Source organism: Protomyctophum bolini, assembly GCF_963924005.1.
Source record: "Protomyctophum bolini genome assembly, chromosome: 13".
Taxonomy (NCBI): domain Eukaryota; kingdom Metazoa; phylum Chordata; class Actinopteri; order Myctophiformes; family Myctophidae; genus Protomyctophum; species Protomyctophum bolini.
This window is the reverse complement of record NC_137874.1, coordinates 25,658,911-25,803,089: the sequence shown is the minus strand read 5'-3', so window position 1 is coordinate 25,803,089 and position 144,179 is coordinate 25,658,911. Positions and strand designations below refer to the sequence as shown.

The 144,179-nt window shown below is 41.9% G+C and overlaps 5 protein-coding genes across 6 annotated transcripts in view; all 5 read right to left on the bottom strand.

Moving 5' to 3' along the window:
• Positions 1-29,572: 29,572 nt before the first annotated feature.
• cxadr (CXADR Ig-like cell adhesion molecule) lies at positions 29,573-73,207 on the bottom strand. The gene is made up of 7 exons (XM_080779693.1): positions 73,035-73,207; positions 47,466-47,635; positions 41,897-42,101; positions 36,778-36,933; positions 35,858-35,980; positions 35,346-35,484; positions 29,573-32,546 (listed from the first exon to the last, which is right to left on the bottom strand). The coding sequence occupies exons 1-7, from the start codon at positions 73,084-73,086 to the stop codon at positions 32,261-32,263; spliced, it is 1,131 nt and encodes a 376-aa protein (XP_080635819.1). The 5' UTR covers positions 73,087-73,207; the 3' UTR covers positions 29,573-32,260.
• A 902-nt stretch (positions 73,208-74,109) lies between these two features.
• On the bottom strand, positions 74,110-77,630 carry btg3 (B-cell translocation gene 3). Its single transcript, XM_080779485.1, has 5 exons — positions 77,537-77,630; positions 76,424-76,625; positions 75,829-75,966; positions 75,534-75,723; positions 74,110-75,049 (listed from the first exon to the last, which is right to left on the bottom strand). The coding sequence occupies exons 2-5, from the start codon at positions 76,594-76,596 to the stop codon at positions 74,864-74,866; spliced, it is 687 nt and encodes a 228-aa protein (XP_080635611.1). The 5' UTR covers positions 76,597-76,625; positions 77,537-77,630; the 3' UTR covers positions 74,110-74,863.
• Positions 77,631-79,897: 2,267 nt separating this feature from the next.
• Positions 79,898-102,767, bottom strand: cUnh21orf91 (chromosome Un C21orf91 homolog). Of its 2 annotated transcripts, XR_013965208.1 has the most exons (6): positions 102,678-102,767; positions 100,469-100,617; positions 84,191-84,700; positions 83,535-83,597; positions 81,447-82,311; positions 79,898-81,393 (listed from the first exon to the last, which is right to left on the bottom strand). XR_013965208.1 is itself a non-coding variant. In XM_080781263.1 (5 exons), exons 2-5 carry the CDS (start codon positions 100,593-100,595, stop codon positions 82,142-82,144), a joined length of 870 nt encoding a protein of 289 aa, XP_080637389.1. In that variant the 5' UTR covers positions 100,596-100,617; positions 102,678-102,767; the 3' UTR covers positions 79,898-82,141. The 2 variants fall into 2 exon arrangements, 1 of the variants encoding a protein (XP_080637389.1); XM_080781263.1 differs by having other exon boundaries at positions 79,898-82,311.
• Positions 102,768-109,860: 7,093 nt separating this feature from the next.
• ripk4 (receptor-interacting serine-threonine kinase 4) lies at positions 109,861-125,480 on the bottom strand. The gene is made up of 8 exons (XM_080779462.1): positions 125,180-125,480; positions 121,863-122,154; positions 119,220-119,368; positions 118,743-118,792; positions 116,684-116,842; positions 115,285-115,391; positions 113,377-113,617; positions 109,861-111,987 (listed from the first exon to the last, which is right to left on the bottom strand). The coding sequence occupies exons 1-8, from the start codon at positions 125,452-125,454 to the stop codon at positions 110,696-110,698; spliced, it is 2,565 nt and encodes an 854-aa protein (XP_080635588.1). The 5' UTR covers positions 125,455-125,480; the 3' UTR covers positions 109,861-110,695.
• Positions 125,481-134,177: 8,697 nt separating this feature from the next.
• The window catches only part of prdm15 (PR domain containing 15), a gene marked incomplete at its 5' end in the record, with an annotated part of 14,556 nt that continues 4,554 nt past the window's right edge, over positions 134,178-144,179 (bottom strand). Inside the window, 16 exons of the mRNA XM_080781254.1 lie at positions 134,178-135,145; positions 135,645-135,866; positions 136,168-136,242; positions 136,758-136,933; positions 137,460-137,543; positions 137,935-138,066; positions 138,161-138,280; positions 139,481-139,560; positions 140,495-140,658; positions 141,203-141,343; positions 141,624-141,755; positions 141,882-141,976; positions 142,332-142,499; positions 142,603-142,690; positions 143,207-143,301; positions 144,082-144,179. The exon at positions 144,082-144,179 is cut by the window's right edge and continues 103 nt beyond it. Coding sequence (XP_080637380.1) covers positions 134,612-135,145; positions 135,645-135,866; positions 136,168-136,242; positions 136,758-136,933; positions 137,460-137,543; positions 137,935-138,066; positions 138,161-138,280; positions 139,481-139,560; positions 140,495-140,658; positions 141,203-141,343; positions 141,624-141,755; positions 141,882-141,976; positions 142,332-142,499; positions 142,603-142,690; positions 143,207-143,301; positions 144,082-144,179 — 2,404 coding nt within the window. The 3' untranslated portion in view covers positions 134,178-134,611. The remainder of the gene's footprint in view (positions 135,146-135,644; positions 135,867-136,167; positions 136,243-136,757; positions 136,934-137,459; positions 137,544-137,934; positions 138,067-138,160; positions 138,281-139,480; positions 139,561-140,494; positions 140,659-141,202; positions 141,344-141,623; positions 141,756-141,881; positions 141,977-142,331; positions 142,500-142,602; positions 142,691-143,206; positions 143,302-144,081) is intronic.

The following is a 144,179-nucleotide window of genomic DNA, read 5'->3' as shown; positions in this document are numbered from 1 at the left end:
ATCATTTTGGACCGTGGGCTATAGCCAATATCGTACGGCATACTATAGCGCGCAGTTTTTCATCATTTTTGAGGATTTGAAAAAAATGACGAAATTACAAAAACGATGGGTTATAGCCCATGTTTTTTGAAATTTTGGAAAAAAAAGTTAGCCTCGTTTCTCATCATTTTGGACCGTGGGCTATAGCCCATATCGTACGGCATACTATAGCGCGCAGTTTTTCATCATTTTTGAGGATTTGAAAAAAATGACGAAATGACAAAAACGATGGGTTATAGCCCATGTTTTTTGAAATTTTGAAAAAAAAAGTTAGCCTCGTTTCTCATCATTTTGGACCGTGGGCTATAGCCCATATCGTACGGCATACTATAGCGCGCAGTTTTTCATCATTTTTGAGGATTTGAAAAAAATGACGAAATGACAGCCCACGGTCCAAAATGATGAGAAACGAGGCTAACTTTTTTTTCCAAAATTTCAATTTTGGAAAAAAAAGTTAGCCTCGTTTCTCATCATTTTGGACCGTGGGCTATAGCACATATCGTACGGCATACTATAGCGCGCAGTTTTTCATCATTTTTGAGGATTTGAAAAAAATGACGAAATGACAAAAACGATGGGTTATAGCCCATGTTTTTTGAAATTTTGGAAAAAAAAGTTAGCCTCGTTTCTCATCATTTTGGACCGTGGGCTATAGCCCATATCGTACGGCATACTATAGCGCGCAGTTTTTCATCATTTTTGAGGATTTGAAAAAAATGACGAAATGACAAAAACGATGGGTTATAGCCCATGTTTTTTGAAATTTTGAAAAAAAAAGTTAGCCTCGTTTCTCATCATTTTGGACCGTGGGCTATAGCCCATATCGTACGGCATACTATAGCGCGCAGTTTTTCATCATTTTTGAGGATTTGAAAAAAATGACGAAATGACAGCCCACGGTCCAAAATGATGAGAAACGAGGCTAACTTTTTTTTCCAAAATTTCAATTTTGGAAAAAAAAGTTAGCCTCGTTTCTCATCATTTTGGACCGTGGGCTATAGCACATATCGTACGGCATACTATAGCGCGCAGTTTTTCATCATTTTTGAGGATTTGAAAAAAATGACGAAATGACAAAAACGATGGGTTATAGCCCATGTTTTTTGAAATTTTGGAAAAAAAAGTTAGCCTCGTTTCTCATCATTTTGGACCGTGGGCTATAGCCCATATCGTACGGCATACTATAGCGCGCAGTTTTTCATCATTTTTGAGGATTTGAAAAAAATGACGAAATGACAAAAACGATGGGTTATAGCCCATGTTTTTTGAAATTTTGGAAAAAAAAGTTAGCCTCGTTTCTCATCATTTTGGACCGTGGGCTATAGCCCATATCGTACGGCATACTATAGCGCGCAGTTTTTCATCATTTTTGAGGATTTGAAAAAAATGACGAAATGACAAAAACGATGGGTTATAGCCCATGTTTTTTGAAATTTAGGAAAAAAAAGTTAGCCTCGTTTCTCATCATTTTGGACCGTGGGCTATAGCCAATATCGTACGGCATACTATAGCGCGCAGTTTTTCATCATTTTTGAGGATTTGAAAAAAATGACGAAATTACAAAAACGATGGGTTATAGCCCATGTTTTTTGAAATTTTGGAAAAAAAAGTTAGCCTCGTTTCTCATCATTTTGGACCGTGGGCTATAGCCCATATCGTACGGCATACTATAGCGCGCAGTTTTTCATCATTTTTGAGGATTTGAAAAAAATGACGAAATGACAAAAACGATGGGTTATAGCCCATGTTTTTTGAAATTTTGAAAAAAAAAGTTAGCCTCGTTTCTCATCATTTTGGACCGTGGGCTATAGCCCATATCGTACGGCATACTATAGCGCGCAGTTTTTCATCATTTTTGAGGATTTGAAAAAAATGACGAAATGACAGCCCACGGTCCAAAATGATGAGAAACGAGGCTAACTTTTTTTTCCAAAATTTCAATTTTGGAAAAAAAAGTTAGCCTCGTTTCTCATCATTTTGGACCGTGGGCTATAGCACATATCGTACGGCATACTATAGCGCGCAGTTTTTCATCATTTTTGAGGATTTGAAAAAAATGACGAAATGACAAAAACGATGGGTTATAGCCCATGTTTTTTGAAATTTTGGAAAAAAAAGTTAGCCTCGTTTCTCATCATTTTGGACCGTGGGCTATAGCCCATATCGTACGGCATACTATAGCACGCAGTTTTTCATCATTTTTGAGGATTTGAAAAAAATGACGAAATGACAAAAACGATGGGTTATAGCCCATGTTTTTTGAAATTTTGGAAAAAAAAGTTAGCCTCGTTTCTCATCATTTTGGACCGTGGGCTATAGCCCATATCGTACGGCATACTATAGCGCGCAGTTTTTCATCATTTTTGAGGATTTGAAAAAAATGACGAAATGACAAAAACGATGGGTTATAGCCCATGTTTTTTGAAATTTAGGAAAAAAAAGTTAGCCTCGTTTCTCATCATTTTGGACCGTGGGCTATAGCCCATATCGTACGGCATACTATAGCGCGCAGTTTTTCATCATTTTTGAGGATTTGAAAAAAATGACGAAATGACAAAAACGATGGGTTATAGCCCATGTTTTTTGAAATTTTGGAAAAAAAAGTTAGCCTCGTTTCTCATCATTTTGGACCGTGGGCTATAGCCCATATCGTACGGCATACTATAGCGCGCAGTTTTTCATCATTTTTGAGGATTTGAAAAAAATGACGAAATGACAAAAACGATGGGTTATAGCCCATGTTTTTTGAAATTTTGGAAAAAAAAGTTAGCCTCGTTTCTCATCATTTTGGACCGTGGGCTATAGCCCATATCGTACGGCATACTATAGCGCGCAGTTTTTCATCATTTTTGAGGATTTGAAAAAAATGACGAAATGACAAAAACGATGGGTTATAGCCCATGTTTTTTGAAATTTAGGAAAAAGAAGTTAGCCTCGTTTCTCATCATTTTGGACCGTGGGCTATAGCCCATATCGTACGGCATACTATAGCGCGCAGTTTTTCATCATTTTTGAGGATTTGAAAAAAATGACGAAATGACAAAAACGATGGGTTATAGCCCATGTTTTTTGAAATTTTGGAAAAAAAAGTTAGCCTCGTTTCTCATCATTTTGGACCGTGGGCTATAGCCCATATCGTACGGCATACTATAGCGCGCAGTTTTTCATCATTTTTGAGGATTTGAAAAAAATGACGAAATGACAAAAACGATGGGTTATAGCCCATGTTTTTTGAAATTTAGGAAAAAAAAGTTAGCCTCGTTTCTCATCATTTTGGACCGTGGGCTATAGCCCATATCGTACGGCATACTATAGCGCGCAGTTTTTCATCATTTTTGAGGATTTGAAAAAAATGACGAAATGACAAAAACGATGGGTTATAGCCCATGTTTTTTGAAATTTTGGAAAAAAAAGTTAGCCTCGTTTCTCATCATTTTGGACCGTGGGCTATAGCCCATATCGTACGGCATACTATAGCGCGCAGTTTTTCATCATTTTTGAGGATTTGAAAAAAATGACGAAATGACAAAAACGATGGGTTATATCCCATGTTTTTTGAAATTTTGAAAAAAAAGTTAGCCTCGTTTCTCATCATTTTGGACCGTGGGCTATAGCCCATATCGTACGGCATACTATAGCGCGCAGTTTTTCATCATTTTTGAGGATTTGAAAAAAATGACGAAATGACAAAAACGATCGGTTATAGCCCATGTTTTTTGAAATTTTGGAAAAAAAAGTTAGCCTCGTTTCTCATCATTTTGGACCGTGGGCTATAGCCCATATCGTACGGCATACTATAGCGCGCAGTTTTTCATCATTTTTGAGGATTTGAAAAAAATGACGAAATGACAAAAACGATGGGTTATAGCCCATGTTTTTTGAAATTTAGGAAAAAAAAGTTAGCCTCGTTTCTCATCATTTTGGACCGTGGGCTATAGCCCATATCGTACGGCATACTATAGCGCGCAGTTTTTCATCATTTTTGAGGATTTGAAAAAAATGACGAAATGACAAAAACGATGGGTTATAGCCCATGTTTTTTGAAATTTTGGAAAAAAAAGTTAGCCTCGTTTCTCATCATTTTGGACCGTGGGCTATAGCCCATATCGTACGGCATACTATAGCGCGCAGTTTTTCATCATTTTTGAGGATTTGAAAAAAATGACGAAATGACAAAAACGATGGGTTATAGCCCATGTTTTTTGAAATTTTGGAAAAAAAAGTTAGCCTCGTTTCTCATCATTTTGGACCGTGGGCTATAGCCCATATCGTACGGCATACTATAGCGCGCAGTTTTTCATCATTTTTGAGGATTTGAAAAAAATGACGAAATGACAAAAACGATGGGTTATAGCCCATGTTTTTTTAGGAAAAAGAAGTTAGCCTCGTTTCTCATCATTTTGGACCGTGGGCTATAGCCCATATCGTACGGCATACTATAGCGCGCAGTTTTTCATCATTTTTGAGGATTTGAAAAAAATGACGAAATGACAAAAACGATGGGTTATAGCCCATGTTTTTTGAAATTTAGGAAAAAAAAGTTAGCCTCGTTTCTCATCATTTTGGACCGTGGGCTATAGCCCATATCGTACGGCATACTATAGCGCGCAGTTTTTCATCATTTTTGAGGATTTGAAAAAAATGACGAAATGACAAAAACGATGGGTTATAGCCCATGTTTTTTGAAATTTAGGAAAAAAAAGTTAGCCTCGTTTCTCATCATTTTGGACCGTGGGCTATAGCCCATATCGTACGGCATACTATAGCGCGCAGTTTTTCATCATTTTTGAGGATTTGAAAAAAATGACGAAATGACAAAAACGATGGGTTATAGCCCATGTTTTTTGAAATTTTGGAAAAAAAAGTTAGCCTCGTTTCTCATCATTTTGGACCGTGGGCTATAGCCCATATCGTACGGCATACTATAGCGCGCAGTTTTTCATCATTTTTGAGGATTTGAAAAAAATGACGAAATGACAAAAACGATGGGTTATAGCCCATGTTTTTTGAAATTTTGAAAAAAAAGTTATCCTCGTTTCTCATCATTTTGGACCATGGGCTATAGCCCATATCGTATGGCATACTATAGCGCGCCGTTTTTCATCATTTTTGAGGATTTGAAAAAAATGACGAAATGACAAAAACGATGGGTTATAGCCCATGTTTTTTGAAATTTTGAAAAACAAAGTTAGCCTCGTTTCTCATCATTTTGGACCGTGGGCTATAGCCCATATCGTACGGCATACTATAGCGTGCAGTTTTTCATCATTTTTGAGGATTTGAAAAAAATGACGAAATGACAAAAACGATGGGTTATAGCCCATGTTTTTTGAAATTTTGAAAAAAAAAGTTAGCCTCGTTTCTCATCATTTTGGACCGTGGGCTATAGCCCATATCGTACGGCATACTATAGCGCGCAGTTTTTCATCATTTTTGAGGATTTGAAAAAAATGACGAAATGACAAAAACGATGGGTTATAGCCCATGTTTTTTGAAATTTTGAAAAAAAAAGTTAGCCTCGTTTCTCATCATTTTGGACCGTGGGCTATAGCCCATATCGTACGGCATACTATAGCGCGCAGTTTTTCATCATTTTTGAGGATTTGAAAAAAATGACGAAATGACAAAAACGATGGGTTATAGCCCATGTTTTTTGAAATTTTGGAGAAAAAAAGTTAGCCTCGTTTCTCATCATTTTGGACCGTGGGCTATAGCCCATATCGTACGGCATACTATAGCGCGCAGTTTTTCATCATTTTTGAGGATTTGAAAAAAATGACGAAATGACAAAAACGATGGGTTATAGCCCATGTTTTTTGAAATTTTGAAAAAAAAAGTTAGCCTCGTTTCTCATCATTTTGGACCGTGGGCTATAGCCCATATCGTACGGCATACTATAGCGCGCAGTTTTTCATCATTTTTGAGGATTTGAAAAAAATGACGAAATGACAGCCCATGTTTTTTGAAATTTTGGAAAAAAAAGTTAGCCTCGTTTCTCATCATTTTGGACCGTGGGCTATAGCCCATATCGTACGGCATACTATAGCGCGCAGTTTTTCATCATTTTTGAGGATTTGAAAAAAATGACGAAATTACAAAAACGATGGGTTATAGCCCATGTTTTTTGAAATTTTGAAAAAAAAGTTATCCTCGTTTCTCATCATTTTGGACCATGGGCTATAGCCCATATCGTACGGCATACTATAGCGCGCCGTTTTTCATCATTTTTGAGGATTTGAAAAAAATGACGAAATGACAAAAACGATGGGTTATAGCCCATGTTTTTTGAAAATTTGAAAAACAAAGTTAGCCTCGTTTCTCATCATTTTGGACCGTGGGCTATAGCCCATATCGTACGGCATACTATAGCGTGCAGTTTTTCATCATTTTTGAGGATTTGAAAAAAATGACGAAATGACAAAACGATGGGTTATAGCCCATGTTTTTTGAAATTTTGAAAAAAAAAGTTAGCCTCGTTTCTCATCATTTTGGACCGTGGGCTATAGCCCATATCGTACGGCATACTATAGCGCGCAGTTTTTCATCATTTTTGAGGATTTGAAAAAAATGACGAAATGACAAAAACGATGGGTTATAGCCCATGTTTTTTGAAATTTTGGAGAAAAAAAGTTAGCCTCGTTTCTCATCATTTTGGACCGTGGGCTATAGCCCATATCGTACGGCATACTATAGCGCGCAGTTTTTCATCATTTTTGAGGATTTGAAAAAAATGACGAAATGACAAAAACGATGGGTTATAGCCCATGTTTTTTGAAATTTTGAAAAAAGAAGTTAGCCTCGTTTCTCATCATTTTGGACCGTGGGCTATAGCCCATATCGTACGGCATACTATAGCGCGCAGTTTTTCATCATTTTTGAGGATTTGAAAAAAATGACGAAATGACAGTCCATGTTTTCTGAAATTTTGGAAAAAAAAGTTAGCCTCGTTTCTCATCATTTTGGACCGTGGGCTATAGCCCATATCGTACGGCATACTATAGCGCGCAGTTTTTCATCATTTTTGAGGATTTGAAAAAAATGACGAAATGACAGTCCATGTTTTTTGAAATTTTGGAAAAAAAAGTTAGCCTCGTTTCTCATCATTTTGGACCGTGGGCTATAGCCCATATCGTACGGCATACTATAGCGCGCAGTTTTTCATCATTTTTGAGGATTTGAAAAAAATGACGAAATGACAAAAACGATGGGTTATAGCCCATGTTTTTTGAAATTTTGAAAAAAGAAGTTAGCCTCGTTTCTCATCATTTTGGACCGTGGGCTATAGCCCATATCGTACGGCATACTATAGCGCGCAGTTTTTCATCATTTTTGAGGATTTGAAAAAAATGACGAAATGACAGTCCATGTTTTTTGAAATTTTGGAAAAAAAAGTTAGCCTCGTTTCTCATCATTTTGGACCGTGGGCTATAGCCCATATCGTACGGCATACTATAGCGCGCAGTTTTTCATCATTTTTGAGGATTTGAAAAAAATGACGAAATGACAAAAACGATGGGTTATAGCCCATGTTTTTTGAAATTTTGAAAAAAAAGGTTAGCCTCGTTTCTCATCATTTTGGGCCGTGGGCTATAGCCCATATCGTACGGCATACTATAGCGCGCAGTTTTTCATCATTTTTGAGGATTTGAAAAAAATGACGAAATGACAAAAACGATGGGTTATAGCCCATGTTTTTTGAAATTTTGGAAAAAAAAGTTAGCCTCGTTTCTCATCATTTTGGACCGTGGGCTATAGCCCATATCAAACGGCATACTATAGCGCGCAGTTTTTCATCATTTTTGAGGATTTGAAAAAAATGACGAAATGACAAAAACGATGGGTTATAGCCCATGTTTTTTGAAATTTAGAAAAAAAAAGTTAGCCTCGTTTCTCATCATTTTGGACCGTGGGCTATAGCCCATATCGTACGGCATACTATAGCGCGCAGTTTTTCATCATTTTTGAGGATTTGAAAAAAATGACGAAATGACAGTCCATGTTTTTTGAAATTTTGGAAAAAAAAGTTAGCCTCGTTTCTCATCATTTTGGACCGTGGGCTATAGCCCATATCGTACGGCATACTATAGCGCGCAGTTTTTCATCATTTTTGAGGATTTGAAAAAAATGACGAAATGACAAAAACGATGGGTTATAGCCCATGTTTTTTGAAATTTTGAAAAAAAAGGTTAGCCTCGTTTCTCATCATTTTGGGCCGTGGGCTATAGCCCATATCGTACGGCATACTATAGCGCGCAGTTTTTCATCATTTTTGAGGATTTGAAAAAAATGACGAAATGACAAAAACGATGGGTTATAGCCCATGTTTTTTGAAATTTTGGAAAAAAAAGTTAGCCTCGTTTCTCATCATTTTGGACCGTGGGCTATAGCCCATATCAAACGGCATACTATAGCGCGCAGTTTTTCATCATTTTTGAGGATTTGAAAAAAATGACGAAATGACAAAAACGATGGGTTATAGCCCATGTTTTTTGAAATTTAGAAAAAAGAAGTTAGCCTCGTTTCTCATCATTTTGGACCGTGGGCTATAGCCCATATCGTACGGCATACTATAGCGCGCAGTTTTTCATCATTTTTGAGGATTTGAAAAAAATGACGAAATGACAAAAACGATGGGTTATAGCCCATGTTTTTTGAAATTTTGGGAAAAAAAGTTAGCCTCGTTTCTCATCATTTTGGACCGTGGGCTATAGCCCATATCGTACGGCATACTATAGCGCGCAGTTTTTCATCATTTTTGAGGATTTGAAAAAAATGACGAAATTACAAAAACGATGGGTTATAGCCCATGTTTTTTGAAATTTTGAAAAAAAAGTTATCCTCGTTTCTCATCATTTTGGACCATGGGCTATAGCCCATATCGTACGGCATACTATAGCGCGCCGTTTTTCATCATTTTTGAGGATTTGAAAAAAATGACGAAATGACAAAAACGATGGGTTATAGCCCATGTTTTTTGAAAATTTGAAAAACAAAGTTAGCCTCGTTTCTCATCATTTTGGACCGTGGGCTATAGCCCATATCGTACGGCATACTATAGCGTGCAGTTTTTCATCATTTTTGAGGATTTGAAAAAAATGACGAAATGACAAAACGATGGGTTATAGCCCATGTTTTTTGAAATTTTGAAAAAAAAAGTTAGCCTCGTTTCTCATCATTTTGGACCGTGGGCTATAGCCCATATCGTACGGCATACTATAGCGCGCAGTTTTTCATCATTTTTGAGGATTTGAAAAAAATGACGAAATGACAAAAACGATGGGTTATAGCCCATGTTTTTTGAAATTTTGGAGAAAAAAAGTTAGCCTCGTTTCTCATCATTTTGGACCGTGGGCTATAGCCCATATCGTACGGCATACTATAGCGCGCAGTTTTTCATCATTTTTGAGGATTTGAAAAAAATGACGAAATGACAAAAACGATGGGTTATAGCCCATGTTTTTTGAAATTTTGAAAAAAGAAGTTAGCCTCGTTTCTCATCATTTTGGACCGTGGGCTATAGCCCATATCGTACGGCATACTATAGCGCGCAGTTTTTCATCATTTTTGAGGATTTGAAAAAAATGACGAAATGACAGTCCATGTTTTTTGAAATTTTGGAAAAAAAAGTTAGCCTCGTTTCTCATCATTTTGGACCGTGGGCTATAGCCCATATCGTACGGCATACTATAGCGCGCAGTTTTTCATCATTTTTGAGGATTTGAAAAAAATGACGAAATGACAAAAACGATGGGTTATAGCCCATGTTTTTTGAAATTTTGAAAAAAAAGGTTAGCCTCGTTTCTCATCATTTTGGGCCGTGGGCTATAGCCCATATCGTACGGCATACTATAGCGCGCAGTTTTTCATCATTTTTGAGGATTTGAAAAAAATGACGAAATGACAAAAACGATGGGTTATAGCCCATGTTTTTTGAAATTTTGGAAAAAAAAGTTAGCCTCGTTTCTCATCATTTTGGACCGTGGGCTATAGCCCATATCAAACGGCATACTATAGCGCGCAGTTTTTCATCATTTTTGAGGATTTGAAAAAAATGACGAAATGACAAAAACGATGGGTTATAGCCCATGTTTTTTGAAATTTAGAAAAAAAAAGTTAGCCTCGTTTCTCATCATTTTGGACCGTGGGCTATAGCCCATATCGTACGGCATACTATAGCGCGCAGTTTTTCATCATTTTTGAGGATTTGAAAAAAATGACGAAATGACAAAAACGATGGGTTATAGCCCATGTTTTTTGAAATTTTGGGAAAAAAAGTTAGCCTCGTTTCTCATCATTTTGGACCGTGGGCTATAGCCCATATCGTACGGCATACTATAGCGCGCAGTTTTTCATCATTTTTGAGGATTTGAAAAAAATGACGAAATGACAAAAACGATGGGTTATAGCCCATGTTTTTTGAAATTTTGGAAAAAAAAGTTAGCCTCGTTTCTCATCATTTTGGACCGTGGGCTATAGCCCATATCGTACGGCATACTATAGCGCGCCGTTTTTCATCATTTTTGAGGATTTGAAAAAAATGACGAAATGACAAAAACGATGGGTTATAGCCCATGTTTTTTGAAATTTTGGAAAAAAAAATTAGCCTCGTTTCTCATCATTTTGGACCGTGGGCTATAGCCCATATCGTACGGCATACTATAGCGCGCAGTTTTTTCATCATTTTTGAGGATTTGAAAAAAATGACGAAATGACAAAAACGATGGGTTATAGCCCATGTTTTTTGAAATTTTGGAAAAAAAAGGTTAGCCTCGTTTCTCATCATTTTGGACCGTGGGCTATAGCCCATATCGTACGGCATACTATAGCGCGCAGTTTTTTCATCATTTTTGAGGATTTGAAAAAAATGACGAAATGACAAAAACGATGGGTTATAGCCCATGTTTTTTGAAATTTTGAAAAAAAAAGTTAGCCTCGTTTCTCATCATTTTGGACCGTGGGCTATAGCCCATATCGTACGGCATACTATAGCGCGCCGTTTTTCATCATTTTTGAGCCTAAGAAAACAACTGACAGACTACAACTTGTCCAAAATGCAGCAGCCAGAGTTTTAACTAGAACTAAGATGAGAGAACATATTACTCCAGTTTTGGCATCACTGCACTGGCTTCCGGTTGTTTTTAGGATTGATTTTAAAATTATTTTACTTGTCTATAAAGCTCTCAATGGTCTCGCACCTTCCTACCTACATGACTGCCTGCCTAAATATGTCCCAAACCGCCCCCTAAGGTCTTCCACTGCCGGCCTGCTCGCTTTGCCAAAGAAAATGGCAACTAAAAAATACGGGGAAGCAGCTTTTTGCTTCTACGGGCCGTCGGCATGGAACAAGCTCCCACTGTACCTTCGTCAGGCAGCCTCTGTAGACATTTTTAAAGCTCAGCTCAAGACCCACTTCTACAACATTGCTTTTAATTGATCTTTTATTTTTTTATTTTTGTTATTCATGTCCTCACTGTATTGCATTACTGCTTGTTTTTAATGTTGTTGCCTTGCTTTTCTTTTATCCTCCATTTCTCTGTAAAGCACTTTGAGCTGCATTTCATGTCATGAAAGGTGCTATACAAATAAAGTTTTATTATTATTATTATTATTATTAAGTAGCTAATATTTGAAGAAATGCAAATCTAACAATAATAAAATGATATGCAATAGGCTAGGCCTATATGGTCGAATATGACCACAGACACAGGACCATATGCATTGGGGGACAAAGTTCTTAAGAATATGTTGTTGCGACTGTAGGCCACTGTTTACTATGAAAACCTGCATTTCCCAGTAAGTAAGTGTGTCATGTCACGCCTCGTGTCATGTCTATGGTCACGCCTCATGGCCTCGTGACACGTCACGCTACCATATATGGCCGTTTCCATATATGATATAAGATCACGACACTGACCTCATCAAACCCTGGATAGCCATACATGGAAAAGACTGGATCATCACTAGATCTCCATATATGGAGCTGAGCCGGCCAGCAACTATACATCTGACCTCAAACCCTTAGATCTCCATATATGGAGCTGACCTGTTCTGACATTCCATATGTTGATCCTCCCCACCCGTCCTTCCTCTTCAATGTTTCCCTTTTGACTGATACCATTCAAACTCTAGACGGGCCCGCCCCAAAGTTATTAGTAGAGTTCTAAGGCCCAAAAATGAAGGCCCGGCCCTACCTGGGCCCTCATCAAACCCTGTACACTCAAGACACTGCCCCCGCTGCCACCCTTAGATCTCCATATATGGAGCTGACCTGTTCTGACATTCCATTATGTTGATCTGACCTCATCAAACCCTGTACACTCAAGACACGCTCCATATATGGCCAGTACAGAATTAATTCCATATGTTGATCTGACCCCCCCCCCATGCCAAAGCACCAGCGCTCGCCCAGCAGTCTGCCGTCACCCAGGCAGATGTGTGCACGTGACCTCACTTCTTACTGCATGAAGCAGACACACCTGTGATTAAACCTTCAGCATTACACTGCAACCACACTGTGGCTACCTTTCTATTCACAATGCAAAGTTATTGTACTCCTAATATTATATCATGGTGTAGTCTAGCTCTGGTCCATAGCTCTAATGGGCATTAGAACTATATTATTGAGACTCAGAGAGCATGTTGACATGAATAGCAATAGTTATAATAGCATATCTGTGTTATAATTAATGGGTTTGATTGATTGATTAAATTAATATTTTATTAAAAATGTAGAACAGTACAAGTACCGTCAAAACAAAATAATTCACATGATGCAAGTAAAGGCATGGCGTTGCAGAGGCAAAGGAAGCACTGGTAGGTATACTTACTGCATGTTGTACCATATTATACTTTTGAGTAACGTTTGCACTTACATTGCACATCTTGACCTTTTAATACATTTGAGTAATGTATGCACTTATAGTACCATTTTGTACTTTTGAGTGATGTTTGCACGTTTGTAGTTTTTGCATGTTTTGCATAATGTTTGAATAATGTTTGCTGTATTAACACGTACAGATGCGCACACATATAGTAAAGTAAATTGATCAAATCTGTGACTACTAAACTATTAAAGTAGCTTCTCAGTCCACCTTAAGACAAATTATGATGTTTAAAAACAAATAGCCTATTGTAGGGATTTGGAAACTTTTAAATGAGCGTTTTATTTCTGATTGTGATTTTTTCTTCTTCTGTGTAACAGTGAATGAGAAACACCGTAAGGAAACTGTATGCCTTTTTTCTTTCCATTGAAAGTGTACACTGTTATATTAGCAATGATTCATTATTTTTTTTACTTCAAAGCCTATAGTCTGTATTATTTTAATATTTTATAACTTTGATGCTATATGGAGAGGGCCACTATATTTCCACAATCACTCCACAGAGGGGCCACATTGCATATAGCCTACTGTCGTGGCAAAAATAGCCGATCTACAAGCTCAACCTGTTTTGACCCCTGAGTCGCATTGCGATGCATTGCAGGCTTGTAGATCAGCTATTTAAAAAAAGATCTGTATATTATACATGTCAAAACTTTAAATGAGACATACAGCATTTATGTACTTTTATGCACATTTTGAATTCCGGATTTTTACTTGTAACAAAGTAATAAGTATACATCTATATTGCAGTATTGATACTTTTTCCACCACTGGCCATGATACTGACTTCAGCAGTACCTACTAAGCCTAGGCATGTGGTCTGCTGCCCTCTAGTGTTGGTCCACAGAACTCACACTAAACTTGTGTTGGTGTAAACGTGTCTTGTGTTCCCCATAGCATTATAATGTTAACATTATATTTTCATTAATGTTTTATCTCTCTCTCTCTCTCTCTCTCAGCTACCCAGCAAGACACAGCCAGCGGACAGCAATCAACAGCATCAGCCTCCACCGCTCATGATGTAGGTTTACTTTTTGTTCTTTTATGTTTAAACTTCATTAACACTATTTTGTTTGATGTAGGAGTAGGACTGTGTTGGACCTGACAATATTGAGGGCTTCCAAGCAGTCCAGAACTTTGCAGCGTTCTTTATACTCCAATTAAAAGACAACGATGCCCCTGTCCAGAGAGGAGGTGGACAGAGTCTGTAGCCTATATGGGAGTGTTTGTCAGAATATGACAAAAAAGGTGCAAAGTTCCCAGAAACTCAAAGGGAGTTTCAGGCCTTCTGTGGAGTATACAAAACGGTGCGTACAGTTACAGTAGGCTACTATGTTATGTTGAACAAGAATGACAATGTTGCATCGTGCTATTATATCATTTCTTGTACTAGCACTAATGTTGCTCAATATACCTTCGCAGGTCCTTTGCAGGGCCTATAGTGAGGCAACAAATGACTTTCCTTGCTATTTTGTGTAGTAATATAAATCGCAGTGTGGGGAGAAGGACATGATAAAAAGCCTGTGAAAAGGGATACCTCAAGGAAGCTATTTAAAGATTTTAGGAGGTGGCGACGCGACTTACATATTACACAAAAAAAATGATACTATCAATATTTTCAGGTACAAGTAACGACAAGATAGACTGGACAGGAGTGTGCTGGAACAAGGGCAACAAGCCCAGTTGTGAGACCAGAGAGCCTGCCTCCTGCAGTTACAATTTACAATTTACAATTTAGGCATTTAGCAGACACTCTTAATCCAGAGCGACTTACATTAAGCAAGAACAAAAGCATGGGAATACATCACATAAAAGCATTTATCATGAAACATGCGTAGGCTAAGAAAGTAACAGTGGAATATCTATATAATGAAACTATACATATAAACTATACATATATACTACTATGCTATACATATGTACTATGGCGTGCTATGACTAGATACAATGCAATTCTAGTGCTGTCTACATAACATGCTATAAGTCTGTTTCAAATGCTATCTAAGACAGACCCTGCATGCCGACCAGTGCTGTGGAAAATCCATGTGCGTTTGCTCTCCCCCTGACACTACAGGGACCCCCCTGACACTACAGGGACAGCCCTGGGGAAAAGGAGAAAGGGGTCTGTGGCACCATGTGCCTGCAGTGTTAGGCCACCTTTCCTTGCAGCCCTTGAGGACACTATCCCGACACCCACACCAGCTGTCCAACCTCAACCACGTGTGCAGCGACCTCTCTTGCCAGCTCAACCTCTCCTCTATCCCACCCAGTTTCTGGTTCAGGTATAGCTGGTCCAAATAAGAGCTGCAGCTTCCACAACATATGTGCCTCATACAATCATAGTTGCTCCACAATCTCTACTCTCTGCCTCCCAACCTCCCGTTCCTGTGGCTATCTCCCAAACTCTCCTTCCGGTGGCTTTCTCCCAAACTCTACTTCCGGTGGCTATCTGGGTACCCAGGCTAGCGGGACCCTAGCCTGGGTACCCAGGCTAGCAGGACCCTAGCCTGGGTACCCTGGCTAGCGGGACCCTAGCCTGGGTACCCTGGCTAGCGGGACCCTGCAACCGACAATAACTATTGGTAGGCCTATACTGCCAGGCCACAGCCACCACAACTCTGGCTGAATGGAAGGCTGAACTTCAAGCTGCAAAAAAGGACAATGATGTGATGACACCGCCGGCCACAACGTCAAAATACAGGGTTACTTTCAGCACAATGTCTCTTCTCAGGACATGTTCATGAATCAATTCCACAAAATATCTGTTACAGACAAAAGAGTACTAGACCAAGTAACTCCTCCAGGTGCTCCTCTGAGTACTAGACCAAGTAACTCCTCCAGGTGCTCCTCTGAGTACTAGACAAAAAAAGTTGTGTGCAGCCCTGACTATATTATATTTCCACACTCACTCCAGAGGGCCACTATATTTCCACACTCACTCCAGAGGGCCACTATATTTCCACACTCACACCAGAGGGCCACTATATTATATTTCCACACTCACTCCAGAGGGCCACTATATTTCCACACTCACTCCAGAGGGCCACTATATTTCCACACTCACTCCAGAGGGCCACTATATTTCCATACTCACTCCAGAGGGCCACTATATTTCCACACTCACTCCAGAGGACCATATTGCATGTATTACTGTCATGGCAAAAGAAAAGAGCCGATCTTGTAGATCAGCTATTTTGGCTATATTTGAATTGAAATCCTAAATAAAATTGGCAATGTTTTTTTTATTGGAATCCTGAAAAATATTTTCTATGAAAAGGCAACACAATGAGCAGAAAATGAACCATGTAACAACAAATTGAGCAGGGCACCGCAGGGAGTTGAACCCCCTTCTGGTAAACCAGAAGTACCACAACCAGTGCCTTAGTTTTAGTTTTATAATTTACAGGTCCAAATCACAGTGTGTCTTGCCTACAATTTCCAGATTGAAAATACTTAAGACAAAATATTCTATTGTCCATGAACCCATTTTGGGCGGGAACCCTTTTGGTGATTTAAGCATTATGTTATGAAAAATAGCAGATCTACAAGCTCATAGCGCGGCACTGAGTGCCGTGCTACGAGCTTGTGGGTCTGCTATTTTTGAAAAATCGTGAAAATGTGTCGCAAATCTTTATATAATATTCCAGGATGAACATTTTTAACTCAAATCTTCCCTGAAACAACATTTTTAGATGGGGGTCGGCGGGCAATTACATATATTTTTGGGGACCCTTGACATGAAAATGTTTGAGAATGACTGACATAGAAACATGGGGTTTTTCAGAAAACTGTCAGGATTTAGAAGACATTTATAGAATCGTCCTCAGGTCTAAATGGGTTAAAAAACTATTTTATGTTTAATACTCCCAGTGGTGAAGAGAGAAGCTTTTCTATAAATGCTTGTCTTCAGTTATGTTCCTCTATGTTTGGCCAGCATTCTCTTTTCAACGGACCCCAACTAGGCTAATTAGACCCGACCAATTCTAAAAAAACAAAAAAAGTCTTCTAAATAGTCAGTTTTCTGAAAAAACTCTGTTTCTATGTCAGTGGTTCTCAAACTATTTTATGTCAAAGACGCCCAGAATTATATGTATTTGGCCGCCGACCCCCATCTGAAAATATGTTGTTCCAGGGACACCCCACCAGAAGCAAAGATTTGAGTTAAAAATGTTCTGAAAGAATATATACCCGTATATTACCAAATAGTAACCCGGGCTGTTTTTTTTTGCACCATTTATTCATTCAGTAAATGAGTTAATGGGTAAAAATGGCCTGTCTTGGTTTAAAGCCCACTCACCACGACAAGGTGCAGGCCGAGAGTGGGGACCCCTCCCCTCCCTCCAAACAGGGGGAGGGGAGGGGTTGGGGGGGATTGGGGGGGTAGCAGAACACAGCACAGAACAGCACTGATCGACAGTAACAGTAAAAGGAGACAGGTGGTGATCATGTGTTCAACAGTAAAAGGAGACAGGTGGTGATCATGTGATACAGTAAAAGGAGACAGGTGGTGATTATGTGATCGACAGTAACATTAAAAGGAGACAGGTGGTGATTATGTGATCGACAGTAAAAGGAGACAGGTGGTGATTATGTGATCGACAGTAACAGTAAAAGGAGACAGGTGGTGATTATGTGATCGACAGTAAAAGGAGACAGGTGGTGATAATGTGATCGACAGTAAAAGGAGACAGGTGGTCATAATGTGATCGACAGTAACAGTAAAAGGAGACAGGTGGTGATTATGTGATCGACAGTAAAAGGAGACCGGTGGTGATTATGTGATCGACAGTAAAAGGAGACAGGTGGTGATTATGTGATCGACAGTAAAAGGAGACAGGTGGTGATTATGTGATGGACAGTAAAAGGAGACAGGTGGTGATTATGTGATCGACAGTAACAGTAAATGGAGACAGGTGGTGTTTATGTGGTGGCGGTGTGTTACATGGTGAGGACGTTGTGGTTGCGGTGTGTTACATGGTGAGGACTTTGTGGTGGCGGTGTGTTACATGGTGAGGACTTTGTGGTGGCGGTGTGTTACATGGTGAGGACTTTGTGGTGGCGGTGTGTTACATGGTGAGGACTTTGTGGTGGCGGTGTGTTACATGGTGAGGACTTTGTGGTGGCGGTGTGTTACATGGTGAGGACTTTGTGGTGGCGGTGTGTTACATGGTAATTTTATGTCAATGGCAGGCACTGCATGGACAGTGCCTGTCCGTGCAGTCAGTGTTTGTCAGCAGCAGCAACAACTCCACCACCTGAGAGCCCTCTGTCCTGGAGCTTCAGGCCTTTGTTATGCGTCATTGAAGTGAGTTCAGTTTGTTCATGTTCATTTGTATATTGCATTTTATCTTTATCCGTTTTCCTGAAACTCTAGAGAGTGTGTGCACTGCGCATTACACACACTCTAGAGTTTCAGGAAAACAGATAAAGATAAAATGCAATATATATATATATATATATGCATTTAATCTTTATCCGTTTTCCTGAAACTCTAGAGAGTGTGTGCACTGCGCATTACACACACTCTAGAGTTTCAGGAAAACAGATAAAGATAAAATGCAATATATATATATATATATACACTGTGTGTGTGTATATATATATATATATGCATTTCATCTTTATCCGTTGTCCTGAAACTCTAGAGAGTGTGTGCACTGCGCATTACACACACTCTCTAGAGTTTCAGAAAAACAGATAAAGATAAAATGCAATATATATATATATATATGTATATGCATTTCATCTTTATCTGGGCTTTATGTGGGTGTATATGGCCCTGCCTCGCAGGGGGTGTGGGGGATAATGCTTAACATTAATATTTAATTGATGGATGAAACAAACCCATGCCTAAAATATACATTACCGTATTTACAACCTTCAACATGTTATTTTATCAGAGTTTTCATGTATTCTACTTTTCAAACACTAGGTGGTAACACAACACAACCTAGCAATGTGAGACAAAACTTATAGGCCTATAGCTCAATGGACAAAACAAAATGGGTCACATGGCTGCTGTAAGCAGGTACAAATGGATAACAAATCAAAGGAAATAACGGAATAAATTATTTGAGAAACATAAAAGATTTAAAAGTACATGCAGTCCATACAGGTGTATACTGCATGATACAATTAGCAATGACATCATATCATGCTCTACGCTATGGCATGTATAAAGCAAGTCCTGCTGATCAGGCCCAGTTGACCTCGATTTCAGATCAAGGTGGAATTGATTTGTTTGTTTTTTAATTATTATTTTTGAGTGACGCTAGCCCCTCCTATATTCAGCTATAGTGTAGATTCTTGTCCTAACACAAACATAAAATGCCATTGACAATGAATGAAGAAGTTACGTCATGTGTCTGAGCAAATCGGCTATTTTTGTGTTAACACTAACATTAAATGCCATTGACAATGGAGGATTTATGACATATGTGGACGAGCAAATCGGCTATTTAGTCCCAACACAAACATTAAATGCCATTGACAATGAATGGAGCACCATAAGAGCGCCTCTCACTTCACACAGGTGTGATTTTTTAATGTGACATGGATAGCAGGACCTTCAGTCACAAATAGCCTACTTTTAAAAACTTTTTTGTAATGAACTGCACATCATCATACACACTGGAGGAGCTCTATGCTATATGTTTTTAGCTTTTTTGTTTATTAAATAGGCTCTATGTTTTATGTTGCACTGCAAGTGACTGAGGGGAAACGATATCTCATGTTCTTTGTGTATGTAAGTACATAGCCTAGGGGAAATGACAAATAAAGTGATTCTGATTACTCAACTGGCTAGTGTTTCAGGAACAAGAACAGTGACAAAAGTGATATCTGCATTTTGATCTATGACAAAGTCATTAATAGGTTAGTATCTTGAAAATCCAGTTTCAAGTAGTCTCCACATAGGCACGTCAGTCTCCACATAGGCACGTCACATCTGTGACGTAACCCAAGACAAAACAATGTATCCAAAAAACATGAAATTGAAATCCAAAAAGACAAATTACAAATACTCGGGAACAATGCAGGTTGGAAATGCATGCCTGTTGTACCCGTGTCAGAGTACCCGTTGTACCTGTCTGTCTCACTCTCTTCTATGATGTATCTGTATCTGTTTTTCCATTAATTTGTCACCTATCTGTGGCTCTGTGCTCTAGTAGCTCTCTCTCTCCTCCCTGCGCGACAGGCCAAAGCAGAACCAGTTCTGCAGGTTGACATCTTTTGTTTTTACCAGCAGTGTGGTATTTGTGTAGCTGAAATTGAATACCATCATCAGCCGAACAGATGCTGTCAAACTGGAAGAGCAACTCATCTTACCATGTGGTGTAGGGAATATATTTGACTTCCGCAAGAAGCAAACAATTGCAAGACCTGCAGTCCTGCACCTAACTCGGTGAACCGCAAAGATTGTTATGCAGCTTATGATTTGAGGCATCTGTCACACAACCGATGGCCCACCATCCCCGCTGAGCTCTGAGATGAATGGCAAACAAACACATCTGATGATGAGTCAATGCAACTGCAAACAGAAAGGCTGTATCTTGGAATTATCTCTGAGAGAGAGTCCTTCCTCATGATGCTGAAAAAGATTATCATTTGAACAGAATAAAATAAACTGACCATCAATGAATACCACCTCAACAGATGATAGCCCATTCCAATATCCCTTCATTATCTCCTCTCGTCCTAATGGATATACTGTAACAATATACAGAGCGCTGACTTATGATCTGATCTACCACCTTTTCTGTAGAAAAAGTAATTAGGTGGGCATGCTGGGAGTCTTTCCCCCACAACAACTATAATCACATCCAAACCTGCTCCTAAAAATACTGGTTTCATTATAAATGGGGTAGCATCGCATCATCGGTGGTAATGCTCTCCCTTGTGTTTCCACTCTCTTGAGAAAACGCTATCCACAATATGGTCTAGCTGTCTGGATGAATATCATTAATAGCCAGATTTATACTTAAGCATACAATGGTGTGGTGCGCTGAAAAGAGGAATTCTACAAGCTCACAATGGCTCATGGATGGATACAGTTGTGAGCTTGAAAATCAGCTATTTTCGGTTCGCAAAACACTGATGTACGATGGATCATACATTAAGCATTACTCCTGTCATTTCTCCTGGTAGGATTAAACAGATGTTGATAATGGGCCGGCATCTAATGGAAAAGACAACCATTCATACAATGTTGATTTATCATTTGTCAAAACATTTAAATGGGTTAACACATGCAAGGTTTGAGTAGAAGGAAAAAACTCTTTCTCGATGCATGGGTGAGATTAACCCCCTTGCCTTTTTGGTGTACAGTGGATATACAGTAGCAAACCCATTTGCTGAACCCAAGAAAATTTGCATAATGCCTTTAGACTTATATCCAATAATCTTTCCTACTGGCAGCTTTAAAAAATAACTCCTTAAAAGAGCTGGTCTGTCTGCACTGAACCATATGAACTATATTTTGTCCATTGTATGGGGGAGAAAAATATAAAGCAATTTGCTCTACTCTTATTTTGCCAACAGAACAACTGTTCTCTAAAAACAAGGACTTGTTTATTTGACATAATATATTCTTTTGATCTATCCACATACATGTTCATAAAAGTATTGTTTGATGTTGCCAAAATAATTAAGATTGGGATGTCTGCACATTATGACCCGAAATGGAAACTAGAGCACCATAACATATCAGGTAGCTTAGAGTAGCCGGCATGTCAGGAAGGAAGGAAGGAATTACAGAATTAATGCTTGTCCCTTTAGCTTTCTAAAGCGGACAGAGAATTCATCCATTGCCCTTCAGTGGCACCTTCAGCAAATAGCCTATAAAAGGAAAGCCCAAGCCCCCCTCACTTTACGGACAGTGGTGGCCTTCAAAGCCAACATGACAGCTCCATGGTTACATTCCTCAAAAAGAAGAAATGCTATATCTCCAAACACAAAGAATATCCCATCGATTTAATATCTCAGTGAAGCCTGGAAGAAATAGTGTTTTAGGTCATAGGCCTGTTATAGGGAACAATTGGATTTGATAAGAAAGCCTATACCTATGGGTTAGGCTCCCAATTATTATACTAATTATTCTATACTACGATTTCATACATCGTGTTTATTTTTTATTTTTACCACCAGCAATTTTTTGCTGTAAGACTGCAAACATGAAAAAGGAATTTCAGAATAATGCATAATGTGCAGCAGTTAGGCCGCATAGGCTATATGTTATAGGCTCATTGATCAACTACTAGTAGCAAAATAGCTTTTGTTACTGTATTAGCTGCATGAACTCTTTAGGTACTTGGTGCTTATGAATGCATACTTTCATAAATGAAAATTGCATTTCATAATTCTGGCCCATTGGCCCAGTTATTTGACAGTTCAGTCCTATAAACCAGTATTTAAATTCAAGCTAACTTTCCACCGCACTGCAGGCAGCATAGTCAGCACTCAGCAGGCAGGGTGTGTTTTGTCTATGGCCTTGCTAGCCTACCGTTTCAGCTCAACACTGCTGTGAGTGCTGTCTACATCTTTGTAGCCAAAAGCCAAACATAGCGTAGCCTATTGTATTCATACAGCATGATGATGTAATTATAATGTTGTTGTATTATGCTGAATTGTACCAGAGTTACACGCTACACCACTTTGAATAATACATAATTATTAAAAAAAAAACATTCCTAAAACAAAAATGTAAAAGAAAGAAAGCAAAAAAGAAATAAACTAGGCTAGGTTCCCATGGACCCTAGTATGCCTATGCCAATAGGCCCACATACAGTAGGACTTGGGCACACCTGGGTGACTTATAATATGCTTATAAAATCCCCCTTGTGTGAAGTGAGGGGCGCTATTATCATCATACATCATACATCGCATTCCGTGCTGAACCAATCAAATCATCACATGGGAAATGTCGTATATAGTCTTTTTATTGGCCTAAAACATTGTCTACTCTATATACATACATTCATGAATCCAATTGCTGACCGGCTGTCGGTATTGATATTTTTTTTATAGGGGTTTATATGTTACCCTACCATTAACGCAAAAATGTCAGAAATGTCAAACCTTCCTTATGCTTTAAGTAGCATGTCAAACTAGGGGGTTTTCATGATTCTGAATCGATTCCAAGCAATAGTTTTACACAAAAATCACTCCTTGGGCTAAAAACAGCCATAGACACTTGCATATGTGTATGTAGACAATATTTTAGGCCAAAAAAAGACTATATACCAAATTTTGCACTTAAACAAAAGAAGCCTGTTGGCTGCCGGACTACAATTTGTGAAGTATTCATTAAATATAAATCTATGTTGTGCAGACAATTACAATTTGGATCAACCAATTTGGCAATTTAGCTGCGAATTCACGATGCAATTCTGAGAAGCAGGGCAGCAAATCAGCCCTCAGGGCAAGGCTTTCCGCCTTGCCCCAAGTCTCAGTCGATAGCTGCAGTGCTGCAGGGAGGGGCGCTGTCTCAATCTGTGTTTTCTGGCCTGAGGTACGTGTTCAGCATGGGGAAAAGAAGCAGCCTAATTGCTTGTTCGGAAATAGCCTGAGGTAGACTGCCGTCATCTCAATGGGCCTGTGGAGGGAAAGGGATGGCCCCATCCTGTTAAATTACCACCCTGACCTCTGCCCTCACTGTGGCCACTCTGGATGATGCTACTCCGCATGAACACACCGTACTACTATACATGCTAACACGTGTGAAGTCACGCACATCGACATACAGTACATGGACAAATTGAGACACACTCAGTGAAAGCACACGCCATGGACACACACACACACACACACACACACACACACACACACACACAGAGATGTATCACTGACATCACCATGGTAATAACAGAGATGACCCCAATCACAGAAGGAGAAAAAAGGAAACTAAGGACTAGTTCCCTCACCAAGGCTGCATTTCACTGCTGGCCTCCATTGTACCCTGCTGATGACCTGGCATTGGGGCTTGATTACCTATAATAGAGTCCAGCAGAACTGCAGATTAGAAGTACAAATCACAGTGTAAAGGACCAAGTAAAACTGCACTTTCTCTTCATCTGAGGGACCTGGGGTTGATTTGAGGTTCCTTGGCAGCAGTCTCAGAGCTGAGCTTGAGGATTGTAGATAACAGCTACCAGAGCTCAATGCAAGGGAAAAGATCAAAGGACAACATGGTGTGTGCCAGTGCGTGTATGGCTGCGTGTCTGATAGTAGACCACTGAGAGAGGATATTAAAGCAGGTGTCCTGCCTCTGAACACGTCTGACCTCTCTACTACTCTCTCCTTAGTCCTTAGTGGGCTCTTATCTGCTTCAGTAACATTATGGAGGTGAGGAGCAACTGAGACAAAGTTAATTCACCACACACACACAGAGTATCTCCTGTGGTAAGTACAAAGTGGATAGCTTAAATTAAAATGTCATGTTCACTTATACGTGTCATCTTGCTCCAACATGAAAGTCCCTGAAACAGAAAAGATCTAAGATGTTGGTAGCCATTGAACATCATGTTCTCGGATGAGAAAAATGTCACATGTATCCACTGACCCTATATTGTCCCCTGAGAAGAGAGTGATGCGTTTGTGGGGGAAGTCATTCATCAAAAGTCACATATTAGTCATCAAAATGTCTTGCTGTCAAGTGTCAACCACACAGGGTCAAAAGTGTGACCCTATGCTGAGCTGCTGTAGACTTAGAGGTCAGGCAATAACAGATGATGATAGTAGCCAAATGGAGGGTGGGATTTGGATGGTGTGCAGATTTACTTCTCCTCCCGCAATGGGAAATGAGATGAGCTGACAAATGAGTCTACTACAGCAGCTGGGCAAACCTCATGATAAATCTTGCGTGTCTGTCTGCTGGTATACACAGAGTGCTTGATTGGCCTGCATTTGGGATGTTCTTCACCTCCACAGATGACTCTATATGCTGTCTCTGGACAGAACATGCAGGTCGTTTTAAGGCCAGGTATGTATGAAAGCATGCTGAATCCCACAGCAGTATGTAAATAGAAGACTAATGATTAATGTTAATGTTATACTTTGTTGTACAACCATGTTGCTTGCTGAAAATAAGCTGATTTTGTTTTTGGCAACCGACATAAATGATGTCTTGAGCCTAATTTATACATATAAACGTATACATTAGGCTGAAGACTATTGTTTTAGACTAAAGTTAAAATTAGTCTAAAATAATATAAGTCTGCAGTCATGGCCATTTCAGACCAAAGGTAGTAAAGTGTATGGAGACATACCATTAGTGTGTCACTGGGCCAGTTGCACACATGGCGCCCACTATACATGCATGCATATTCCAGTAGCCTACTACACACCACCTCCCTACACCGGCAACCTGACAGAGGTTTCTAAAAACAGCAAATGCTTTGCTGTGACAGCAAATGGCATATTGGACAGCAGCGACTTTGATGACACCACTGCTTTTAGACGGGGAGTTTTGTTAGCAAGCAACGATTCACGCTTTACAAGATAAATCATCCCACTAGAAGGCAGCTTAGACTGTGTACGACCAGATAAGGTTGCCAAGGAAACCCTCCTGAAGAACCAATAAGCCCTCTCCCACCATAGCACCCTCCCCAATCTGTGCAAACAATTAATACCTCACGCGAGCATGAGGCAGCCGCCAGGGAGATGGGCACAAATCCCCATGAGTGCTTAACACAACGCCACTCTCTTTCTGTGAACGAGGAGGTAACAGTGAGTGATATTGTATACATAACTGGTTCTCAAATTATTTCATGTCAAGGACTCCCAAATTAATTGAATCTGGCCGTGGAGCCCCATCTGAAACTATTTGGTACCACATAAAAGATTTGCATTGTTAACATTTTCCCATATTATTCCAAAACTAGTCCATATCTGTTCAGGGATGACATACCCAGTCCCTACTCCTCTCCCTCTCCCTCACTCTCCCCCCCACTTATATTGGCTCATGTGGCACACTCGTTAGGCGATACCAATCACAGCACAGAATGATACACCTTTCAGCCAATCACAGCAAGCAATATCTGAGGACGCATTCCGGCCACACATTTCGTCCAAAGTTTCTTCCTCAGGCCTGAGGAAGGTCGAAAGACCGAAACGTTGCATTTGACATTAAATAAAAAGCTCTTGAACCAGCAAGTGACAGTGTGCGGGTCTCCCTCCCTCAGTCTCTACAATATCCGAAGTATATAGGGTTAAAGTGGTTAAACTGATTATTCTGCTGGGGACCCCATGGAACCCCTTCAAAGACCGCTGGTGGTCCCCCGGACTCCACTTTGAGAACCAGAGGTATAAATCTCTATATATTAATGAATCGAGAGATGAGTGGCACAATGTCCATAAATGTGATCTTTACACATGCAGAAGAACACATCACTAATGTGTTTTTAATTAATGTTTTCAATGTGCGGCCATAAAAGTGTCATTATATCCCATCATGTCCATTTGCTGGCACTGTGGCGGTGCTGCTGGAAACGAGTACATAACCTCATGTGCAGAACCTATGGGGAGTCATTAGAATCCATGAGTGACTTCGGCTGACCACAGATCAATGCTCCGGGGACCTATCTGTTACTGGCATCCAATTATGACTATGGATGTCCGCTTAGCAATGGCACTAAGTGCTATAGTTTTTTTTTATTGACCACCTGTCAACTGCCAACACACAGCAGAGCCATTGACTAATAATCAGCTATTGACCTATCCATGCGTCAAGATCATGGGCATGTTGTCAAGTGTACAAAGGAGAGAAAAATATCCTGATAAAAGCCTTGTAAAATAAAGAGACATGACATTAAAACTTTTCAATCTATATGTAATTGGTTGTCATGTCTAATCTTATGTACTGTAATGCCTTATATAATATACAAGTGATTGTTACCCTTTGTGGATTCTGTGTGGAAGATATGGCATGAGCTAATGGGATTCCCAATATAACCACATACACATGATTTCCCCCCCACAGTAATTTCTTTTGCATTTCACAGTATTCAGCATTGTTAATTAGAAAGCTAATTTTGTACAACTTTGATTAGCCGTGGCTGGTGATGCAGCTAATTACAAACCACATTAACTAAGGAGAACATTGGCATGTACAGAAAACAGCTAAGCAAATGTTGACTTCTCACTTCAAAATGCCCATTATGTGAGGGACAATAATACACAACAGCAGGAGAATAACAATGAGCCAATATCACATGATGAGACTAGTGGATATGCCTGATTTATACTTGGTTGTGCGCCTTGTCGCGTGCCAAATCTGCCAATAATAGCACATGTCAAATTGAGACGCAATGTTAGCTCTTTTTACTTTTTAGTGCACAACTAAGTGGAGCTGGTTCAGAAGCTTTCGCATGTTTATGCTAGAGTTGTTGCGGAGATGGCGGGTGGCGATTGAGCCTACTTCATGATTAATTACAGTCATTAAGTGGTTAGAAAGTCCCCTCACCTGGTGCTAGGGTTGAAAATCACTGCTTGATTAAAATTAATCACAGTAGAAGGTGGCAGGAGGCTGAATCCCTGGAGGAATACCTGTGTCTGTCATTGGAGGAGAGAAAATAGGTTTAATAAATATTCTGCTGGTTGGGTTTGTGGGCTATGAGCTGACGACCCAAGTATCCCCGGTCAGAGAGAGTATGTGACACCAAGGTATATTCTCAACAAGGTCAGGTTTATTATCTCCTTAATCCATGGTTTCTACAAACAAGAAAAGGAATACATTAGCACCTAGTGCAATGGCAAAGTACTCAGAATACAGCATATTATCTCAACATTATGGCAAAGTGAGCAATAACCGATCAACATGTTGTACAAATAATATATTAACTATAGCATGACAATGAAGGACCATACTAAATAGCAAGTAAATATACACTAGAACATATGTGAACAATCATAGTATAGAATAAATCGGTCAATACGGTACAGGGGAACAAAGGCTTACTTTGGTCAAGTACGCATGGCTGGAGTAGTGGGTAGACTCAGTGAGGTCTGCAGGTGCTGCATGTTGCCTGTGTGAAGGCTGGAGACTGAGTGAGGAGTGTGGGGTGAGTTGCTGGTTATATGTGTCACACCTAGACTGTGATTGGCTAATGAGTTGAGTGGTGTAATGGCAAACACATGTGTGATTGTGGGTGCAGGGAATGGGGAGTGTCCACCAGAGGCTGCCAGTAAGACAGCATGCAGATAATTCACAACAGCCGCCCCCACGGTAGCTCAGCTACTGTGAATATAGAGAATTGTCTTTGCTGTTGAGGTGGCAGTGAGTGTGGTGCAGGGACAACCGGTGTAGTGCTGGGATGGACACAAAATGTTCAGTTGTTAGTTCGGGGGTAGAACGTTGTCTGGGAAGAGGGAGGCATTCAGCCGCCCCATGGGATACAAACTTGGGGCTGGTGAGGGGAGGCATTCAGCCGCCACGTGTTGACCAGATATTTGGGTTGGTGATGGGAGGTTACCTCAGGCGGACGGCCTGGAGGCTGGGTAGGAGCGGGACTGGCCGCCCCAGTCAGGAACAACGGACGCGGGTGCAGGTGGTGACCAGGTGGTTGGGTCCACCCAGGGGACTGCAGCAGTCGACGCGACCACTCTGGCGGGCGACCGCTGTAGGGGTGCCAGACTGGAAACCGCCGACGCTGGCGAGGCCGTACTGGAGGGTCTGTAGGATACTTGGAGTGGAGCCACAAGGGAGACCGGTGCTTTCGGCGGGGCCGCACCGGAGGTCGCTGATGCAGGTAGGACCAGGCAGGAAGTAGTGCGGCAGGTTGAATTGGCACAGAAGGCGGATCTGCTGCATCCTGTGCACGTGGACCAGTAGTGGCTGTGGGCCCCCGGACTGGAGGCTCTAGAAGAGGTGCTAGACAGGAGGCGTTGCATGCTGTATTGGGAGGCGTTGGACACACCGGGCCTGGAGGAGATGCACACGCCAGGTCTGGAGGCGATGCACACGCCAGGTCTGGAGGAGATGCACACGCCAGGTCTGGAGGCGATGCACACGCCAGGTCTGGAGGCGATGCACACGCCGGACTGGATGGTGGCAGGACTGGAGGCGACGGGACTGGAGGTGCAGCAGGAGGCACCAGGGCTGGAGGTGCAGCAGGAGGCACCAGGACTGGAGGTGCAGCAGGAGGCACCAGGGCTGGAGGTGCAGCACGAGGCACCAGGACTGGAGGTGCTGGAACAGGTGGAGGACTAAGCAGGTTGAATGGCTGTGAGTAAGCTGGGCTTGACTGGGGAGGAATTTGTTGTGAATGCACCACCTGAACTGGTGGGCATATGATCTGCTTCTGTGCGGTTAGGTGGTAATCCTGGGGAGGTGCTCCCCCTTGTTCTCCATATTGGAGAAGGTTACACATTAGCCATGTGTCGATGTGTTTTAGCAGTGTTCGTATTCTCCCGCCTGTCCCTTCAAGCTCATTCATTCTGCTCCTCATTGATTCGAGTTGGTCGTTGTCCTCCATCTCAGCTTTCTTCATTTCTTCTACAATGTTAGACAAGTCCTGGATGGACTTGGGGGACATTGTAGAAGAAATATGAAGGAAAATATGCTTAAAGGAGTAGTTCACCCAACAACAAAAAATATTGGGGTGAACTACTCTAAGTCTGCTGCTGCCAGGGAAACAAAACAAAACATGACTTTTACATTAGTTTTGTGGACTTTTATTATTAAAAAATACAGCACAAAACACGCACCGAAAAAAAAGGGAAAGTAAAATAAATGCACAGCGTGCAAACTTTAAAGATCTTCATACAATATTAGTACACAATTTTAAAATCTACACTTAATAAGATTAGTAGTACTTGTCATTAATGTTGGATTGTACAGTAGGACCGTCTCTCTAATGGCTCTGTACAGTTTGACTGCAGTTGAAGATCTAACTAAAATACTATATAGAAGTCGCTTCCAGCCAGTGAACCCCCAGCACACACACACGTGCACACACACACACACACACACACACACACACACACACACGTGCACGTGTGTGCGCACACACACACACACACACACACACACACACACACACACACGTATTGAGGGACATTAACTCTGCAACGATAAGACCCCAGTGCCTACCTCTCCATTTTAGAGTTTACATAGGCCAAGCACAGCACTGCAGAGCATCTTATATACATACACACATCCATCATCATTGTAGCGTTACACTGTGTTGTGATTAGAACTACTGTTACTTTCACAGGTTATTTATACAGTACATATAGCCAAACATGTCATAAAAAAGCACATCATGTAATGAATTAAAAAAAAATATTGTGGGTGCAAGCAACGTCTCAACTATAAAATAAAAGCACAAGAACAGTGTTGTTTTTGAGTCAACCGTGCACAGGTGGGGGGAGTGGTGGGACAAGGTAACAGAACAACAAATATCGTGTACTGGTCACATTTAGTCCAGTCACATAGAGTTGCTCATAAGATACTTAATCTGGCACCACTCTCAAGGCCACCTGGACAGCCAGCGTGACAGCTGTGTAGAAGTCAATAGGTACAACAAGGCACAACCGAATATTAATTTGCAGCCTGTGGGCTGTACAGGAAACTATGGAGCACTAAATGTAAGGCTGGAGGATTCATTCACTGCAATGTCATTAATCACAAGAATAGGAAAACAGTTCAACTTTTCTGACTGTTGGCTAGTTTATAAGGTGGAGGACAATTTGTGATTGGTCAGTCACACTGGTCAGTCACACCTACCATAATTATGTCCAATCTGAGGAACAATGAGTCTTAACGTCTCCTCAGGCAAACCATACTTGCCTGGGGACATTAAGACATTAAAGACTTAAAACTTGATGACTAACAATAAGTAGAAAGTAGATATATGGAGTATACTGCTGCATAAACATGCTCCGGTTCCAGCTTACCTGCTGTATACACACATTACACAGCACCAGTGGTTCACAATTCTCAGGCTTGTCACGTTTCATTCATTTTATGGGCACTTCTCACTTACGTTCTAGAATCTAGATAGTATGCCTCTGTACGGGTGTATAATTTCATTAAAAATTCCAATTAATGTCACCAGCCCTGCCAAGTCCTCCATACTGACCATAGAAAGAAGCTTAATCAAGATATTGGCTCCTTGTAATGCAACAGCAAATAAGGAGGATTAAGTCCTTTAGACCAGGGTCATAGATACCCCAGATAATGAATTAAGACAGGCTGCTATGTGTTGCATGTTTGGGGGCAGGGATGTTTTGTTAAGGGTCTGAGGAGTTTGGCGGTGGGGTGGGGCGATGTGGTGGGCTGGTTCCAGTCAAACATAATCAGATGAGAATGCTCAGTGAAGCTGCTTTTCGAGCAGTTTCCCTCTATGTGTTCTTCTAGGAACTTGGGGGGCAGGGGGCGGGGGGGGGGGCAGTCTTTTGTTTTTACACGGAAAGCCAAAACAATAATCCCCCAATCACAAGAGGCAGTGATTTGCACCGCCCCATTCATCAACCACCAGCCAATCCTCATCTGGCTCCACCCTAAACTAGCCAATTCAAACAGTAAACGGTTTAACAACAAATGGCTGACCTAAATGCTTCCAGGGAGGATAAATACCATATGACATAGTAACGTAACAAGTGTCTTGTAAGTCTAGTAGCAGGGAAGATTGGCCGCTTCGTTCAGTTCATAGGTCAAATCTTGGTAATGTCTTCATAAAAACCGATCTGCTACATTAAAAAAATACCCAGAGGTTTTCATCACATATTTCTTTTGTCTAATGTGGAATTCCTGGAGTTAAATATAATAAAAATGGTAAAAAACAACAACATATGATACTGTAGTATAGGCATTTCTTCAATCAGACAGTAGCTAGCTCTACACTTCACAAGCCTTCCTCACACTCACGCATACAGTTGTAATTCTATACATACATGCATAGCATACAGATGTACAGATGTATACGTCACTTACTCATGTCCTGAAACATACAGTATTTATATGGGAAGGGCCATCCAAAAAAAGAGAAAAGAAAACATGCATTTTAAATATGTACAATAAAATCTGTATATTGACCATCCAACTGTTTCCACACCACACTAGTATGATGGTGTTTTGTTTTGTTTTGCCTGTGAGAAAGTCCAAGAAGTAAAATTCGTAAAAGTATATGTAGGCTGTCTTCTGTAAATAGTTCATGTGGTTTGGTGTAGTTCTAGCAATGTACCAGTACCACTTTCCTTCTTAGCACCACACCAAAGCCAGGCCTTCACAGAGGAAGCGTCCATTCAATAGCCTGATCCTTCCTCCCAACTTCATTGGCTTGTGTGTGTGCATGTCGTCCCCCACCATTGTCCCTTCCCCCTTAGAGAGGAGCAATAGCAGGCTAGACAATGGAGCCGTCCCTGTTCTGGGCAGGGATCATGACGGGGATGGCACCCATGCGACTGAGGTTGGGTCCAGCCATCTTGGGGGCGGTGGGCGGGGGCAGCGGGGCGTGGCTCGGGGGCCTGTCGTAGTCCTCCGTCGAGGGGATCTTGTCGTACTGGGGCTTGAGGGCGTACTCGTGCAGGTTGGAGGGCGACATGGAGCCCAGGGACGAGCGCTGGCTGCCCACGCTGGTGAAGCTGCGTGCCGTGGAGACGCGGCTCTTGGGAGGAGGGACGTCCTCCCTGAAGAGACACAGACGAGGGCAGGGTTCAGTTTGGAGCACAGAAGCTCTGATCATGAGTAAAATATAAAGCGGTAGGCTCCTCCCCACTTCAATTTCGTCTTTACAGTTGCGCAAATTTATCCGAATATAAATTAAAATCATGTAAACATATATAGCTTGCTGCTTAGCAGAAATGGAAATAAAAAAATATTGTTGTGAACACATTACTCAATTATGACTTTGGGAGGTGTAGTTCCAGACTCTATATACTGTTAACATTTGGAGATTGTGGAATAGTTGTCTGGCTACGCGAGACTAGTGTAAATATAACGGGCCACAGGTCAGAGGTGGCGGCACAGAGTTATGGTACTTTCAGACGGGCATCGATTAGCCCAGGCGTTGTCGCCTGGATCAACAACAGGGCTGCTCATCATGAGGGGCGCGACAACACAAGTGTAAAAAAACGAGCGTGCGTGCGACAATTTCACAGGACCTCACCACGCTCACGTAAATACGCTCGCGTTGTCGGCCCTCGAGTTCTTCTCATACAGCGCATACAGGGGGAAAAAAGCAGGTAATTGAAAATGAATTACTAGGCACGTTAATCGCTGCTCATCTGAAAGGACCTTTAGAAATAGAAAGCCATGAATAAAGGGACAGAGTTTTTTTTTTATATATATTTGGGGGGGAGGGGGGGGATGGGGCAGGCTGGGATGTCTGGTCACCGCCTTCTGCAGTGGCTGAGCAGCCAGACAACCCTATCGTCCCTCTGCCACCACATTAACAACTAATAAGCAGCGATAATCCAGTTAGGAACTCAATCAAACTGAGCCTGAGGGGCCAGGACACATTTGGTACACATATTTTGTTCATACTACAGTGGTTATCGTGTGTGTGTGTGTGTGTGTGTGTGTGTGTGTGTGTGTGCGCGTGTGTGTGTTGGGGGGGGGGGGGGGGTCTTGGGGGGTACAGTATTAGTATTGTAATCCTCTTTGACCTACAATAATTGACCATATACACATGGTGGCCATTTTGCTGTTACGTAATAATTGGGGGTTGGAAAACTCTACCTATATATATATATATATATTCTTAGAATTTAATTTAAGTATTATATTTTGGATATTGCCCAAGCCTAGTTGGGATTTAAGAGCAATATGTTCAATGTTGCGTTCTTAGATACAGTACAGAGCAGAGTAGCGCTGAGTCCAGGCCCGAAAAGAGGCTCTGCATGAAAAGCCCCGACCAGAGACATGGGTTGTGTGTGTGTGTGTGTGTGTGTGTGTGTGTGTGTGTGTGTGTGTGTGTGTGTGCACGCGCATGCGTGTGTGTGTGTGTGTGTGCTGCCAGCAACAGACAGGGGATCTACAGAGCAAACAAAAGCTTTCAAACTGATTACCACAGCCATTTATTTGCGGATGGGTTAAAAAAAAAAAGAAGAAAAAAAAAGGAAACCGCTGATGGAGCGACAACCATTTTCATGGCCCAGTAGTCTGTCTGTGTGTGTGTGTGTGTGTGTGTGTGTGTGTGTGTGTGTGTGTGTGTGTGTGTGAGTGAGTGCATGTGTGTGCATAAAAGTGGCCGGATGATGACATGAGATTGCGGTCAGTGTCACAAGTCCCCAGCTGCATTTTAATGGCTGCCCATCCACACATGTGCACACGTATCGTATACATTCCTCAGACATGTTTAAATGCAACAGTTATCACTGGATTTCACTATGACGTTACATATGGGACTTTGGGAGTTTGCTAGAGTACATATTCACTGCCAAGAATTAGTACCAGTCTGTCCAGTCACAGACTGGACAAACCTGGACAGACAGGCCTTGTGGTTAGAGTGTCCGCCTTGAAACTGGGACTGGGAGGTCGGGGTTCAATCACCGGCCGGGTCATACCAAAGACTATAAAAATGGGACCCAATGCCTCCCTGCTAGGCACAACCAAGGGTTGGATTGGGGTAAGTCCCTGTGATATACAGTACTAGCGTAGGCGCCTATGGGCCTCATGGCTTGGCAAGGCGTACTACTGTCCAGTCACTGCCATGCTGTACTGTCAGGACCTGTGCCTTATTCAACCACCGAGTGCCGCACTATGAGCTTGTAGATCTGCTATTTTTGAAAAATAGCAAACCTAAATAATAGGTAAATATTCTTTCAGAGCGAACGTTTTTAACTCAAATCTTTGCTTCTGCGGGGGTCCCCGAAACAACATATTTTCAGATGGGGGTCGGCGACTGAAATAGAAACATGGGGTTTTCAAGAAAACTGTCATGATTTAAAAGACATTTGTAGAATCGTCCTCAGGTCTAAATGGGTTAAAGTTACAGAATAACAGTTCTGTATGACCAGTTGGACTGACATTACATTGAGAACATGCAGGCAGAGACAGTTGATGAAATTAGCTATTATTGTGTTTAACATTTAACATTACAAGCCCTGTAGTCCTTGGCAGCCCCCAGAGCCCCGTTTGGGAACCATTATGCTAAGCAGTCCAGGTTCCAAATGCACTCTTTCAGGTCTGAAACTCTAAATGGACCTGTAAGCGTCCATTTGGTTCCACTTGTTCTATAAATTAAAAGGTTTCAGAACCACTGAGCTAAACTACTGTAATAGTGTAAAATTCTTTGTTTACATGCCGTGCTATAGTTTTATTTCAACGAGAGCTGAAGTAGTCGCCTAGCAACTGTCGCTGTGGTCTCCTGGTTCCAACAGCTCTTTCTTGACATACTATTATCATACCGTGCCAAACCATGTTCTTTAACCACACCCGATTCCAACAACAAAGTAGAACTCTCATTAGCGTTTAAGAAACAGTACCTGATTTCATTACAGATCTCCTTCTCATACTTCTTGCGGTGTCGAGCACGGAAAAGGCAGAACAGAATGATGGCAATGATGATGAGGATGAGCAGCACTGCGATGATGGACCCCGCAATGATTCCTGCTGTGTTGGGGGCTGAACAAGATGATCAAAGAACATACGTCAACACATAAAGCTCTCACAGTTTGGAAAAGAGACTTAACTACAAACCTAAACTCATGTAACTGTAATTGTATCAATATGCCAGATAAACAATTTGATGATTCTTTTCTGATCTGTAACCCATTACAATAGCAAATACCCCCCTGTTGGACACATACATTTCTGGGTACTATTGTCTCATCAGCATGCAAAATCCATATTAGCACTGCCGTGTTTTCAACTCGTTACAATGCTATTGGCACACCGCCAAACAATTATTGTAGCTGCTCACCAACTGCCCAGAGTAAATTGGTAGTGGTTTGAATGTGAAGTAAGTAGGCGGACAGGAAGCTGGATGGGCACTCACGTAATGTTACACTGAGCTGTAGAACGCACTCATCACTGCCAACGCGATTTTTGACCGTGCAGCGGTATATCCCAGTCGCTGCACCAGATGCGTTCTTCATGTTCATGGTGCCTGCAACAGGGTCTGTAGAACAAGGATGAAAACATTCACATTCACTGAGGAACTCATGTTTGCATCTGAACACAATAAAAATGTTGTATGTTTGTATGTTCTTCTCACGTAACTCATTGACATTCTTATTGAAGGTAACAGCATTCAGGTAGTATCAGAATTTAAATATCTTGGAATCACACTAGACTCAAACTTGACATTTAAAAAACAGATAAAAAATGTAGCCAAAAAAATCAAATTCAATCTATTTAACTTCCGACACATAAGACCATATCTCACAACAGACGCAACTAAACTCTTCATGCATGATATGATTTTTTCACGCATAACATACTGTTTCACAACCTGGTCACAGACAGATCAGTCAACGTTGAAATCCATTGAATCACTTTACAAACACTGGACCAAAAGCCCAACCGTTGCCACCATTGCCATATAGTTCAAAAGTACAACTTATTTACTTTTGACAGCTTCAAACATTTTGCAGATGCTTGTCTCATTTTTTAAATCTTAAATGGACTTGCACCTCCACCACTGAAACAGTACATAGATCGAAGGGACAGTGGTGACAGAGCAACAGGGGCAACTACCAGAGGAGACTGTGACGTGCCAATCAGACGTAGTGTGTTTGGTAAAACAGTCTTCTCTGTTAGAGCCTCCCATCACTGGAACAGTCTCCCAGTCAGTCCAGTCATCTGCTGTACTAAACAAGATGACACTAATGGACATTAGCCAGACCCCCAGCAAGCGCGGGTGACATTTAAAAACCTGGCGGATTGAGAAGCAATTTGTTTTCTATTTATTATTACCCAGAACAGCAAAGGCTGGCAGCAGCTTGGTGTCAGTGGTCTTCTCCCAGGTGTACTGCAGGGGGTGTGTGCCCTCACTAGATGTGCACCTCACCACAACGTCCTTGCCCACCTCCGTGGTGCCTTCTGCGTAGCACCTGGGCTTGGACGGCTTCACTGTGGAGAGATGACAAGTGGAGGGGAGGAGAAGAGGAGGGGGACATTAGCTACAGCAGACAGACACAGGTGGACCCATTAGCTTGGACCGACACAACAAACACAGACACCATTCTATCTCAACCCACACACACACCTCACACTCTCATTTCTCAATCTCTCACTCCCTGGTGGCGCAGGTTGGCGGTTGTGTGTGTGCGCGCACACACACACACACACACACACACACACACACACACACACACACACATGTAAATGTATATGAGTGGTTCCTGCCGTTGACTTCCAACTTGCTCATCAGCATCGAGTCATCAGCATAATGAGAGCCATAATCAGGGTAATTGATACAGCTGCTGTCATTACAGGTGCTGTCAGTCAAGATAATGTGGATTGAAGAAGAGATGTGAGCCATCATGCGTGTCTGCATTGCATAACACAAACACTCAAAGTGAACGGAACTCCACATGGGGGAAAAGCTAACATGCACTGGGCAGACTCGTCCTTTAGCCAGTTCTTAGTGTTGGCAGGAGATGGGACAGGCATGGAATTCTAAACCAGTATTCTAAACCAAACACACCAAAATGAATAACAGAGCAGTTCCAGTGAAGTGTGTGTGTGTGTGTGTGTGTGTGTGTGTGTGTGTGTGTGTGTGTGTGTGTGTGTGTGTGCCTGCCCTTTGAATTGAATTGTGTGTGTGTTTTAGGCATGTCTGCGGAGTGTGTATGTTACCAGGCAGTGCTGACATCATCACGGCGTTGTAATGAGCACTGTAATAACAAAAAGCCCTGGAGCTGAGCAGGGCTTGCTGGGGTGGGGGCTGGGGTGGGGGGCTTAGCAGGCAGACGCGTGTGGATTAACACCAGACAGACAGCTCTGTCCTGTGGGAGCACTCCCACTAATCTAATCTAGACAGGGGTCAGGATGGAGGGAGAGAGGGGAACAATTAAACGAGTCCTGAGCGGACGATCGGATGGAAGGACGGAAACCTAACTCCAACAAACTGCTCTTTCGCCACTGACCGTGTACTCGGCTCACTATCTACACGCCCGCCCGCACGTGCACACACACACACACACACACACACACACACACACACACACACACACACACACACACACACACACACACACACACAATAAATGTCAGCCCGCTGTGACATTTTGAATGCCTCTTTAAAAGGTGAAAGTCAACTCGACACATCCCTGGGCTCTGACATGCAGCTTCTCATATTAGCGGTGCCGTGTGACGTGCAGATTTATATGTTTGATATGAGGAAGAAAGATGAGGTCAAAAATGGACGGAGACTACAGAGGTTGGAGAACCACCGAGAGATAAAGGGACGAAGTGGGAGAGCGAGAGAGAGACCGAGATAAGGGACGGCTGTTAGAACATAAATGGATAGGGAAAGGAGATTTATAGGTTGTACAAGGCTATACTGTGGCCAAGATAAGTGGAAAGGGATAGATGAACCATGGTAGTCGTTGTGGTTAGGATGTGGTCATGACCAAATGGCCAACTACTTTCGTTCAGTCACACTGGGTTAATGGTACAATTTCAAATAATTAATCATGCCTGATATATGCTGTCGTATGGCGGCCTCAAAAAAACGAAAATAGCCGACTTATAAGATCACAACGCATCGCATGCACAATGTGTTGTGAGCTTATAGATCAGCCATTTCAACACTATTGTATGACTAAGTATACGTGGCCATGATGAGGAGCATTTGGACTGAGCTCCCTTTAGGTGAGGGCAGAGCTGAAGTGACTGGATACAATGTGTATGGATGAGGTTCAGTTGGAGATGGTGAGCGGTTGTGAGAGCTCCTGACGGGGCCTATTGAGTACACCATTGTGGACTGCAGGTGGGCCCTTCTCCTCCGGTTATCTTCACTGTCTGTCCTCAGCCAAAGACAATACACAACTGTGGAAACTAGACAACCCCCGCTTGGTTCTTGGACTTTTGTTTGAGTGACCTTGTGTGTTACACCTTGATGCCGGTACAGGGCGGGTTAATGGCAACGTTTGTGACGTGGTATAATGTTATACGTATAATGTACGTATGGGCCAGTGTACGGTCTGATGTGCGTGGGCCTCACCCACCCATTCTTGTTCTGTATATTGTGATAACATCAACCTGAAGGTAAAACGCAGACCAGGCAATATGTGAACCCTTCCCATCATAGTTTCACGCTGGAGGCCAGAACACCTAACTGCCCCAATAGGGTCAATACCTAGCAGCATGTCAGGCTCTGTAGCCTCTCTTCGTGTCTCTGCTCTCTACACATACCCAATATATGTTGTACTTAGCACATTTGGGGAACATTATGTTTGGCTGGTGACTCGTGTGGTGACTAAATATTTTGAAGATTTCGTATCGAAATGGCCTTGTGTCGGAGGCGGCAACCAAATGTGAATCATGAGGAAAAAAAGGGTCCCGCACACTGTCTTCACTTATAGCAGTAGTTTTATTCAGATTCAGATAGAGATGCCTGATCGTTTAGACCTCTGAATAAAACTACTGCTATAAGTGAAGTGAAGTGTGCAGGACCCTTTTCTTCTTCTGAAGATTTCGTATCAAAATCACTCCAACTTTCATTGTTTTGATAACGTAGCGACTCCAAGGGTAATGGCAGGGTCTATTTAACCAATGGTCTCTGCTAAAAGTCACTGGACATTAATGGGCACATTCATCTCTCATTAGAGCCAAGACAAGAGTTTAGTGCTTAGAAGTGCAACACAGGACTGCTAAGAAACTGGATTGTTTCCAACAACCCCTTCCTGGTTGAGCTTGTCGGTGCAGTACAAGGACATCCACACAAGTTTTAAAGAACGATGTCATGTCAACAATGCCGATATGCAAGTTGACATTTCTAAATCTATAGCACCTTCTATAAGGGAAACTGGTTCCGTAATGACAGTAATTTCAACCTTGCGCCAACTAAGCTGTGTCTTATGCAAATCCCAGGCAGGAAGCAATTAAATGTTCGACATGGATGAGTCACTTGCCCGAAACACCAAGGCCTCAGTGTGTGTTTGTCTAGGGAGTGAAACAGCTGGCTTACACAACACCTACGATGTACTGCAGCAGTCTGTTAAAAAAAAAAAAGGTCAACATAAAACGTCCACCGTTTTGTTTAGCTTTTTTAATTTTTTGGAATATCAAAAATATTCAAAGATGGCAAATATACAAGCTTGCAGCCCTGCATGAAGTGACGTGCTGTGAGGTTGTTGCTTTTTTCTCAAATCTAAAATGAGATGAATGCTTTCCTGGTTAAGCACACTTTCAAAAAATGAAAAAAGACACGAAGTGTTTGAAAAATCTTCAAAGTGTTTTGAAAATGTTTAATTAATATTATTGTGTTTAATTAACACAACTATTCTCTGGGGGTCCCTGGTACAAAACATTTTCTGATGGGAGGAGAACTACTGATTCTAGAAGGCATTTGGCCTCAGATCTAAATGGGTTAATTTTACATGCCCATGAAGATGCACAGTAAAGCGAGGTAAGCCAGCAGGAACTGAAAAGTATCTGATCAATGCCATTGCCTTTCCCCTAGGCCTAGAACATACTGTACGTACATTTGTAAAGGAAATAAACTAAGAAAGGTTAGACCCAGGGTTTTTAGAGGTGAACAGCTAGTGAATTGTTTCTTGCACACTGCAGTCCAGTTCATGTTTCCTCATATCTGTCTACAGAATATACTTTGGTGCACTATACGGTCTAACAAAAGTTGAAAAGGTTTAAACAATATTGTAAAAAGAAAGAACAGCAGCTAGGGTAGAGGCATGCTATTTGAGTTCCTCAAGTATTTGTTATTCTGTTACCTTAATCTGTTCAAGGTTATGGTCCCACCACTCCTGTGCACGGTTGTTCTTCTTTATTTTATATTTGAAACGTTGCTTGCATCCACAATATTTTTTTGTATTCATTACGTGATGTGCTTTTTTATGACATGTTTGGCTATATGTATATTGTATAAATAATCTGTCAAAGTAACTGTAGCTCTAATCACAACACAGTGTAACGCTACAATGATGATGGATGTGTGTATGTATATAAGATGCTCTGCAGTGCTGTGCCTGTGCCTGTGCGTGTGCGTGTGCGTGTGTGTGTGTGTGTGTGTGTGTGTGTTTTCTTTAATCACCAGAGTGGAGCATTCTTTGTGTGTCCTGACTATATTAACGGTTGCGTCTAGGGCTGCAACTACCAATTATTTTCATAGCAATTATTCCATCGATTACTTTTTCAATTAATAGAATAATCCTGAAGTGCTTTTCCCCCCATATATGAACAAACCATCACAAAAATAATTCAGAATCACTTATGCCCTACAGTATTTTATACTACATACAACAGTATGATGGAAAATAGCTAAAATAGTCCGTTGTGGGTTTGTAGATTAGCTATTTTTCAATGGTATTTAGCTATTTCTGGTAATACATTTTATTTAAAGCGCCAGGCGGGTTCTTAGACACCCCTGGTTACCCTTCCCAGGCAAAAATTGCAAATATCTACAAATTGAGGATCCCGTGACATGGCTGTTGAACCGGAAGTATTAGCCGATGCCGTTTCAGCGGGTCAATCTAGCTGCATGAAACTAGCATGGAGGACGCTAATCTGCTAAGCGGAGCATCGCGCTAATTTGTTATTGATCTCTTAATATGGTACTTCGTGGCTCGCCTCATCACCTCATCTGAGCCTCGATTCGGAGATAAAAGCAGCTAAAGATCGCTGCCATTACGGGACTCTATCTATGGAGCTTGCCTCGCCTCTATGGGGCGTTTCGTTGTTAGTTATTGACAGTTTCAAGATGGCTGCGTCCTATATGGTAAATATTAGCATGGTCATTTTTCTGTGCTTACACCCTAAAACGTAATGACGTAACAAAAATAATTATTTATTTATCATCATTTAAATCCATTAGTTAATAACTGCTGCACCGCTAATTGCTTCCACTCACCCATGACGGTTAACAGGATCTTCTTGCTTTTGATGCCAGGGGCCTTCTTCACCTTACACTGGTAGGTGCCTGTGTCGGACGACTTCAACCCCGTCAGGTTGATGGAGGCGTCTCCATTCTTGGGGTCGGCAGAGTTGAAGTGGGCACGACCCCTCAAATCGATGTGGTAGTCCTCGTAGGCCCTGTCGCCCGCGTACAGGATCACCTGGAGGTGGGAATAGAGACAGAGAGAGGAAAATAAAAGTGACAATGTTTATTGAGAGTGGGACTTATCGGTTTACAAAAACACCAGCCTTCTGGGAAAAGAAAAACAAGAGAAAGTAGACCTTGAGATGACAGTATGATCACTGAGAACATGGGCCTGCTCACTGAACCAAGCAAAACAAAGAGAGAGAGAGAGAGAGAGAGAGAGAGAGAGAGAGAGAGCGAGAGAGAGAGAGAGACAGACAGACAGTGCAAGTTATCTCCCCAACGCCCTTCAGTCTGGCAGCCTGTGTGTGCTGTACTGCCCTTCCTCTTCTGCCGTCAAAGCTTGGACATGGTAGAAACAAAGCCACCACTGTGAAGCAAAATCAACACCTGCTGTGTCAACAACAGAGCCAGAGCTCTGCTAGCGGCCTAGCGCTAACCAAAAAAATAAATATAATACCCACACACCCCTGTGTGAATCTGTCTGCCACTTGAAGTCAAGAAGGAAATACCAGGAGATGAAGGCCAGGTGGAGCTAAAAGCTCTCCAGCAGGTCTGAAGTTGAACACACAAAACAACCAAGCAACTAACCACAAAAAAGGAGGGGAAGGAAAAAAACAATAATGAGGAGAGTTCTAATTGTCATAAAAAGGTATTTGCAGAGGCATGTTCTACACCATTTCCATGGAGACTTTCATCAGGAACCCATCAGAGGAGGCAGAGTGCTCAAAATGGAAGGGGGGAGCCGGGGAAACAAAAGACAAATAGCAAGTCAGCGGGGGGTTCTGGTGTGTGTGGGGAGTGAGCCTCGTTCTGGAGGATTGTGCCAAGTACAAAGAGAGACGCTGCATATATACCTTAAGCCCTGAAATCCATAGTGGGTCTACATTCCACCCGGTTCACAAGGAAGACAAGAGAGATATCCATCAATCTTTAAAACGTCAGCAGTAATAACACTGAGGTATAAGAGCGTGGAGGGCAGGAAATTAAACTGCCCCGGGCTCAGGCAGACCAGAACTCTACCTCTCAGACGAAAACATTTAAGACCCTGTGTGCGTGTGTGTGCGTGTGTGTGTGTGTGTGTGTGTGTGTGCGCGCGCGTGTGCATGTGGGGTGTACTGTACATGGGTAAACACAAAACTTTGGAAAAAGTCCCAGCTGCGCAATAGCCTTGCGAAACGATGAATCTTATTCTTGACAAAAGAAATACCAAAAAGGTCAGATGACAAGACAAGCTGACAAGTTTGGGAGATTATTGGCCAAGTGTTAACTTGGTTAGTTGTTGACATTGAGCTATATATGTACAAATGATGTCACTACAAGGGCCTGTTATAAGTGCCCTTGTAGGCAGTTGTGGTGGAGAACAGCAGAATAACATTGTATTGAAAATAACATGTAGGATGTACGCAGCATTACAATCCCTCCACCTGGCCTTCTGTGGGCAGAACACACAGAGCGGAGGTAAAAGACCTCTATTGTTGAGACAAGGAGGCAGCACAGGTGGACACTCAGAATCAGAGGAGAGGTGGTCAGGGTTATTTCCATGGGGATATGTAAAGATGAGGTCATCGCCATGTGTCACTGTTGCCCTGGGAGAGGATGAAGCAAGGGGGGGGGACTTAATTTGAGAGGCAAAGCAGAGAGCAATGACACCTGTACAGTACTCGCCACAGCCTGCCTGCCTGCCTGGCTGGTTTGTTGGGAGGGAGAACACTGTTGTTGAGTCTTTGTATTTCTGCTCCCAGAGGTATTTAACTGGAATCACTCTGGACTGCCACAGTGACACGGTGTATGCTTTCACAAGAAGTGGCCGTGCAACCAACCTGATCTCAAGGTGAAGGTGGAATTGTTGCCTGGAAATGAATTCAGTGGTCTTTATCGTTGTAATGTAGCTGGAGAAAATACAGCAAGGCATGTCTATAATATCCAAGTGCAATCATAGCGGACGTGTGACAGCCGATCAAAATCATTTCCCCTCCATACTGATAGCATTAGCACTGTATGCCCAAATCCTTGAGGTCCTTGCACGGGCACACATAAATTCATGTCTCAATATCTTCAGTACATAAATGGCTCAAGTTCACTCAAGCTCACAACAGATGATTATGTGACATCATGGAAAGCAATCAGATTCTCTTAAGTAGTGTAGTGAGTGAATCTGTGTCCTATACTCCCACCATTCATATTTGGCTTTAATAGGCCTGACCTTGATTACCGGTAGTTAGTTGAATAGTCGACTAATCGATCAAGGAGTCTACCAATCTCCATATTCTCCAATCTCAGTCAAATCAAGAAAAAACAATAAACACCCCGGAGGCTATTATTTGCCATTTCTTCAGACAAATTTATATTCCTTTGAATGACAGTGTCCTGTGCCAAAAATAGCAGATCTACAAGCTCACAACGAGTCGCGGAGGCGACACTTGTAGCTTTAAGTCTGCTGTGAGGGTAAATACAATACAGAGGGGTATAACCTGCTTTCAGCCAATACATAGCCCAGCCATGAGAGCCAAATGCAAATGACTGTTACTGATGGCATGCCTGGCATTTTTCATTTCTGCACAACAAAGCAACTCGCATTAGCCATGCTTCATCAGACCCCAAAAGACTCTCATGATATGTGGGCTATGTCAGATGAAGAGAGCGACGGTTTCCCACTAAATCTAATTATGAACAGCATGAAAGCTCAGATTGGGAACATGTGTTTTAATATTGTAATGAATGAGGGTGCGGGGGTGTGTGTGTGTGTGTGTGTGTAGGGGGGTGTACTAGTGCAAACACAGGCCGTCAGTGGATTTATTTTGTTGCATCTCGTGAAGCTGTAGACAGATTTCACTTGTATGCGTTATTGCGTTTACATTACGGTATAATCTTTTTTATACATAATATTTGACGTGGTAAAAGACCTGGCCAATATATCATTTTGAAACAATCCAAAATATGGGTCCCATCCTATCTATCAGTACCATTATAAACAGATCTAACCCTGACAGTTACAGTATGATGAGTTCCAGACTTGGCCAAGAAGTTGCAATCAGACATAAATGTGTGCATGGTCGGGAAGAACACACCATCAGCTCTGAACTCAGTTCTCCAATGTGTAGCGATAAAGCTATAGTTATTGGGTGTATTGTACAGCTGTCTTGACGCCATGGGCTAATTCTCCTTAATTATTGCACGGTTGGACATAATTGCTATTCGTTGGTCTTTAAAGCACCATTCTGTCTGCATTCACTCCACATGAGCCCTAAGAGCCAAGGTTGAAGATTGTTTTCAGGGCATCTCGGCCCCTATGGCTATAACTGTAGTCTTGTTCCTTGTGTCCTTGTCCAGCCTAGTAGCGTTGGTCTCAGCAGGCCAGTCTAATCCTACTGGGCACTGTCACATATATTAAGCAGCCGCTCAGAATTAACAAGTCATTAATTACGCTGCACGTGACTTCATAACAGCAGCACACTATGAATGTGTGTGTGTGTGTGTGTGTGTGTGTGTGTGTGTGGGGTGGGGGGGGGGGGGGGGGGGGGGGTAGACAAAACCTAAGAGGTCATTGAGAATGATCCCATGCACAGTGGGAGATGCCTGTCTGGAATGGCTTAAGCCCGAGTTATACTTAGTCGTATGCCGGTGTTGTGCACTCGAAATAGCCAATCTACAAGCTCATAATGCGTTGAATTGCACTGCATTGTGAGCTTGTAGATTTTCTGTGTGCTACACCGGCATTCAACAAAGTATAAATGAGGCAAGCCGCATTAGCGACATGACGTCTGAGAGTTGCATTTGATGGGCTGCAGCAGATGAAAAGGGAGAAAATAATGAACCATGAAACTGGACTTCATTTACTAAAGGGAAGGAGCTCCCACTAGGGAACCACCCACACTGGAAGCTGCAATTACTTGACGAATCATGAAAATGCAGAAAAATAATCAAAACAGAGAACAGCATGGGCTTCACGATATAAATCATTAATAAAGATTAAAGAATGATGAATGAAGAATTTTTTAACTTCTCCCACATAACTAACAAATAGCAGGTACCTTTTCAAATAGAAAAGCAGGTCGAAAACAAATTGGTGGGTACAAAAAAACGCCCCTCTATGGCACAGTTTCAGAGAAAAGAGCGCAGAGGGCATGGTAGATGGGTCAGTGAAAGAGAGAACAAGGTGGAGGGGTGAGAGAAAGAGATGAGGGCCCTTGAGATAGAGTCAGAGAGAGAGCGTAGGAAGAGAAGGATGTGGGAGAGTGGTGAGTGATGGTAGTGGAACAGGCTGCTGCCTCTGGTCTGAAGGCATGTGATGGCAGAGCCGATGGATGAGGGAGGGCCACCAGGTTGGATTGTGATGACACAGCTAGTGCTCGTGTTTCCGACTGTGTGGCTCTGGGATCTCATAGAAACACACACACACGTGGCTCAGGTTACCTTTTACGTGTATACATAACTGCCCATTCACAATAACACATCCGGGGATTCCGCGCCCTTGTACAATTATATGGCTGGCTATACCATTTCATCTCTTACATAATGTGTTTTGTGCCAAACCACACACACTCTGTCCATATGGGATTTATAAAGCTTTAAACCCATGTAACAAGTTAAACATTAACTGCTGTTTTATAGCCCGCTTTGAGGAGCGTATGTGAATGTTTTTTCCCCCCAGAGCCCTGTGTGCGCACGTGGGCTCTGGTGTGTGCACACACACACACACACACACACACACACACACACACACACACACACACACACGAAGAGTTCCATTCAACTGGCTAGAACACTGGCGGAAGAACAGAGTCCAGTTTCATCAAACCTGCTCAGATCTATGTTCCAGTAAAAAGAAACTGTAAAGCAAAACTAAATGAAATACCTGAAACCCCACTGACAATGACCACTTTCACACGGCAGCCATGGACACTGGGCTCACTTACTTCCTGGACTACATGTTGTCTCAGTAAAGGCTCATTCATAGTCTGGATTTTCGGTGGTAAGCTGACCACCGGAGCTGAAATAACGTTGAGCGGTGGTGAGTAAAAACAGAGAGAAGGGCTGGGGCGGTGGCGGTGGTTTGCTCTTCACCGTGGCTCGTGACGTCATGTTATAGTTCGGTGGTCACCTCACCACCGAAAATCCAGACTATGAATAACGCTTTAGACAGCCCTCCCTCTATCCACAAGGAGGAGCAGTGCACCAAAGCATTATGGGAATTGTAATCCAGGAAGGAAGTGAGCCCAGTGTCCATGACATCAGAGACACTGGGCTCACTGCTAAAATCTAAAACCACATATTACACACAAAGATCCCCAGGAAAGTGTCCCTTTAACTTCTGTGGGGAACATTATCACAGATGTGCCACCACCCACACACCTCCCCAACATTCCCAGAAACGTACCACTTTTTCATCCTTTTGGTTGTCGGAGGGCAGCACGCTCCATTCAATGTCCAGCGGTCCAGTGTCTTCGGGGGCCAGGGTGAAGTGGCAGTCCAGCTTGGCACTCTGGCCGCTAGCCCGCTCTATGGTCGTCTGCCCTGTTGGCGTGATCTGCAAGCCAGAGATCACACCTGGATAGACAGGAAGGAAGGAAGGAAGTATTTAAAAGCTGTGGCATACGGTCGGACACATAGACCAACATCATCGACATAGTAAAGAAAAGTCCTGATGTCCCGGTCCCGGGACCTCCCCCCCCCCCCTTTCCTGAATAACAGGAAAAAGGCTTGTTTAGTACAGTGGTTCTCTCAACCTTTTCCATTTCAAGGACCCCCAGTTTGATATGAATTAGCCCACGGACACCCGTCTGATACTGTTTTTATACTATGGCACCCTAATCTACTCCTAGAAAAGGTAGTGTGCACGTGCGTGTGCGTGTGTGTGTGTGTGTGTGTGTGTGTGATCTTCCTTTAATTTGTTAATTGCATGGTAATGAATAAAGAAAAGTTTGACTGTAAATATCGGTATTTATCAAACTGTTTCAATATCAGCCCTTAACCTTGAGGGAAAAAGATAATGATGTTGCTTGCAATATATCGTCCAAAACTGTTACTTTTCAGGATTCAAATTCTAAAATAGCAAAAGTAGCATTTCTACATGTTCAAAATGAGTCGCTTCGCGCCGCGTTTCGAGCTTGTACATCTGTATGTAAGTAGGGCGTTAATTTATGAAAAACAGGAAAAGGTTGAATATGGAGATAAGGTTTCTGCCCGACAACAGTGACATATACTGTAGCAACAAATAAAATGTCAGATGCGTTCCCAGATTGATATAACAACGTATAGGTGTCTAAATGTTAAAGCAGAGCATGCTTTGACTGTAATGAGATTCGAGGTAGGAAATAACATGATAACTGATACATAATATGAATGCTGTGCCACATAAAGCTGGTGTATCATGGGATTGCCATAAAAATGAGGAATGTGTGTTGCAACAAAAGCTTGTGATGATTATTTTATAAATGTGGGGTTATGAAAATAAAAAACATTTTTCCCCTGTAAAATTAAATTGTGGACCTGTGGTTATGAATTGTTTGAATCAGGTGAAAAGCTAGTTTTTTAAAGATTGGCAGCGTAGTTCCTACTACCTATTATAAATATATATAATTGATGATACAGTGTGAGACAAAGGGAATAAAGCAGTGCTCAATGAAGGAATGGCAATGATGACACAAAGTTCTGCAGCCTATTATCCAACTGGAGGAGCTGCTTAAATGGTTATTCTTAGAGCGAATAAACACAATTTCCTGGTGACATTCTGGGCTAAGATTCTCTGTTCAATAAGAGATTTAAGCTGCAGTGAGGAACACATCAGACCATAGAGAATAGAGTTGTCACATGTAGCCTCGATACACACAAACCCTTTTGACAGCCCGCCACGTTCCTCTAATAGACAAGGGGTGGGGACAGCTTTTAAAAAATATGATGTTGTCACAACGTGCTGCTGTCGATTTCCGTTGCCGAGGCAAAATTATGCTAAATGCAGCAGAACTGTGAAATACTCATCTATAAACAATGAAGAGGCAAAAGTGTTTTTCACAGCAGCATTGTGTATATATGCTACATAAAACATGAAAATCCATGGCCTGTGTGAAACACAGACATTCAATTTCAAGTAAAGCTATAGTGTAAGTGTTACATTTTCCCAAAAAGAAGGAGCTTTACAACCACTAAACAGCTCACAAAAAAGCACATGCCCTCGTATGTAGGGGCACAGCGTGCACACACACACACACACACACACACACACACACACACACACACACACACACACACAGTTGAAAGTGCATCATGTGCGATGCACTGTATCAGATTCTGTATAAACTAAGTAATGTACAGACAGTCAGACAGACAGAATATCTAGCCATGCTGCAAACTGAAAAATGAAGTGAAGATGTTACATACTAGGCACAGATTTTCCTCGTTGAGAGACAGGGCGCTCGTTTGACGAGACACTGATTTTTCATCCAGATTCTGTCTTTACAGAGAATGTTGAAAATGTTATAAAACCTGTATCGCAGGCTAGGAACAGGATGTTTGAGGCTTCAGGTGACCCGTCTCTGTCCTCTCATGACCTCCGGTTCAGCACAACAGCTCACCTCTCCCAGGACTAAATAAAAATGAGCTGAACCCACACACAAAATGCACAAAGGGCACAGAAGTCTCAGTCACACCCACTATTGTTGAGCCTAGTAGCCTGCGAGCAATTGATACGGTCACAGAACTATACCCCACATAGTTCTATTCCCCTACTGTTACAACTGCAGCTGGCTGATTCATCCCACTGACTCTGACAGACGCTCTTGATGAGAGCGATCCATCGCCTTGAGCACAAAGTGAGAGCAATAGCCAGCATTTGAAACAAACGGAGATATGTGTCCGTCAACGTCAAACAGGATAGCGAGTTTGGCATCTGTGTGACAGGAAGCCGTTTCAATCCATCAAGCAGGACTTTAAGTAGTGGGGGACTTTTCTGCAAACAAGTGCAGAGAAATAGGAGAAAATTATGTAAAAAGAAACACATTCAAATGCATTCAGCTGGAACCATTTATCAGAGTTATCGTCTCCCATGACCTGTTTGTTATGAGGTGATTGTCCTGTCTCCCTTCTAATCAATGACACACTTGTGACCTTGGGACGCATTCATCTGTACTACAGTATAGAGACATGTCATCCAATCTAAGCCACACACTGGGGACACAGAAACGTGCCATTTCAGACTGCCATCTGTTCCACTGGCTTACAGCTGTGCAAATTGTGAATCTGCCCGTGATGGTTCAGGTGAGACCTGCCAGGCCTCATTCACACGTATCAAACACCATCAAACTAATGTTTGGTCGTTTTTGACCAAACATTTTTGTTTGATCGTGTTCTGTTCGATTGTGTTCTGCCCCTCCCCCCCATCAAACAAAAATGTTTGGTCAAACCATGTGACTCCCATTGTAAAACCATTGTGGTGGCCATAGAAAAACAAAAAACGACCAACCATTTGTTTGATGGTGTTTGATACGTGTGAATGAGGCCCCAGGGTGAGGAAAGAGATTGCACACGAGTGATCTAATGCTGATTCAACACTGACGTCAACAGAAGGAATTTGTGTCCGACTAATCCAGCAACTGCTGACTCTACACATTAAAATCCGGAGAGTTTATTAGGAGTGCAACTAATTGTCAAATTGGTCAAACCAATTGATTTGATCACGTTTAAATATAAAAAATAAATTGGGGGTGGTGGAGGGATTTAAATTTTGTTTGTGTGAAAAAAGAAAATGTCAAAATAGTTTGTGCGACAATGTTGTATAAGTAGAAGTATAAAATGGGGCTTAAGTGGTTAATCAGACTAATTGATATAGTTGATAACAAATATATTAGAATTGTTTCGTACTGATTCGTTGATGAAAAAATACAAAAGAGTATAACAAATTATGAATAAATAAATACACCCTTCTTGATTACACTCCAGCGTCACATCTCAAAAACCAAGAGCAAGGCATTCTGGGAAGATGTTGGGCTAATATTTTGACTGCAGCGAAGCAATTAAGTAAGTAAGTAAAGGGACGCAATTGCATTGAATCGTCACAACAAACTAGCAAAATAACAAAGAGAAATTCAAGCATTCAAATCATTGGGATGACCCACATAACCTCGGCTCTCACATTTAACCAGGCTTTTACATTGATAGATCCCCCGCTATTGAAGTTATTTGTGAGCGACAGACACGCACCATTCCTTTATGCTTGATGTGAAAGCAACCAGATGGCCATCCTATTTATGCAATTCAAATTATAATAATGGAAATTCCCTGCAGAAATCCCTTTCAATTTTATCATTTTAAAACGGGCAATAGAATGAGACTATGTGGAACTGTGGAACTCGACTGCTGAGACACAATTTCCATGTAATGAGTGAGGACTATTATGTTCACGCACTAGTAATAACTCTGGGCAGCAGAGTAACATAACCCAGTTGGGACACAAAAACATGGTTAGTTGATAGTTAATGATTAAAACTAAATACACACACACACGTAAACCATAGAGCATGTGACTTTGGAGGGGGGGGGTGGAGGTTATCCACTGTTTCAAGTCTGTGGAACAATGAGAGTGCTCCATATAATCACTGGGTTGCATGAAATGTCCTCCATTCACTTTATTTAGAGTAATGGCACCACTGGAAAAGGTAAAACTGGAGTGGCCTTCCTCCCCAAAGGTACTACGGCAGGTAAAATAATAATTGCTAAAGTCAAAAGGGGTTCCTATGAAAAATTAAGCTGCTGGTGCACGTACATGCAGGTGCACACACAAAAAGGACACATACAGACACTGAGCTAAGGTTGTGAAGCACACACATGCAATATCATTGAGCATATATAAACTGACTGACATCAGTTGAGTGAGTATGTCCATCCTAAAAAGTAAGCGACGCACATGTGTGTGTGTGTGTGTGTGTGTGTGTGTGTGTGTGTGTGTGTGTGTGTGTGTGTGTGAGGGGGAAGAGCAGCAGGGGAGGTTACACTGCCTAATTAAAAAGCCTTTCTTGCCTGTGTCTCTGTTCAACAAGAAAGTTTTTTTCTTTCCTTCGACTTGCTGCCTGACACAGCACATCCCGCCGTGGTTGCTCAGAAACGGGAAATGAGCAAAAGGAATGTTGGGGTGACACCATAGAATCCCAACCCCCACACACACCCCCATCGCCCTCACACACACACATGCACGCACCCCTGATTACGGTATGCCAGTCCCCTGGGCCTCCAATTCTCTCCAGTCCTGCTGATTGTAGACCTCTTTGTGACCACACAATGGGGAGTGAATCCTGTCTCCTGGCAACCGATACTACTGAGAAGACTGCCACGCCACTTCAGAAACATCACGAGAGAGAGTCAGGGAAGTGTGTGTGTGTGTGTGTGTGTGTGTGTGTGTGTGTGTGTGTGTGTGTGTGTGTGTTTGGAGGGGGGTAGAGGAAAAGGTTAAGTAGGCAGGGATAGAATTGGGGTGTTCTTAAAAAGGTGAATTGGCATGTCATACTCAGAGTCTTTGTCATAGGGCCCGACTTCAACTGGAATTCAGCGAGGCCATGTTATTAATCAGCGCCATACCAAATAAATACATGAATCTGAAAATGTCTAAATGTATTCTCTGCAATTGTTTGGTCTTGTGGCCATAAGGACTCTGTTGTTGTTCATTTCTGAGGCTTCCAAAAGATATATTATAATATTAAAAATCACACCCGTGTGAAGTGAGGGGTGCTAATATATTAAAGTCTAACTCATGTTGCTATGATTAGGTGATGTAAAACAAACGGTGACAAAACAAACATTAAATTCTCTTTATTGTTAATGGCATTTAATGTTTGTGTTAGGGACAAGATGACGTAAAATGTCCCTTCATTGTCAATGGCGTTTTTGTGGCTTTCGCCTTTATTTTATATTTTTTATGGAGGGACAGACAGGACTATTGAAGGGGAGGAGCCAAACCAAGTTACTGTCTCTACACAAAAATGAGGTGGTGCCCCCAGAGGCACCCACCACCTCATTGGTTCCCAGATTGGGCTCAGAATGACATGTAACCTAAACAAAACTGTACGCATGCATTTGTGCAACAGCCTCCAGACACAAGACATGAGGTTAAGCCATGTGGCCACTGCTGGCCAGGAGGAACTGCTCCAGAATAAAGTAATAAATCCTTTAGCTTGAAGACAGTTAGCCAAACCAACCTCTCCTGACCCTGATGGTCGCACTTGCCCAACTAAACACGCTCCCAGCCTTTGGTTAGGCCGGGCCACGCTGGATCATAATCCTCTTTCCCTAGCAGAACTTTGACCTCAGAACACCAGCAGGAGTGAGACACTCAGTGCCGTTTCTACGGGGGGGCACTAGGGGGCGCTGCCCCCCCAGATTGACTTTGTGCCCCCCCAGTCCAGAACCCTACCCCACCATTATTTTTAATGTTTTACAGGTTTAAAATATATATAATGTGTTATTTTCATGTTCTTTGTGTTTATAATAAATTTACATTTTCTAATTAATTCATAGTAATAAAAATGCAATAATAACAAGTACACTGGCACCTATAGTCGGTGCACCTAGTCGGATTCGTTTTGATGCAGCGCACCAAAAGCTACGTCATTACCTGTGTGACTTCAGTCCATGCTTCAGTCACAGTGAAAACAAACCCAAACCGGTAAAATTGAATCATGGATATTAGGAACTGGCTCAAAGCCAAAACACCAAACTCTATAAACCCACCAGCACCTTCAGAAAGGCAGACTGATGACGATACTGAAACCAACACCATGTCGCCTGTTGTTGTTAATATTGCGGGGAGTCGTTCGAGCACCGAGCACTACTAAATGCACAACGAAATTCGGTCGTCGGATGGGGTTCGCGAGTGTCGGATAGCATTATTCCAGTGAGGCAGAGGGCTGCTGTAGCAACTTCCACAGCAGCAGCTCAACTTTCGGACCTCCACCACCACCGCATGCTTCTCCACCAGAGGTTCTTGGTTCTGGCACACCGTCACTGAATCAGGTAAAACGGGACAAATACCCAAGTAGCCTTCATAATGGCAAACGTGCAATCTGCAGACGCGAAGATCCCCCCCCCCCCCCTTTGCCTCCCGACATAAATACACTATATAGACTTGTTGTTTTTGGTTGGTGCATAAACTTTTACTCATAGTCATATTCCCCTACCGTGGAGATGGCCACATATAAAAGACACTATAAGCCTAAATGCTCAACTATTTGTTGGTGATTAATGGTTGGTGCATAGGCTATAGTCTTTTTTTCTACTTTCCTCCCGCCGTGGAGATGCTCATTGTGTTCATTGTGTTGTTGGTGCGATGCGATCGTGTTTCCACATGACAGTATATAGGCTATGTTTGTTTGTTTGTTCTGTTGGCTACAATAATTAGGCTATATTATTTGTTTTGGTGTATAATTGGAACCTATACTTGTAGCCCTTCTCCAAGCCTTTTGTGTTGTTTTATTGTATAGGCCAATGTGAGAGCTTAATTGCTATATATGGATGTGAACTTGAAAAATCAAGTGCCCCCCTTGGAAATATGAATGCCCCCCTGCTGATTATTCCCTGGATACGGCACTGGAGACACTGTGTGTGTCTTAAAGAGAAACCGAGGCCATACTGCAGCAATTTCAGGCTCAAAAGGCCAACAATAAGACGGTAAACAAGACAGCTTGGCTGAGTGAATGACATCGACTTGTTTACATCCTTAACCACTTAAAGTGGTGAAATGAAAAATAGGTTTCTCAAGCTTTTAGAGCATATTATCTGTGGTCATAATATGGATATACCTAAGAATAGATGCAATGTTCTTTTTTGTCAAAAGTCCCTAAAAAGCCAATCTTAATCACTTAATCTTGAATTCATTCACCTGTTTGATGGCCACTGACCCCATGTCAAAATATTTTGTTCCAGGGGCCCTCAGAAGCAAAGATTTGAGTAAAAGAACATTTTACAGAATTTGGCTGCCCAAAATAGGGATGCCTGGTTGAAATTGGTTAATAAGACTTCTGATGCAATCTAAAGCTTTCTTTTTGACAGAAGCCAGCTAAATGGTTTGTCAACTCTGGAAAATACATTGCTACAATTTTCCTGAAGTGGAAAGAGGTTTTGAGAAGCTGGCGAGGCAACAGTGTGCACAGTGCATCAATACACCAGTTCTTCTAATATAATGAGATGACAACTCTTCCAAATTTAAACACCTTTTTCCCGTTCAAAGAAAGAGAACATGGCATACAAGAAGCTTGAAAAGGTTTAAGAGCTATTTTGGGCTGAGTGAAAAACAACAACACAGATGGATCATTATTACAAAATGGCAGTCTGGGAACAAAGTGAGCAAATAATACTGACAACTCTCGTCTTTAATTTGCACACAGACAAAAACCCTGTGACCGCGCTCGCCATGAGGCACACAAAATAACTTTATGAATAGTGTGGTGCTCTGAATGATTGCCCTGAAGTCAGAGGATTTGTTCAATGTGAAGCCATTTGGATGGCCTGAGAGCGAGTTTAGACTGGAGAGATGATTAGTTTGGTACTGTTGAGGGCCAGGACTGTTCAGCCGTACTTAATGCAGCCTTAAAACTCAACCTGCCACATGGTGCTTCTCACATCAATTCTCAGAACATATGAGCTAAAGGGTGGGCAGACACAACAGATCATTAACCGATGAACGGGTAACAAAGGACAGGCACATTACTTGGTGCACACTGCACAGACCATTAAACAGCATTCTGAAGAGTGTATGCCTGTGGGGGATGAAGTCTGAGCTTGTGAGCATCCACAGGCTTCTGTTGCTTCCAAGACTGATACTGATTGAATCCAGGCTCCTCTATCATGACTCTAACCTTAGCAGTGTAGGCCCTGACCTGCCAGGCCCCTTGACATTACTATTAAAATATACTGTGTATTGTGCAGCTGCTGCTGTGAATGATTTGATTGGCAATAGCCATTTCAGAGCAAGCCTGGTAAAGAGTAATTAATATACATTCATGGAAAATAGAAGATCTACAATCTCACAACTCACATCCCAGCTTGATGTAGAACAAAGTATATAGGGGAAATTATTTTAGTTGATTTATTATTATTTAGTTGGTTAAGCAGCCTTTCCTTACGGTGCCTTTTTACAGGCATCCTCATGCCATGGCCTTTGAAGGCGTACTAGTTATTTATAGATCATGCATTACCATTTACAAGGTGTAGGACTTTGGATTTAAGCAGCTGCTGCTCGTCTAAGTCCTCTGTCCTCCGCTGTCTGTCCTTGAGCTGGATGCAAGCCACTAACAGCCAAACCCCCAGTGATGACCATTAAACCCTACCTTCATCCACCCATCCATCCCCATATCCAATTCAAAGGAGCTATCCCCATGACAACAAACAATGGGTATTTGTTTAAAGCACCCTAAAGACTCAAGAGTCAGATAAGATAAGAATGCCCCAGTCTCCAGTGTCTCTGCCTCACCCCCTAGTGTGCGCGCGCGCACACACACACACACACACACACACACACACACACACACACACACACACACACACACACACACACACACACACACACACACACACACACACACACACACACACACACACACACACACACACACACACACACACACACACACACACACACACACACACACACACACACACACACACACACACACACACACTTGGAGCTCAGGGACACAGTGTGCTGGTGACAATGGGGAGGCTGGCTGATAGGCAGTGGGCCAGTCAGCCCACTGATAACAGTCCTGTGGGAAATAACAACAGTAAACAGCCTGTGTTCCTGCGTGAGGAGGAAATCAAAAACCCAAAAGGCAAAGAGGTGCAAAGGTACAGTATGTGAGGCGTCCCTAGAGACACGATTCCTTGCTTTGTTTAGAAAACGCATGCCTTTGTAGATGTCGTTGGGGAGGCAGAGGAAGATGAAAAGGATGGAATATGTTCTTTTCAGTCAGGAGGGGCCGGTAGAGTAATTACAAAATCATGTCATCCTTACTTCTCATGGAAACGAGAAAACACTTCCCTGAGAGCAATTACTAAACACAGTGTGAGTACTGGAGAGTGAGATTTGTGGAATAATTAAAAATAGAAAATGTGCATCTACACGCACATGGGCTTATCTTAATTTACGGACCACCACAGCATTAGCAGGATGAAATCATTGCAACTAGTCAAGCCCTGAAAGTAGTGCGGGCTGTGGGGGCTAACTTAACTTCAACCGGAGATGTTAGTTTTAATGTTAACCAACCACGAAACGGCAACAGTGTGAAGCACGTCGAGCTGTGTGGTTGGCTGGAACAATGACCCAATTAAAACAAATGGATAGGAAGGCTGATGTTTCAGGTGCAGGTTTCAATTAATCATTAGCCTGCTGTTTGTTGGTGAACGGACATTCCAGAAGGAGCGCGTCACCATCAAGAGTGGAAAGATAGCAGGAATCTCTGTTGCCATTCTGAGCTGGGAACAGAAGGTACTGTGGATGGCACGGTCACGGAGGCATTACAATGCTGTAAATCATCACAGTTCCTGTGGGTACTTTAAATTCCACCACTGTACAGATCCACCACAGGTGGAGGACACTTCAGGCAGAAATTCCACTACCAGCCTTTTCATACACAGTGCTGCATTTTCTTCCTCTCAGTAACAGAGTCGGACAAGAATCCATTAGTATAGTGATATATAAACAAACTTGGTAACAAAAGGTATTGAGAAATCAAGCTACTTTTGAAAGTTTAAACAAAGAAGAGTGAGTGAGGGTAGTAAAAGATCTATTTCAGATTAATGTCATCTCAGGTGAAGGGTGGAAACTTTATGATAGACCATGAAAGCATTTGTACTCTTAACTTCCAGCAGTTTAACACAAAGCAGAAATGAAAGCCACATGTCTCGCTGGGGTGTAGGCCTCTCTCACTCTCTCTTTTCTGACTCAGGAGGGTCTGTGCACTGGGTAGTGGGGTGAGAGAGGAAGGGTTGCAGCCATGGTTTTCAGCACAGCACAGCATAACCTATCCCCCCATCCCCCAAAACAAACAGCCACTGTGATAGAGGCCAGACCCCTGCCCGCACCCCAGCCTCAGCCTTTGTCCAGCCCTCAGGGCACAATGCCAACGTCCATCAGGAGGCAGCATCGCTGATCAAACACTCAGGCACAACTGTTGCTGAGTAGTGAGTACAGCCACTTTAGTCAGACTGCCAACAGACTTACACCAGGGTTCTAAATGTGAGGTTGAGATGTGTGGAGGAGGGCAGATAAGGAAATGGCCTACAAATTGAAGACACTGACACTTTCATACCCCCCCCCCCCCCCCCCCCCCCCCACACACACACACACAAAGAGCATAGAACATAGCCCAAATATTTAAAGCTATGAAAAGCACACAACGGTTCTCACGATTAGAGCTTAACACTGACAGAGCGTGAATATCATTCTAGAACATTCCCCTCTGAAACACAGGGCTCAATTAAGGATTAAGAAGTGGAAGACTGGAAGTCCTAACAAGCCTGGCTCTCAGTCAATAGTAATGTAAAAAACTATACCATGTATTTGTTATAGTTACTGTACTGTGCACTGTACTATTGTAATGTAGTGTGCTCTGTATTGTACTTTGATTATTTTTGGAAAGAATCTTCGAGAAATGACAGTTACCGTGTGGGGGTCCCCGGAACATCCAGACCCCCGGTAACACACCCAGGGGGCCGGCCCAATTCCGGTGAGCCCCCCCCTTCTCACCCTGGTCAGATTAGCCATTTTTTCAGTGATAGGAAACGGCTTTCTCATACCATCTGAAACGCATCACTGACACTAACAACTCTGGTATGCCCGAGTTTCAGCATGCGCAAAACTCACAACGAGCATGTCCAAGTTCCCAGGCACGTTGTTCCAAAGGTGTCTGGTAAGTAAACGTACGCACATGCTCACAAACAATACAGTAAAGACTGTCGTGGCTGGCTGCCAAGCAACTAAAAGGATTGAGGTGTGAGGATATAGGCTATAGACAATTTACAGACAGTGGTATGCAAGGACTATCATCATGACTAGCTCCTGATGCATTCCTGGGCCTCTGTTCCTCCCTGGCCTCTGTAGCTAGCTAGGGAGGGAGCCTTTTAAAACTCTGACGAAGATAAATATTGGATCCGACAGGTTTTAGTACTTTCATGTGCCCCATTTGTGGTTCAGAGGAATGTGTATAGATATTTCATATTATGTACCCCCTCACACATCCACACAAACGGTGTGTGAAAATATTTAAGAAATCAACTCAAAACCAGGATTAGCTCAAATAAAAACATCAACAAGCTGGTTTCTGTGAAATTGTCAGTTCTCTTTGAAAACATAATTGCTGCCAATTGATCCAATTGTCTCGGTCGCGGATGTCTTTCTCACGTTTTTTTGTGTAAACATTTGCACATTCCAACAGATTAAAGTATTAACTTGCACGCCCGTTTTTAGATGCATGTTTTACACAGTATTTCCTCTATGCAGCATAGTAGCATGTAGGCCAGTCAGCTGGGTTTGCTCGGAGGCACTCAATGACTCTGTCTTGCTCACGTTGTTCCCTCTGAGGATCTGGTCTAAATTTAGGCCTTTCCCCAGGACACTGCAGGGTGGTAATTGTCCTCTGGCTGGACATTAATTTGTAGAACAGCATCATATATGTATTTTAATGTGTGATGCCTGGGTGGATGCCAGTGTGACCCTGCTTCTGGATGAACAACGCAACACATTTCAATCTAGAGTTATTGGATTTCCATTAAAATAGTCTTGGGGAATCCGATACAAAACTGTTCTATTGAGAAAGTGCTTTACAATTACCACAAAACTGTCCATTGACAAAGTGCTTTACAATTACCACAAAACGATCAATACCTTTTCCCCAATGCTTTTTTATGGCAGCATCTTTCGGTTTTGATGGCTCACACAAGGCAGAATAGGAGGTTGAAATCTGGAACAACACAGACAACCTTCCTGTCCTCTGCAAAGGAGAGGACAATAAGATAAGCACATTGATAAAAGATAACGGTGTGGATAAACGGCCTTTGACTCCTAAATCCTTCCATCCTCATCTCTCTCAGTCCCATTGTACTTTCACAGGCAGGGAATCTGCTGTTAAAAGACCATATAGTCTATATACTTTCAAAGATTCATGGCAGGTGTGTACTAGTGTACTAGTAATGTAGTGTACCTGAGCATTGAGCCCTGTAGGAAACCAGAGGCACAGGGGTGTCATTTACCACTGGGCGTACCGGTATTTATGTCTCCAGCTCACATTCTCAGCTTAGACATTAAGAGAGAGCTCAACACAACCACACGTCTACAAAAAATACAAATAATAACATGACGAATGAAGGAAGAATGAGCAAGTGTGAGAATTTAAAAATAAACATTCTAAAAAGAGGCAAGCAGGCAACCATCCCTCATCCCTCAAACCTCCATTGTGGTCATGACATCCCTTGAAGGTATTTATTCTCGATGTTACGTTCTGTTACAGCGTACAAGATGACACTTGTCAGGCTGAAATAAAGAAGAGCAGAGAGTCTGGACAGCAGAGATAAATGCAGTAAGCCCTTAAAGCTGCAGAGCTCAGATTTGAGAAGTGTTTGGATATGGGGTGCAGCAAGTGAACAGTTTGTGATTTGATTTTGACCTTTGTCTGACATTTCAGAGGATTTCAAGATCCCATCTTGACTGTCAAAGCATCATTGAGTATCTTGGTAAACTGATTACTCAAGGGCCTATAGTCAACTGGATGCAATGTCTTTTGAAAACATGTGAAGTGTTAATGTATGTGGACATACATTAGTTCTACATTAAATTGTACTTCAGAGCATGAAATTGCCTCTGGAATGAAGAGCAGCAGCTGTAATGTTTTTGCAACTTAACATAGGAAAGCAAAACTGACAGTAAGGTTATTATAGATAGAAGCACAAAGTCTGAACTTAAGAAAAGGAATAGAAAATTCAACATGGAGAATTGGAGATTCAAAGTTGGTTGAGGCTAGCCAAAAGGAAAATATTGAGCTTCTTATTATAAGCAGCCAATAGGCTAATATTTGAAATATAAAAAGCATACAAGTTAAGCTCCTCCAAAAAACAGTTCGGAAACGTTATTTTGGTCGATTATTTCTCCTCTTCAGTAATACCAACTGAACTGGTATTGTGTTTCATAAAGGTGGTAATCCTGATTTAGTCATGTTTAAAACAAGGTAAAGATTGTGCAATTGTAGAATGAGCAGCACAGCTAACCGTTATGCCATGCCTAGGACAGGGAATTACAATGTCTTTAGAAGACAAAAAACGTACTACGTAAACTAGTTTAGCCTTTCAGTCTCAGGGTGAAACATTACTTCTTTATCATTACATCTGTCCTAAATTACCAGACACATTTGGTCTGACATGTAGAGGGAACACGTGAAAGGATGCTGCATCATTCTCAATAATGTTCAAGGTTAAATTAAGGTGGTCTGTCTTGTCTTGTGTACAGGTTCAGGAGTAACAGGAAAGGTGTCCATGATAAAAAACAAAAACCTGCAATGTCATCTAAAAGAGATTTTGAAAGGTCATTTCTCAGGCTACCTGGCCAGGGAGGATATATTTAGTGACTGGTCATAGAAATGTGCCTTTGACCAAGAACTCCCTCACGAGCGGAGCAGACAACAGCAAGGCTTAAATGATCTAAAAAGGGCTGAGCCTCAAGTGGCCAAACATACGTACAGACAACCAAGCACGACTTATAGATCAGACTGCCAAGTACACAATCCCAGTGAAAGTGTTGTAAAAGAGTACAACTCTTTTAGAACCAACACTGCATGACCTTACTCATGGTCCATTCAGAATGGGGGGGGGTCCAGTGTCCAGTATAAGACAGTACAGTAAAATGGCAGAATATCTTCAAGGTGGAGACAATAAAGACAGTATCAGACTGCCTGCCCTCTGTGTGCACGTGTTTCCACAGGTCACTATTAGCAGTGAGCACGTATTCTAACTGTTACAATATTTCCTGAGGCTGGTGTCATTACAGTTCCAGTTCCAGCAGGAGACAATACATCTTCTTATTGTTGCCAGACATGGTGTCTCAGAGGGATTAATCGCAATGATGTTCCTCCACGCCTTGCAGAAGGAACAGGGTGCCATTTGTGCCAGTTTGACAGTGGGGACACTTCAGTCTCACAATTATGAGCCGCTAAGATTGAGCCAGCCAGCAAGCTCTGTGCGAGCGCTCATGAATTATACAGGAAAACCATTAAGACACTTAACAGCTGGTTACCCAGGAGCTCTATATCCCGGCCAGAACTGCAGACTGACCGCCCCTTTGAGCCTGCATATTAAAACAGGAGCACTAGTCATTAAGGTTGTGCCTTAATGTGCCTTCTGACCACCATAAACGAACCAATCACTGGGCTATTTTCAGTTCCATATACACCATCTCTCTGGAAGGCAACCTACGGACTTCCTCATGTGGCAGCGAAATGCAAGACAGTAATTAAATGTCTGTGGTGGCTTATTGACCTTGCTGTAGTTCAAGCACTCAGTCGTTCCCCAGACCAGACTTCAGCAGATGTCCTCGTCATTGTGTCTTAGATGCATGTCCCAGCAGTAATAGACAACATATCAGTGGGAAGGAAAGGGCATTCCTAAATGACCATATGTGGCGTCCATTTTTATCTCACTTCAGAGTCACTCATAAGTTATAACACCTGCCCCCCTCCCAATCCAAGTATGAAGTAAAGTAGCAGTCATAGAGCAGGTAGCCACATTGTTGTCAGGACACCAGGTTGTTAATTAAATATTCATAGTACTAGTATGCTCTAGTAAGTGGAGCATACATCCATGCTCTGCACCAAAACATCTTCTTTCTGTGAATAATATCCTCGCCAAAGAAAGAATTTAACTCCTGTTGTCTTAGATCCCAAACAGTTGGTAGGGATATATTTGTGGGTTGCAGCAGCAGACCCATTTTTATGAGTCATGAGTAAGTCTAAATAAAATGCCATCTAAGTTAGATAAGTTGAGCCTTTGCATACGCCTGTAAGGTCGTCGGGGCAAGGGAAAGTGCTACGGGCTAAGATGGATACAGTATATATTCCTATCATTTCTTTCACATTTTCATTTCAGAAATAAAAATAATAATTTATAAAACTTTTAACTAATTGTGAATTTGAAAATAGCAGATCTTCAAGCTGAACGTGTCGCAATCTGACCTTGTAGATCTGCTATTTTCACTAATTAAGAGGTTAATTCATAATGTAAGTTGAAGTGAAATTAGCTTGTGTGCCAGCCTGCAGATGGATATCCATTTATGCTCTTTCCATAGGACTAGCCTGCACATCATTTTCTATCCTAGTCTCATTCTCATGTGCTTATAAAGTCACCTATAGTATCAAGTACTGTGTATCCACTGTACCGGGCACAATATGAACAGGCATCACATGATGCTATGGGGTGTGATGTGTGAACAAGACAGATTTCCCTGCTATTGATTCCCTGCCCATGCCAGTAATATAATGTATGTTAATTTTAGTCGTCATTTAGCAGGGGTTTTCAACAGGTGGTCCGTCGACAACTGGTGGTTCGTGGAGGTATTGCAATGTGGTCCCTGACCATGTATTTAGTAATGTAGGATTTGTTTATTTATTTATTTTATTAATTTTCTTTCCAGAAACTGTGAAGTGAATGACCTGGTGACCTATGATGACCATCCATGTAGTCATTTACTGACAAGTTGGAGGTCAGGAAATTCAACAGAAAAGGGGAGTTAGGGGGAAGTCAAGTGCACCGGATTGTCTGGTTGAATTGAGCCATTATTATTAGTCAATTATTATTAGTCAATGGACCATTGAACAGTTGGATGTATACACATGGGATGCATAGCAAGTGTTACAAAAACACTAATCTTAGCCCATATCCCCACCCAACACAACAGTGGTCCCCGGGTTTATTCTAAGTCATGGTGGTGGTCCCTCATTCACAATCTGTTGAAAACCCCTGATTTAAAGTGATATTGTAGTGTACTGTAAACACAGTAAACTGGAACATGGGGTGCTGGAATTTCTGGGGTACAAGTTGCTAAAACAGCTGGTAATACCTACTGTACACGTTGTGTTTCAGCCAAGCATTCTTTTTTTTTAAGCTTTTTGCCATTATTAACAGGGAGAGAGATGGGGGGAAGACACACAGTAAAGTTCGTCGGGATCGGGACTCAAACCCGTGACACACGGTCATGCTGGATTACCAGCCAAGGTACCTGGACCGTTAAGCCGACTCAGGCCTCTTTTTTTAACTCTTGATCATCTGGTGATTTTATCCTGGAGGTCAAATTTCAATATTATATTTGAAATGATTCTCACGACGGAATACTACAAAATGATGGAGGGTGCCATGAACAAAATAAATTGTGTTTCAGTGGTCACGTAACGTAATGTTCATTGCTGTATTTGTAGAAAGGAAAGACGTGACGTGTACATCCACACCCTATGCTGAGCGAAAAATGATGAATGATGCTTGATGAAGGGCATGTGAGGCCAAAACATCACAGCACTTTAGGGATGTAATACATTTATTTTCCCTTAAATGGAGCCCATCAGTGTGAGCATTACTGTATTAAAAAAAGATAACGATGGGGCTATGAATATGAAAATGTATGATAGAGCAGAGACAGTCAAACAATTTGACTCCTGAGTAGGACGAAAAATAACTCATTCATATCAACAATCACAAATCCCTTTTTCCTACCCACATAATATGAACATAATGAGAGACCATCACTGATTTGGAGTCGTGATTCAAACATTAGACAAGGATAGACATGAGTACCACTACCAATGCCACAGAGTTGATGCACAAGAGGGACTGAATCAACAATCCCTTTAACAGTCTACGCTCATTTTCATTTTCTCCCTACATGCCTGGAGCCTACAATGTGTAATGTTTTGCGATGAGATAAAGGCACTAAAAATGGCTCAACAGCTGCCTGAATCTACCCCTTTTCAAATTCAGCTCCACCTTATTTTCTGAGCCATAATATTTTTCAAGATTAGACATGCAATTATGTTCTAATGTGGGGGTGGGGTGTCGCAAAATACACAGTTACTGCCCCGTTTCTGTAAGAGAGTCGAATAGATGTATGGTTTTGTTTATGATGCACACTTACATTTGATAATGCTGATCTCAAACATAGCCTAATACATTTATTGCAGTGTTACTGTTAAGCAAATATTTATTGATTAATGTTTAGGTTTGTCTGTTTTTGGGGCTTTTCTGCCTTAAAAGTACAGTTGAGGTTGACAGGAAACAGAGAGAGAGAGAGTTGGGGAGTTACATCAGCAAAGGTCCGCCACACTCAGGAATCAAACCTGGGACTCACTGTTAGGCTGCATCAGAGCCTATATGTATGGTACACGCATGAACCACCTAATGGTCACGTTTTCAAACAATTTTCCCAATACATCTTACTGTTAAACAGAATCCTTGGTGTTACACAACAGAGGTTCAGTGTGTATAGAGTGGAGCTGACACCTACCTAGCAGGTAGCGACTGAAGCAACAGACCCAGTCTACCAGCACCTGCAGATGCAGCACCCTGGGGACATGCCTGCCACATTGTGTATCCTCACATGTGGATGGGCGCTTTACATGCCGTGAGGATATTATGCAGAAGGAACCAGAATACAGTTAAGTCAATTCAATCTCAGCCGAGAGTGAGAACCATGTTCTCGCTCTCATATTAGGTACAGTATCGTATTAGGTATTATCTCAGAGATATTTTAAACCTCCCCTAAAAAGGTTTAAAATACGGCTGCATATGGACAGCAAAAAGTCTAAAGAAATTTGAATTCCCTACCAAAATGCATAAACCCCTCCTAAAATAACACGTTTAAGTGTGATTAACCCATTCTGGGCGGGAACCCCTTTTGTTGTTAGCATTATGTTGTGCTTTAGCTATTGAAAAATAGCAGATCTACAAGCTCATAGCACGCCACCGAGTGACGCGCTACGAGCTTGTAGGTCTGCTATTTTTGAAAAATTAAACCATGATGGAATTTGCCACATAAATAAAAGTCATCATCATGTGTGGTTGTCCCATAGTTCCTCTACAGAAAGAGGGTCATTTGCATGATGAATAGCAGAGATATGTATGTGTTTGACTATTACCATCACAGGAAACAGTTTATCTGTCAAAGAGCCTCATTCTTTCTCATTAAGAGCAGAGGGCATTGTGGGACCACGCAGGTCTGGGTATCAAGTGGCTAAGTGATAAATGTGTTGGTGGTGTTTATCGTTCTAACTGAGCAGAGTTGATGATGACCGATGGGATCAGAGAGCAACGCGGTGACCTTGTTATTATTGATGGCTTACATGGAAATTCTTCCTCACTCGATACAGTCCCCACCTCCCCATGCAGTCCACCAGGCTTTTAACAATGCTCAAATATTGCCATGCTTGTCTTACTCTGAGCATATATTCTATTATACTGGCCGCCCATTTAATGTGACATGAACATTAAAAGTTAATTAAGCAGATGTGGGGACTTGAGTAGTACATGTTAAGAAATGTTTATATTAATAATTTAGACTATCAGGGGCAAAGACTAGAGTAAGGCTCCTGTGGTTTGTATGGTATTCATTTCATAAGCATAAGAATTGAGACAGATATACAGTAACTTACACACCCAACTGTGGTATATGTCAGTGGTTCGCAACCAGTGATTCTTGGGGGGGGGGGGGGGTTCCAGGTGGGGTCCCTAGCTAAATGATGGAAGAGTTGGTAACCAAATGGAACCTTATCGATCTTTAACTCTTGACTGTAGAACGAAACCAAATGGACCTGTAATTAATTTTACACTCTCGAGAATTACATTATTGTTAAACATCTGCATTACTTTATTTACGACATAATTTTAAGTCTACACAATTAGAGAATGTAGAATAATTGCTATTTTGATCAACGTTTGGCGTCATCTCTCCTATAGTACCACATGGAACACAGCACACAGCATGGAATTATGGTTCATGGCTCAAATGCTGAATACATAATGGACAATATGAAAACAGTTGAAAAATGAAAACCACTGGTATACAGTATGTCAACAGGTAATTTGAATTTTGGTGGAGAGTTTCAGTATGCATTTATGCAATCTTGCAAATTCAGGAACACCATCTGAATCATCAAAGCCATTTCAAATTAATTACATTTAATTGAACACAAATGTAAGTTTTGATGGATGCTTGGAAACTCAAAATCAAACCCTTGTGGCTTTACCCACTTACTGCAGTGTAGTTTGGGTAATTCTTTGTAAAGGTGATACCAGTTGAACCTAGTCTGGTCTGAAAGGTGATACCAGTTGAACCTAGTCTGCCTGAGAAAGCTGCTCTCACAGCCAGGTCAGGTGCTATTCAAGTGACCTTGAAGCACTAGAATGGTTCAAGGAAACAAACTAAAATACATATTATTGCTGGAATGTTTTTCTAGGCACAAGAGGACGGTACAAAAAGTTAAATCTAGAATAGAGTGCCTGAGAAAAGGAAGGTAGGCTAATAAAATAGTTGTATAATTTCTAGTCAAACAATTTAATTAATATATATGGTTATCAAGGATGTCTGTATTCTACAAGAACAACATATTTTCACTGAGGGCAATAATATTTGGAACCCTAATGATAATAAAAACCATAGGCTGTGTGAGTAAACGTAAACGATTATAAAATCTAAAGCACCACTTTCATTAGGAGACCAATTCCATGGTATGTGTGCGGTACAGAGCACCTGGTCAATGACACCAGTGGCAAATACAAATCAATATAAAGTGGGTTTTATGACCAAGGCATTCAAGTAATACGTTCCTAATATTTCCTCTCTACATAATGCTTTGGCAGAAGGCCCAGGAGCCGACATAGCTCCCCCACTACCTGGCAATAAGGAATGGATTCTGAATACAAAGTGGCTCCAGAGCTATTAACAGTCCTACGAAACAAATAGGCTACTACTATCAATCATTATCACTATCAGTTCTCAAGATTGTAATCTGCTCCCAGTATATATTATAGGAAAGGGTGATATGAAAAGGGGTTAGCTGGTGCATTTGGTCTCAGACTGGGATCAGTGTTTCACACTGCCATATAGGGGAACAGAAGTCGACACTGGGCTTGTACATCCCTGGCATGTTAAAATATTAACAGCCCAGGACCTGAATATTCATGGCCGGTCGTCCTCATCATCAGATTGTGGAGGACAAAACGGCGTCCCCGGAGTGTAATCCGATTCTACATGTTCTTGCTTTATTTCCAAGGACGGGGGCTCGAGGCAGAGTGGGCGACTGCTGGGGTGGAGGTGAAGCCGTTGCCGGAGTGTGTTTAGTGCCGACAGGAAACAAGTGGAAGGATGGGACAGCCATGTCACGAGAACTGAATGTGAAATCATGACCTCAAGGCGAGGCCGTCTCCATGGGTACAAACTTACAAAGACAATAGCTCAGGTTGAACAGTTCATGTCACCACCATCTATCTGCATAGCAAATTAGCAATATTGCTACATTTACAATGCTGGTAAAAAAAATTAAAGTTACTTTTTTTTGTATTTGGTCTAGAAGCTCACAATGAGCTTGTAGTGTAGACCTACCATTTTCGTCAGCGATAAGTACAGAACCCTGTGGTGGTTTAAATGGTTAATAAGTTGCTTCTGTGCTCTGTGAGTGCAGACACTTTTTGTCTCCATTAGCTCTCATTGCAATTTGCATGGTAAATAAATAATATTAAAATAAAAATATTAAAACAATTATGAGGGAAAACAAAGTAAAATCTGCCAATATATTAAAACAATAATAATACTACTATTGGAAGAAGATCTCTAGTGCCACCGGAATAGATAGGTCACCAATGTCAGTGAAACACAAGTAACTATTAATTGTACTACAAATTGGTTTTGCGTTTATTAATGTGCTAAAAGTGTGATTCTGAGACCCGCTTCAACAAGTAATGAAAACCATTTCTCACTCATGGAACAACAAATAGAGATGACTGATAATATTGTGATGTAAATTATGCCCAGGGATCTACAGTTTCTACACAAACCAGAGCTCTACCAAAGTTCATCACTTATATGTTCATAATAGTCTTGCATTAGCCAGACCTTCCTTCACCCACTCTGCCTGAGAAACGTCAGTAGGCGGAGCTCTCTGAAAGTCTGGCAGTGGCTATGTGAGACCATGTTTGTATTAAACTATGCACCATATAAATAGGGGGAAACTTTCTGCTATAAAAAAGGACTCCAAAGAGAATTTCAAGCAATGGGGGAGGGTTTACTTGAGCAATACACTCCCGGGGATCTGTGTGTCTGTTTTCAAAAGGTATCCTAGCAACCACCTCACGTCAGGGACCTTTGAGTGTAGGCTTATCAGGTAACAGCACTGTGAGCCTGGCTTCTTCACATCACATTTTAAACCTTACCCCAGGTCAGTGGTTAAGAGAGCATCAGAGATAATAACTGACTGGCCTCACAGGTCAAACATAGAAGACTGGCTGGTGTTTGGCAAGACTAGAACTGGAACTATACACAACTACAGTATACTGGAAGGGGGGCTTGTGTACTAGATCTTAAGTTACAAGGGGATCACACCAAATCGGTGTGTATCGTGCAATGGAAGACATGACAGTGACACCAAACACATTAGTTTGGTGAAACAGCCAAACAGGTAAATTGTGCCAGAAAACGATGTGCCATACTGTGTTTTATTGACATTTCCTCATTGGTGCAAGTATCTTTGGATATGTACCCAGAATGGTTGCTAAAGTCCAATTCCAGGAGAGGGGGTTTCATGAGTGAACCATCATGTTCAGAAAAGGGGGGGGGGGGGGGGGTGAAGACAGAGGAAGACCAATGTCTGGGGTATTCATGGCCAAATAATTGAAAACCCTTTACTTTCCCGCCCTAACATGAGTTGTAGAACAGCTTCCCTCCGTTTTGATGACATCATGGGAAAAGAAATTGAGGCCCAATGCATTGCAATGGCAGCCGTGGCACGCAGCGGGCGTATTTTACGATGATGTCGGCGCGGCCGTTCAAAGGTTAGTGAAATCCAGGCAGTGAACATGGCATTGCGATGTTTACAGTTACTGAGACTTGTCTACTGGAAACTTAATAGCATGTTGTAGCTAGAGATGCTCCGATAATCGGCCAGCAATCTGTGATCGGCAATTTACCCTATCTGGAGAAACTGCTCCAGACACACTTCCTCCCGACACACAGGAACAGTTTTGACGTGGGTTTTGACATATAATTAAACATAAAATTTGGAACATTTCACAAGATCAGTATCGGACCTATCGGTATCGGCCGATCATGAGAAAAACAATCGGTGATCGGTATCGGTCCCAAAGAACCTGATCGGGAGCATTGTAGCATTGCTATGAAAACAAATAGTATCAGCTAACTAGTATCCGTTTACTCCCCACTTCCGTAGCCCTTGCTCAAACCATATTCAGCTTCCAATTATTCATGTGATTTCAACATTACACCTGCAAAGCTTAATGAAGTTTGTGATGCTATCATGTTGACAAAACACCAACATAGTACTGAGAACCACTTCTGTATTAGTAGTTTCCAGTGTTTCACTATAGTTTTCCACACACACACACACACACACACACACACACACACACACACAATAGGGTCTGTCTCAGATACATTGAACAAACACATTGAATTATCCATAAATGCACCAAGTCTCTGTATGTACGTACGTACGACTGTAATCCACGTAACTCAGAAACCGTTCGCCCAACCGACTTCAAATTTGACACACCACACCACCACAGAGAGTGCAGTTCCTGGTGTCGAGTCAGTTGGATAGCCGGTTGTCCAGAACCAGCACAAAAGCCTCTGCCCAGGGCCCAAATTAGCCATTGATCACACCTGATCATCCCTAGATCTCCATATATGGAGCTGGCCTGTTCTGACATCACAGGGTCTGGACAGGACCCCTGCCCACAGTGCCCAGGGTCCATATATGGAGCTGGCCTGTTCTGATTATTCTGACGTCTGCATAGACTCCATATTTGGGCATGCCTGACAAAGAACTCCATATATGGGCATAAAAAGGGACACAGACATAAGGGGATGCATTTTTAACTTGCATCGTTCCAAGTAGGCCAGTGCCCAACGGGCACCGCTCTAGTTTTCTAAATTTGCAGTGGCCCCTGAAAAACTATACCTTTATGAAGATAAATATCAGTCATAATGACTCTGTTAACATAACTCTAAATGATAGTGTCAACAAGATCCAAGTTAACACACACACACACACACACACACACACACACACACACACACACACACACACACACACACACACACACACACACACACACTGTTTTGGTCAGAATTCACACTGTGCGGGGATTCACTTTTGCTATATATCTACTATTGCATTTTTAAATTATCATTCATTTAATCATGCAAAATTGCAATGACTACTTCCAAGGCTGTCTGTAGTTCCATACATAATATGAAGAATTTGGCTAGGACTTTTAGTTTTCCTCTGAAATATACGTATTAAAAATAGAAAATGGTATCCGTTTCTCCATTTAAAAGTGGGGATTGCACATTGTTTTATTCTAAAGAATGCTACAGCCTGGCAATGGCAAATGCTGTTCTTGCCTGCTGAAGTGGAACAGTGCCCAAATGACAAGTCCATGATGCTATTAAGATGGTAATGAGCTTGTGAAGTATACATACATCATTGTGTAGCTTGAGAAAATGTAGGTTAAACACACTACACAGTCAGTCCTTTACATATCACTCTCACGTTCACAGCTTACATGGAGTGATTTGACTGTAGTCTAAACAGAGCACTTAATTATTTCTCAGTAATCATCGGACTGGAATGGCATTTTCCCCTTGACCATCCATGTCTTTGTTTCTCACATTCAAACTCCCTGCAAACATTTCAGTACTGCTAAAGTATGCCTCAAATTCATACTAAATGAAACACCTGCTACAGTTGTTACACATGGGATGCCTAGTTTCAGTTGACATTCCTGAGCAATGTATGGACGGTGAAACACGCCCATACAATAAAATGTATCAACAATCAACAAAGAGTAGCAGGCATGGGTGAAACTGTGATTCCAGGCACGACTAGCAAGCTTATGTTCCGTTTCACGAATTATCACTCAGCAAACCTTCTGAATCTATTCCGTCAAGTTGCCAAATCATGGCAAAAACCAAGTATGACATGAACATTTAGAAGCTTTCAATCTGAGTTTATCGTTATTTATACAACATAGGCCTAGGCTATACATGTTGGGGACATCAGGAGGAGGGCTGATCTAGCAGACTAGACAAAAGTCAATAAATAAACTGTGCATTAAGTCTGAACGCGTACAAATTTAACCACATAGACCCGGATGGGTACACCTGGTTACATTTCTAGTTGGACATTCAAAAGTCTTGTACGTCCACCTGATTTGTGTGTAGGCTATTACTGCTGACTTAAATTGTGGTTTAGTTTTTTTACAGTCTCTCATTCATTACTTAGCCTACTTATTCGCAACCAGAAGGCGAGAACAGAACAGATGCATTGCAAGCACAATATATAAGTTAACTTTAATTTAGGTGTAGTAGTACTAACAGTTAAGGTTAAAGTTGCATTAACCATATTCTCTAAACATAGTAAGTAACACTAACCTAAACTGATAATGGCCAACTAGTTCTTGTGATTAACAACATGGCTATTATCATCAACTTTCAATACAAAATACAACTAATGTTTAAATCTATCAAACAATCGTCTCTCATTCCATCATAACGCGAGACACATAGCACAATATCCAGAATTTGCCAATAGAATTGTATTAACCTAAATCTTACAATAGCGCTGTGTGGTGGTTTCTACTGACTGACCACACCGTTTCACACAGATACTACAATAGCTCCTCGCTTGTTCTTGTTCGGAAAACTTACCTGCTAAGACACTTAATAGTACACAGCTGAAGTGGGGTATCGTGAACTCCATTTCTTTCGGTTTATTCCAGAGTTCTTTTGACAAAGTTCGCTTGAAGAACTTATGTTGAATTAGGAGAAAGCAGACCACTCCACCGTAGCATCCAAAACTCTACTCCTCCGCCGCGACTAGTCGGCAGGTGCACACATGAGGGAGCTGGTGGGGTCACGTGATAGGCTCCTCGTCAAAACCAAAATAGATGCACTGACGCCCCCTGCTGGACGATAGCGACAACAGACTACAATACATGGATATGGGGTTTTCCCGTTTCTTTAGAGAAGATCATATTTGCTTTGCTCTGTGAGATCATGTTTGAAAGATGCAACTACTGGCCAGCTATCCTCTCATAGTCATACTTTTATCTCTGGAGAGCAACGGCAATGACAACGTAACATTTTGGCATTGTCATTGTCTCCTCATGTTAAAGCTGTGACAATAAAGTTTATTCTGTTATATGCATTAAAACATACAAGGATGAAGGATCCTTGGCTAATAAGCCTTAATACATTATAGTTGCCTTCTATAACTAAAATAAAAACCACCATAAATAATGTATTTCTTTTAGAAATTGAATTGTTAATCTTTCATCTTAGTAGGGCTGCATGCTCCCGTCACAAGTTGATGCCATTTCAGCCCTATGTGCTAATAAAAAAAAGATTTAAAATCTTGCTTTGATGCTCATTAACCTTACGAAGTTGTTTTTTAGTTTACCTATGCATTCCATACATGTACAAATTACATCAACTTGCTACAGTGGTCTCCATTGAGTAAATCAACCATTTCTAAAATAATATATTGGTGTTTTTAATTTTAGTTATAGAGGGCAATTATAATGTATTATAAGGCATATTAGCCAGGGATCTTTTTAAAGTCTGGAAATTTTCAAATGTTGATACTGTGAGTTGCAAGTTTCTGCCCATACTAGATATACCCAACCTACCTAAATTTGTTATCATTTCTCCTAATAACAGTAGTCACAAAAATGTGCCAGAATGTAGAGTTCTTTACAGGAATAAGTAGACTCCAAACATGATGCTGATTTGAGTCCATGTTTAATGAACGTCGTAATAAAAGGTCTATGAACCTCACAATTCAACACTATGAATAAATAAAACATTTGTGAACAAAGGACGGTAGGTGGCAATGGCATACATGTGATTTTGTAAAAGAGGAAAACAATATGCACATCCCCGATTTTTATACGGTGCTGGACCCAAAAAAGTGATCAAATGAAGAAAAAGTGGAATGTCAGCAAACAAAATAATTCTGCTCCCCGTCCTTTTTATTTCAACCTACCCATTTTGGGCGGGAACCCCTTTTGGTGTTATCTGCTATTTTTGAAAACTGACTAGCTTTTTCAGAAAACTGTCAGGATTTAGAAGACATTTTTAGAATCTGATCTCAGGTCAAAATGGGTTAACAACGTTTCGCCCCACTGGGCTTTCTCAAGTTCTGTTATTGTAGGTTGAAATAAAAAGGAGGGGGAGCAGAATTATATCATGCAGACATTCCACTTTTTCTTCATACATCTCCCATAATATAAATACAGTACTTATTCCAAGGGTACAAAATAATACTTCCAATATTTCTAATCAAATACAATAATTTGACTCCCACTATTAAAATAGTCTAAAGTGCAAAGAACAATTTGTATCAAAATAAACAATATCATTTCACTATAAAAAAAAGAAAAAGAGCGAAAAAGGAAAAACAGTTTGGTCAGTCATTCTAATGGTTCCTTTAATCTTTTGCTCCCCAAATGTCCAGTGTTAATTATGTTTGCCACCGACTAACTGTAACAATGCTGATTGCTGCCCCAGTATGCAGGTCCTCCTCTGTAGCCAGGTGGGACCCAGAGATTATGTCCCGACAAATGGGGGGGTCTGCTATGAGGTCTACACTCATGGTGAGGACCTTTATCACGCACCATCGTCTTCCTCTTGGGATTCCATGTAGGTGCAGCAGGGTTCAACACCTTGACAAATAGACAACAGTATTATACTCCCTATTACAAACATTGTCCAACCTTGGAAAACCTACACCTTTTTGAGTGGTGCAACGACTCCAAGGAACAGCTTTGTCCATGTTCACCTATGTGTTCACCTATGTGACTATGAGCATCATATAATGAGTACCAGTAGGGGCGCTGTTTTCCAGAAACACAGAGAGAGAGACACTGTTGCCTGCTAATGAGAGAGAGAGAGAGAGAGAGAGAGAGAGAGAGAGGAGGGGGGGGGAGAGTTGCACCACTCGGTTCACACGGGTGTGATTTTTTTATATTCCAACAGTCTTTGTAAGTGCACCAAACCAGAGACATCATGATGACCAACTATCAACACTGAACGGGCAAGCAGGTGTGTTATGATATGCAAGGTTTTGACTTCAAATCAGCATAATATTTAAAGAAGTCAGACTGGTGTGGTCTTGCTTTTTGGAAAATCCCATCCCAATCCCATTACCTGGTGAGTATGGTGACAAGGGGTGGAAGAGGTTTCCCTGAGCATGGTCTCCTCATCCGAAGAAGAACCCGAGTGGTAGTCTGATGTCACCCTCTCCAGGGCACTGGTCACCTTCTTCATAATGTTTTTGTCATTTTCATCATCACCAGAAAGTCTGGCCACCAAGAAAGATGGATTCTGCTCTCCATATCTATTGATAAAATAATAAAACTCAATGACTTTTTTTGGGGCCCACATTTTTAAATCAGACCTGGCTTGACGTGCTACAAGAACAGAAATTCATACTAAGGATTACCTGCAACAGACCTCGCCGGGATCAACCCACAGGGTTAGCTCTCGTGGAAGCCGCAGGTCTTTGTACTGAACCCCACTCTCTTGGCAGGCTCGCAGAAACTCTGGATCTTGCCTCTGGAACCCGTTCACTCTGATACACCTACAAACAACAAGACTTTGGAATTATAGTACTAGTCTTGCGTGACCAGCGGCGACCTCTGCTTACGGATACGTTTGGGGACATCTAAACTCGATTCATGGGCCAACCAACAGTCATGTTGAACACTGAGCATCCCACATCTCTAATAATATGCATATTATTAAGGAAAGGCCCGGGCTGCTTCCCTACTTCCTTCACAGGTGTTGGTGATGATACTAATTAAGGCTCTGTTCCATTTAGTGTGCAGCGGTTCTCAAACTTTTTATTTCAAAGACCTCCATAACTCTGTGTACAATAGTGTACAAAAGTGTCACACAAAAGTAGCAAAAACAAATAGCAGATCTGCTGAAGGTTGAAGTGGTCAAGTCTGTCTGTGGGTTTCATAAATATGTAACCAATGTATTAACAAGAGCTTGTGACTAAATGACTACATTGGATTTAGACAACAGACCAGTACCTGAAAGCTTGGCCCCTGCCTGGGTTGTCAGGGTACCAGTGTCCCCGGAATTTCTCCTGTAGTGCAACAGTCAGCCTCTCAATAAACATGTCCACCTTCTGAGATTCCAACTTCTCTCCCGTTCTGACGAGTCTCTTCAAGAAAAACACCACTGCTGCAATTTCTTTCTTCATATTTCACATGAATTTCGAGTGATTAGTGCCTGGAAAGTGGGAACAAAAGTAGCACAGTCAAACAAGATGCATTCTATCCAACAGAATATAGATAGATACGATTTTTTCTCCTGTCAGAGTAAAATCCCACAGTGACTATTAAGTCTTCCACCTGTGATCATACAAATGGTATACATTGTAAAGCCTTATTTAAAGCTGCAATCTGGAACTTATTTTAATGAATGAATTATATTTTAACAGGCAAGTTGTTAGTGGATGGACTTGGGAGTCTTGGACGTGATCTCCCTACTTTGCCACTGAGAAATGTAGACCACGGTGGTAGGTAGGACCACCAGGATTGAAGCTTTAATAAAACTTTATTACTGTCTGTCTATTATTAATTTAGCTGAAACCAAACTAAATAGTGGAGCAGGCCACTAGGCCTAACCATAGATGGGCCTAACGACTAAACCAAATTAAACCGAGTTTGAACTTGAAAGGTATGACGCATGGACCATGGTCCAAACTTCGTCAGACAGGCTTGTTAGTTTGTTGCCAGCCAGACATGTTCAGGCAAAGCGCGCTGCCGCCGTCCGTCTGTGACGCAATGTTTCCGTTAGCCATGTGGTGCCAGCCCGCCGGGGGCTGCTAGTACTAGCGCAAACCAAAAGCGTAACTATGTAGTTGGAGTTCTAAGTATGTTTACGTGTCTTCTGGGGATCACATGTGCTCAATGAAATGAATAACGTTTTATTTTAATCTGACAAAAATGAAGCCTTTAGCGTTTATAGCCAGATTGCTAACGCGCCGCTAGCTACTTGCTGTTGTCAAAACAAAAAGCAAACGAGAGTTCAATGAAAAATATCAACCAAAACCGTTAACTGTGGGGCGATGCCACGATTCGTATAATTTTAGATAATTAACTATACAGAATATACGACACAAACTGAATTAAGCTTACCTTAAGTGTAACCATGTGGTTGACAATGATGAATCTGATGATATATTTGACTGAACGGTGAGGAAAAAGTTCCAACGAGGTTTGCTTGCTTTGCTGCCTGCTAGATGTGATGGACAACCCCGCCCATTCCTCCACCAATCCCGCCCCTAGCCGTTCTCATTGTTGTCATTGGTTCAAGCAGGTCAAAGTAGCGTTTTCAGTGGCCGAGTCAAATGTCTCTCATTTTACAGAAACGGCGTCACGCAGCATGCCTTTTCATACTCCATAATATGATTTGATATCTGGAATATTCCATACAAATATTCTTAGCAACAACGTAAGGGACGTTTCCCTTACTTTGGGGGGAGACGTTTCTGCAATACAAGCACATACAAGCATAATATATAGTCTTTTCCTCATGTTTCTGGAAACACTGGAGGCAATGTTTATATGTTTTTAATTGACAAGGACTGCCTGGAGTGAAAATAGCCTGATACATAGGCTATCTCTGTGTTGTTGTTGTTTTGTTTTTAGGCTACTGTCTTGTTTTTCCCTGTTGTTTGTACACGGACCCATTGTGTCTGAAATAAAGTTTTCAATCAATCACATAAATTATACAAATCATTATCTATCTCTTGGTCACTGCTACTTTATGGCCTTTATCTGCTTGACCCAGTACACACTGGTGGTGCAGAATCACTCATCTATTCTAGAAGGACTGACTGACGTCTGTGCTGTGACCAATGATACAATTGACTAGATCTAGATGTATGTCCAGCGCTCCTTAATGATTGTGCTATCCTGTCCAAATGCGTCCATCTGGTTTTTTTTATTTTTTATTTTTTACTGCAGCCCAACGGTTTAAATACTTTCCAGAGCTCTCGCTGTTTGTTTGTTTTCATCAATTTTGTCAAAGTAAAAAAATATAGTTTTAATAGTACTACGGTAAGTACCCTATTAGTCTCTGATTGTCATAGTAATTGTTTCATTCATGGCTCAGAGCGCTCTTTAAATAAAAACATTGAAATCTTGTTTGAAAAACAAAAATCTTAAACGATGATGTCACTGCCACTGGTAGGCACGCACGTTTCTGAACTGTCGACTCCACAGCCCTTCTCTGTGACAGATACCATTTCTCCACTAGAGGGCATTCAATCTCCATCTTCCGTTCAATCAAGAGTTGATATACAATTTTGATTGATTGATTGATTGATTGATTGATTGATTGATTGAAAAAAATGTCCTTGCGGTCTTGTTTCCATTTAGGCCCTGCCGCCCTATGCAATCAATTCATAGACATGACATGAACAATAAGTTAATAACAACGCAATTCAATATCATCATCAAAGGTAATACAAAATCCACAGTAAAGAAAAAATCACACCCGTGTGAACTGAGTGGTGCAGTTCTATGTACGAGCTGCGTTCGCTTCCCGCGTTTGCGCGTTTTACTGGTTACCATGCTTTCACGGTCACCTGTCAGTTTGTTGTCAAGAATACAGCCCAAATATGTAATCTCTTCTTTGCTGGAGATTACTATGTCATCAACAATAGCACTACAGTACATCAATTACTTAAATTAAGTGTACTAGACAGACAACAGACAGACTTCAACTTGTTAAAAATGCAGCAGCTATGAGTTTTAACTAAAACTAAGATGAGAGAACATAATTATTACTCCAGATTTCGCCTAACTACATTGGCTCCCGATGGTTTTCAGCATTGATTTTAAAATGATTTTACTCGTTTATAAAGCTCCCAATGCCCTCTTCGAATGCTAGATATGTCCCTAACCATCCCCCTCAGGTCCTCCAGTGCAGGCCTGCTCAAATATGAAGTAGCTTTCTGCTTCTACAGGCCGACGGTTTGGAATAAACTCCCAGTCCCACCTCTCTAGACATCTTTAAAGCACAGCTCAAGAGTCAAGACCCACCTCTTCACAGTTTTTGACTGTTCTGACTGATTTGCTGCCGTTTTGTTTTAACTGCTTGCTTGTTTTATTGTCATTTAGTTTTTCTGTTTTGCTCCGTAAAGCACTTTGAGCTACATTTATGTGTGAAAGGTGCTATATTTAGATTATTAATATTCGTTTGACAATACCAAAATGACTTGTCCTGAAGTTTAAATTCCTTAATATAAGTGACTTGGTAAGTAGATGATATAGGACTTTATTCTCACACTCATTTAAGATGCTGTATACAACATCAATCTCACCAGTAAAAGGTTATACCGGTACTTGTTATAATGTAGGCATATCCCTGGTTAACACCAGAATTAAATCCAGTAAATGTCATAATTTGAATAAGGGTTAGACAAACTTGAGTGATTATCCATGTAATAAAACATGGCAAATGTGAACTTAAAAAACAAACAAAACCACATAAATATTAAAAAATAATTGTATTTTATTTAAATTGTTTAGAAAAAATACAAACTGTTAACATATCACTCCAGCGATAAGCTCCATGAACACACAATAAATACAATGTAAAATTCAACACAGCATAAAACGCAGCCAAATGAATTATCAGAAGGGGGATAACCTGTCCATAATCTAGTCTAGAAGAGAAAGTTAACAGGTATGTATACATGTCAGATACAAATCAATGGGATCCACCAGACAAACCAATGGCAGGCAGCTTGAATTGTTTGCCGAGCAGAGACATTGGTTAAGAGTAAGACATGTCTTCACTGCTAACAAGCCTGCACAGCACTCAGATTCAAAATTCATATAACAAGTAATGGAGTAAAAATGACTGGACCCATAAACTTGCATAATAAGACAACCAAAACACACATTTATCGATTAAATCAAAATGAAGATACGTTTTGAAATGGAGTTCAACCCACAAGGGGTCAAATATATGTAATCTCTTATAAAGAGCATAAAATGGGATGCGTTGACAAAGATGTGGAATTAAAAATGGCAATTCAATGAACAACAGGGTTTTTCCATGTGCACTATATTTAGCCAACTGACCACCTTAGGGGACAAAAACGAAGTATTATATCTATAATCTTTCCACATATAAGGCTTCCAATTTATTTCAAAGTGTCTTGCATAGGATTCCTGAATACATATTCAAAGCAAATAGCCATCTTGTTTAGTTTGTTCCTCCTCCCACAGGGTGGGTTCTGTAGTCTTCAGCCCAGCTGGTAGCATCTCTGCCTGACACCCACCCAACCGGCAAGGTCAGGAAAACCTAATATAGCGTTTATTGCCATTACAATTTTGGAGAGCCGACAATAGAATAATCACATCAAGATTCACGTTTACCATTCACCGACTGGCTGAACCTCAGCTCTGCCTAAGGGCTAATATCTAAAGCTAGATGCAACATGTTGTGAGCTTGTATGTACAGTATTGTATTGTATCTATTTTTGGTGAACTACATCGTCCTATGAGATAGTATAAATTAAGCATGAGAGATGAGACACAATCATCTACATCATCAACTACAGGCTAAAAACACTGTCCATTATGTGCACCCTAACTGTAAAGTCAACATTTCCTTACAGCATGTCCCCTTCAAACCCTAGTGAGCTGAAGAAGAGGAACTGTATAAATGAAATCCATTCATGTGTATATTGCTGTAACATCAGCTTAGCCCTCGCAGATCAGTGGTCACCAAATAAGGAGGGAAAGGCAAAAATCCAAACACACAGAACTTGAAAGAAAAGATAAAACGAAGACAGTTAAAAAAAAAAAGAAGATATGGGTCAATAATTTAAGTTGCAGTGTTCACATAAGATGCATACACAGTATTTTTTTTAAAGTAACACGTTCACTGGTAGGCCAGTCCAAATCAAGTATTAATCCAATTCCATTGGTATAAAATACTGTAACTCAGCACTCGCAGCAACAAGAGAAACATTTGCCTAATATGGAAGAGTGGTAACTCAGCACTCGCAGCAACAAGAGAAACATTTGCCTAATATGGAAGAGTGGTATAGAGTGGTGCTGGTGCAATATCCATATTTGAATATTCTCCTTTTTGATACTGATAACTCAAAATACTACTGAAATGAAATAGACTGGAGAATACAACTAACATCATAAATAAAAGTGAAATAAAAACAAACAGCAACCATTTATGTAGATTAGATTATTTTCAAAGTCTGTATACAGTACATCTAACCAGGCATTCTAAAAGAATGCCAGTGTCAGTGTAGAGGTAACATGTCCAGCAACAGTGGAAAGCTCACCTCAATCTTGAACACATAGGACCCTAAGGTCAATGTGTGGCATTGCTTTGGGCAACCTTTCACACAGAGAAAGGGAATCAATTAGTTTGAGTGACCATGGAATCAGTTCTGGAACCTGGCTTATGGATCAGCTCAAGTGATTTAAACACCAAATCAACTGAGCTGCAGAACAAAGCGTAAAACAGGACTGTCACTAGCGTTTCCATGTCAAGCATTTAAAACCTTCAAAACCTCCAAACTATCTTCAACTGCACATCATCAGCCCAACCTCGTGGAGGAAAGCCACATCACCCAATGCACACGCACACCCTCTCTCAACTTCACTGTGCATAAAGTCAAGAAGGCTACACAACAAGGCTCGTTTCAGCCTGTCTGCAGCTAGCACGGAAGGCAAGACAAAGACGCTGGCCTTTAGCCTCCTTTACTCCACAGGGCCACTGCTGCTGGCTTTCACGCCAGCCCTGCTGATGTGCAGCCATGGCAGCTTGGCACAATTCTTGAACAGCTGCTCTATGGCGATGTGACGCACATGCAGCTCTGATGCCAATGAGTCCTTCTCCTGCACTGCTGCGGTCAGCTGCTCAAACACCTCTGTAGAGAGTGACAGAAACACAGGGATCAGTGTTAAGCTGTCAATTTACACACAGGGTCAAGTCGTATAAAGAGAGCAGGCAGGAACAACAAACAAACGGGAGGGAAATCAATAAATCTGGTTAGAGCAGGTTGCAAAACATGACGTAAAAACGCATAATTTATAAGACAAAAGAGAAGCCAAAAACAAACATACAGTATAATGCCAGCATAATGTCAACAAAGGACATAGTGATCATTTACCAAGTTTATGGATGGTGCAAATGCATCCAAAATAACAGATCATAAATACTAGCATGTGTGTGTGGTCTGCCCTGAATAATTTATGAAAACTATAGCCTACACATCCGTTCCCAGTAACAATATTGTAATCAAGCAGATCAAGTTGTTCCAAGAGGGTTGGGTTGCATAAAATGAGCACAAGCTTCCATAGTTACAATTAACTTAGAATGGTGATGGATGCAGTAAACATGTACATGTACAGTATGCATGGCATGAGCCAGTGCACCACCACCATGTCTGCTTCAATGCAGTTGGTTACGTGCTTTGACTTGTCTGTCCTTCAGAATCCAACACTGTGTTAGGCACACCTTTATTGAATTTCATTCAGTGAATAGTGAATACATGATGTCAAAACTCTACTTGGCATTGAGTACTCCATAGTATTGTACTCTCTGCAAGCACAAGATGTGATATACTGTACTTTGTTGACCAGGGCTCCTCGTTGTTCACTACTTGGCCCCTCGTTTTTCCCTCTACACCAAGGGCTCCATCTTGCACCACCCTTATCCCTAAACTTATTTGCCATTTTGAAAATAAATTTAAAATAGTTCAACTAGCCGATCTACATCTACATGTTATCAGCTATTTGAACTATTTTAAAAGGTTTTTTTAAATAGTAAAAAATGGCAAATAAGTTTAGGGATAAGGGTTAACATGCTCACGAGTCGACAACACGTTGTAGATCTGCTATTTTCGCCAAATATTTATTATGACCAGAAAAGGGACGCTAGGGTCCATGTGGTTAAAGGACCATACCGGTATGACATGTTTAGCTCATTGACTACGACAGGGTACGACATTACGGTGTCCATTTGAGTGTAATAAAAACATGCAAAGACTTGCACCCTGCTTGTCCAACATTCTAAGTATCACAATGACAAAAAAAAGTGTGATATCATTCACTTTCATAAGATATATTTATTTGTTCAACAGCTCCTTACTTTGTATCTGCAACAGTAGCTGGTCATTCAGCTGATGGATTTCCTCCATACTCATTTTAACCACTAAGGGGAAAGACAGTTTTGATTAGAAAATATCAAAGGAACAACATGTTTGTCAAAATCAGAGACCCACCTCCACGTGTACATACATATTCCATCAGCGTGTACAAATAATACAGTTAATTTAAAATAACCTTATTGCCTCTGGTATGCTCAGTCCCATCTTGAGGAAGATGTAATTCACACCAAATAAAAATAGAAATGAAAACATTGTAAATGAAGTATAAGAAATTAATCTTTTTAGGTTTTCTTCAGGGCCCCATGAACACAAACAACCCTTGCTGCAATGACGAGGCAAGAAAGAAAGGATTATTTTGGGGTAGAGGTAGACCAGCTAAAAGTTTCCCCTGCAAACTGAATGCCCACAAGAAAGGTAAATACTAGTAGTAATGTATAACTCATGGTCATGTGTCACTGCTTTGTCTGACATGTTTAATGAGAGCTCAGAGGCAATGAGAATCTCGCGATAGCAAAGATCGCAGAAGGGAAGGAATGCTTCCATTCTGTCTTTGGAAATCAATAAATTACCGTTACAATCCACCAAGTAATTCATGTAGTAAATCTAGGCTATAATGATTGTGGCGATTCATGCTTACGTTCGTCTCTGTTATGACCCTGGTGTCCATGCTGTGCCTGGTCTCCTGCAGAAGATTGACTTCCACAGCATAGACCCCTCCTGCTTTTGCCTGCCCAAACATCATCCCGCATCAGTCCCAGCTCTAGCTCATCCTCGTCGGGGCACTCCAACATTCCCATAGTGTAATCGGGCAGCCCTGTGGCATTGGCTGCATCCCAGCAGCGGGGAGCGTAGCGGGGCACCTGGGCATCAGACTGAGGCAGCAGCTTACAGTCACTCGGCTGGCTGTAGCACAGGAGCTTGTTTCCCCGTCGGCCCGGGCCCTCGGAGGAATCCGAGGGGTCTTTGTTTTGGGCGTACTGGATGATGCGGCTCAGCTTCTGGCTGAGTGCCAGCTTCATGCCCTCGTAGGCACTGCGGGACACTTTGGAGCGCGACAGCTTCTGGTTGGCGATGAGGTGGTATTTCTCAAAGCAGTCCCTGTGGCCACGCAAGGACTTGGAGTGTAACAGAGTGGAGGAGGAGATGCCTGAAACAACATAGACACAAAGCATTGAGTCAACGATCAGCCCGTGCCCGGAGGCATGGTCACAGGAACAGAATTGTAGGGATTGTTGGACAGCAATGCACTTGATAGATTGAGCATCTTTATTTATAAATGAAATAGCTCAATTAAGTAGCTCAGTTGAGCTACTGACAGTTGAGCTATAGAACTCAAGTTAAGTTGAGTTGATTAAACTTCTGTAAAAGCAAGCTAAAACTGGAAGATTCACCGACGGTGACCTCTTGTGAAAGCTGCTTAGTGTGCGATGGATTAGCCACCAGAGCATAGAAAGAGAAGTCTCACTGAAGAAGCTTCACAGAATACCTGTGAGTGAGTAAAAAAAAAAAATCACACCCGTGTGAACCGAGTGGTCTCTCTCTCTCTGGCAACAGCGCCCCTACTGGTACTCATTATATGATGCTCATACATACGTGAACGTCACATACATAGGTGAACACGGACAAAGCTGTTCCTTGGAGTGGTTGCACCACTCAAAAACAGAACACCCTTTTACTAATTTAGCCTACAGGATTAAGTAGAATTCAAGGATAGCCACACTGACCAAAGTCAAAACGACCTTGCAGCAAACTGGGTTATATAGAGCAAGTTTTGCTAATGAGAGAGCTCAATAAATGCCAGAGGCAAAGAAGATAGTGGAAGAAAGGACAAGTGTGTGTGTGTGTGTGTGTGTGTGTGTGTGTGTGTGTGTGTGTGTGTGTGTGTGTGTGTGTGTGACTGACAAGAAAGAGATGCTTATTCTTCAGGCTTTGTTTGAAAGCCTTCAGCTAGCTAGCAGGTAGCAAGGTTACAGTAAAACCATTAATGGGATTAATGACAATCATTCATACAGAATGAAGCTCGGCATGATTTTCTCAATACTTTTATCAGAAGTGCTACAGCGTTCCGCACGCGATTGGCAGGATCGCATGCACACACGCACATGGCTGTCACACTGGAGAACGATGTTTCTGTAACTTTTTATATATTTAGTCTGTGGTGTATCTTGGTGTATGTATGCTACGGGCTGGGCATCTTGTGGTGCAGGACACCAGAAGCAAAAAAAGAATGTCTGTAATAACAAGAAGACAGACAAAACTATTAAACAGGGCGGCAGTGGCTCATAGAGAGGCCACTTGGGAACCGTAAGATAACAAGTGTCCTTGAACAAGACGCGGAAACCCTAATTGCTCCCGATGAGCAGCTGGGTGCCTTGCATGGTTTCCTCTGCCTCTGTGTATGAATGTGTGTGTGAATGTAATGCACATCTATGTAAAGCGCTTGGATAAAGGCACTATATAAATGCACCATTTATCATTTATAAAACACATTTAAGACCACCTTCTGTTGTAAAGTAACATCTACAGCCTTGTATTTTTATGCATTTGCTACTTTTGTTCCTTTTTTCTCTCTATTTTCTCTTTTTCTTTTTACAGAATGCCACATAAATTGATTACAGTATCGACAAAAGAACAAAAAGAAATATACTGCGAAGTGAGGCGTTGTGAGCTAAATGTAGATCTTCTATTTTCACTACCGGTAGTTTGGGTCTCGGGCAAATATCCAATTTCTTTTTTGGGTCTCGAGCTAAGAGTTTGAGAACCAGTGGAATACATTACAGCCTCTACTGGGGCCCATGGGGTGGGGGGCTGTGCCCTGAGAACCAGTGGTATACATATACAGTACAGCCTGTACTGGGGCCCATGGGGTGGGGGGCTGTGCCCTGGAGAACCAGTGGTATACATATACAGTACAGCCTGTACTGGGGCCCATGTAGTGGGGGGCTGTGCCCTGAGAACCAGTGGTATACATATACAGTACAGCCTGTACTGGGGCCCATGGGGTGGGGGGCTGTGCCCTGAGAACCAGTGGTATACATATACAGTACAGCCTGTACTGGGGCCCATGGGGTGGGGGGCTGTGCCCTGGAGAACCAGTGGTATACATATACAGTACAGCCTGTACTGGGGCCCATGTAGTGGGGGGCTGTGCCCCGAGAACCAGTGGTATACAGTACAGCCTGTACTGGGGCCCATGGGGTGGGGGGCTGTGCCCTGAGAACCAGTGGTATACAGTACAGCCTGTACTGGGGCCCATGGGGTGTGGGGCTGTGCCCTGAGAACCAGTGGTATACAGTACAGCCTGTACTGGGGCCCATGGGGTGGGGGGCTGTGCCCTGAGAACCAGTGGTATACAGTACAGCCTGTACTGGGGCCCATGGGGTGTGGGGCTGTGCCCTGAGAACCAGTGGTATACAGTACAGCCTGTACTGGGGCCCATGGGGTGTGGGGCTGTGCCCTGAGAACCAGTGGTATACAGTACAGCCTGTACTGGGGCCCATGGGGTGTGGGGCTGTGCCCTGAGAACCAGTGGTATACAGTACAGCCTGTACTGGGGCCCATGGGGTGGGGGGCTGTGCCCTGAGAACCAGTGGTATACAGTACAGCCTGTACTGGGGCCCATGGGGTGTGGGGCTGTGCCCTGAGAACCAGTGGTATACAGTACAGCCTGTACTGGGGCCCATGAGGTGGGGGGCTGTGCCCTGAGAACCAGTGGTATACAGTACAGCCTGTACTGGGGCCCATGTAGTGGGGGGCTGTGCCCTGAGAACCAGTGGTATACAGTACAGCCTGTACTGGGGCCCATGGGGTGCCCAATGTAAGGCAGAGAACTTTGTGAAAGTGATTCAGATTGCTGCTTCAAAACACCTTAGTCTGGGAGCCAACAGGCTTCATTTGTTTAAAGTGCAAAATTTGGTATATAGTCTTCTTTATTGGCCTAAAATATTATCTATACATACATCCATGAATCCACTTGCTGACCGGCTGTCGGTATCGAGGGGTTTAAGTATGTGACCCTACCATTAACATCCTATATAAACGGCAAACATTTCAAACTTTCCTTATATTTTACGTAGCATGTGACATGTCAAACTAGGGGGTTTTCATGATTCTGAATCCATTCCAAGCATTAGTTTTGCACAAAAAAACCCACTAAAAACGGCCATAACCGTCACCACAAATATGATGAGGTCAGTACATTTTGCACCGGGTTCATTCCTGATATTACCAAGCCTAATTCAAGTATGCCAGGGTTAATTCAGTTCAAACAAGCGGCAACAATTGCTACAGGCTACGAATCATTTTCAATGAACGCTACAAACTGACATTCAACACTTGGTGAGACTAGGTGACTCGTTAAAACGTTGAGCTGGCAAAAACATTTTCAATACTCCAATGACGCAGTGAAATATCAATCAATCATATAAGTTGTTCATTTCACCATTTACACCCTTCTATCTACCCAAAATCCTGTTCCATTCTATAAAGAAGAAAAAGTAATTATTGTCGTTAATCAAGCTGCAATAATGCTCAACACATTTGAGGTGATTCACTATATTCTTTTTACAACTAGCAGTTTTTTGTAGCCAGGACGATCAACCATATCATATGTTATGTAATGCTGGTCAAATTAATGTAGCATTTTCTCCAACATTATACAGAAAAAAGTCTCCAAGTTCACCTATAAAGCTGTATGACTATCAGGAACCATTCCTTTCAAACGGTATTTTTTTCAACTAGGATCAACTACAAAATGCAACAGTGGATCTTCAGTTCATTCTTGTCCTTGCAAGTCTGAACTGGACTGGCTGATTAAAGAGCTAAAAGCAGCAAATAAACTCTCCCATTATATAAAGGTCAAGCTGAATGCATCTAATTTGCCTTAGCACATACTAACTAGACTATGCTGTAGCTGTAACAGTGTGACTCTGCAATGTGTGGGAATATCTATTCTTAGCTTTTTTGTGTGTTGAATGTGCACTCTCTCTGACCCCGAGGTCTTAAACCTGGCATATTTACAGTGAACAATTCATCTTGTTGGGGTACTTAACCCACTCCTCATTAATGGTAAAACAATAGAACAGGTAGACAGCTTCACATATCTTGGACTCACACTGGAGTCGACAATAGACTCAGGTTTGATCAACACATTACATCTATCCAGTCACGCTTTCAGCAAAGACTCCATGTAATCCGAAAACTAAGATCATTATCATTATCTATCTTCTGCTATTATTGTACAAAAGCATTATTCAACCTGTTCTGTTGTACTGTTCTGCATGTTTCTACACCATACTGTCCATGCCTAACAGGAACAAAATTTTCAGTATCACCCGTATTGCTTCCAAAATCATCGGACTTCCTACACCCACACTTTCTGATATGAACAATAACGCCATCACACGACTAGCACTCTCGATATCAAATGACACTGACCACCCTCCGTATCGTTTCTTTAACCTCATGCCATCTGGACAAAGATACAGAACCTTGCCATGGAAAAAGGTCCGTTTTAGTAGGAGTTTTGTCCCCTCAGCCATCGCGGCATTAAACAAACTGCCCCGCCGATAGGATGGTTCTGTACACAGCTTGTGGGGAACTCATGTTTTGTTTTTTTTGTACTGTCTTGGTGTTATGTGCTCTGTGTTGTTTTGATGTGGGTGTTGAACTGTTGAACAGATTGTGAAGACAAATATCCTTCGGGACAATAAAGATTATTATTATTATTACTATGGCTACAATGACACTAGCCGCGCGTGGGCATGCTTGTGCATATTGGCATCTTATGTTTAATTTACTCCATTGCAAGACGGTGTTGCTTGCCAAAAATAACTGATCTACAAGCAATGCAACAAAGTTGTTAGCTTGTAGATCAATTATTTTAGGTAAGCAATAGGGTCATGCAACAATGTAAACTTGATTACATGACTACAGAGATAATGTATACCGATTTGCATGAGGTTTCGAGACTTTAAACAAAATATGTAGGAGTAGTAACAAAAAATGTGTTTCACACAATCTGTCATGGTGGCCCTATAGAGCACCGAAGTCTGATGTCACTTTCAGTAGAGGGCGCCAGTCCACAGGTTCATGCATTTTTTTTATTTGCATTGAAATCCCCATAGGGGGATTTTAGGTCGCTTCAGATAAGAACTGCGTTTGAAAAATAAACCGATCATCCTGGCCTTTTCACTCATATGGATGATATGATATGATGGATATATTATTATTATTTATTTTTAATATATAGTAGCTCAACAAGCTCACAACGCGTCGCATCATCCCACAAACTTGTATTTCTGCTATTAATTCTCAAATAACCTGGTCGCTTTTGGGCTTGTTTTTATAGACCTGGTTGATCATTTCTATCACACATTCTGGCAACACTACAGCCACTGCGAGATGTAAACAAGAACAGACACTTGTTGCTGTCAGTGGTGGTGGTGTGTAGGAGGCTAGGTGCAGTACATTTTGTTGTAAAAGCCCTAACTATTAACTATTCTCTGCAACATAAATGCAATGAATGCAAACGATGGGTCCTGCTTTATTATTGTTCGGGGGTGCATGCGTGTTAAAACACATGTGGGCTTTTGCGTCATCGGTTCAGGAAATATGCGGATTTGGATGGCCACACAGTGGCGCAAAAGTTGCGGTTTCATATTTATCCACTCTGGGACCCGGTTTACAAAATGAACAGATTCATTCACGTTTTGGTCGGCAGAGTGTAGATGAAAGGGCAAAATGATTGAAAAGTTATGCGGTTTGACTGCGGATCGTCTATGTATAAACGGGGTCACAGACTACTAGCAGACCATCAGACCATCAACCAGGGTAGTACACAATCAGGTTAGATCCAATTCTAGCTAAGCAGCTTAGCATTGCTGTATTTCACTGTCAGACACACAAGCACACATACACAATTCAGGGGAGGCCCTGGTGACTCAAACTCTGTTTTGCCGTGGCAGCCAGGGATATTTACCAGCATGACAGTGATGATCAGCAGCGCTTAAAGAACAGCCTCTTTACTACAGTACAACAGTTAACTGTCTTTTCACTACTGAATAGAACAGTGTTTTTCCAAGTGAGCAGCAGTACCTGATGGTGGGCCATGGGCCTTCAAGTGTTTGTAATCGTGTTAATTAGAGTAAAAGAGACATTTCAGGTGACTTGAAACAATTTCCAACTTGGGTGGTACAAAGTAAAGGACAGTGTATAAACTATAGGCTGGTGTGGAACTGTGGATGTAGCAGGGAAAAAAGCACATTTTGTTTTTCTAATATAATGGTTTTGGGTAACAAGGAAAGTTTGGTTAGAAATGTGGATCCACTCCACAAAAATACAGCACATAAGAGTCGTATACAAGTAGTATGTAAGTGATGAATCCTGCTCTTTATTTAGTAAGCAACGTTTTAGCAGCCAGACTAGGACCTGTAGTGGTTGCCGTCATGGAAACGGTAATCTTATCATGTAATCTGTTCCGAGGGTGTCTTTTCATGCCCATGAGAGCCTGCTTTGTTCTCCTGTATTTCTATCCTGCTCTGCAGATATAAATGAGGCAATCCGTTATAGGTATCCTAAAGGGGAGTGGTTCTCTGTTCCCCGGCTTACCTAACCCTAAGGTAAGTGAGGAACATAGAACCTGCGGCACATAGGGATAACACCCCCCCATCTCTCTCCCCATTTCCTGTCAGTCTACTTTCAAATTATCACTTTGGCTATCAGAGTGTGCGGCCACTCGTCTTTTTAAGACTTAACTATTTAAAAAGAAAAAAGGAACATCATATCTGAAATTACATAGAAACACAACGCATTATACAAGATGTACAAAATAACCAATTAACATTCCACAGACAACGTTGTGTATTCCACTCCAGTCCTTGTGCCGACCTCTGTTTTTGCTTTCATCTGTTTATTGTGTGTACAAGGACACTTGATCCTTGACACACTTTTACTGGAGCTTGGGATGACAGTTGGTACAAGTAGGACAGGGGTCATTGGGTTAAGGTGTCCAAATAGAGCTACTTGGCACAGCTCCATGTGCAGTGTTTGACAGCTGTGCATGCCTTGGTTCTAAACCAGACAGAGCTCACATGAACAGATGCTCACCCAATTCATCTGACACAGGAGAGAAACCAACGTAAATGTACATGATCAACTCCCACCACATCCACATCCTTGTGTTGGGGGTCCTCACTGGCAGGTGAGCCAGTGGGTAAAACAGCAGTGGAAATGAGTGGGAGGATTTGATTGGCAAATCAATACTCCAACACAGATGGATAGCTAAGCTTTCCCTTGCCACTGCTTGGTTCAACAGCAGTGTAAATGGTCAATTCATATAGGCTACTGGGGGGAAAGGCATCAGTTGGTACTTTGGTGATAAACTGATACTGTGTGTATCTGATGATGGGCCACCCTAACTTAATACTGTATTTTATACAGTATCTAATATAACGTTGAGCCGCTGTGCCAACTGAACTGCAAATGCCTACTGTAGTTGTGTATTGTGAGCCGGCGGGCCCCTGTGTAAACTGCTGCTGCAAATGTTATTGATTGACTGATTGGAAATTTTATTCAGTTTGTAGAATGCGGGTACAGTTCAAACGAAAGTAGCCTACACAGGTCAATACAAAATCTGACTGCTACGACTATAAAACCAGAAAAAGCTTAAGACTTGTTACTTCAGGGTCCTCCATTCATTCATCAGAACATTTAAAAACATCTATATGCCTACTCTATTGTTTTTTTGTTTGTTTTTTTCCACAATTTTGTAACCCATTTTTCACCCCTGTGTCAATTATCTAATGTGATCCTGGGCTCTACACACCCTCTACCAACCTAGTCCCCAATCCCCATACATGGGGGACATGGGGAGAGCAACGGACTTGAACTCATGCTTCCTTCATGCCAGAGTGTCCAAGTTGCTCCTTTAGACCTGACAGGGGGGAGTTTCTCTGGTAGCGTGTGGAAGGAACACGTTATACCAGTTCCTTTACCCTCCATCAGGTGCCCCGGCTGACCAGGGTGAGGCAGTTTAGAGACCAGGATTACTGCATGTTTTTTGTGAGGGTACCTACCCTCTATTGTGTTCTGATGGGTGGGCTGGCCGTTGGTTGTGCAAAAAAGGCAAAAAAAAACTGGATAAAAAAAATGAATTTTGCACGTGCACGCACCCGAGCTCCGGCACCTAAGAATTTAGAAATTAAGCACTGATAATGAGCCTCTATATCTAAATCAATGATAAATGAATATTGAAAGCAGCCCATTATATATGACCACCAAACATTTCACAGACAGTAAATTAATTAGGGAACCATTCAGCATCAGCTGGGTGGGGTCAAACACCACATACAGTAGCACAGTCAGCACATTCTGGGCCATCACCGTTTCCAGACATAACACTGCCAGCGGCAGCAGTGCTCTGTATACTCCAGGGGTTAAGAGTTCACCCACAAAGCATGCCCCTTTTAAGCACACACCACAATAGATCTTGAACAGCAGTGGCCACTGGCCAGCATCAGCGGCAAATGCATCATTCCAGGGCATTGTGCCTCTAGCTGTAGGCATTTTTGTCCCTCATCACAGGACTCAGCAAAATGCCATTTGCATTATGTAAGGTCACGGAGGAATGTGTTTGGGTTCAGCTGAATCTGGCAGCTCAACAGACATGTTTTTAAGAATGAGCTATACACTACCAGCAAGTACACAACATCATACTTATAGCACTAACAGCAATATATTCCAATCTTTTCTGGACATCATACAATTTGACTTAAGGGCCATTCACTCAAGAGTCTCACCCCAATAGTAATATAGGGTCTGTCAAAATGTGTCTCTCTCCCTGTCTGTCCCGCTGTGTCTTTTCAGGTAATATAATGTTGACACGTTAGTGTTTTGTTGTTAATCGGAAGTGGGCTTTAAATGAATGAAGTCTCCCTCTCCTATGCATGCCAAGGTGCGCTGTCTCTCCCACTTTCTGTCTGACCCACATACACGTATGTGTCATAGGTGTTTGGGTTATCATGTCACGTTGAGTATGTTGTGTTAATCAGATGTGTAGCAGAACTGTAGAACAGTTAAATGTAAATGGCAATTTTGTCACTTTCAAAGACTTTGAAATAAAGTTTTGCTATCATCCATTAATGAGGTTGGCACAAAATGAAAGCAGCCATCATGACATCGGTACAACACAACAACAGGATCATTTTTACATCTGTACATGAAGGATAAAATGAAGGATATTAAACATATTATTTCCATTACTTTTGAAAAAGCGTTGGGGGATTTATTATTTCCTAAACTTTTCCAGGTCATTATAACTAATGATTTAGTCATAATGATTTAGTATGCAACAACAATACTGTTTTCACTAGAGGCCCAATAATAAAATAGCCCAAACTAATAAAATAATTAGCATAAATGTGTGTGGTATAGTACCTTATACTATATACACGAGGTGACTGTAAGCATGCAAGACTAACTTTAATCCATCGGAAAAACAGAGGATAAGGTTTTCTTTTCTCTCTCAATCATTCATTATGGCGGGGGTAACAGATGGAGTTTACTTATTAAATCAGATTACAGACAGCTGTGTGTACGCTGCAGTGTTTCGCAAGCCCCATCATTCAGTGTGCCTTTCTCTTCTCTCCCTTACCCAACCTCTCCCTCCCTCATCTTCATGCAACTTATTTAAGTTTCAAATTTCCTCAGGGCCTATCGTCAACTCAACATTGCTCTGAAGAATTTAGTCAATGAACAGTTTTTGGCTACAGGCAGCCTAGCTGTCACACGCTCTCTCGTCTCGCTACTAAGCACCCGCATAAAGGAAGGTGGCTCTATGCAAAGTGATGGACTTATGGTCTCTGGCTGAAACAAATGCTCGTCTCGAGTCTCGACCACTAGTAACAAAAGCCTATCGGCTCTACGCTCAGCATTTCTTCTAGCATTTCAGCATTTCTACCATTTTTCCTACAGGGAAAATGTTACTCCACCAGTACATGACGAAAAAATTACTAGGTAGCTTGCCGTATAATTTCTAACACCAAAACTGCCGCCACAATTTTGTGGGAATTTTGACATGAGATGGAATTCAAATTTTCCACTTTGAAATATTTATATTGTGGCTATTCATGGCACAAATAAAAAAAATTACTTTGAGCACAATGCTATTGATCAAATTCACAAAACTGGTAAAAGAAATCACATGCATGTGAAGTGAGGGGCGCCTTTGACAATACGTCATAGTAAAAAGTCCATAGACTTGGCTGCCACATGACGTTACGGGCCAAACAAAGCCAGGCGTTGGAGGGGCTAGCGCCCCTCGAAAAAGCCTACAGGTCTCCACAGGAAACAGACACTACAGTATTCAGCTACAGTATAACAAAGGCTGTGCTTCCGGAGACCGGAACACACAATACCCCCCACTCAGTGATAAATTGCTACTCTACTTACTGTAAATCTCTCGTAGCTTCTCTTTTCTGGAGCACACGTTCGGCAAAAACGATCTTGCAGTTTAATTTATGCTCCATAATATGACTTAGCGCGAGCTGTTCCAAAAATAGCCAATCTACATGCCCACGAGGCTAGTTTCAGCACACCATATCAGAATGCAATGAAGTATAAATCAGGCTTTCGAGTTGATGTAAGGACTGACTTCAGCTGTGCATAATGTCAGCAGCTCACGTGTAAACATACACGTGTGAGCAACATCACTAGTTAAAGTAAACCTCTGAGCAAGGACTCAGGGGTCTGTTTTTGGCAAGTGCGCATGAGTGTACAGTAAGAATTTATAGTGTGATCATAGTTTGTGGCTGTCACATCATGTTAAATATGCTCTTTGTAACATAACAACAGATTACATTTTATAGTCGAGTTACAGTACCAGAAAGACGCCTGAGGGCGTGCACTGCGGCTGCACTAATAACTTTGGGGCAGGCCCGTCTAGAGTTTAAATGGATCAGTCAAAAGGGAGACATCGAAGAGGAAGGATGGATGGTGAAGGATCAACATATGGAATGTCAGGGTTTGAGGTCAGATGTAGAGTTGCTGGCCAATATTGATGACATCAGGATCTCCATATATGGGCTTGATATTGATTACATCAATCTGATGATGTCACGTGAGGTGGGGTGACCACTGACCAACCAAACAACCGACTAACAGGAAATGCACGATATAGTAAATGCGACATGCAGTCGCAAAAACATTACAAGTTTGACAATGCATATGTTCAGTAATACATCAAGATTAATGACGCAAGGAAAATAGTGAATGAGAAGAAGAACCCACTGCGTTGAGTGTGTTCAGGCACGTGTTTATGCGAGGGAAATAGTTTCTTTAGTTTCAATCATGTGTCCCAAATAAAAGGCCCTTTATTTTAAATGAGCCAATGTCCCTGTAATCGTTTGCAGATTTCGTTTACACCATTTACAAGATTATGATTTAATGAATTTCTAAAATGTGACAGATTGTGACTAATTTGAGACCTCCTTTGCATTGCAGCAGGCACTGCAAATCATTCTAACCAACTTTAGGGAGATGGCGACATGTCTCTTGGAGTGGGGGGGCAGAGTCTAGGTACTTTTCTGCATGCTTCGTCTGCCTTCTTAGCATGGACAGTGAGCAACCTTTTGTTCCCTTCTCTTCCATGCTAATGAATACTGGCACATGAACTAGGGGTATTATGCCTGTGCAATCAGTGGGCACATATCAGAGCCAGGGGTTCCTATCAGCAAAGCCTGCATAAACTAAGCAGTCAGCTGAGATTAGATATCGTCCCCTTAACCCGGTTATCACTAATTTATTACATCGAAACATTTGTCCCCTATACCCTCAAGTCTGCTACCCAACAGTTACATAGAAGAAGAAGTAGTAAAGGGGAAAAGGAATTGCATGTTGTTTTGAGACAGAGTTGGATGGCTTGTATTTGGGAATATCATGGGTTTTACACAGATGCAAAACTTGCAACATTACAACGAAATAATACCGTTTCCTCTATTCAAACAAAGGCTCTTTTCAAAAGTCTACGTCTGTACTGGATGAGACAGTATCACAGCATCATGCTCCGTTTAACACTTCCAGTGCGCTGGATTTCTTCAAAATAAAAAAGGCGCTAGAGTGCCCAGCAGATGAGGCAGATTTTACTCTGAAAAGCCCCGCCTTCCATTTCCCCCAAACCAGGAGGTATAATTTGCCATTACTACCTCGTGCTGTCACATCTGATCTCTCTCTCTCTAGAAGCGTTTATATTCCAAACGAGATGCTTGGTTAAGTCAGAAATGAGGAGAACAAACATGGAGAGCGACATGACGCTGAGCAGTATGCAAGGCGTTGCCTAGCAACGGCCCTGTCAAAAAAAATCATTAAAAAATAACCTAAGCTTCCCCACAAGTCCTGGGCCCTCTACGGGTGTAATTAAAAGATTCATTAATTATTAAGTTAATATATCACAATCCAAATCATATCCTTAATGTTAACTATTCGTATGGAGGGCAGAGCAACATTTTGGAGATATGCAAGCATAGAAAAGATATTAACGGTATCCAAAGAAGAAAATAAGATGAACAGGGTTCTGCCTTCTGCGAGTGAAATGCCATGCCAGAAACATTTTTAAATACTCACTATTAGAGTGCAGGTTTTAGTGCTATATAACATCTAGGCTCGCTTTGAAAATATTCGTGAACTTCCCTTTAATTGCTGATGATACAATTACCAAACATACAATAACAAATGTAGTTGATGACACACCAAGCAACAAAACACTACAAAGAGTTATTAACAATAAAAGAAAACCCATTTTCTCACCTATGGTTGATACAGTTCGGTGTTGCACAATTCTTACTTCAGGCAGCAAAACCACAGCTACTGTACCTCTGTACCTCACAACAGTGTGGGTGTGGGATTGCGCCCTGAAAAGGTTGAGAACAGCTACTCTCTAGTCTAGAGTAGAACACCGTTTCCCTTCCTTTTCCTACATAAAAGAAAATCTATATCTACTATTTTCACTAGTTTGGGTCCCGGCAAACGTCTCTCTTTTGGGTCTCGACCTGAAACGTTTTGGTCTCCTTTAAAGTTTGTAGCACTTCTAAACAATATTTTGAGGCAATCACATATTATGGCAAAAATTTGCACGTAAAGCCGAAAATATATCAAAACTATATATCGATATCAAAAGCAAACAAAGGCCAGACTATGATGACTGAAACTATGACTAAATATGATATACAAATATTTTGTCAACAAAAATAAACTAGACTAAAATGTTAGGAGTGGACTAGAAGTGGACAAGAGACCCAGTAGAAGTCATTTTACATGCTGAAAATAGCAGATCTACAAGCTCACAACGCGTCGTCATTACGACGGCGTCAAGGCCCGCCAAAACACATTTTAGTCGACCAAATCACCACCTGTAGATTTAGGTCGACACAAATCTTATGATATTTAGTCGACTAAAACTAGACAAAACACTAAAACATTCCAGGTGACTAAAATGTGACTGAAACTAACCATTATCAAACTCCCCCCACTCCTTTTGTGAAGAGATAAATGCACCGCTCTGCTCTCAATCGCAAAGAAAAGCTCCTGTGGATTTATCAGACAAATGGTAAGAGGGAGGCATATCTAATCCCCTCAGAGCCACCACACTTGTTCAAATATGCTGCTCATTAATTAAGAGCAGAAAAGGCACTTCAAACACAGGCTCTTGTGCTAGAGTGACACATCAAACGGGAGCCAGCATAGTGGCATGCCCCGGTGACGACAACAGAGGGTTATCCTTTCAGACAACCAATTATCCAGCATAGAAATATGACATATTCATCCTGGAGAGGATACAAGGAGAAAGAGAGAGAGAGCAAGAGAGAGCGAGAGCAAGAGAGAGAGAGAGAGAGAAATCTCTATTGCATCAACTGGCGTGAGCTGTTTTTGAGACTACACAACTCACACATGGTTAAAGTACAGCTACTGTACATCGAGATGGTTATGGGTGTACTGTTCAATGGTGGTACTGACACCCAAGCCACATCCCCAGCTATAACATTCAAGTCTTTTCTATGGATTCATACCACTGGCAGAATAAGAACCTTAAACAACCCAAGTAACTGGAAAATGCGAACGACTGATTGTGTGTTATTATGCAACAGGTTGCCATGCTGCCTTCATCTTTTAAGCTATATATATTTTATAACACAAGGGAAACTTGCCCAAAGAAATCCCAAGATGACCAGCACTCACTTCACTTCTGATTTACTACAAGGCACAGGCAGCACTGGTACACAGACTTGTTTCGGTGTGAGCCGAATGTCAAGCGCTATGGAGGACTCACGTCAAAATCTTTGGATTTTTATCATACCCGGCAAAAGACTGTTGTTTGACAAGTGCTTGCTTACTTTGAAAACTTGCCAGTAAGACATTAAAATCACACCTGTGTGAAGTGAGTGGTGCAACTCCGTGTGGGGGTTCCCGGGGGGCTCCAGACCCACGGGCAAGCCGCCTGCGTCCGAAACGGTAGAGAAATGACAGTTACCATGTGGGGGTCCCCGGGGGTGGGGGAGCTCCAGACCCACAGGAACGTGCCCAGGGGGCCGGGCCGGGGGGACGGGATGAGTTGCCGTGTGGCGGTCCCTCTACTGTACTGAAAAACAACCATGCCGTTTTCATGCTCATACCCACCCACCCACCCAGCCACACACACACAGCTCCGTAAGGGAGTGGTTGCACCACTCAAGAGAGACTTGAAATTCCAAGCACACCTAATATAATTGCCTCTCATGTCTCTATCAGTGCGCACATAAGAGTATTTAATTCATAGGGAGCAGTAGCTGAGTGGGTATAGAGTGTGTCCCACGCCATAATATGAATGGCATCCACTGGTACTACTTTATTTAGGCTCTGTAATTGCAGAGGACAAATTTCACATAATGTATGTGCAAATGTACAGTGATAAATTCCCAACAAGGAGGGCTGCAATAGCTGAATTGGTAGAGAGGCCGTCTGGGAAACAGAAGATTCCCTGGTTCGCCTCCCGGCCCCAGCTATGTCCCTGAGCAAGACACTCCCCCTGAGCGCTCTTCATCTGATCAGCAGCCATCAGCTGGATGAAATATAAATGTCTTTCAATGGGGACTGAATAAACAGCCCTTAATAAAAAACAGCCCTTGTGCCAAAGACTACAGCCTGCACGTTGCTTTGAAACATAAGCTAGCACAAATGCATCAGTTGCATGTGAAGGCTCACAAGATCACTTTGTTGTCTCCACCAGGCCGAAGGCATGGGGAGAGAGTATGTTTTGCACTCCGTCCGTCCGTGTGTCTGTCCGTTACCAGCTAATCTCCAGCAACCGTTAACCCGGTCGATGCCAAACTTTGCACACACACACTCCCTAGATGCCACATGAACCGTTGCCCCAAATTTTCCAGAACGGCATGTTATAGCGCCACCAGGAGGCCGACTTTTGTAAAGCACATATTTGGTCAAACAATTCCGCAAATCGTCATGTGCTCAAGACGGATCTGTCCGATATTTCATATTCCATCCTAATTGGCTAACATTGCATTTTAAAGTTTGCAGGATAGGCCCGTTTTGAACAAAAAGTCTCAAATCATGAACGCAGCGTGCAGTTTACGTGAAATCTTTCACGCACTTTCCTACTAGGCTGAGGAATATATCCCACCCTTTTCACATAGGCCTGTTATAGCGCCAACAACGGGTAGATGTTTGCAAAACACAGGTAGATGTTTGCAAAACACATTATTTTGACCAAAATGCCTCAAATCATCCAATTGCCATCAAAAGCGTAGGAACAAATGGCACCTTTTCCCATTAGCCTATTATAACAACCTGACCTGGTGGAGACCTGTACTTTTTCTAGTTTGCTGCTGCTGTGAGCAAACACGAGCCGGAGGGAGCTCAGGTTACGTACCTTCAATACTGAGTTCAAAGCAGACGTGGCAGAAGGACATGGTACCAGTGTCTGTCTCTAACTTGCAGACACTGCAGATGTTGTCATCATTCAGGTCAATGTTCACAAACTGCTCCTCTTCATCCATAGTGTCTCTGGGAAAAACAACACTGCAAGAGAGAGAGAGCGAACACATGGCAAGGCATGAGTATCTAGGTCACACTCATGAATGAACTAATTCATCAACAGTCCATTCTATTCCTTAATTAGCAGAGACTGTTTTTTTTGGTTCACAGAATAACAAAAATCCTATTTACTTTACCATTACTATACAAGTATGTATGCCTAGAGCAGAGCATAAATCCTATAGTTAGCTGACCTAAACTAGGAGCTTTTCTGCTGCTGCACGCTATTTTCAACAATTGACATATATTTCCCCCCCCCCACATCCCTCTGGCAGCACAAATACAAACAAAATCTTTTTGGCTAAAACAGGAGATCTTCTAGCCCCGCAAGCAGAACCCGAATGTAGTAAAGTTTCTGACACTTTTATGACTTTACCCATTGGGTCCTGCTCCACGCTGGGCTGCCGCCAGTTACGCACACACAAATACAATGTAAACACGCCATGAGACGGACTTCTGCGCGCTTTTACCATGTTTATTCATGTATTGACTTACGAATGTGCGAACTATAAGTACCTTACATACCATACCGACACATCTCCTGTGTCGCGGAAGCCGTTAAGTATTTTTAATCCATGATTGATTAAAAATGTCGCTTCTTCCTACCTTGTTTATTGACACCTCATTGTACCGCCTATCTGGCTAGCTAGTGGTGCTACAGCTATGACGGAGCAGATCAGAGGGAGGGACGTAGCCCGCAAAGCCAACCGCACATCGGGAGGCGGTAAATAAACAAGAAGAAATCAAAGCGACATTTTTAATCAAACATGGATTAAAAATACTTAACGGCTTCCGCGACACAGGAGATTTTATCAGAGGTATGTAAGGTACTTATAGTTCGCACATCCGTAAGCAAACACAATAAAAAGCGCGGTAATAGCGCGCCGATGGAAGAAAGGTTGAGTTTGTATATATCCGCGTTCCAACAATCGCATTGGAAAATCTTAGCATGACCAGGGACCCAACGTAAAGCAAGTTAAAGTCCAAATTTCATAAAAGCTTTATGTAGGGTTCCGAGAGGGGCTAGAGATCTTCTTGCTCACAACAGGTCGCACTGTGAGCTTGTAGACAAGCAATTTACACTGAATTGTTCACTGCAGAATATGGACATTAGTAGTTTACTGTGTCATGGTCTTGACTCTTAAGATTTCATTCTCACTTTCTACTTTCACTTTACTCTAATATGCTGTAAGTGTAACTATATGTAATTTACACGTTTTGACAGATTTATTTGCAATAAACACTTTTGGTGCAACTTACGACGCATCATATTATTAGGTGATGCATCTTGGGTTCAATGGGTTTTGTTATTTTTTTTACCCACAATTTCTTCATGGTTTTATAGATAAGAAACTACTGTATGCCTAATACCTTCAATGTATCATCATTCTTTGATCAAGTTTACACATGATGGGCTAGTGTAGATTTAACCCTACTTCAATTTACAGGTTGAAGGTTGGCTTTTGTCTTTGTCAAAATAATCGCTTTAACCTTTGTCTATTTGTCAGGAAGACACACACACACTCTCTCTCTCTTCTTTAGACGTTTACAATTTACAGCTTTGTTCATTTTGTCAGATCTGACCACTCAGTCAAAGGCGTTTTGGAGGTGGACCCCCGTGGGATGTCGTGGACCCCTGTGGGGTTTGTCAACGGCAACAAAGACCAACAACAACGAGCCCATGCGTTATAACTTTCCCTCACACATGCAGCGTTAGGCCCATCATGTCAGCTAACATATGTTCACCAAAGAGGTACACTAACTAACCCCACAGGCATTACCATTTAAACTCCTGCGTGAAAGATGTATTTTATTAACATAAATATTTATAATAAATAAACCAGTTCAATGTGAACGTTCAACACGCACTAACGACGTTAACAACAGCTAGTAACAATACATGAAGTTAAGCTAGCGAGACTGGCTGCCTTTCTGACTGATTCGTGACCCGTTATTCTGCGATGCTCCATAAAGAAAGACCCAGCTAGATTAAAGTGTCAGGCCCAGGCTGGGTTCGGTATCGACTAAAAGCGCACAGTACTTACCTTAAAATATCAACACTTTTCAGAGAAAGGTTGGGGTTCTTTACGAACCAACAATTCGTGTCCTTCCCTCCCGTAGGAAGCCAAATATAATATGAGCCAGCCAGAGTGAGGCAGGATGACGACGAGCGTCACGCAACAAGCACCCTCTCCCCTCCTTTTGGAATGGTCCATTAGTTTACCAGAGGGGCGCTGCAACACGTCAACACATTATAGAAAATATTATACCGGCAACAACATAGTAAAAAATAAATATTGTGACAAAGTACAAGTGTGTAGAACGTCTGTTATATGCGATTTCATAATCAGACAACATTACCCTCAAAACAATATATAAGTATAATATCCCCATAGTCAAGAGATGGTGCCGTCATCAAAACATTTACAGATGAGAGGAGAATTAATTTATAGGCTACATGTTTGCTATTTTACGGTTTATAAATAAACGCATGTGATTGAAAGCTCGTTTTCTTTGGTCAATATTCAAAGGATGTTTCAAATTGAATATGCAAGCAGTCAACAATCATTCATCACATCGCCGTCCATGTTCTCTAGCCCTTTCTTCATACAAAGCCATGCGCCACGCGTGGGAAATTCCCGCGACCTGATCAACCCATAATAACAACAAGCCAAACAAGGTCGGTGGAAAACTGATTGGATTCACGATTTGTCAGATTATCGACGACGTCATAAGTCGTCATTTATTCATTAATTGTTATAATGATCTTTGCTATTATTATTATTGTTAATATGAAATATATTAGTAGTAGTAGCCTAATTGTTAAATAAAAAATGCTTTAACATACAAACGACACAAACACAATCAATGACCTATTAGTTAGTGTATCATGTCTGCTTTTAACACCATGAAAGACATGATAAAGTAGCATACAATATACATAGCCTGCCGGTGTATTTGTAGGGCTAGTAGCCTGGACTGGAGGAGGCTGCCTGTGCCAGGCTGCCAGCATTATTATTATTATAACATTCTTGACATATGTGGCAGTAGTAGTACTACAGCCAGGTAAAGTGAAGATAACAGGTGTGCATATTTAAACCGCGTTTTCAGCGCCCTCTGGTGGAGAAATGGACAAACAGCGTGTTCGCAAACATGTAGGCCTACAATAAGGAAGGACAGTGACATATTCTCATTACTTTAATGATGATAGTTTTGCACAATAGTTTTGCTCCCGCTTAGCATAGCTCAACCTAAAATAATCAGAATTTGCATAATGCTGTCATGTTGTAAAAAATAAAACAGGCCCTGTTAATTACTGAAGCTGCATTGACAACAAGACAGCGGTAGAGTAGATTTCCAGTATTCTGGTTTATTTGGGGAGTTTGATACTTGTATCAGACTTTACTAATATATAGGAACACAATTTTATATACTGGCTGTACAAGCATTCAATGTATCCTCAGAGCACAGACCTTTTTCCATCAGGAGTTGATGCACATTGATTGATTGATTGATTATTGACTGACTGACTGATTGATTGGTAAAGTGACGATAACAGGTGTGCATATTTAAGCCGCGTTTTCAGCGCCCTCTGGTGGAGAAATGGACAAACAGCGTGTTCGCAAACGTACAATAGGGAGGGACAGTGACATATTCTCATTACTTTAATGATGATAGTTTTGCACAATAGTTTTGCTCCCGCTTAGCATAGCTCAACCTAAAATAATCAGAATTAGCATAATGCTGTCATGTTGTAAAAAACAAAACAAAGACAGGCCCTGTTAATTACTGAGTTTGATACTTTTTAATATATGGGAACACACATTTTATATATATATATATATATATATATATATATATATATATATATATATATATATAATGAAAATGAGTGGTGCACTTCCATGGTACTGGACTCAAAAAGTGTGGCGAAGTGCTTTAGAATTGTCCCCCGACCCCCATCCTTAATATCCTCCAATATTATGTAGCCTAATGTACCATTATGGACAAAGTACCCAAACCCAATCTCTTCCCCCCTTACTTGAATGAATGAATCAGTCAGTCAGTCAGTCAGTCAGTCAGTCAGTCAGTCAGTCAGTCAGTCAGTCAATAATCAATCAATCAATCAATCAATCAATGTGCATCAACTCCTGATGGAAAAAGGTCTGTGCTCTGAGGATACATTGAATGCTTGTAGATACGACATTCTTGGTCCACTTAAAGAGAACAAACACACAATGGAACAGGGATAAGTGAACCTGGAGGACTTTGTGTTCACAATGCAAAGGTTAAGCAATGTGGATAAGAAGTGAACCGTATTCACACTCCCGAGGGGTGTGAATACAGAGGGGTCTGACTGCAGTCTTTTTGCATTTTCACATATGCACAAAAACCTGCTGACCTCTTCAACTCTAGTGTCCCTATTCTGGGGGAAACATTCGGCGAAAATAGCAGATTTATAAATACAAAGCTCACAATGCTTCACAATCTGATCGTTTGGCTATTTTTGGCAAAGATATGTAGTATAGACTATAGAGTGAAAACATCCTCTGAAAGATCCATTGGGGACTCCAGTCAACAGGTTCAAAGCAATCTGGGTACCCATTGGCAAAAGAAAGGAAAAACAGCGCGGTCACGGTCTGCAAGAGAGACTAGGTTCAAAGTGGTTAACACATTATTTAACGAATTCTTACCAAATTCACTTTCTTTTCACTTTTTTTATTTAGCTTTGTTTAGGTAGTAGGCTAGAGTGACAAGAACTGAGAGGGGATCAAACAAGTGATTATGTGCAAACCCAAAATGTTGGTGTGCTTTTAGGCCATAGCCTTATATTTTTCATTTTTTTAAGAAAGGAGTTTTGAGGTTGAGTTTTGAGGTTTTGCATTTGCATGTCACTGATACACCTGCAAGTGTTTAAGATCGGTATGGTTTTATAAACAAGCAATTAACATCCTCCTCAAAACCCCATCATTGATTTCTCTACCTCTCAAGTCTATGGATGAGTAACTTTCCATGGTGTGTATATCCAGTAAATAACTGGTCATCAATCTAAGAAGTCACGGCTGACTTTTGTATGCCCACATCCACATGTTAGCTCTGAGGGCCTGTATCCACAGGTTGCAGCTTGCCTCTTGCATTCAGATACAAGGTCTTGGATCTAGTTTGACTAGTTCTGTGAGGTTAAAAAGGAGAGAGAGAAAAAACTGTGGAGAAAAACAGCCTGCAGCATTCTGTGATTATGATATCTGTGCTGGAAGCAACCAGTACATGAGTACAGAGCAGATGTTGTAACTGTTTGCCTGTCGCTGTTTCACATAATCTGACCGTGAAGGCGTGAACTTATTGATTTAACTAAAGCACATCTGTCTGGACAGTTACCACTCCACGTGTAGCTGTAGCTAGTTTGATGTAACGATGACAAGGATTTTGATTCATATCATCAGTCTTTCAACTTGATGGACTACATGTGTGATCACTCAGCTGTGAGGTAGGTATGACTCAGTGCACTGAAAAGTCCCTGTTAGGTACACAGGAGCTACCAGACATCCTTTCTGCTAACAAGGAAGTGTTCTGTCCTTTGAGACAATCATAAACCATGACCTCACCAGATAGCGACGCAGACAAGTTCTCCTTTTCTCCTATTATGTGCTTTAAGAATGGTCATAGGAGTTAACGGTTCAAAGTGTTTTTGATTTGTTTTGTTAAAACAAAACATTTTGTGTTAAAAAGTTAAAGCTATATAGAAAATGCAATTTGAATTACCACTAAACACAGCATTATAATTTTCCTCCTGAAAACAACTGTCACATTGATGTTTGCAGAGACCATACTATTCAACACTCCCTATCAGATAAAACTTTATGTTTGCATTAGCTACCTGCTAATGGGTATTAAAAAATATTAGTGTTACTCATTATTGTTGGCTAGAGAATTACAACCTCTACAATTGCACTGGGTCACATGTACACTCACACTGCATCCACAGAGGCAAACACAATGTGTGACACACACACAGTAGGCCTACATGCCAAACACTAAGACTAAAAAGCTACTACTTTAACCACCACTGCGCCTAGGACAGCAGGTTATACAACAGCCAGAGGCTGCCTGTGTGGCCTAATATACTCTAGAATCCACCTTGGACAAGTGGTTTCACAGTTTATGGATAGTAGGATATAGATGGAAAGGCGGGTCCGCACGCATAGGGTGGATTTCTTTCCGCAACCTGTTTTTTCTTAATCCTTGAAGGGTCTATTTTGAGATTCTGCCAGGTACCAAGAAAAATAAATGTCCCATGTGGTTCATTTTGAACCCTTTCTTACACTATTACCCAGGCTCTGAAACAGTGGGGGCAGTCACTGTGAAGGCTCGGTCACCTCAGTTTTTTAGGCTGGTCATTGGCACAACCAGCAGCAACTGATCGGTGTACTGCAAAATCCATAGATGTGATAGGACCCCACTGGGGCTTAACAGGTTAAGAATAAATAATCCACCCTATGCGCACGGACCCCCCTTTCCATCTAGACTAGGCTGGTACTTACCTGCACCTGTGTGGCAACTCATCAGCACCCTGGAGGCATGAGCTAGGGCCCTTCAGTAGCACCTGGCTTCTACACAGTAAGATCCAGTGTTCATTTAAATCTCAGACTGTCCATTTACACTCCCACTCCCAGTGTTAAATAAACAATGAGGACTTTACCGCTCTGCAGCCTCATCGACAAACGTCACTAGGTCACTAATATCGTAGACTAGAGAATAACATCCCAGAGGTGGTGAGCCTGTATGAAGCAATGAAGGTCTTTCACTATGTGCAAGGACACTTTCAAAAGAACCCAGGACAACAAACAGGAACCTGGGATTGGATCTGATCCTAGCCAGACTCCAAATATGCTGAAAAGCAGTGCTCAACACATTTCTCTCTCTGAACAACGTAATATCACATAGACATACATACAGTCATACTGCCTATATTTTATGGAACACTTAATGACCATTAAGCACCAGATGACTGTTTTATTGCGTGCACAACTAAAATAGAAGCTCAGTGCATTGCAGAACCACGTTTGAGGGCTTGAAATCGGCTATTTGACACCACTGTGCTTAACTCAGGCTTAAGAATATGAAAGCCGATGTATTGTGTGGAGATCAGGAGCGACTCAAAATCGAACCAGCCTGAGGATTTTGTCCTTGAAATAGACAGCCCAGTTGCAGGGTGACCCTTATCTGTTGAGATAAGAGGTTCAGTTATACATGTGCCATTTAGTAATATTTAGATATGTTTTATTGTCAATAACAAATGTTTTAACATGGATTGTGATATTAAATGGTTACAACTAGAACTAGAACTGCACTCTGTCGAGTGCCTACTTGCTTGTTGCACACATGTACTAGTGCGCAAGCAGAGCTCGCACGTACTGTCGACCGTTCCAAACTGTAAAATCTCAGCTTCTCTGTGAAAGAACGTTTGAAATATTGCTTGCGCAAGTAATAATACTCATGAATAATAATAATGGTTGCAACTATTATATAGGTTTCATTATTGAACTATTTAACCCATTGAGACCGCGTACCCCTATATGTAAGTTAATGAAACTACAGGTATACCTTTTTTCAGAAAACTTAGGTCAGGATTTAGAAGGCGTTTTTATAATTGGCCTCAGGTCTAAATGGGTCAAAAGAAAGAAAGAAAAAGGATGGACCTACACAGTACCTTCGAGCTGTAACAAGATAGGGAAATTATTCGTGGCAGTGAAAAATATTCTTCTAGTACACAATGATCCCGATCAAAATATTAAAATACGAGTGAAAATATTAGTAAATCTAAAAAGCTCACTTAAAAGACAAAAGCAGAAAGCAGACCAGGGTATACAGTAAAGCACACTTCCCTTGCCAACCTATTAAGCCATATATATCAGCCATGACAAGTGAGACCAAAGATTGGGCAACAGCAGCATATTAATATCTTCCATGTGAAGGATCACCAAGCAGCAAGTGAGATGCACTTACAAATACAAAGGTCTCTGATTACAGAGACTTTGGCAATCAGACATCTTGTGGGTCTCTGCAGCATTAGCTATGAAAACAGGGTGATTACCAGTACCACCAGCACTCAGTTCAGAAGGCTCAAGTCTCGGGTTACTAAAAGCTGAGCCCTTCAGGCGTCAAGAATGGCGTGTTGGTTTAGAGAGTGATGAAAAGGTAAAGTGGTCTGAGGAATTAGCCAACAGGCTGGAAATGCAGGTAGAACATCAGCCCCTTTCTCCACGCCCATCATCCTTCAGCCTGCGATCCCCCTTGAGGGCAGTTCCCATGGACTGTGCCAATCTGATCGTGCTCACTGGGGTCTGGGGCAGAGACATAACAATAACATTTAAAAGCAATGCTACAGATGCAGACATGCCGATCTCAAACACATGCTGGTGTATCGGTGAAATGCAAATACTCCAAATACTAAAAACTCCCCCTTAAAAAAAGAAGTTAGGGGCTATAAACACACCAATATTTTGGGTATGGCCATAACAAAACATTCTTCCTGCTACACAATCATACACTGAATAATTGTTTTCTATATTATTTACAGCTAAATACAAGCAAAATATAGTTGCACCTCGGGTATCTATAGAGCCTGAAACACATACGTACTTACAATAATAATCCATGCCTATTGCCTATGCATCAGCGTGCCATATTCATTGTCTGCATGCATGTACATGCACACATTCATACATGAATGTAAGTACTGTACATCATTTTGTTCAATGTAGCGTCTCAGGCACATCAACTCGAAACATATTCTAACACTAGCTATAATTTGACAAATGCCTGAATGCACCCATTAAGACCCGAGGCCAATTCTACAAATGTATTCTAAACTGTTTTCTGAAAAACTTGTATAGTGGTTCTCTCTTGTCAAGGACCCTCAAAATGGTATGCATTTGGCAGCTGACCCCATCTAAAAATATTTTGTTCCAGGGACTCCCAGAAGCAAAGATATGATACAATTATATTCAAACAAAGATTTGCAAAAACATGCAAGATTTTAAAAAAAAATAGCGGCGACACGCTATGAGCTTGTATATCTGCACTTTGAATAACTAAAGTATAAAATAATAAGTGGTTAAAATCTAAAATGACTCAGTCTTTCCCAGTTTTTAATGGGTTAAGTTAGACTAAAACAAGAACGATAGATGGTAGGCATAGTGGTATGACAGGATGCACAAATTCTGTTAATTGAACATTTTATTGTCATTCAGTATTTATTTCAACAGGACAAAAAAAAAATTGTACATTTGTACCACTTTTGTATTAATGTAAATATCAAACATTTGGAGGTCCATTTCCTGTGAGCATACATGAAAACAAGAACTTTAAAGAAAACTAATGGTTCAATTTGCAGCCCTCTGTAACACTGCTGTGTAACAGATATTAAACACTATGGCTTGTGCCTACAATCAAATATTTTTTTCCTTTCTCCATTGGTTAAATATAATTTATGAACAGTACTGTACATTAGAAAAAATGAATTACATCGGTAAAACAGGTCATGGAAAATGACAAAGTTACAACTCTGGTAACCACAAATGTGCTTGTAAAGTAAAAGCAAAACATATCTACACTTTACCAGAAGAAAAGAGGCTACTGTGATCTATTTATATGTTGAATTTACAGTGTACATATTTACATCCATCCCATAACACTATAGTGATGAAAGGCCTTGCTAACCGGCTTTTGGAGGCCAGTAGAATCATACCATTTTACCAATGAATGATTGCTAGAGCTCTGCTGTGATAGCACAATAAAAATATTTACATAAAGCTAAACAGCAGCAGATTTTTTCTAGTCTGGAACACCTCCCCATATCACAAATGGGACATCGAATAAAAAAAGTTTTAAAAAAAACAGTAAAATCCTCCATGTTACATGTATTCGTTGGTAACTCTGATAGTGTGCAAAAATGTACCCTTATGGGTCCGTTCGGTTACATTTGTACACTCTCAGAGTTAAGTTAACACTCAGGATCTTATTGTGCAAGTTCTGTACAACGTCAATAATGTTTGTGTCCTCAGCACGGGGCCGAGGCATACAGTGAGCTGGGTTTAATCTCATGCTCTGTCAGTTTGAGAATAACAACTTTCCGCTGGAGCTGCTTGGCTGCCGGTGGCTTGGGGTCGTCGGCCACTACAGCTGGCTCCGTACTCTCAGTAGCAGAGTCCTGGCAGTCCAGTGGCAGCTCCACGACTCTGCTACTCTCAGTAGCAGAGTCCTCCTGGCAGTCCTGTGGCAGCAGCAACGTAATAACGTCTGTGTAGCCACCTTGTACTGCCAGGTGTAAAGGCGTGAGGCCCTGTTCGTCCGATCCACTTCCACCATCGGGACAGTGTAGGAGGAGCTCCTTGACAACTTCACAGTGCCCACCCTCTGCCGCCAGGTGGCAGGGGGTACGTACAGCCCAGTTGGTGCTGTGAGGGTCTGCCCCTTCTTCGATCAGCATCTTGACTGTGGGCAGGTGGCCGCGCTGGGACGCTAGGTGGAGAGCTGTGAGACCGTGGGAGTTCTGAGCTTGGATGTCTGCCCGGTGTTTGACCAAGAGACGGGAGGTGCTAGTGTGTCCCGTCTCAGCCGCTACATGGAGGGGCGTGTTCAATCCTGCCGAAGTCACGTGGACAGTTGCCCCAAGCTCAATGAGGATACGTGCCACTCTGTACTGCCCCCTCTGGGACGCCAAGTGTAGAGGTGTGCGCCCGTCTGTCGTCTGCGCATCCACGTCGGCACCGGCCTGCTTGATGAGGAGCTTAACAATACCAAGGTGACCCTGCCAGGCAGCTAGGTGAAGCGCTGTCCAGTTGTCCTTGCCCTTGACTCGGACGTCGACACCACGGCTCAACAGCACCCGAACCACATTCTCCTGGCCATGTTGGCAGGCAACGTGGGCGGACGTGCGACCCTGCCCGTCTGTCTCATTGATGGCAGCGCCCCGGTCCAGCAGCAGGCGCGTGATGGCCTCGTCTCCGTTTTGGGCGGCCCAGTGCAAGGCCGTGTATTGGTCCTCGTCCTTGGCGTTGACATTGGTGCTGCGTTTTCCCAGCAGAAGTTCCGCGAAGGGCTTCAGCTGCTTCTCGGTGGCCAGGTGGAGCGGAGTGGAGCCACGGTCGTTGGCCAGGTTTGGGTTAGCGTTGTTCATAAGGAGGAATTTGACCGCCTCTTCATTGGACAGGGTGACTGCATGGTGGAGCAGGCTGCCTCCTCCGTCCAACAGAAGGTCAACATCCTGAGGCTGGAGGATCTTCATCAGCTTGGCAATGTCTTTGGTCCTGATGGCCTCACACAGTTTCCGTTTCTGGACCTCAGTAGAATCTAGACAAAGGAGAGAGGGGGTAGATTATAGATCTGTGATGTAGTTTTTGAGGATGCAATTATGATCTACATGGCAATAGTTCTATTTTTGAGTAGCTTTCTCTGTTTCTGTCCGTTTAGCACGGAATCTATGGCTTTGATTGGCTGATGTATGATGACGTTCTCGTCATCGTACGTCATCATTCACGATGAAAAAGGCTCCGCTCACAAGTGTGATATTTATAGTTATATTCAGGGGTGACAATGGCTTGAATTTCTTGCCGGAACTATACCCCAACCTTCATTTGCTCGTTGTGTTTGTTTTCCTCATATTTATGCATAAACACATACTGTACCGTTATTCCTGTACAGTATGGTTTAGAAATTACAAGCACATATCATGCATTGTTTACAAAGAACTTGACACAAAACTTCAATATCAATTTCAAACTCAGCAATTAGGTGTACAATTAGGTGTATTGTGTACAAAAAATAACTTCCATATGAATGTCAATATGAAATGCAATTGTTACGTTTCTTTGAAATGAAAAATTAAACTGTTTTGAGATTACAAGCAATCAAATTAAACTACAACTCAACTAAACTAACTATGCTAATAATGTGTCAGCCTGGGCTAACCACAAAAATGTTTAGCCTAAATTCCATTCCAATTCCTGTTCCATCCAACATTCTAATTTGTCTCCGTCAGTGCTCCTGATGTCAATGTACAAGTATTTTCTTGTTGGACATGTGCCAAATCCTGCAGGTTAGCTTCCCCCTCTTCTTAACGGTACAGCGTGGCAATGTACACTGGACATTATTTTTAGCGGAACGCCGCACCGGCCGGTTCCAGCCCAATTTCACCCCTGGTACATTTTCAGTGAAACAAGCAAAATCGAAAGATCTCATCTATCAATCTATAAATGCACAGAATCTGTGTGTGCGTCTGTCTGCCAGATATGTCTGATAACCATAGGACCTCAACTTTAAATACATTTGTTGCGTGCATCGCCGTCGACGATGACCAGAGGGAGTGCATTGCCGAGTGGAAAGACAGTCAGAACATCGTCCAGAAACTAGTAATGTACAATAAATAGTAATGATGTCATAGACTGGCTTCCACGTACAATGAGAATGGGTAAAAACAATGTTCCACGTGCACTGACAATGGGTACAACAGGTACAGCGTACCGGAGGGGCATGCGTACCCGACAGTATCACCCTAGTAGAAGTGGATGTGAAAATAGCCTTTGGATTTTGTTGTATTATAGTTAAGAGAACCTCATAACTGAAGGTTTTGACCGTTTGCACCATAGTCTAGCAATCTTGGTTTTCACACTTTTTAAGTTATATATTCATTTCATATTGGAATTGATTGTCATTCTGGTTTTGTCTAATGGCAGCATTTACCATATGTGTTTTCTTTCTCAAAGGAAAGAGTAATGGAGTCTTGGGAGGAAAAGGCTGAATCTATTGAGGAGATTCCCGACAGCCTCTTGGAGGTGTTTTCTTTGCTATGGCAGCAGTCCTCCTTCACGCGGTCAAAGCTCCTGGAGATCCCAGAATCCACCTGGCTCAACAGCTCCGATAGACTGTAGTCTTTTTCTGGCAACATGGCTGATTTGGGCCTCACTGGTCTGTTATCTTTAACCTGTAGAGCATACATTTAGATTAAGACAGCAGAACAAACAGCTTTCAATTATATTATAAAATAAATGAAAAAGCTCAGGAAGACGGCAACTTCTTGAAACAGTTCTTTTCGTTTGTAATTTATTGTAATTCCGGAGCAATAATTTGGTCATCGGTCATTAGGAGACTTCGCTGGTCATCAAGTTACTCAGGAATGCGACAAAAACAAAACAATCTTCACGGCTTCATCTGGTGTGTAATTGATAGAAAATAAGTAATTTTTTGGGTGAACTACTCCTTTAAGTTATTCTATATGCAATCCCCTCGTCGAAACAAATAACTATATTTACATTATAGGCATTTGTCTGATCCGTTCACCCAATGTAATGACTGAGGGCAAGTTCCAATGGGTGTTTGTTCAATGATGATATTGAGATAAATCATCTATGAAGTTGAACTGAAGATTAACTATTAACTGTCTGTGAACTGACTGATTAAAATTCAGTCTTAGTCACTTCAAACCAGAAGTAGTACAGCATTCCAAAATAGCTCAACTTCCTTCCACAGACTTGTGTCCTTCAGTAACACTTGCCATTTCTTGCAAGGGAACATTTGTCCATTTCTAGTCACGTACAAAGAGCACAGGTTGATCCCGCTGGTCTGCATTCTTCAGGTCTGATGCAACTGTTTGTCAGGATCAAACATTTACCATATGACATATGGCCATATGAGATAAGCAGCCAGAATATACTGCAAGTTTGCATAGTTATATCATAACATGTTGATGAGAGCACATGCATGCTGCTATGAATGTATGAAAATAAAGGGGTATTCAGCTAAAAGTGGAGAACAACTACTAAGACGTTGCTGCCATCACATGAGCACCATGTAAGTGTAGATTGTGTACACCAAGCGGTTATGATTTCAAGGTTGAAATATCATTATTATTACAATTATTATGTTATGACATAACAATGATAACCACTTAAAATAATGTTGTTGGGAGTTAAAGGGCTTTCATTGAACAGCATGGATATTAAGTGGTCATTATATGCTCTTTTTGACTACAATTTTAGGCATTTAGCAGACGCTCTTAATCCAGAGCAATTTACAGTAAGCAAGAACAAAAAACATGGTAATACATAAAAACGTCATCATGAACCCTACGTAAGCTTAAGAACATAACAGTGGAATATCCATCTAAGGAAACTATATGTGTTTACACTATAGAGTGCTATGTCTACATAAAGTGCTATTTACTGTAAGTTACATAAGTTGAGCCTGTGCATACGCCTGTAGGACTCGGAGGTCGAGCCCAGGGCAAGTACTACGACTACGACTGTCTGAAGGTGCGTTTTCAGACTGCGGCGGAAGATTGACTACAAGAGCAAAGTGTCATGAAACGTATTTCCCATATTTGTTTCCAGACACTACGGCTCAGTTTCAGATAAGGTTGTCAGGATAAAGTCTGGGCCCTGCTCAGGAGGTGGCAACTAACCCTGAGTTCTGGCAATCCAGAACTAGCGACTTGTGCTTTTTAGTTTCCTTTTTTCTTTCTTCTAAAATATCTAAAATAGTAGATACTGTATATAAGCAGAGCCTTTTTTGTATGTTTTTTGTTATGTACCTGCCCCTTCAGGGCTGGTTCTGGTTATCACGACACAGGTTCTGGGTGGAAAAGATTCATACCTGATCATTAGTGAGGCCATTGTAAAGGTTGGGCTCCGTCTCTGGGGTTGGAGTCTTGGGCTCCTCTTGAGGTTTGGAGCAGAGCTCCTCAGCTTCAGACGTGATCTCTGTGGGGAGATGACCATTAGCAACTCAGTGGTAAATAAAAATGTATTTTAGTGAATTAAACTTACTAGACCTTATCCGTTGTGTATATATAAACAGCAATACAGTGTGGGAAATGCGATGTAATAGATCACATTACTGATTGGGAGGTAATTGTCCTGTCTCACTATAGCGCACGTAGGCTACGCCATCATAAACATAGCGGATTTATCCCCCAAAAAGCATGTTTTCGCAATAAAAGTTAAAAGATTCCGCAATTGCGGTGCCCCCCATGGATGAAAATGGAATTGCTTTGGGCTCTCCGTTGAGTAAACCACCCTCGACATGGGGATACAATTTGGGGTGGATTGGACATTTTGTTTGTGATTTGTGTCATTTTGTGTGAAACAGGCCCCTCCCACTAACCTTGGAAGACAATTACAGCCGAACGATACGGACTATGAAAATGCTGCCTGTGGTGTTTTAATCGGATAGGTGCAGAAAGCATGTGTAAAGATTTGTGTGAGATTTATCTTGACGCAAATGGGCGTGGCCTATATGGGGAGATGTGCGATGACCCAAGGAATCCTGGGAACGTGAAATTTTACGATCTACGGTTGAAGAGTTATAAGGCAAAATGTAAAGTGGGCTGTTGTAGCGCCACCTGATGTCATTATTTATTACATTAATTTTAATAATTATGAACCTCCCCTTAAGTGTTGCAACTGTAGGTCCGTCGGTTTCTGAGAGGAAAATACTTGAGAGTTTACGCATTGTCCCATGTAAGTGGATGGGAAATTTTATTCACTTATAAATGAGTTAATTCATGAATTGAAAAAAGGGCTTTGTTAATACCTCCACAATATTATAGTCAATGCCTGTGTGAAAAGTCAGAGCGATTGGTGCAGCCAGTGAGGAGCTACGACAGTGTTTCAGTGTTTCAACACATCGCACCGTGTTACGTTGTGAGCTTGCAGATCCGGTATTTTCACTGTTTGTCATAGGACTAAGTCTAGGGATTTATTGGTTAAATCAGTGGTTTACAAAGTGGCGTCTGGGGGACCCGCACAGGTCCTTAAAAGGGGTTCTGGGGGGAGGGGGAGTTTGGTAGCAAAATTATTCATATTTTGGAACCAAAATGGACACATACAGGTTTGAAAATGTGACAGTGTACAAATGGAATAAATGGTCCATTCAGTTATGGAGTTAATGGCTTAATTCATACAAAAAAAGGGTCCTTGAAACTAAGAGGTTAGAGAATCACTGCATTCAATGAACACTCATGATCTTCCAAGTGTGGTGAAGTGTTTCTCACCTTGGAAGCTAGGTCTTGCATCGGGGGAGGTAGCCCAACACCGCTGCATGAGACCCAGGAAGCCGGTGCAGGTCAGAGGTCGACAGCGTGGTACCGTGCCCAGGTCCGGCCGCACCCCTTTCACCACCTTCACCATGATCTGAAGGATGTTGTTCTCTCCTAAGACAAAAAGATGCCATTATGCAATTGCTTAACAAATAATTACAATATCGTCGCTCTCGGGTGGAAACCTTGTATGTCTTTTCAGGAAATGATGGGAAAACAAACCCTGTGTTCCAATGGATCCACTGTAGCTATCATTTAGCCACAAGCACTTTTTATTTGTTAATAGGCATAAAACTAATAGCACAAGCACTTTTTATTTGTTAATAGTATTAACTAATAGAAGTAAACACTCAAATCTGTCAAATAGTGAAAATAGTGATGCATGAACTTGTAGATCTGCTGTTTTTGCTTAATTTGTGCAACAGTTCTACACAACGAAGTATGGCATTAATATACGAAAAACCATTAAAAGTTCAAAATCGGGCAGATACAAGGTTTCTGCCCAACAGCAATGCTATATGAATTGTATAGTTTGTGCAGTGGCGTACACAGATAGACACTAGGGGGTGCTAGCACCCCCTGCCCTTTTGGCAATGTGTCTTTTTTTGTACCATGTACACTGTACAGTATGTGGATCATGGTGACATTGATCAATTATTGATAAAAAGCTTCCAATATATATTATTTAGGCCTCAAAATCTATAAATCTCACACTATTAAGCAACCGGCTGGTTCCACGCACTGCACAAGGTGCCCTTTTTTCACTTGAGCACCTGCCCCTCTAAATGTCTGTGCACGCCACCGAGTTTGTGTGTACAAAGCCATGCACAAATAAAATGTGAATTCTATTGGCATTATGGAGAGACAACATAAACTAGGGTTGGGAGTGTCCAGGATCAATATTGACCATCCATCTGGGCTTAGCTTTATCACCCTCGTCCTGAGAGTTCAGATAAGGGTGTATGTCGCTTCCCACGGGAGCAGCAGTGGAAAAGCTTTTTGTCCAGCTCCTCAGTCTGCTTATCGGGCTGCATGATCAGCCGTGTCAGTCATTCAAAGCAAGCAGGTAGATGGCTTAATTAAAGTACTTAAGCTCCCTCTATAGACCTTATAACCTTTTGTAGAAGACGGAACATATCGAGGCACGTTTCTTTTTTTCTTCATTTTCCCCTTTTCCTCCCAGTTTAGTTGTCATGCCAGTTTCCCCTTGATGTGTAGGCCTACTGTGTAGGGTTTGTCACTGCCAACCCCTACAGGTGGTCATGTGGGAGGGTGTAGACTGTAGACAACCATGTGTCCCCTCCAATACACATGAAGTCTTTTCATCTTACTCACACTATTCCTCTCAGTTTCGCTCTATGTTAAACAGGCACCCTCGACAAACCATCCTCCCACTTGGCTTCCAACCTGCTAACACAGCTAATTGTGTTTGTTGGGACACCTGGCCAAGCCGGATGAACCATGGAGCATTCAAACCACTGTGGTGGGCAGGAACTTGACCCCTGTGCCACCCGGACGCAAGGGGCCTTTTTCTTACTGTGTCATTAAATCTAGAGCAGCAGAAGTGTTGCCAATGTCACCCTGGCTACCCTACCTGAATGATCCACAGCTTGTGCTTCACAAAAGGAAGAAAATTCCTCTAACTGTAATGCCACCTGATAACCCTGGGAAACAAACCACTCCATTTGCCCGCCTATTATGCCTGACTTTCCACCTGTCGGCCCTGGAATTTACTGGATAAACAAATACAGCAGTTGTACACACACACACACACAGACGCACGCCTGCATTGTCAAATACTGTACATGCACTTTCGTTCTTAATAATACAAATAATATTTATTTGTAAAGCACCTTTCAAGAACAATGTTACATGCAATGTAAGTGCTTGACAGAAGAATCCATAACAAAAACCCAATGTATAAGAAAAACAGAATAAATAAAGAAATACATTCAAACAAAACATAATTACAAAATTCCTAGAAGAATAATTTCTCTTTCCCCAGCCGTCTTACCTTGGTATGGTTTCTTCTGTGTGAGGATGCCCCAGATGACAATGGAGAAGCTGCAACAAGTGGGAGATCATACAGTTATTCAGACAATGACTGCTGGAACATCAATATGTGACTGATATATACAGTATTTCATATTCAGTCATACTAAAAACAATCACACAGAGGTTTTTATGGTTATTTTTAACAGTACAACCACCTACAAAGTAACAAAAACTAAAAGAAAAAAGGATTTAGACCAAAATACTTATTTTTGGTGAACGAAACAGTCGTACAAGTATAAAGTAAGGTATAGAACGGCATATCATAGAATGTGCATTCACTGTATCACGATATACTGTATACGATCTCTCGGAAAAGGCATATTGTGGAGACATTGCATCTTCGACGATATTTATCGGCATAATCTCCCACCCCTACACAACACACTATTATGCACACACGCATGCATCCCATACAGTACATACTGCTGAGACCAACCTGTAGACATCATGCTTAGTGTCAGAAACTCTGTCCTTCTCAATGATGCGCTCTGGGGGCAGGTAGGCAATGGTTCCACAGAACCCATCTCTACTGATGTCATCAGCCCGCGACAGGCCATTCCACCGCGCCAGGCCAAAATCTGATATCTGTGAGGGAGGAGATCAGATAAGATCTTCAAACACATCCTGGCTTTCCCATAAAAACATCGACAACGATGACTAATTCTGCACGTTCTGTGAGCAGCCCTCTGTGAGCAGCCCTCTGTGAGCAGCCCTCATTTTATGCACCCAGTGACATGAGGGCAACCCAGCCATGTCCTAGCCTGTAGATGCGTTCCTCTTGTGAAAGGAGAGGCCCTCCAAAGTTGTGCACACCCACACACTTGCATGTACGCACATAGCCATAGAGAGAGAGAATTGACAGGGCCTGTATGAATCCTGTCAGAACAGGTCCCGGTGAGGTGTTTACATTCAGGTATTAAAGTAGAGAAATGATGGTTCCCACCCTCTTTGCCCTCCCTACAGCTCCTTCTAGCTATTTAGAGGTTGGATGGAGGCTGGGAGACACCTTTCTGCCCAGAGCATGTGCAGGCTTAACAAACCACCTCACAGCTGAGATTCCCTTTAAAAAGGAGCTCTAAAAACAAATTCTAAGCCAGTGTAGAATAAGGTAGGCTCACATGGGCTTAAGGATTTTGCTCCTGTTTTTAGAGATGTGGTTGTAAAACAACCCTATATTAACTTTACAAGAAATGCATTATGTTTTGTCAGTTGTTACACTCACAAGATAACCCCCAGTTTCATATTTGACCCTCCATTTTCAATCACATTGACCAGTAATAACAATTATGGCAGCCCTATTGTAAAGGACATCAATTCACCCTTTTAAAATTGGACTGGTTTAAAGACTCGAAGAATCGAAGCAAAGCTGAATATTAAATCGGTCCAAATCACACAAGTGAATGCAACAACATCACTACAACAACAGAATCAAGTAGAGCTGGAGCCTGAAGTCTAAAGTCATTTTGAAAACACAGACAAACTCTATGTTCCTCCATTTGGTAAGCGTTACATTTTCACAAGAGCATGACTCAACACAGTATAAAGTATGAGGTAATCCACCTCTGAGACAATTCATTCATCTCCACTGCTTGAACAACTTGAACCCTGGTCCCCATTATGTGGCTTTGCCAATAAAAAATAGCAACTGGACATGGTGTCGTGTAGCTTGTAGATTTGCTATTTTCGGCAAAGATATTTATTGTAGAGCATTAATATAGAGCCCTGGGGGTCAATGAAGTATAGGGTTTAAGGGTTAAAGGAACCAATGCATCTTCTTCCTCAGCAATCATTGCTATGCAATACTTCCCTTGTTTCTAGCTCAGTGGTACACATAGGCAAGAACCCAGAGAGAGATACAAATCCACATATTATTTTATTGATGTTATCTCCACCAGGCCGAAGGCATGGCCAAGACTATGTTTTGCACCCTGTCCATCTGTCCATCCGTGTGTCCGTCTGTCTGCGAGCAGCTATTCTTCAGTGGCCCGGTACCTGCGAGCACACACACTTCCTGGATGCCAGCAGAACCTCTCCCCCGAATTTCTAATATTCAAACAATTTTTTTAATATTTACTCCTACAAAATTTGTTCCAAAAGTCCACCAAATCGGTACACACTAAAGGTCCCCACACACAGGGCGTGTTTTTGGGATTTTTAGCTGCGTTTCTCCATTGGTTTTCCAAAAAACGCGTCCAGTGTGCAACCACCTTAAGATCAACACAGAACTGTTATAGCGGCACCAGCAGGTTGATTTTTGCAAAACACATTTTTGGAACAAAATGCCTCAAATCATAAATTTCAGTCTGATTGCCGTGAAATGCTTAAAGGGACACTTCACCCTTTTTGCAAAAAAATATATGTTTATGACGTTTAGAAGCTTTAGATCACTTTCCTGGGGGTATTTATGTGTGTAATATGTGGTTTTAGATATTTTAGATTGTAGCAGTGAGCCTGTTGTCTCTGATGTCATGGACACTGGTTTCACTACCTTCCTGGACTACAATTTCCATAATTCTTTGGTGCACTGCTCCTCCTTGTGGATAGGGGGGAGAGCTGTCTTACTGAGACAACATGTAGTCCAGGAAGGAAGTGAGCCCAGTGTCCATGACATCAGAGACAACAGGCTCACTGCTACAATCTAAAATATCTAAAACCACATATAACACACATAAAGACTCCCAGGAAAGTGTTCTAAAGCTTCTAAACGTCATTAACATATATTTTTTTGCAAAAAGGGTGAAGTGTCCCTTTAAGAATGAAATGACACCCTTTTCACATTGGCCTATTATAGCGCCACCAGGAGGCCACAATAACTTACCTGACCTGGCAGAGACCTGTGCTCTAAGGAGCACATTTTTTCTGCTAAATTTAGATAAGAGTGTGAGTAGAGACCGGAAGCTGGGGGTAGAGAGAGGGAATGACATGAACATCACACAGGCCTCCAGCCAGAACCGTGCCAGTGAACACACTATCCGGTCATCTACCAGCACCAGGCAAGCACACCTTTTATGCACAGTATATACATTGTAAGCCTACCTATAAAGGTTGAATAAAATGATTTAGAACAAAACAACTGTACCTTAACGTGATAGTGAGCGTCCAGTAAGATGTTGGCTGGCTTCAGGTCTAGATGCAGCAGGGGTGGGTTCATGCAGTGCAGGAAGTTCATTCCCACGGCTGTCTCGTGGATGATGCGGAAGCGGAGTTCCCAGGGCAGTGGCTCCGTAGCCAGCAGTGTTTCCAGAGAGCCAGTTTCCATATATTCCATCACCAGGCCCTGTGGGTCTCCACAGATCCCATATACAGGCAGGATATAGCGGAACTTAGCAGCCTCCATCTTCTTGGCTTCCTCTAGCAGCTCTTCTCGCTCCCTGTGATGGACACCAATGTTAGTTTGGGCTGAGGCTCTAGAAAGCTTTAGGTTGAGTCTGAGGCCAACAGTGCATTTGAAAGTCACAAAAGAAGCTCCAGGAGGTCATTATATTTAACGTGAAATATATCAGAACCAATAATCGACGTAATTTTGTTCATGCAGGTTAATCGAATAATTAAGAAGCAGGATATATATATATAAACACACACACACACACACACACACACAGGGTTTCAAAGTCAACACTTGTTCACTGACTTGCAGTATTATACCTTTCGATTCAATCCAAACAATGTGTAGCGATCAAGCTTCAGCAAACCACCTGTGCATACAAAATGTTGGCTACAGGGTATGTTACAGGTGGTAGGAAGTGACCCTTGTCAACATGAATAAAGGCCTGACCAGTGCTTCCCCAAATATGCAGGCCATAAGCATAACTGACTGCATGTTAAAAACAAGGTCTTAATTATATCCCCAGCCATGCCTGGAATGCATCAGGAGAGTGCCGTAAACTTGAACAGGCCTCTTGTTCTTAGGCCTCTTGCTCAACCTTTGCACAATTCCCTTTATCAGACTCCCAGACGGTCGTGCACACAGCCTGGCATACAACAAAGGTAACACAAACACAACAGTATGGGTCTCACCTAGACTGGGGCAAGACAGATCAGCAATGATTATATCATGCACACAGGAGTTTACTTTACAAAGAGGTTGAAGTCAGTATGCTTTGCAAACTGCAGCCCACTGCAGACACAGGCAACCGTGGCACCATTCCTGAGAAGTAAAACATTATTTATACCATAAAGAAAACTGACACGGTCACAATGTGCACTGTGTGTCAGACTTCTCACTCATGGGACGGTCAATTGTCATTTTAGTTCCTCAAACACCAAATAAAGCACATGTCATTACATCCAGCACGACCAGCAGCTATGAATAATCAAAAGGTGTGGATTAAGGACAGTGGGCAGGCACTGTTTTGCTAAATCCCTGCTTTACCCAAAGCACTCCTCAGTACCAAACAATGCCCATGTCTTTAGCAGAGAGGCCCGGTAAGACCGGTTTTACAACTTCAGTCATTGTCTCTGTGACACAGCGGCTGTCTCCAACTCAAGCAGACAAAGGTTGCTTTGAGTCACTGTGGTGTGTGTGTGTGTGTGTGTGTGTGTGTGTGTGTGTGTGTGTGTGTGTGTGAGTGAGTGAGTGAGAGAGTGCGTCCAGGGGGCAGTGTACTGCCTATGTACTTTGCAGATGTTTGGAAATGATAAAATCTCTGGTTTAGGTTCAGTGGATGCAAAGAGTGGAGCCACAGGTTAGGGAAGGATGTCAAACCTCTTAAGAGGAAGATTAAATCTGCCTTCAGACAGTCTAATAGTTGAATTTCACCATTATTTTGTTGTATGATAAGCGACAAAACAAAGACTGTCACAACTTCAAGAAACTAATAATTTTCTAGAAAAGGTACTAAAGACAAATGATGCTATTTGAATATGTAATGAACTAGTGGAAGCAGTGGGCTGCATAAGCAAAGTGCAAGGAAGGTTAAACGCAACCTGATCCACTTCAATGTTTTCAATGCTGCAAAATATCTCAAATATCTTATCTATGAGGACCAATGCCGATAAAGTGCTCCACATTGTAAGTCCACAGTCTTCCCATGGGCAATGTGGGCATACGTTTTCACTTAAAGAGAAAAATAACCTGGAAATGGTAGGAAAAAAACAGTAGACTGTGCCGATAGACCTTCTTAAAAGTGGGAATACTGCCATCAATTAGTAAATTAATGTATTTATTATAATTTTTGTAATACTTTTGGGGGCTTTTCTGTCTTTATTGATAGTACACAGTGGAGGTAGACAGGAAACAGGGAGAGAGAGACAGAGTGACATGCTGGAAGGGTCCTGGGGATCGAGATTCAAACCCATGGCATGCTGTCAGGCTGTGTTACAGCGTTGTGTGATATGCACCTGGACCGCTAGGCCAGCGGGCACCCTGAATGCAGCTTTTACTATGGTGTAAGAAATGCAAATGTCTTAAATCTGCAATGTTTGCCATTTTTGACTAAAATGCCCCTTTAGAAATGCCTCTGACCCCCTGACATTCTCTGCATGTTCCTGATACTTAACTTGTTCACATACATGTGACATGACGCAGCAGGCCAACCACACAGAACAGCTGACAACTCACCCCCCCCCAGATAATTTCACCACAATTCCAAAATATGCTCCATTTTAAAAGATTCAAGCAGTAACAAATGTTTTCCATACTCATGCATACCTTATTCCACTACATACATTGCAGCATGTTGCAGCATACCACAGTGCTGTGCAATGTGTAGTGTTGCCTAAAGATAAAGAGTGGCTTGCTCCTCGTTTTAAATCCCTAATTTAAGGGAGCCCCTCCCGGGGCAGAGCTGGTGTTTAACATCTTTGTAGATAAGAGAAGCTCCTTTGAACCATACTTGCATGCACAAGGTGCATTGAAAATGTTAATTTGTAAAAAAAAAAAAAAAAAAAAGAAATGACCCCAAGCAATGCAGACTGTCTCTTCAATCAGAAATGAGAATCCTCTCAATCATTCCAACAACAAAGGAAACATCTGGAAAATAACAGAATATCTAGAGGCAGTAGTTTATTTGCTTCTCAACTTTTCTGCCTCACTATCACTATGTGTTCTGACTAGAAATGAGTATGAGTCATGCATGTAGCGTTCAAGGACACGGTAAGAGTGGATTCTTTTTCACCGCACAATCTTTACCACCACAAACAAGCTTTTGTCTGTGTTGACATAGAACAGGTGATCAAATAATAAGCCTGAGATGTGGAACAGTTGAGAATGTATATGCTGCCTACTCACAGAGCACATAATAAAGTGGTAGTAAACAGAAGTGTGACTGTGTCAGTTTAAATATAGGCCTAATAGCCTAAATCACACATAACCCTTCACACAACTCATAATAAAAAGCATTCTCTAAAATACTGTACATGTAGCCAAAGCTGCAGATTAACAGCTGTATCACTTACTTGTCATCCACATGAAGGCATGGAGGGCACTTGATAGCCAGCCATGTTTTCCACTGTACATGCCGGACTTTGTATACTTGTCCAAAGCCACCAGAGCCAATCTTTTCCCAGCTGCCAAACTCAGAGGATTCAAATGTCCTCAATAACCCCATGTTTGGCAAATTAACATGGGGGGAGTCCTGAACATCCATATCCCTGTTTGGAAAATCTTCAGTCCTGTTCAAAGCTTCAGCCCTTTTAGTCGTCTTCAACACACTACCAGTAGAAATGAACATACACACTAACCTGCCTAATGTGAGCTCTTCCTTGTTTTTTTCCTCTGATCTAGCTCTGTGTGGCCCCTCCTCTTCAGGTGAAAAACGGGGATGGGCTTGATGTGATGACATCACATCCTGTCTGGGTTTGTCATACAGGGGAGATTGGGAGAAACATAATAGCAAGGTGCACTGTTTAGTGCATGGGTTGAGTGTGCCGCTATAAGTCACATTTCCCCCCCAAAATGCCCCGAGACCCAAACTCTCATATTTCTTCCCAGAAAAAAGGGAGCTTAATATGTGTATTATGGGTATTAGGGATAGAATTCAAGACCCAGGAATGTATCATATCATAAACACACATCTTTGTTCCTCTACAGACCATTATCCAACTAAAAGCCCCTTAAGGAATGACTGATGAATATCCATCAACAATGGTTATGTGATATTGGCCAGATGGTTCTGCTTTGGAATGTGTGGATTCATCTCCACCGGCACACACACATTCATCTGGAGGAGATCATTAATCCAACCCCACAAGTCCTGTCATACAGCAGCAGGGGAAGGACAAACTCCGAAAGCCATGACTTGGCATCACTGATATATAGACTGTGTGTGTGTGTGTGTGTGTGTGTGTGTGTGTGTGTGTGTGTGTGTGTGTGTGTGTGTGTGTGTGTGTGTGTGAGCAGTTTTCGTGTGATTTGTCACCCTCTCTCTCTAACCAAGAAGCCATCTGCCTTGCTGACTGTGACTGTGACTGTGTGTGTGTGTGTGTGTGTGTGTGTGTGTGTGTGTGTGTGTGTGTGTGTGTGTGTGTGTGAGTGTGCATGCGTGCGTCTGTGTGTGTGTGTGTGTGTGTTTCCAACACAACAGTTGAACAATACTTACAGTATGTGGATCCCTTTTTTGTTCAAGGGGATTATTTATTGCACACTAAAATACTACTGCCAATTAAATTCCACTAGGTATGTTAGGTCTGTATCATTTATAGGATATTAAACCATCCATCTCTATCAAGCAATTTCTGCAAATATGAGAGCTCTGTAATTACAGTCTGAGTTTAAATGGATAAATTACAACTCACATCATTGACTATCACATCTAATATAAAATTATCTCTATAGCCCAGTTTACTCCACCCTGCCTTCCAGGACTGGACTTGCAAGGTGTAAATGGAAATGGGTTGTAGAGAAGTCCAGGGAATGGCAATAAAATATTATTGGTACATGAGAGACCCGCTTTCATTTCATTTCAATAAGGTGCAGTAAAAGTGATATTTTGTGTTAAAAATAAGTGCTAAATAGCTCTATATTCTGATAGTAGTTCTTTGTTATAGAGTTTGTTCAGTAACAGGCATCACCAGCTCTACACTCTGAGTGTCATTACAGCATCACAGAGTAGTTATAATTGCTGATATCAATAAAATGTCACCACAATCAGTACAATAACAACACAATACACTGAAAAATAGAATACGCTGGTAAAAGTAAAATTATACACAATATGCAAGTGAAAAACAAGTTAAATTGTAAGTGATGATGCAATAAGTAGGTACTCTCTCCTGATTGGCTGAAATTGGCAACCCACCTGAAAATGTATTTTCTGTTTACAGAGCTGGAGAGACCCCCGGTATTGAACAAACATTTAAATGTTTACTACCAGAATACAGACAGAGCATTAACTTATTAACAAAATAAGTTTTATATCTGCTCTGAAGAAGGCATTGTCTTGCATCTTTTACTTTGGAGTGACACATTTTCCACTTGGTTTCCAGTTGGTTTATGAGTGAAGTTATTTTCAAAGCTGAGCACCCACTGCCTTAACCAAGGGCAGAGGACACGCTTTTTGTTCTTTACAAGCAGAGGTCATTGTTTGTCCCCCAAGGCCTTATCTGTCACAAGGTAGTTTCCATACAACACTGCTTTAGCCACTGTGATTGTGTGAATGTCAATGAGCCTTTTGATGTTTGAGGGACTGCACACACCTAATGTGTAAATGCCCCATAACTGTGTAACAGAATTATCCAATACAGGTCAGATTTCCCTTTTATGGCTATACACTGTATAGTGTATACAGTCAATTTCTCTAGTGCAAGACAATTTGACAATTATCTGTACCATTGCTTGATGTCTGGTTTGTCTGGATTTTTCCAAAAGAGTATTAGCCTGGAGAAGAGAGTAAGTTAGGGGCGGCCTTAGGAATCTGGAGGCCCGTTTCAAGACCAAATATGAGACCAGGGGGGGGGGGGGGGGGGGGGAACGGGGGGGGGGGGAACGGTGAACAAATCAGGGTGTGCGCAAATCTAAGCCGAGACCCTCCCATCTAGGCCAAAAAGGTCTAGCGTTAGCTCAGGCTAGGTGTAACTTAACATCGGGGGAGAGAGCAAGACAGCGAGAGAGAGAGAGGGCCAAGGGTAGTGGGGGGTTGACTGACGCCTGCCGGCCAGTCGGAGCAAGGAGGCCCCCCTGAGGGTGGAGGCCCGTTTCAAGGGCCTTTCTCGTCCCCACCCCACTCCCATATTATTTATATTGTGTTGAGGATCCAAGATGGCCGCAGCACCAGGAGGGGGTGGGGTGGAGGTGAGTGGGTGCGGGTGCAGTCGACCTATGCCCGTACTGGGCTGCATTCACACATTTAAGACACCTGTCTTGTGTCTGTCTTGTGTCTGTGTATAATGGCCGCTCCAATGCATTTTGAGTGAAACCAAATGAAAATTTTGTGTCAGGCTAGACCAGGGATATTTGCACCCAAGATATCATATGCATGTTCTGGTGTCACACCTCTTAACAGCAGAATGAGACCACGGCTTACTATTATAATTACTAGAATTTCGCCCGCCTTCGGCGGGCTCATCCCAGTGTCGTTGCAGCGCAATATGGGAAGAAGGAAATTGCGGGAGTTGACAGATTCCACTTCATGTTTCAGCTGTGTTTTTAAACTCAGTAGTGTGCCCTGCACACAGCGGGCAGCGTCTAGTGAACAGATCTAATGAACAGATTTAAGACTTCGGGTGGACGATCTCTTCAAAATAAGAGTACCCTCTAGAGTATGAAAAAGAAGTTTCATTTGCACATTGAAACTACAAATTAAGCATTTAAATGATGCTATATGATGCTAGAAGACACACATTATGTTTCTGTGTAAAAATAAGTAATTAAATAATAATAATAGTAATAATAAAGTTATCTAAATGCATAAATGCTCATCACTGGAGTGCATGGACTTTATAAAGTGGACACTGGACAAAAGACGGCTCCGCGAGGCAACTATCTGGACATACCCACGCGTTCGGGGAGATGTCCTCTACCACACCCCACTCTCCGCTAAGCGGGAGAGGTGTAAAATTCACAGCTGGAGCCCTTCTACTGGGGTCAATGCAAAAAAAAGTACCGTTTCCGGACCCAGAATGGACACTGGACAAAAGACGGCTCCGCGAGGCAACTATCTGGACATACCCACGCGTTCAGGGAGATGTCCTGTACCACACCCCAGTCACCGCTAAGCGGGAGAGGTGTAAAATTCACAGCTGGAGCCCTTCTACTGGGGTCAATGCAAAAAAAATTACCGTTTCCGGACCCAGAATGGACACTGGACAAAAGACGGCTCCGCGAGGCAACTATCTGGACATACCCACGCGTCCGGGGAGATGTCCTCTACCACCCCACAGTCTCCGCTAAGCGGGAGAGGTGTAAAATTCACAGCAGCAGAGCTTCTACTGGGGTCAATGCAAAGAAATGTACCGTTTCCGGACCCAGAATGGACACTGGACAAAAGACGGCTCCGCGAGGCAACTATCTGGACATACCCACGCGTCCGGGGAGATGTCCTCTACCACCCCACAGTCTCCGCTAAGCGGGAGAGGTGTAAAATTCACAGCAGCAGAGCTTCTACTGGGGTCAATGCAAAGAAATTACCGTTTCTGGACCCAGAATGGACACTGGACAAAAGACGGCTCCGCGAGGCAACTATCTGGACATACCCACGCGTCCGGGGAGATGTCCTCTACCACCCCACAGTCTCCGCTAAGCGGGAGAGGTGTAAAATTCACAGCAGCAGAGCTTCTACTGGGGTCAATGCAAAGAAATTACCGTTTCTGGACCCAGAATGGACCTTTTGTCCAGTGTCCACTTTCTAAAGTCCATGCACTCCAGTGAATAGCATTTATCCATTTAGATAACTTTTTTACGTTATTTAATTACTTATTTTTACACAGAAACATAATGTGTGTCTTTACAATAACTGTAATGTAATAATAATACTAATAATGTAATGTAAAAATTATTTATTTAACGAATTAAATAACCTTATTTTATTCTGAAAGCAACCGGATGTCTTAAATCTGCTAGCTCTCAGACAGGAAGTTCTAAATTTGCTCATAATTATTATCATTATAAGACGGAGCCCACACAGCGCACACTCGCAATTGCAGCTGGAGGGCGACGCGACACACACACACACACACACACACACACACACACACACAGAGCGATGTGTGGATAAATCAGAGATTTGGGAAATGTGTTCTGAATGGGCCTGAATATATGTGTGTAGGCTGCAACAATGATTTCATAAAGTGTAGTTTAGTTTTGAACAGGCAACTAATGTAGTGATACACACACACACACACAGAGCGATGTGTGGATAAATCACTGAGATTTGGGAAATGCGCACGCAAGCACAGAATGCACGGCGTTACAGGATTATATAGGGCACCCGTTTTGGTGTGACACACACGGCTTCCACATTTCGCTTCATACTGGGTGAAAGTGTCCTTCCAAAAATTATATTTGCGCTCGAAATTCGTATTCACAATGACATCGAGTTGAGGTGTTGTTTTTAGGGTAATTGTTGCATAAGCGCTATTTCGCACTGGAGTCCCGTGAGGCGGGCAATCTCACTCCCCTCCCCTGTGTCTGAAGCAGCTAGCATGGAAGCTATATGGAACCTTTCCCTCCGAGTGCACACAACGATGCCGTTATCCACGCGTCCATCCGATAGCTTTTAATGTAAATGTCCCATCCACTGAGCAAAAGCGATATAAGCGCCTTATTCATTCATTCGATTCATTTGGGTGTGTGACATGTGTGGGGCTGTGCAGTGCTGTCGGCTTTCGGACGGAGCTGCTGTTCGAGTCGCTGAAAGGGGGAGGGGACTTGGGATGGCAGTGTAGAGTAGGCACGACATTGAGGGGTCGAAACCATCCCGGTCGCGTGGTTCATCTAACGCGTGTGTCACTGTGAAGGACTGGCCCCATTAAGTGAACGTAGTTGGCGACACAGGAGCAGTGAAAGGGGGAGGGGCCTTCGGATGGCAGTGTAGAGTAGGCACGACATTGAGGGGTAGAAACCATCCCGGTCGCGTGGTTGATCTAACGCGTGTGTCACTGTGAAGGACTGGCCCCATTAAGTGAACGTAGTTGGCGTAGTAGACGCCAACATGACGATTCTGACGTAGGCTGTTGAGGTTGAGCAAGAATAGCGTGTTTCAGAAAAGTAATATTTAAACAGTAAATAAGACATTTCTGGCGAATGCAATGTAGTCTATGTCTTTTGTGGGAGTGTGCAGGTTTTATTTTGCATAGAGAGATGTGTGGTGGAAGTGTGGCTTGGTCGGAGATAGAGCACGAATGAACGGCCAGGTGCTCATGTACCCCTGTCTATTAGGGTAGCAGGATAACCATCAATTATTTGAGTTGTAGCAGATTAAATACCTAGGCTGTGTAAGTTCTTTTTTGCTATTTTAGTTGTGTTGTTTTGTTAATTTTACGAAACATAAAAATTACATTATAGTGTTTGTGGAAGCATGACAAATGCCCTCACCTGACTGCTGTTATGTTAATCGTGCTGAAGACCATATTGTTGCTCCATCAACTTGTTGATCTCTCCACAACCACTTTGGACATTGTAGACATTTCCGCCCCAGAGATCCTCTCCTCTTCAATTAGAAAAACACCAGAGCTGCCGGGTGTCACTGTCAATCCTTGTGAAGGAAAATAATTTTAACACCACAGAACCAGATCCAGATCAACATAATTTGTTGCGACCGCACAACCAGTTAATATGAAATTGTGCATTGATTGGACCGTCAGTTGGACACGTCTGTTGGTCATGCCCAGTTATGAAATAGTGGAAAGTCTGCATGGTGACGCGAGGTTAATGAAATCGTGTATTTACCGTCACAAGGCCCTTGTGACATCGTGATGTCGTCAATATAGTTGCGACATTGAGGCATAGGCATTGAGGGCCGAAAACAGAGCCATCTACGGTAACAGCCCGGTCACGTGGTTCATGTACTCGCGGGAGCCCATAGACTCTGATGCATTCTGTAAACTTCGGGTGTCTCTATTCGCCAATAGAAGTATTTTTATAGAAGAGGACCCATTGGACTGCAGGGCTTAAAGCCAAAAAGACTGAAATTGCTTTTTTGCAAATCTGCACTGATCTCATTAAATGACCCAATGAAATCCTCAAGACTGAAATCCGTCCCCAGGACTGAGAACTTTAAGCCCTGGGACTGGCCCCATGAAGTGAACGGAGTTGTAACTTTGTTTTAAGTGCCTTGCAGAGTCGTACAGTGACGGATTAACCCCTCTCAAGGCCCTGGCGCTTCACCAAATCAAAAGGCCCCTACTGATTCAGCCAATTAATTAATTAATTAATTAACATGCATGCGTTTAGCGCATATCCACTACTGCCTGCGCTGCCCACAGACACACAAGACACATCAGGCACTGCCGCACTGGGCACAGCCTTTCCAACTTCAGTCTGCTAAACTATCTGCAATTTCCCCGAAAACTAATTAGCCTATATCTACAAGCTCCATTAGCAGGCAGCAGCATGTTTTGTCTAAATTGTCTTTGTGGCCAACAAATGTAGCTACATTTGCAAACAGTGCTGTTGACCATGTTGTTACATGGTCCATATAACATGTGTGCACCAACAGACAATGCCAATATGCTATATTAACATTAGAACGTTTTAAAGACAGATTAATTATTGACGACAATGCAACCTGTGGGTCCAACGTCACTGAAAACTTTCATAATGGCAATTCAATTAATTTACTCACGAGTGCTGATGTGAAATGGAGGATGTAAGAACACACTTTTGTTGTATTAGAGCAGGGTAAATATGAAGTTTTGCACCAAGGTCTTGTTTATATTCCTCTTTACATAGGCTGTATGTTATTGTCGCAATTTGGTCCGTCTGAGATCTGAGTGAGGGGGCCTTCCTGAGTGAGGGTTTCTGACGGCGTCGCTTACTCGCTTCCCCTCTGTCAGAGGTGGAAGCGACGCGCAGCCGTGGGGAACCCCCCCAAACCGACTCCCAAACAGACGAAGACCAAAAACACTAGCGGGAGTTCCAATGTTGCGTTATATTTTTCGAAAGAAGCAACAGCTGTACCTATAGTCTCGTACCAGGCCCTGCAAGCTTCGGGCCCTGGCGCTTAAGCTCCACCTAGTTCCATTGTTAGTCCGGCTCGTACTCTATGGCTCTGAATATTAAGCCCATATGGAGATCTCTGATGTCATAAATATTGACCAGCAACTTTACATCTCACCTCAAAGTCTTAGATCTCCATGGAGCTGACCTGTTCTGACATTCCATATGTTGGAAACTGGGGGGGTGTTAAGTGTTTAGGTAATGTGTTAATAAAGTGTAATGTGTTAAATCTACTGTGACCATTCCAATCGTTTAAAACAAATTAACATAAACAACAGCAAGGTATTTTTTTCCTTCCCCAGGACATTTTGTTGAAAAATAAACTATACAAAATGGGTTGCAGTAGTTTCCAGACAAAATAATTAACTCACTTTCAAACAATCAATACTTTGTTTCACAACCAACACACCTTTTTCAGAGCAGCCATTAAATAATTGATAACACAGCCAGGTGTTATATAAGGTTCAATTCCATTCCATCCGGGGTGCTGCTGTTGTGCCTGTCGGCTCACTTGAAATGCTCTGCTACACTAAATGGAAGATGGAAGGGCTTATTGGTAACACTTGTGTTCACCTAGCTCCGTTTGGAACCTCATATCTACGCTTTAGCTCAGAGAAGAGGTTCTGTGTCAGGTTCTGTGCAGGTTTCTACCCTGCACGGGTAGAAATGGGGTTGAGTCCGTCCAAAAACAGTGGCAAAAAAACCTTTTCGCAGTATAATTTCCAAAAACTAAAACGTATCAGAACCGAGCTACAGATGATAAACTTAGAACAGGCACGTAACATTTTAAGACAGGGGTGAAACTGCTTAAATCATAAAATGTGTCCAGTCAACCCCCGTCCGCATGCGCAGTACTGCTTCCATAATATTGCATTGAGAAAACATGGTAGGCCTACTGGCTGACTTCATAAGCTTTGTAAGCAGTTCACCTCTGGCTAGAAATGTTATATGCCTGTCCTAAGTTATCATCTGTAGCTAGCCAGAAATACATTAACTTTTTGGAAACGATACTGCAAAAAGGGTTTTCCCCAACGTTTTTGGACGGCTCAACCCCCATTCTACCAATGCAGGGATATCCTGACACACGGAACCTCTCCTCTGAGCTAAAGTGTAGATATGAGGTTCCAAACAGAGATAGTGTTCACCTAAATGGTGAATGGTGCATTTATATAGCATTTTTAATAATCCAAATGCTTTACATAGATTGTGCACCTACAACATATCAATATTGGCTGCCATAGAAATGGATTGATTTCTTGAATTCTACCATATAATTTGACTTAAAATGGCTTATCATTTTAGATTAAAAGCAACTGTTGAAATCTAAATATTTACATATTTTTCCAGCTGACCGATTCAAATATATTTTACACTTGATTTAAAAAAGAAAAAAATAAACATGTAAGATTGTAAGGCATTCATTCAAATATTCATTATTTTGCTTTGGTTTCAAATGTAAATCATCAATAGTATTGTCACCATTTTCTTTTCTTTTTACCAAATGCACCCATTTCTATTTTTAAAATTGTAAATACATATTTATTACAGGCTACTTTAAATGTGGGTTTGACCATATAAAAAATATGTTAACTTTTTTCTTTCAACACAGACACAAGACAATAGCTCTTTGAAATGTCATTCACCTCCATAGGCATCCAATTGATTATTTAAACGCCCATAAAATCTACTTCACGACAGAAAAGTTCTTAGTGTGAGGTGACCAGCACCTCCAGTCTCTAGTAGCTGAACATCTGCTGTGTGGAGCTGCTCTGCTGCTGTGGGGCTGGTGGCTGGCCCTGATGTCCCGCCTCAGCGCTCTGTGACTCCTGGCTCTCGCCTGGACCACCCTCGACCACAGTGGTGATGTGAGTTCCTTCAGCCGCTGTGACAGGCCTCCACGCAAGAGTAGGCGTTTCCAGCTGGTGGCCCATGGGGTTGACAAAGGTGGTGAGGTTGATGAAGTGGGCCACAGACTGCGGACCGGCGCCTCCGCCCGGACCCACCGTCTCTGGTATGAGATCAGCAGGCCGGTTGTGAAGCATGGCTGAGCCGAGTGAGCCGCTGACAGTGTCAAAGGTGACAGTGAGAATTGAGTTGTCCAAGGTGAGAGGCCGGTCACTGGCCGTCAGGTGGCCCACGGCTACAGGCTGCAGGCTGGTGAAGTGGGCGGGGGCGTGGCTGTTGATGGGCGTCACTGTGATATTGGTCAGCCCGACTGAGCTGTTCGGGGAGGAGCCTGAGGGAGTGTTTGGGTCAGTAAGGACGACGACCTAGAACAACACAGTTTATACTGGGTCAGTTATAGCAGCAGGCGCACTGGAGAACTTTACACACACATATTTTATAGTAGTTTTGTTTAAGTACTGTCAATCATACAAATCAAAAATGCCTGTTTTTTATAGAAATTAATCGAACTGTATGTGCTGTGCTCGGGACCTGTTTTTCAAATAAGCAAAGCAGGTACATAAGTGTACCTCCTGGTTAGAGCAAATATGTTTAATATAATTAAAGTTAATCGCAAGTTTGTTTGCTTTTTCTATTTCGTATTTCATTTTCATAAACAATGCATCATCAATAATTATCATGATATAACTCGACTAGCACTATCATTGACATTGTATCCCACTCATCAAATCGGAAAAGCCCACTTTTGTTTTCATCCATGCAAGTTGTCATCCAAATTAGGTTGCGTCTTGGGACAAAAGAACATCCGTCTTAGATTAACATGACCAATTGCACAATTGATTGTAAATCATGCATTAAATCTACCTGTTGAATACTCTGCACAGCAGAGCTCGTCTCCGTCTCATCGCCTACTATAACAGAGGTGAACTCCGTTATAGACTCATGTCTCTGCTCTGTGAAGTCTGCATACTCATCTGATTCAGACAGCTCTGGTTCAGCTATGTGTTTCTGTTTCTTCTTGTGGTGTCGGGAAGGCCTGCTGGGCCTTTCCTGAGACAAACTGTCTTTATCCAGGGTCAGAGTAGGCTACAAAGGTAGAACATATTTTATGTGGTTCACAGACAGCACTGATTACAGCTTCTATTAATCAAATAAAATAAATCTGCTTTCACATTGGAATTAGCACTGTCCTTGAGCTGCTATAACAAATGTTGGTGTCTGCAATGACAGTTTATTTAAAAAAATAATAATAAAATATGCATTGTGGGAATTGAAGGTACTGTATGTTGAGAGTATGAGGAGAATGACTGCTTTCACCAATACGATATCTGACTATTTTAAGTACATTTGTGCGCTTTAAAAAAAAATGCCAATAGTTTGTCCTTACGATGCTGATAGATGAATCATCGATCGTCGTGGCTTCCTGAAGATCATCAAATTCATCGAGTCTCACTGAAATCACCTGAAGTTAAATGAAAATGAGAGTGATTGGTTTTCCATCTGTGTTGTCAAAACCACATTTTCTTGAGAGAAGTTTTAACAAACGAAGATTTTGTTCAGGAAAAAGTAACAGGATTTAATTATTTGAGTGCATGTTTAAAAGCAGAGGCGGAAACTCCGTGGGTTCAGAGGCGCGATTGAACCCCCTGGCATTTTGGCAAAGGCGCGACTGAACCCACAGTAAATAATGCACCCACTGACTGTCCACTGAAATTTCCCCTCCCCAGTGGTCATGTTGTCATGCACGTAGTTACATACCTTTACGAGGGGTTACAAGATAGGTGTTGGGCCGCCGCCCATGCCGCATTCAAATGCTAATAAGTACCAACCGAAAAAACATCGTTTTTTTCCACCGCTGGGGGGGGGGGGGGGCGTGGCTGCTTGAACCCCCTGCCGTTATAAGAACTTTCCGCCACTGTTTAAAAGGATCTTGAGTATTTGGACGAGGCCATTAAGAAAAAGATTGTCCCTACTAACCTCGGGGTGTTTGCGTCGTATATGACGGTTCATGGAGGCACGGGTAGACACCTTGGTCCCACACAGATGACACGACTGGGCCTCCACCTTCTCATGAGTCAGGTGCACATGCTTCTGCAGCATGTACTCAGTGAGGTACTTTTTATCGCAGGTTGCGCATATCCATGTCTTACCCACTACAAAGGAGAGAGTGTGAGAATTCTATTCTCTTTTTTTTATTTCAATGGTTTTAAGCCTTCAGATTTTAGTAGAAGTAGTAAGATTATCAATATTTAATTGACTTTAATGTTGACAGTCTTTCTTTTAGGAGATAAGAAATTGCAAGTGTTATATCCCTGAAATTTGAGGACATTTCTTTAAAAAGTGGTTGCATATCAACAAACAATGAGTTGATTTGTTGTAGTTCAATGTTTATAGGAAGGACAGTGCAGACAGGAATCTGAGGAGAGGGGATGCCGCAACACTGGCTTCCATGCTGTAATCAAACTGGGGAGTAGGGCTGTTGCGATTAGAAAAATAGCTACCATTACCAAGGTACACGTTCCAATCAATTTGAACCTATTTTCCATGTACTTGCCCCAATTTTATATTTGGATTTATTACAGAAAGGAAAAAGTATATTATCCCCATTTCCTGTCCCCCCCCCTGGAAAACAAAACAAGAAATCTCTTTCTTATTTCCGTGTTACAATCAAATACTTGCCTGTGTGGATGAGCTTATGTGTCTCCAGGGTGGTCCTCTCACTGAATGTTTTTCCACACAGCTCACACATGAAGTCCTTTATACCTGAGCAAAGAGACAGGGTTTACAATTCTACTCACATAAGCCTAGTGGCTTTTATGTGGCATTCTCAGTTTGTCACTACAATCAAGACATATGTACAAAAAGTGTAACTCAGCCTTTTTCCAGGGGAGTGTTGGCTGATGAATGAATATCAACATCCTAATACATCCTGATACTGGGGGGTCAAATTATGACAGGCAATTCCTGCTGTCAAAATATGACCCCCCAGTCAAAAAACACTTTGTTTGAAATAGACACTCATGCTTTCCAAGGTGTGATTTGGGAGGAGGAGTAGGACTAAGGCCCTATACGTCCTCTCTGGGGGGGGGGGGTACTACCTGTGAGTGGGGAGTGTTATTTAAGGGGGAGAAGCTATTTAAGGACAAAGACTCACCTGTGTGTCTCTTGTAATGTTTTAGCATGTTGACCTTTTGAGCAAATTTGCGGCTGCACTCTTTGCACTCATATTCTTTTATGCCCTTGTGAAGTTTCATGTGGTGTCTCAGTGCATGCTTGGTCTTCATGCCTACACAGAAACAGGGTCATCCATATTCAGCAATATGATAAGAGTGTGTTATACAATGCAAACAAAGTATTATAAGGGTGAAGAGTGAACAGACCTTTCCCACATTCGGCACACAGAAAATCTCGGATATCGTCATGAACTCTCAGGTGTTCCTTTAACATGTCCTTCCTGGCAAATGATTTGCAACACTGGTTACAGCTGTGGCTCTTAACCCCTGGATGAACACGCACACGCACACACACACACACACACACACACACACACACACACACACACACACACAAAGAACATTAGGATAATGTCTTGCCTAAAAACAAAACTGAAAAGCTCCACGGTTGTTTCTGAATATGAAGCTCTCAGGTAGAAGTGGGTGTCATGGGCCTGGGCGGCTAGTGCCGCATGTCACCCCCAATCTCTCTCCCCCATTTCCTGTCATCATACTGTTGAGTGTACACAATCAAATAAAGGCCCAAAAATATATCCAATCCAGTGAGAATGTATACATAGTTTTAGAGCGTATCTCTGCTCGAATCCGATGGGATCCGACGGGTTTGGATCGTGCCAGTCTTCATTTCTCTGATTGATGTCGGGTTCGGGCTTTACATTTATAATTGGAGACTTTTATATCACAAGCCTAGGACACAGCAACTGTACAGCTGAAATCAATAGACTGTGTGCAGTGAAGCCAGCAGCCGTCTTGTTCAGAGAGCCAGCCTACAAGGTGAGCTAAACAATGTTAAATGGTCAACAGTCTTTCTGTAAAGGTTTTCCACCACTGGGTGATTCCCTAGATGTCTTGGTTTCCCCCATAAAGTGCCACTTGTTTTGATATTAGATTCTGTGGTGGCCACCAGCAACATATAGTATGATGGACAAGATAAAGTAAATGTTAATATTGCGTCTTTTAACACTGCCACTCAGCAGCACATGAGTGGTACATCGAAAGCATTGCACTAATATTTTTTTCCTCTCTCTCTCTCTCTAACGTCCATATCATGTACATTGTACAGTAAATATCTGCTGCTATGCTCACATACCTTATGTCTTACCTCTGGTACTTACCGCACCGGATAGATGTACTACATGTAAATATGTAGATAAATTTATGTTTTTTCTTCTCTCTCTCTCTCTCTTCCCCTTGCTCCCCCCTCTTTTTCTTCCCCTTCTCTTTTATGGAAATAACAAAACGACGGCGCTTGGAAAAACTAATCCCACCCACTGTTTTACACCTGTAAACCTGTGATGTGACACATTTCTAGGAAATGGACACCAAGTGCTTTACAGAACAGGGGAAAAGACAGCAACATAATAAAAACTACAACAAGATATCAGCAAATAAAATAGCTAATTTATGTCTGGAAGAAAATGTTTAGAATGTAGCCAAGAAATATAGTAAAAGAGATGAGGTATTCACCTGTATGGATGATCTTGTGTCGTTCCAAGTTGCCAATACTGTTAAAGATTCGTCCACAGATTTCACAAGGATGGATGTACCTGTAGAATACAACAGCACAAGCTTATATTGTTTACTGCATGTAACACTGCATGAGAATAACATTCTCATCACCAGATCACCAGTCGTGTAAATTGTTTACACTGTAAAATCAACAAATAATACCATTTCAGAATTTTCTACAATATGACTGCTACCCCCAATTTGTCCACTAGGTGGGGCCACTTAGCAAGCCCGACACTGGAGTCTGCCTGTAACCACGTTTTCACATATTTGGGCCTGCCATAATAAAGCAAGAATAGGCAAGCATTCAGTGAAAATATCTGATCTACAAGCTATTCTACAAGCCAACATTCAGGTAATTTAGCCAATCAACAAGCTTTTGTAACACGAACTTGTGAGCAGATAGTTGGTTTAGAGGAAAAAAGGAGCGAACCAATTATAGAGCCCTGTGAGACCAGGGCTATACATGGTTTAAGTGGTTAATCTTGTGTAAATTGTTTTCACTGTATGATTTTTAAACACTAGTGCAATTTATCACAAATGAAGCCCACTCTTAAGGGTTTAAGAAAAGTTTGTTTTCATGCTGGTGAATTTGTTTTAAAGATACACTGGCCTCCTGTTGTCCAATGCTTGAGTAAGTTCAAGGGCAGTTAATATGGAAAATAAAACAGGCAGTGAACTAAAAGGTATAAATGACTGATAAACTACATAGGTTAGGTTCGGTATTTACAATGCGCCCCCTAAAAGCACTAGAAGTCATGCTGCTGTCTTGAAGATTCTCATTCTCATTCATACCATATATATTCCGGTTAACCAACCATCTATTTTGTTAGCTTGATATGGCATGGTGCCAGTGATTTCTATCCAATAGGCTGTTTTCAACAGAGTGAAAATATACTCCATCTTTGCCCTGTGGGTAGTACAACAATGTGCCATCTATCTCTCTGTCCTACTGCCCTCTTCGAGTCTTACTTTTGCACAGACGGATCAGGAAGCTGTTCTCTGTGGATAACCAGGTGAGCGTTATATGTGGCCTTCAGGGCAAAGCGCCGGTTACAGATCCCACAGCCGTAGCCTCTCTCTTTATGCTGCTCCATGATGTGCTTCAAGTAGTCCTTTCCCTTCGCAAAGGACAACTAGGGCAGTGACAGAGACAAGAGAAGGAGAGCAGAGGTATGTGCTTAGCCATTGGCTCATTTAAAATGATATCAAACAACACTATGTGGACAGGCTGACCCAAGTATCAGCAAATAGCTGCCCTTGAGAGACATATTATTTTGACTTAATGTGAATGACCCTGGTCATTTGGCAGATTTGTGCCATGTACACAATCTTGCACAAACTAGAATGACTTCTGTTAGGGCATGATATGTAGTGGATACAAATTAAGAGCATACCTATTTACACGCACCTCGACAGTGGGTGCAGGGCCAATAAGGCAATAATGGAAGGAGGTACACCATTCGTTTGGTAAATAATTACTTTATTGAATTAACAAACGACAACGTTTCGATCTTGATAGATCTTAGTCAGGTAAGTATTGACCTGACGAAGATCTATCAAGATCGAAACGTTGTCGTTTGTTAATTCAATAAAGTAATTCTTTACCAAAAGAATGGTGTGTGGGCCCTACCTCCTTCCATCGTGGATACAAATGATCCTGTTCAGTACGGGCCTTACTTGACATTTCTTGCAGTTATATTTGTGGTGCTCGGGTTCCTCATCCTCATCATCCTCGTCCGTTTCATCACTATCATCACACGAGATGCCTATCTTCCTGATGAAAACCTCTCTCTCGTGCTCATCCATTAAGGCTATGTCCTGAAAAACAGTATACATTTTATCAAACAAGTTTCATTTCATTAAGCGTGTGAATAATTAAACAAACAAAACTGTGATGGGAGATAGTTGCTTTCATCATTAATTCCTCACCATTTATAAATTAGCCTGATGCATTGGAGGCATTGAAACTACGCAAGTAAATTAAAACCTGCACACTATATGGATTGCCCCCAGCCAGGTGTGAATTTTTATATTTATATTATATAGCGTTAGAAACAAGGTTAATGGGCTGGACATCAGGGTTGTCGCATGATCTCACCTTGAAATGAACATGAATGTGGTCTCTCAGGACATCCACGCGGAAGAACTTGCGGCCACAGATCTCGCAGGTGTACTTCTTATCTCCATGAGTCAACAAATGCTTGTTCATGTTACTGCGACAGGAGAACACCTGCACAAACGCACGCACACACGCATGCACACACAAACACATCAGACTTGGTGCGGTCTCTGTTGCTGGATCCATGCTGAGCTGTTATGGTCAGCATCATGCCATAGTATTGTTGCAAGGTTTCACCTTGCCACAGATGGGACAGGGCGAGGGCTCCTTCCTGTATTTGGTCGCTTCCTCACCATTGGCCTCCAGCTCCTCTTTCTTCATGTGCTTTGGGCCTATACAGACACATATACAATAATAGGACCCTACGTCAAGAGCAAACGCAAAAGGAGAATTCTGCATTTGAGGTTTTTAGTTCATTCCGATCAGACGTCTGTGCACCAATGATCGTTATTTCACAACCCTGTGAGAAAAAAGAGAAAGCCATATACTCATAAATTGTTGCAAGTTACGATTGTGTGGCTCTCTCTTTTCATTTAAGGGTTTGACTGCAGACAGTAATCATCTCACAAAGTTATAGTGTGCTCTACCTCTTCGCAAAATTCCTCTCTCTGTTCTCTGTTCTCGCTAGGCTTCAAGCCTTAATGTACCATCTCTATTATCTCCTGAGTGAATTGTGGCTGAACTCACCCACACCATGCCTCCTATGGTGCTCCTGCATTACGTCCTTGCGGTAGAACATCTTGTTACAGATCTCACAGGAGTACAGCTTCTCGCCGTGCTTCTTTTTGTGCTTGGAAAGGTTGCTGTTAGTGGAGAAGAACCGAGAGCAGATGTCACACTGGAACGTTTTGTCGTCTGCAGGAAGAGGAGAAAAAGTGGTCATACATACTCGAAAACTAGAAAATAATTGTATTCATGGCTTAAAGTAAAACAACAAATGTATTGTCTGTGGTGTTACCTGTTCTGCAGTTGTGAAACTTTAAGGCATTTTCTAAGCGAAATGACTTCTGACATGTTTTGCATTTATGCTTGTACTCCACATCAGTCTGTAGGGAAAACATGAAAACCTTTAGTAGGGAAAACATGAAAACCTTTAGTAACCATTAGTAACACAACACTCTGTAAAGTAATTTATGATAATTCGGTGACCCCAAGATTTAATACATATAGATCAGGAGGTAACACTATGTTTGCCTATCAGCAGACATTATTGCCACAATCAAAAACGGGGTTGCTAGAGAGCTCATTTGTGGCCACTGAACAAACACCTTTCTAATTTTTCCAACCATTCAAAGCACTTTCAAATGTATTTCACCTTCACCCAACAGTAGTGGCAACCATGCAAGGCTGCTCAACAGGAGCAGTTTTGGGGTTCGGTGTCTTGCTCAAGGACAATGTGGAAATGGCAAATATTGACAATTGCATAGTGTTGACTGAGGTGTGTACTCAATGGAGTTCATTTTTTCTATTTCTATATATTGCCGTGGACAATGTTTCCAGCATATTTGTTCCTGATCACATTGCAGGTTAAAATAGAGTTAAAAGAGAGTAAGAGTACCCACCAAATTCTTGCTGTGCTTGTAAGAAATGTGCTGCTTGAGGCTCTCCTTGCGGCTGAACAGCTTGTCGCATTCATCACATTTGAAAAGCTTATCACCTGAAAATCAAATCAATGGGTTAATCCAAAAAAAGCTATACATAAGTAAAGTAAGTAGGTCGGCGGTCTGTCCTTGTTACAATGCGCGCTAGACCCCTGGGAGATGGATTGCCACACCTACCATCAGCTCCCAGTACTTACCTCATGACTTGCTGCACCCAAGCTGTGCTACTCATACACTGAGTTGGCGGTGCCCAGGATCGAACCCATGAACTTGTGGTCCAAAGGCGAGAGCTCTACCGACTGAGCTACCTCGTTAATACATCCAGTTGGACAACTATCTGAAATTTGGGCCCATCTTCAAAATATTGGTTTAATGCTCATTGCTCAAATACATCTTCAGTAGGTTCATAAACTTGAGTCCTACATTCATGGTACCAGATAAACAAGAGCAACCGTCTGCTAATCAACAAATCTGCATTTCACATAGCTGTGATTAAGGTGGGCTAAAGAAGTGAGCCAGTGTTCATTGACTATTCATTCGCAACAAGCAAGGCATCAAGAAGGTTTACACACATTTGACTTCAAGCTCTGTTTAACTTTTACAAGCTAAAGATAGTTGGTAGTTCTAATGACCGGTGGGATTTGATGCACTGCACAAGTTAAGGGTTGATACAAACTGACGCTTGCTCAAATAAATGTCTTTAACATGCAATAGTTTTTCTATTGACAAACAGCTATTGATCTTCTAGGACCCGAGGAAAAACAACTAATCCCATATGAGGACAAGCAAGACTGATGATCACACATCAGATACATACATAGATATAAACAACTTACCATGAGATCTGATGTGCCTGTTGAGGTTACTGCTGTTCTGGAAGATCTTGCTGCACAGGCTGCAGCGGTAAACTCTTTTGTGTTCCCTTGTCTTGTGT

Coding starts and splice junctions, on each gene's coding strand:
- cxadr (XM_080779693.1), bottom strand. CDS start 73,086: ATGGAGTTCACGATACCCCACTTCAGCTGTGTACTATTAAGTGTCTTA. Junction 47,636..73,034: donor ACTATTAAGTGTCTTAGCAG/GTAAGTTTTCCG, acceptor CTGTCTATCCAG/GTGTGATCTCTGGCTTGCAG. Junction 42,102..47,465: donor ACCAAAAGGATGAAAAAGTG/GTACGTTTCTGG, acceptor TCCCACCTCCAG/GTGATCCTGTACGCGGGCGA.
- btg3 (XM_080779485.1), bottom strand. CDS start 76,596: ATGAAGAAAGAAATTGCAGCAGTGGTGTTTTTCTTGAAGAGACTCGTC. Junction 75,724..75,828: donor CCCGGCGAGGTCTGTTGCAG/GTAATCCTTAGT, acceptor TTTTATCAATAG/ATATGGAGAGCAGAATCCAT. Junction 75,050..75,533: donor CTTGTCACCATACTCACCAG/GTAATGGGATTG, acceptor CTATTTGTCAAG/GTGTTGAACCCTGCTGCACC.
- cUnh21orf91 (XM_080781263.1), bottom strand. CDS start 100,595: ATGGATGAAGAGGAGCAGTTTGTGAACATTGACCTGAATGATGACAAC. Junction 83,598..84,190: donor GGGTCATAACAGAGACGAAC/GTAAGCATGAAT, acceptor CTTTCCCCTTAG/TGGTTAAAATGAGTATGGAG. Junction 82,312..83,534: donor GCTACTGTTGCAGATACAAA/GTAAGGAGCTGT, acceptor CACTCTCTACAG/AGGTGTTTGAGCAGCTGACC.
- ripk4 (XM_080779462.1), bottom strand. CDS start 125,454: ATGTTCATTTCTACTGGTAGTGTGTTGAAGACGACTAAAAGGGCTGAA. Junction 119,369..121,862: donor ACGCTCACTATCACGTTAAG/GTACAGTTGTTT, acceptor CCTCCCTCACAG/ATATCAGATTTTGGCCTGGC. Junction 111,988..113,376: donor TGAGAAAGAAAACACATATG/GTAAATGCTGCC, acceptor TCCTTTGTCTAG/ATTCTACTGAGGTCCAGAAA.